Raw genomic sequence first — 136,772 nt, forward strand, 5'->3', positions numbered from 1 at the left:
CGTAGCAATTTTCAAAAGCTATTTACTCGAGTAAAGTGCACTTACTTGAGTAAATCCTATGGACAATTCAATGGCATATATTGTAGCAATTTTGAAAAGCCCACTTACTTGAGTAAAGTGTATTTACTCGAGCAAAAACCAGTTTTGCTCGAGTAAATGCCTTTTAAAATCTACCCCTAAGGGTTCTTATGTGTCCTGATTACATTTCACGATTGATAATTTGAGGCTGTTTGCAGGCAGTTGATTTGTGTATTATGTGGATACTCAGCCGGATAAGTTACAGTATATTCAGCTAGGATAGATCTGCTCTATGGCAGGCCTGTCTTATCCGATTAACTTAACCAGATAAGACCAAACATCACAACTTAAGTAGTGCCGCCCCAGTGCACCCGCTGCCTGCCCGCTGACTATCCAGCTACCAACCTATCCAGGAGAGTAGTGCTAAGCGTGCTTTGAATATCGGCCTCAAACTGTTTTGGCATAAGCTCAGCTTTTGACTCCAATCTGGGGCCTCCATGCTCTCTCTAGGCCTGGTTTCCTCTCCCTAGGTTAAGAGCCTCACCCTGAGACCATAGCCCCTGCCATGATGTTCCTTAATGGGCCAGTCCAGATATGTGGAACCGGTCCTTCTCCACTCTCTTACAGGTGCTCCCTCCTAATGTGGAGCCTACGATCGTGGGATTATTTTTCCCCGTGTCTCCATTAAATTCCACCTGCCGTTTAAATGCTCGGTTTCCCAGTCTCTCCAGGTTCTCCTGCAATTTCTCGCAATCTCCTTGTGATTTAACAGCTTGAAATAATTTTGTGTCATCTGCAAATGTAATCACCTCACTCATCCTTCCCTTTTCGTTCTCAGCTGCAGATTATTTATACATTTGGAGTCGCTTTTTCTTCGTTACCCACAACAGATCCAACGTGAAACTTTTGTACTTGAGCAGGCCAGCAACTTAAGAGATCAGCGGCAGATTTAACCCCCCCCCCCCCCCCCCCCCCCCCCGGCTGCCCTCTCCGTGAAATCACAACCCAAGAGATGGGGGATGGGGTTTGCCTGCCAAAGTTGGGGACCAGGGGAGGGTCCCACCAAAGCTGCGGTCAGCACACTCAACTCCAGGGAAGTCCCTAGTGATGCGTGTGCGTGCAGGAGTGGCCGCTGACCCCCACCCCCCCCCCCCCCCCCAGTCTGCCCCTACAGCAGCTCTTCCCTGCAGGGGAAACCTGGGTCTGTCAGCTGGAAGCTGCTGGCAGGCTCTTTGTAACTGCTGCCTCTGCGGGGGTCAGGCCGACCCGATTCTCAGCCGGAGCTGTGCCTCAGCCGGGGAGAGGGGGGGTGGGGGGTTTCCCCAGGGAACTTCCTTCACTCCTACTGCTAGGAACTCTTTTAAGTCCCCCCATGATGAAAGGCAGACTGTCCAGCTTCTTGCATCTGAAGCAGGGCCGGTTGACCTTTGACTGACCTTGCTAAATCCCCGTGCCCCAGTTTTCCTGACTCCCCGTCCTCGTTGCTCCTCCCGGGTTTTCTGGCTCCCTCCGGACAGTCTTGCTGCCGCGTGGGTCTCCCTTCTGGTGCATTTCGCCACCCGGGTGCTGACGGTTCCCCTTTCTGCTTGGGTCCTGCGGCCGCGGTCTCGTTCTGCGCTTCCCGAGGAGCAGGGAAAGGTCGGGGGGCCTGAGGTGACCCAGCCCACCGTAAAGCACTTCCTTCTTTATTTCCTCTCTTTACGGAAGGCGAGGAGGCAGAAGGAAACTAAAGGCTCTGACAGCAGGAGCCGAGATTGTTCTTTCGTACATTAAATAATACATGGGAGCTACGGAAAGTGATCAAGGGAGCAGACAAACAGCTGGGACGGCAACTCGCAGCAGGAATCGCGGCGCTTCTGTCTATGTCGACGAGGCATAAATACTTGTGTCATATTTTTTTTTATGCCACCTTGCACCGCCGTGCACACAAACCCTCTGGGGCTGCAGAATTAAAGGGGAATGCCATGCATCACAGCCACAAACAAGGGGGAAAAAAAAAAGCAGGATTAACGGGCTGCAGGGTGATGCCTGCCGGCCAGAGAGGGCACTAACAGGGCCAAGGTCACCCACAGCGGTCAGCCTGGGGAGGCAGATGTACAGGGAAAACAAACAATCACCCTGCCTCCGCCCTCCAAAATATGCATCTCTTCAAACCAGCCCGCAGACACCGAACCCCCCCCCCTCCCAACACAACCACACACTCTGCAAAGGATGTGCAGCTAGAGAGCAAGCGATGCGACACACCCTGCCTTCATACAATCCTCACCGCGCAAACACAGCCCACAGAACACAACCGTGAAGTCATCACCTCACGACAGAAATAAACCACGCATCAAACACAACCCCACGGGCGGCAAAATGCGTACCGACGGAGGACAATCGTGACACACGCGCACCCATAATCGAGAGGCTCACCAGAGTGCTCTCCCCCTCCCCCCCCCACACACAACACCAACTCGCATGCCGAACACACTCATCAAAACTATATACACGCAACACAACCACACACAGGGACACCTACACCCACCCGCCGACACAGTCATTCTCTCCCACTCCTGTTCCTGCCATTTGTCTGTCTTACAAAGTTTCTCCGTCTCTCTCGCCCCTCATGCTCTCTTCTTCCCTCCTCTGCCTCTCCGTCCCCCTTCTCTCTTTTGTGGATGGATATGTTCCCTATGTTTGCCTCCTTCCCCCCCCCCCCCCCCAGCGTGGCTCAGGGGGGGAATGGCCCAAGCGGGCTGGCTATTTGGGGCTCTGCTCTTCAGCTGACGTCATGATCGCTGGTGGAGCAAGCTGTTGAGAGAATGGCGCGGCTGCCCACGTGGATGCTGTGGAAATAGGATGATGAAAATACCACCAGCTGGTGATGAGGCAGAAGCTGGAGTGAGGTGGGCGGCAATGAGCGAGCTAGAGGGAGGAAGAGACACACTCAGAAACAGGGCGCAAGAGAAAGGCACACACACAGAGAGACAGACACACACACACACAAACAGGGAGACGGAGACACACGCAGGGACAGCGAAAGGAGAGAGAATGCAACCCAAACAGAAAAAGTGCATGCAAAGAACGAGAGAGACAGACACACACACAAACAGGGAGACGGAGACACACGCGGGGACAGCGAAAGGAGAGAGAATGCAACCCAAACAGAAAACGTGCATGCAAAGAACGAGAGAGACAGACACACACACACACACAAAACAGGGAGACGGAGACACACGCGGGGACAGCGAAAGGAGAGAGAATGCAACCCAAACAGAAAACGTGCATGCAAAGAACGAGAGAGACAGACACACACACAAACAGGGAGACGGAGACACACGCGGGGACAGCGAAAGGAGAGAGAATGCAACCCAAACAGAAAACGTGCATGCAAAGAACGAGAGAGACAGACACACACACACACAGGGAGACGGAGACACACGCGGGGACAGCGAAAGGAGAGAGAATGCAACCCAAACAGAAAAAGTGCATGCAAAGAACGAGAGAGACACATACGCAGAAGCAGAAAACAGAAGGGAGAGAAAGAAACAAGCAAGAGACCACAAGAAAGAAAGGAAAGAGACGGAAGGTGTGATGTGACAGTGGGAGAGAGAGACAGAGAGAGAGAAAAGTCAGATTAACAAAGAGCAGAAACACTAAGTGCATCTGGGAGTAGCAATGACTATAAAGACACTACAAGAAAACCCTCTACGGGCCTTATATGCAATAAAGAAACAATGCTCCAGTAAAACTGCCATTACAATTATTTGATAGCATCATTCAACCAATCCTCCTAGATGAGAGTGAGGTCTGGGATCTATCATTGTTAATCCAAGACCAGACAGAATCTGACAAGAGCCCAGCAGAAACCCCGCACCTCCAGCTCTGCAGACGGGCACCGCCACATCCACAGATACGGGGGCAGAGCAGAGCTAGAACAAAACAAATATCCTCACTGTATCGCCCCAGTAACAGCAACACACACTCCCTCCACTACCAGGCGCTTTGTGAAGTAACACAAAACTCCATAGAAGAACACGCGTCGCAAACCTGCCACACCAAAACAGTACTAAATTTCCAGGGCCTGAACAGTAACAACTCTATCTAGGCAAAGGCAGAAATCCAAATATTGCAGCGCATCCTAGAACACCAATACACCTCCTGCTGGGAGGTACAGATCGAAAAACAAATCAAACTGGATTGCTACAGATCCTTGCCCTGAAACTAAATATATATGGAAGACAGACAGACAGATGCCTATCAAATGCAGCATAAGTGATCACAAATTAGAAACAGAAAAATGCAGGCAAAAACTGAACTGGAAACCCCCAAAAAGCTGGACTCTGTGTGTGGAGCACAACAGTGGAAAAAAATAGAAACAGAAATGTATTTTCTCCTGTACAGAGCAAAATGCATAGAGATCAGAGAAGAACATTTCCTAAAACTAACAGAGAAAATCAGTTTCCACCAAAGGGTAATCCTAGAGGAAACAGCGGCTACAGCAGCAAATTATGTCGTACCCTGTGACCAGGCCAGAAATGTAATCTAAGCAGAGACAAGATGGTCCAGCATTAAAACCCAGGCATTGCCCCTGTTGTTGTCATTTCTGTACTCTGCAATTTTATTTTACTGGTTATATATTTTTTTTCTTTTCTCCTTCTATTTTAATCATTTCATGTATTACTTTGGCAACCCATACAAATTGTCATGCCAATAAAGTTTCCTGATTCTGAGAAACAGAGAGAGAAAACAAGAGGAGGAAAAAGTGATATAGAGAGAGAAGAAATGTTCCGGGAGCCGGAGACACCGAAATGACCTGTCTGTGTCTGATCGGCGGGCTGACCTCCCAGCCGCTTCTCTGCCTTCTGCATGGCTCAGGCCAGGAGCAGAGGCGGAATCTGCGAGTGGATAAGGCCTACTGGTTGCACTGCCGTGGATCTCACTTGATCTCCGGTCTTCCTTTCACAGTCACACACATTTACATGGAGAGTCACGTTCACGGTCATTTTATTTGTTTGTTTACTCATGGCCTTGCTCCCGATTATTTTAGTTCTATGTTAAAGGTTCATCAGTCAGCTCGTGCCTTAAGATCTTCTTCCCAGAAATTATTAGTAGCATCTTCGGTTCAAAAGATGCAACTTACGGAGCCAAGAGAACGATGGTTCTATGTGACCGGCCTTTGTGTATGGAATGAGCTATCCAAAGAATGCAGAACACAGACAGATCCTCACCAAATGCAGAATGAAGAGATCAGAAAGTATTAAGAGAAATGTGCTGAGAAGAACTGAACTGGAACCCACAACAAGCCAGCCTCTGTATGCAGAGCAACAATGGAAAACTAGATTCATTATCATTCTTCATAAAAAATATAAAACATCAATCATAACAGTAAAATCATATTCATACAAAGAATAAATATTTCAAACCAGTTAATGAATAAGAGCATCCAAAATTTCCCAAACACCAATAAAATATTTCAAAACATCCGATGAATAAAAAAAAAAAAATTAAAAAATATTCTATTCCCCCCCCCCCAAAATGAAATATTTCAAAAGAGCAGAATCATCAAATTACACCCAATAATTATAACTAAAAGATTTAAAAATCTCCTGCTCTCCATACCTGGGATCTTTTGATTTCCAGTCACCCTGAGATCATCGTGGATTGGGGGAGGTTGGGACGCACAAATTTTATCTTCTCTCTCACACACACGACCAATAACACATTCATTCTCTCACACACTCCCTCTCTCTCACACACACACACACACACACAATCCCACATTGATTATCACACATATCTCTCTCTCACATACTCAGGCTCCTTCTCCTGTACAGATACATTATGTGTGTGACACATACGCTCTCACAGGCTCACAAACACACACACACAAACACAGGCTCTCACAGACACATTCACAGGCACATAGGCTCTCACACAGATACACACACACTGGGGCAGATTTTAAAAGGTACGCGCGTGGCGTACATTTGTGCGCGCAACCCGGCACGCACAGATGTACGCCCGATTTTATAGTTTATAGTTTATTTGGTTTTATATACCGTTACATCAGTCGTTAGACCATCACAACTTGTTATAAAATCTGGGGTCGGCGCGCGCAAAGGGGTGCACACTAGTGCACCCCTTTGCGCACACCGAGCCCTCGGGGAGACCAATTGGCTTTCCCCGTTCCCTCCAAGGCCGCTCCGAAATCGAAGCGGCCTCAGAGGGACCTTTCCTTTCCCACCCCCACCTTCCCCTCCTTTCTCCTACCTGTCCCGCCCCCCAGCCCGGAACCCCCTCCCCGTACCTTTATCTCACAAGTTACGCCTGCCAGAGGCACGCAGTCCCCCAGCCCAGCGATTTTCACATAAAACATTACCTAATCAATATGCAAGCCCAATATCCCCAGAACAATTCTGTCCTGTTTCTTGCAGGACGTTATGCCGCATTCAACTCAGAGTCAGATTGGTATTAATCTTTTGTTTTGTCTTTTTTCTCTGTATCTAAACTTGTACCAACCTTCAAATTTGTACCTTAAGAAATTGAGTCCGTGTGGGCTTTTTTTTCCTCTCCCAGGCTCTTCTGATACAGAGTCCCCCTTATGCAAAGTATCTTTTGCCTGTGTTTTTTTTTCCCAGTGTTGTCTTGCCTTTTAGTGTTGTTTTCCTAATGAGCTCAATAACTTGTCCCAGACTGCTGGCCTGGCCAGATGTGTCTGGCAGATGTGTGTTACACATCTGGAATCTCTGGGCCTTGCTCCAAGCTCTGCCCATTGCACGAAGTGTGAAAGCAGTTGCAATCCACTGCGAGGCAGGACGTCGAGAAGAAGCTAAATAATAAATGCAATTATAAATGTTTAGTGAATCCGGGATGGACCTGAAAAATGGAGAGAAATGTCTGCGGCCTGGGGCCTGAGTTTTGCAGCGCGCTCTGGATCCTGTTAAGGGCCTAAGCTCTGGAGGGGGTCAGCCCTATCCTGCTGAGCTTAGCTCTGGGGCCTCATTGATTGCAGGGCTCTGGATCCTGTTAAGGGCCTAAGCTCTGGAGGGGGTCAGCCCTATCCTGCTGAGCTTAGCTCTGGGGCCTCATTGATTGCAGGGCTCTGGATCCTGTTAAGGGCCTAAGCTCTGGAGGGGGTCAGCCCTATCCTGCTGAGCTTAGCTCTGGGGCCTCATTGATTGCAGGGCTCTGGATCCTGTTAAGGGCCTAAGCTCTGGAGGGGGTCAGCCCTATCCTGCTGAGCTTAGCTCTGGGGCCTCATTGATTGCAGGGCTCTGGATCCTGTTAAGGGCCTAAGCTCTGGAGGGGGTCAGCCCTATCCTGCTGAGCTTAGCTCTGGGGCCTCATTGATTGCAGGGCTCTGGATCCTGTTAAGGGCCTAAGCTCTGGAGGGGGTCAGCCCTATCCTGCTGAGCTTAGCTCTGGGGCCTCATTGATTGCAGGGCTCTGGATCCTGTTAAGGGCCTAAGCTCTGGAGGGGGTCAGCCCTATCCTGCTGAGCTTAGCTCTGGGGCCTCATTGATTGCAGGGCTCTGGATCCTGTTAAGGGCCTAAGCTCTGGAGGGGGTCAGCCCTATCCTGCTGAGCTTAGCTCTGGGGCCTCATTGATTGCAGGGCTCTGGATCCTGTTAAAGGCCTAAGCTCTGGAGGGGGTCAGCCCTATCCTGCTGAGCTTAGCTCTGGGGCCTCATTGATTGCAGGGCTCTGGATCCTGTTAAGGGCCTAAGCTCTGGAGGGGGTCAGCCCTATCCTGCTGAGCTTAGCTCTGGGGCCTCATTGATTGCAGGGCTCTGGATCCTGTTAAGGGCCTAAGCTCTGGAGGGGGTCAGCCCTATCCTGCTGAGCTTAGCTCTGGGGCCTCATTGATTGCAGGGCTCTGGATCCTGTTAAGGGCCTAAGCTCTGGAGGGGGTCAGCCCTATCCTGCTGAGCTTAGCTCTGGGGCCTCATTGATTGCAGGGCTCTGGATCCTGTTAAGGGCTTAAGCTCTGGAGGGGGTCAGCCCTATCCTGCTGAGCTTAGCTCTGGGGCCTCATTGATTGCAGGGCTCTGGATCCTGTTAAGGGCCTAAGCTCTGGAGGGGGTCAGCCCTATCCTGCTGAGCTTAGCTCTGGGGCCTCATTGATTGCAGGGCTCTGGATCCTGTTAAGGGCCTAAGCTCTGGAGGGGGTCAGCCCTATCCTGCTGAGCTTAGCTCTGGGGCCTCATTGATTGCAGGGCTCTGAATTCCCTGGACCAGATGCCACTCTTGTCGTATGATTTTCAGATTGTAGGGAGGGATGAGCCCTTTCTCACTCCCGCCATCTGCCTGCGGAGCCCGCCAGCCCGTTCCCGTCTCTCTCCCCGCTCTCTCGCCAGCTTGCTGTTTCATGTGTAGAAATAAAGTTGCCAGGGTGAATGCCCGTGCCAGGCTATACGGTAACTACTCAGCAGGCAAGACGCGAGGTTAAAGTAATAACAGCGACAGTGAAGCCGAACAATCAGCCACAAGGTGGCAGCTTTATTCAGTATTTTTGCACAACTTTCTGCTGTAAAATGTCCTGCAGGTCCACTGCGGGTGTAGCCGGGGCTTCTCTGTGCACGCAGCTGTTCATGCCTGCCTGGCATCCGCGGGGCTGTTGGCTCTCCTGGCGGTCATGCCTGGCTCCAGGCTGCTACCAGGTGTGCCGGCTTCTTCAGGGTTCCCATCAATCCTGTTCTCTCCCCCCGGATCCTCTCTCCTCTCCGTGCTTGGCCATGTTATTTGCTCAGGAGGGCTTGCTTCGCCCCTTCAGCTGAGCCACACTTGTGCCGTTCACAGCAGTCTCGTGAGGCTGGCTGCTCGGCCATTCGCAGGGCTACGAGAGCTCCTTCACTGCCCAGCGGATACGAGCAGGGTGCAGCCGTTTTGCAGGCAGGTAGCCCAGTGTATAACGGCTCGTTGGGCGTCCGGGTGAATGGCTTGATTTGAATTGGGTCACCAACATTCGGCTCAGGCGAATCCCTAGCAGATCTGTCACAGCTTGACTTAAAGAGTTGCTTCCTGTGCCACAGCCTTTCCAATGCACCTTGTACCGCACAGGGCTTAGGTAGTTCACTGGCTTCGCTCTCCTTTACATCAGGCGCTGTGCTGGGCTGATCGCTGTTCATGTCTTCTGTTTCTCCAGCAGAGTATAACTTTCCACGGGGCTTTGCCGTCCCATTTTTCCTTATCTTCACATTTATAAAAACATTTATAAACTGCAAAATGACAGCATCTGTTCTAAGCGGTGTACAATATTCCGTAAACGGCAGAATACATACCCTACACAGCACAATTAAAACAAATCAAAACTCACCTAAAACATAACCAAATTCAAACTACCTAAGTTGACAGTATCTTTAAAATAAACATCCTCGTGTAAAATGCAGCCTGTCAGTTGAGGATTTTAAGTGACTGGATGCCTGGGAAGGGGCGCTGCACTAATAATGATATAGAAATGGGATGGATGACACCGTATTTTCCAATAAATATGATACAAGCACCTGGGCCACGCCTGTCGCTGCAGATGAGGACTCATCCCTTAATTAAACCTGTACATAAGGCATGGGTGTATCTTAGAAATAAATAGTGACTACCGAGGACGTATTCTACATTATTACATTTCAGGAATAATCTATGTTTCAACAAGGTGGAGAAGGAGTGTTCAGTGGGATGAAGCTGGAATTCGTTGTGTGGTTGATACAATGTCCGATGCTGTGGTCATCTGTTCCTCTGACGACCCAATATTCAACTCTGACGGCTTTAGTGGGGATTCCAATGTTTGTCCCAGCACTAGCTTGAGGGTGTCGTGGTGCTGCAGTGACGTGCTCAAATCCTTAATTAGTAGCAAACCATTTAAATTGCATGCATGAAGATTGAGGCCTATTACCCCAAATTAATCTAAATATGTTCATCCTGGAGGAAAGGAGGAGTAGGGGTGATACGATACAGACTTTCAGATACTTGAAAGGTTTTAATGATCCAAAGACAACGACAAACCTTTTCCGTTGGAAAAAATCAGCAGAACCAGGGGTCACGATTTGAAACTCCAGGGAGGAAGACTCAGAACCAATGTCAGGAAGTATTTCTTCATGGAGAGGGTGGGTGGATGCCTGGAATGCCCTTCCGGAGGAAGTGGTGAAGACCAAAACTGTGAAGGATTTCAAAAGGTCGTGGGATAAACACTGTGGGTCCATAAAGTCTTGAGGACGTGAATGAAGAGAAGAAGCATGGGGGTGACTTGCAGGAATGACAGCTACTACCTGGAGATTAATACCCTTATTCAATAAACACTTGCATGGTTAATGCGACTCCAACATTGCTCTATGCTTCAACGGCAACAGGAAATGTGGAAAAAAGGATTTGCATTCACAAAAAAGCGGGGGAGTAGCTTGCTTGTTGCGGCGGTTACTACCCCAAACACATCTGGACTGTGCTTCTAGGATGGTATTTTTTAACAATGTCCACGCCTCTTATACACTTTTTACCTTTGAAAGTTTTGCGCTGGAGCCATGGATTTACTTACTGTCCTTCTTCCAATTTGATCATATTATGATCACTATTGCCAAGTGGCCCCACCACCGTTACCTCTCTCACCAAATCATGCACCCCACTGAGAATTAGATCTAAACTTTCTCCCTCTCTCGTCGGTTCCTGAACCAATTGCTCCATAAAACTCTCATTTATTCTATTCAGGAACTTTTTCTCTCTAGCATGTCCTGATGTTTCACTTACTCGGTCAATACTGGAGTAATTGAAATCTCCCATTATTACTGCACTATCAGTTTGGTTAGGTCTCTAATTTCTCTTAGCATTTCACTGTCTGTCTCACCATCTTGGCCAGGTGGACGGTAGTATACTCCTATCACTATACTCTTCCCCAACACATAAGGGATTTCTACCCATAAAGAGTTGATTATGCATTTAGTCTCATGCAGGATCTTTATCCTGTTGGACTCTTTGCCATCCCAGACATAAAGCGCCACCCCGCCTCCCGGATGCTACTCTCTGTCATTGCGATATACTTTGTACCCCGGTATAGCACTATGAGCTGATCGACCATAATGTACAAACTGAATCTGGCAGCACTTGATTGTAGCTTCTGCAGACATGTCTGGGAGCAGTTCAGTTTCCCTGAAGTCTGAATAGTAATTGGCTATCAACAGGAACCCGTTCTCAGCAAAGTTGAATAAATCCATCCTGACAATCTGCCAAGGCCAGGTAGGTACATCACAGTCTCCTTCTGCTGCTTGTGCTCATATTCATTGCAGGTAAAACAATTGCCAACTAAAGTCTTTGATCTTACATGTTACGCAGCACACGGTATCGCGGGCCTTCTGATAGCAAGCTTCCCCTCTGATGTGGCTTCAGTGTATATGTGTTAGCATCTCTGGTTGCAGCAAATTGGCTATAATAACCCTTGGCCTTTTGCACAGGATGCCAGTTTGAAGGCTGATTTCATCCCTAAATGACCAGTAATCCTTTATGGTAGCTGGTACTTCCTCCTTCTTTTTATAGTCACCCATCCAGAACCACGAACGTCAATGCCTACAAGGTTTCATCTCCTGCAGGGTGCTTATGATCTGATGCAATCTCTGGGCTATGACATTCAGAAAATCTTCTTGATTGATTTGTGTGATGTCTGATTATTCCTGTTGCACCTAGCAAACCCAGAGATGTTCAGACCCTGCACTGGACTGCTCTAGTTCTGCTATGTGCATCACTGATATACATCTCAGGGCCTGGCTTATAAACAATATCAAGGTTGTAGTTCTGCACTGTAAGCTGCATGCTCCGAAAATAGTTGGGAGCACCCAATAGGGGCTTCTTGGTTTTAGGGGCTTATGATCAGCTTCTGCTGTAATTATATGGTGTCGTAGAGGTAATGTTGAAAACGTTGGTAGGCAAACACAATGCTCGAACATTACCTTTCGATTTGTATGCAATTCTGCTCAGCTGGGGGTAAGCGCCCTAGAAGACAAGACCACCAGCTAATTCTCTCATGCACCAAACAACATCCAAGCCCACTGTCTCTGGTGTCACTGTGTATCGCATCAGGCTGGGTGACATTGTAGTACTTCAATATAGATGCATCTATGATCAAGCGCTTTATTTCCTGCACTGCCTGGTCATGCTTTGCAATCCAGTGCCAAATGGCATCCTTATCCAGGGCTTTTCAAGGGCTCACATACCTCTGACAGGCAGGGCATGCATTTTGGCAGGGAGGTCACAAACCTAATGAAGCACTGCACAGATTTTACATTCACAGGCTGTAGCATATCCCGTTCAGCTCTAACTTTATCTGGATTTGTCTTCAGTCCCTGTGAGGGCAGGATGTGTCCGTGGAAGCAAACTTCCTTCATTTGAATTGCAATTTCATTTTAGCTTCACCTGTCTGCATCAATCTATTAGCGCCAAGAGCTTGTCATCGTGGTCATGCTCTGCTTCCTCATCAGTCACTGCAGGCCATGATGAAGATACCGCCCACTATAGATTTGATACCACTGAGCTCTGGTAACCATTCGTGCTGCTTCTGATACCCCTCTGCTGCTACCAAGACTTCAGATGGTAGTTTGAGCCATCTTTTTCTGCCCCAGGGGGGGTCCAGAATGTGGTCATGAGGCTGCTTTCTCATCTAACTTACACTGCAGGAATGCATCCTCTGCATCAATAAATTTAAACATTCAAGCCTTAGATATCTTCCAGTATTGGCATGATGCAGTGAAATCTCTTCAGTGCTAGGTTCAGAAACTTTGGATCAATACAAATCCTCAGTTTCTCTGGTTTCCTTACTACTACCAGTTGGTTTGGTTACCAGTATGAGAAGACTATCAGCTTCCTGCCTATCCAGCTGTGCTTTTATCTCTGGCTATGGCTACACTGTGTGGAGCCCATTGGATTGGTTATATTGGGACAGAGCTCAAAATGGACTTCTCCTGGAACAGATTTCACCGATCCAAGAAACATGTCATCATATGCGTTGGTCAACTGTTGTCTCAACAACGGTCTGGTGCAGTGATGTTCTAGGTGGTTTGACTTGGTAGGAATGGTGTTGAACCAGACAGCAGTGATTTCTGATTGGCTTTCACCATCTCAAACTCAAGCTCATGAGTACGTTTATGTATGCCTGACTGTACATGAAAAAGTCCCAAGGACGAGAATATTAGTGTTACTGGGTTGTAGTTTGCCCTTGGTGCCACACTCATCTTGTCTTTCAAACACATGACGTTACATGTCGCCCCAGCTGACAGAATTGTAGTATGTTATTTAATCTGAGATTCACAAACCATTTGTGTCCTGTTGTTCACAGTGCCTGCACATTCCTTTGAGATCACGTCAGTACTGAGCAAGTCTGTATCACCTGATTCCATCTCCGCCAACCTATGCAGCTTTCCTGCTGTATTTTACCTTTTACACACTCTTGCAAAATGATTTGGGCTACCGCATGACCTACATGTTTTTCCATATGTTGGACATTCTTTCTCTCGTTTATCTACATTGCCACGATACCTACATGCTGCAAATTTGGTGGCATGTGGGTAATCCTGCTGTCGTTCACTGCAGTGGCCATTTATGCTTTGCTGATGCTTATTTGTTGCATTTACAGCCTGCTGGTCCTATTCCCTATTTCTCATCTGCGAGTCGGTAAGCTCTGTAGTGTGAATATTGCAATAGCTGTACCCAAAGTTAAGTCTCAAGGTCTCAGAAGATGGTGACACAGGCACTCACTGGATGTGCCATGGACTAATTCATCCTGCATTAGTTCTTCTTTCAGAGGGCCATACTCACATGCCACTGCGTTCGCTCTCAAATGTGCGATACAGTTGTCATTGGATTCACCTCCTCTTGTAGCAGCCAACTATATAATCTTTCATATAATTACATTTTTTGCAGGCATGAAATAGATCTCCAATGCATCAAGGATGACTTTTGTATCCTTTGTTCCTCTATGAAGCTTAAATTATGTTTGTAAACATAGTGGCCTCCTCTAATGTGGCTGCTTGCACTTCAGCTGGCTTCTCATTTAAGCCTATGTAGTGTTCAAATCCAGCCCTGAAATTTTGCCAGTTGCTACTTAAGTCACCACTACCTTTATGCCTTCCTAGGCAGAACGCTGTTTGCGGCTGCAATGATGTGGAAACGCTCTGGTGCTTCACAGTCCATAGGAGGGCACATGCAGTACTAAGCCTAGCCTTCTGCTCACAGTTCCTGAGCCCACTGCATTCTGGAAACTCTCTGCTTCAGATGCAGGGGATGCAATGCGGATTCGGATACTTCCCACACCATGTTTCATATGTAGAAATAAAGACAACTTTTATTCCACTTATATTGGGGACCAGTACTAGGTGGATTACAGAAAAATAAAACAGTTTATAATGGAGATAATAAAAAGTTAAAGTACCCAGCAAGGAACACAAAATGTGAAGGTGAAAACAGATATGACATAGAAAACAATGAATTATAACCAGCAACCACAAGGTAGCATCAACCTGTCAGTTAACATCTGTAACATTTGCTGAAACTGCCCGTTCGCTGTAAATGAGGCATGCGAAATCCTGCCATCCCTCTTCCCCGATCCCCTTCAGCTGCCCACGGGTGGCCCATCCTCCAGAGAGCCACTGAGTCCCCAGAGTCGTGTGTGCCCTCATCCACTTTACATCACTTTATAGTGAAATATGCCATACGATAAACAATAACAATTAAAAACGCGCTTTTTCTGCAGAAGGTTTCAAACAAGAACCATCTCAGTTTATTATGGATAAATCATCAGGGCTAATATGATGCTTACAGACTATTTTTTGCACGTTGCGCAACCCCGCTGCGTAATTTGGGTGACTCTCCAGCACATAGAGCGCCCTCTGGCGGCCGCACGCAGCCCGGCACCCGCGCTCGCTCGCCTCGTGCACTCCGGCTACGTCTTGTGCGTAGGGTGGGCGGGGCGTCCGCGGTGGCTGGGGGGCGGGGTTCCTGCCCGTGGACGGTTCTGCGGCTCGGACGGCGGGAGCTGGTGAGTGGGGATGGAAAGGCGCTGGATAGGGAAGGACGCGGCCGTCGGATCGGCGCGTGGGGAGGGCCGGGCTAAGAGTGATGCGTGTGGATTGCTTGTGAGTGCCACGGACCTGCCCTTTCAGTGGCAGCTGCACGCGTGGGGTTCTTCCATTGCGTGGATGCGAGCGGTAGGCGCTTGGCTTCTCGTTGGCTTTGTGCTCTTGCTGTAGCTTCTGCCATCATTGCTTCTGCCGTTCTTCCTCCCTGAAGACTTTATCGTCCAAAGCCACAGAGAATGGGGAAAAGTTCTGCACGAGTCTCGCGTGGAGAGAGGCTCAGCGCCCTGGCTTTTTTTTTTTTTTATGTCTTAAGATCTCACAAAATGTGCAGATAGTCTGCTTTTGAAAGTCGTAATATTAAAGGATTTCTGCAAATGACTTTATTTACATATATTGTCCTGGAAAGCCAAGCCTTAAGTGGTTAGATGTCCGAAGCTTTACACGTGAAAGGCTACAAAAATAATTTCTTACAGCATTTAAAGATGTTACTGTGTTAAACTTGCAGCTAAAGCCGATTTGAAGTTCCTAATAGTTGAACATTCCTGGAAGTGAAAGTGGCTGTTGAGACGTGAACCAGCATAGGAAAGGCATTTTGTACCTAATATATTGCTTTTTTATTTGGAAGCATTAGTTAGGTGGAATATACATTTTATTTATCTATTTATTTTTAATTTTTCTATACCGAAGTTCCTGTACGAATACAGATCACACCGGTTTACATGGTAACAGCAAAATTCGCTTAGGAGCATTACCTATAACAAATAACATATAACAAATAAATAACATATAACAAATAACATATAACAAAGAGCAACATAACAAGGCATCAAAATATGCAAAGAATTTTAACTTAATATATAGTAAGCAGAACATATCCTATCCTATCAATTAACTTCTCGTAAATATGTATCGGTGGAAAGTTTTGGAAAGGTGGGTGGGAAACAAAGTGAGAGCCAATTAAGGTGGAAAGAGAGGGGGAATAAACAGTCGGAGGTTGCAAGAAATAAGAGACTATAAAGGCTGGAATCTGGAGTATGGGAAGAATAGCATTAGGAGTCCGGGAAGGCGAGGCTGAATAGCCATGTTTTAAGTCTTTTTTTGAAGGAAGATGGACACTGCTCTTGCCTGAGGTCTGGTGGCAGTGCGTTCCACTGATGGGGGTCCTGCTGTCGAGAGGGCCCTCTTTCTTAAGGCTGATTTTGCTTGTGGGGCAAACAGGATGTCTTTATAGGCGCTTCTAATGGGTCTGGATGAGGTGTGAGGTGTGAATTGAATGGTGGTGTCGATGGATGTGAGGTTGTGTTTAGCTTTATGGATGATCGTGAGGACTTTGAAGAGGATCTGGAACTTGACGGGAAGCCAGTGGAGGTGCTGAAGAACGGGGGTGATAATGATCTCTTTTTTTGGTGTTGGTGAGGATCCTGGCGGCTGAGTTTTGAACCATTTGAAGAGGTTTTATGGTGTTGGCTGGGAGCCCGAGCAGGAGGGAGTTGCAATAGTCCAGTTTTGAGAGGATGATGGATTGCAATACCAGTCTAAAATCTTGGAGGTGAAGAAGAGGTTTTAAATTTCTGAGAACTTGTAATTTGAAGAAACAATCTTTCGCTGTGGTGTTCACGAAGTTCTTTAGGTTAAACTGATTATCTAGGATCACGCCTAGATCTGTGACGAAAGGGGATGATTTGATCGTTGAGTTGACCGAATGAGCTGGGGATGGTGATGTTGGGGGTTTGTTGAGGATTTCCTTTGAGATGATAAGAATCTCGGTTTTGTCACTATTTAGGACCAGGTTGAGTGTGGCCAGTAGTTGGTTAATTTCTTGGAGGCAGGTGGTTCAATGTTTTTTGAAGAGAGTTTTTGATCGGGATGAGGATTTTGCCCCCCCCCCCCCCCCCCCCCGACATCAAATCAATAAATAATATGCCTTTTTTGGACAATTTAATTAAAGCTGAAGCTTCTCTTCCTTGAATGCTCAGGGCCTGAAACCTTTTCTTCTGTAGGCACACGTTCATGGTTTTCAATAATCTTTTACAAGTCATCTGCATCATCGTTCAATCATATCAGGATTTTTTCCAGCAGAGCAAAGAGCAAGGTGTTACGGTCTACCTAGAGCACGCTGGGCAACACAAATTAGCACGTGTGGGTTCCGGGTTCAGGTGTCCTAGAGATAGGCAGATCGGTGCAAGTTTCCTTGACAGCAGAAATATTCCAGCAAACGTGGGAGTGCCTAGGTTTCAGTTTATAAATTAGCATGTTCTAGGGCAGACACACAGGTCTAAGCTTTCATTCACAATTTAAACTAATAAAAGCAGATAATACAACAGATACAGGCTAAGCGGCAAGTGCAGTAAATCAGTAAGGCAGGCTCCCAAGTCGTAAAGAAAAATCCCCAGCGTATTGGATTTGTAACCAGGGCCGGTGCTAGCTTTTTGGCTGCACTGTGCAAACAATTATTGTACTGCCCCCTTCTCCTTCTGGGTTTTTTTTTTTAATACTTAATTCTTGCTGTTTCTCCAGTAATCAACAACAATAGAAACAGCCTCTCTCTATCAGTCTTTCGCACGCGCAGTCGCACACTCTGTTTCTAGCTCTCTCACTCACTCGCTCTGGCTCTCACACTCTCCTACTTTGTCATTCACACTCAAACACTCTCTTATTGAGTCTCACTCTGTCACACTGCCTTGCTTACACACTGTCCCTCAGTCTCTCTTAGCCTCACACACTCTTTCTCTCTTATACTCTGCCTCACTCTCTCTGTGTCACTCAGTCTCCCCTTCTCTTTCTCTTGCTCTCAACCAGCCATCCACTTGCTACCCTCACCTTACTCCCCCCCCCCCTGCCACCAGGATAACTGACACATTCCCCAACCCTCCCTACTCCTCCCCTCCCCAATTCATGCCTAAATGGGGGAGGGATGATTCTAAGGCGTTCCTGCCCTGCCTGATGGCACCAGCTGGCCATGTGGCTGCACAGCACTGGCTTCAGGGCCGGCCGGTGCCTCTTTTGAATGCCATCAGGCAGGGTCAGGATCGCCTTGGAGTCATTTCTGCCCTATTTATGCATCTGGGACCTGCGGACGGACGGGGTGAGATGAGTTCCGAGGGTGTGGGTGGCAAGCGTTCTTCGACCCCCACCCGCACTGGCTGACCGTCCGCGCTGCCGCTGCCCCCGGTAGTATCGAGCCCTGTGCGGTGCCATAGTTTGCACCACCTGACTGTACCTCACCTTGATCTCAGATTTGGAAAAACATCCAAATCCCAGACCAGCAGGCCTGGGACTGGGCGACTCTGGCTTCCTTTGTCTGCAGAGGCTTTCGCCGGGCGCACCTTTCCTTCTCACTCAGTGCAAGCCGACCTGCAAAAAGAGACGCTGGGCCTCTGAATTCCAGCACCTGCCGAGGAGAAAAAGCAGTCAGGACGGGAGCAGGGAGGCCCTGGCAATCTGGGGCCGGCTGCTTTGTGCTTGGGAGTGGTTTTTAAAATAAAACAGTGGCCTAGCCACAGTGTTTACAGTTAACAGAGAAGCCCATTTTTTTTTTTCAGTTTGCAAGGCCTGTGCAGCAGGGGATCAGTGTGGCGTGAGTGTCCTGAGTCAGTACTGGGCAGTTTCCTTGCCTGGAAGTCCAGTGGTTTGATGACACAAGTCTCTCTCTCACACTGGGCTCAGAGGAGAGGCTGAGGAAGGAGGGAAGGAAGGAAAACAAATATAAAAGTGGAAAATTGGCCTGTCATGCTTCTTTGCTGTAGGGCAAAGAGTAGAACAAGTCTGCAGTATAGTGCAATGTTTCCAAGAAGCACTGAACATGGGGAAGTCTTACTGTCCTCAGGCCGGAGGAGCCACACACTTCTCGCTTTCATGAGTTAAAGCTAGCGCTGCCTGGTGGCCCGGGGCCTAGAGGGAATCCCGGGGCTCGTCCTGGTTTTCTCAAACCTCCTTCCTGATGCATTTTGTGTCCCGTGGCTTGGAGGTGAATTGTAAGAAGTAAGACTACAAATCCCACAATACACTGGGACTGGCCCTCCATAGACCGGCTTGCCTGTAGCCCTGCATAAAGGTATAACAGAAACATAGAAACATGATGGCAGAAAAAGACCATACGGTCTGCCCGTCCTCACCAACTAATTCAGCTTTACAAATCCCGTCTCTCCCGCAGGGATCCCATGTGTTTATCCCATGCTTTCTTGAATTCAGATACTGTTTCTGTCTCCAGCATCTTCATTGGGCCATGCATCCACCCACCCTCTCTTTAAATAAATATTTCTTAAGATTACTCCTGAGTCTACTGCCTTTCACTTTCAACCGATGATTTCTTGTTCTAGAGCCTCCTTTCCATTGAAAGAGACTCTCTCCTCCTGTGCATGGAAACCTCTGAGATATCTGAATGTCTCTAGCGTAACTCCCCTTACTCACTTTTCCTCTGGAGTACACATGTTTAGATCTTTAAGTCTATCCCCATGTGCTTTAGAATGAAGACCACTGATTATTTTAGTAGCCTCCCTCTGGACCGTCTCCATCCTGTTTATATCCTATTGAAGGTGCAGTTTTCAGAACTGTACCCAGTGTTCCAAGTGAGGTCTCATCAGGGGCCTACACAGGGGCAATATCTCCTCCCTTTTTCTGCTGACCAGTCCTCTCCTTATGTAGCCAGGCATTTTTTTGATTGTTGTAGTTGCTTTATCCACTGAGAGACAGTCATTCCCAGATCCCGCTCTTCTTTCGTGCTTAGCGGAATTTCATCCCCTATACTGTACCTTTGGTTTTTGTATCCTATATGTATAATTGCATTGTTTAGCATTAAATATTAGCTGCCGGATCCTAGGACATTCCTTGAGATTCTCTAGATCCCTCCTCATGTTTTCCACACCTTCCCGGCTGTCTGCCCTGTTGCAGATTTTCGTATCATTGGCTAAAAGACAAACATTTCCCATCAATCCGTTTGCAATGTTGCTCACAAAAATGTAAAAAAGAACCCATGCAAGAACCAATCCCTGATGCCCACAGCTAGTAATTCTCATCTATAAGCAGGCTGAATTAGCCATTAACATGTGGGTGACGTTATCTGGCGGCACCAGATGGATTTGTTTCTCCAAGCTTTGATGTTTACTGAGCATGTGCGGGAGTTCCTGCATGGGAGTCACCTCATGAAACTCCTCAGTCATTTTTTGGCCGAGCTAAAGCACCGGATGTATGCTTCGTCTTTCCTTCCATTTTTTATTTCAAACTCTTTTTTTTTTCTTTAGAAACTTTTCCTGCATACTGTTTCTTCAGCCACACCAACCACACCTTTCAGCGCTAACCAAAAAAAAGAGTGAGAGGAATCAACGAATCAACTGTAAGAGGATTCCTTCCCTCACACAGAATGTCAGCCCACAAGAAAAAGGTGGTGAGTGGATTTAAGAGCTTTCCGTGTGGAAAAATTATGTCCCTCACTGATGGGCAAGAGCTCTGCTACTGTTGGCTGAGACCAGATCATGAGCAGAAGAACTGTGAAACCCGTGGACATATGTTCCTGCACTCACAGCATTTCAGACCCATACACATGGAAGAACTGTGTAAATCTCAGGAGTAGTAGTATCATCTGCCTCCTCGGCATATGAATCGAGGCTGTTCCAAAACGCCCCATCTGCTAAGGCCAAAACTACGGGTTCAAGTTCAGCTGCTCATCAGTCGTCAACGCATAAGTGGTATCACTCTCTCGAGCTGATATCTCCTATATCAAAGACACACAAGCATCGGGGCACATTGATGGCGACACAACAACCTTCTTCAACACCACCCCATATGCACCATCTCAATAGAGTGTGTTGAAGCACTGAGCCTCGATGCATGCTGGCATGGCACTGACGCGTTCGATGCACGATGCCATGAAACATTCAAAGCATGGCGTGCTGCTATATCCGTAGCCAGTGATGCACTCAAGGACATCGATGCACTCAATACATGGTGCACCGAGCACCCAACCCACAATACATTGACATACCTGATGAATGATACCCCAGTGCATTCAATATCTATTGCACCGCCAATACCTACATTGGCACACCAGCCATTGATGCATGGCGCATCGATACAGATCGTACTGATGCATTCAAAGCACATTGATTCCGATGCAGCGATGTCCTCTCCTCATTGTTTACCAGTGCACCGGATACAGGCCATAATATATTTGATGCACGATTCGCTCCATGAGGCACCACATCAGTCCTCGAGTGTATATGTTGCAAGTATCTCATCTGCATCGCCCAGAGATTCTTCATCTCCATCCTGGGATCCATGGAGGCCTCCAACCCAGAAATTCTCCAGTCATCCACAATCTGCAGGGGAAGGATTCCAATTGTCTTTAACTCCTCCTTTGGTTAGAAGACCTACCCTTGCAAGATTGGTGGCAGAAGGACTTTGCTTACAAACAGGAGGCCCTATCTATCCCTTCTATCATACCTCACTTCTCGAATAAACCGCCATTTACGTACTATGAACCAGTTCTGGTTTCGGAAAAAGATGTCCCTCCATCTACTCTAGGCCAGAGGACCCAACTGTCATATGACCATATTGCAGAGTTAGTGAAAAGCTTCTTTACCTCACTTGCACAAGAGACAGTTGGAACTCTCCAGCTTCTCTTCTCCAACCCTTTGTCAGATTCTTCATGGACACATTTGCTTGCAGCAGAGTCTACTCAGTTGGAGGTCATGGACAAGGCCATTCCTCCGATACCCTTCTTCTCTGGTGTCCTGGCTCAGTGAACAGGAAGGATCGGAAGATGATTCCACTGGAATATTTTCAGGACATCCACCTGATCTTCTGGAGCATTGTTAACATCCAGAGGACCCCACCTACTCCAGATTTGCGGAGAAGTTCATAACAGCCTTGGATATTCTTGTCCATAAAGACAAAGATCTGCGACTAGAGCTTCTTAGTACACTCAAGATTCTGGATACATTCGCAGAACCTGCCGCCTTACTAGTTCATGAAATTTTGAAGACTCCACTCTTTAAATTGTGGAAAATACCTATATTGTGTGTCGTCCCCCCCCCCCCCCCCCCGTCCCCCCACCACATTCTCTATTTGGGTAGGCGCTAATTTCTGAAAGTAAAATGTGCGGCTTGGCTGCACATTTTACTTTCTGAATCTCGCGCGAATACCTAATAGGGCCATCAACATGCATTTGCATGCTGAGGGCGCTATTAGGTTCGGCGGGTTGGACGCGCGTTTTCTGCCCCTTACTGAATAAGGGGTAAGGGAAAACACGCGTCCAATGGCAGGTAAACAGTGCGCTCCGTCGACCTGAAAAATGTGAAGATTTTCGTCTGTTTGCCAGGCTCCGGGTCACCTGACGCGCCTTTCAATAATTAGCTTGGCGGTGGAGGCAGCGGCGCAGGAGTGATTCACGGATACCCCGGGCTGATATTTGTCTGCAGTCCGCCCCCGGACACTAGATGAATAAACCCCAGAATTAAGCACGGAGGCTGGAATTCAGTAAAGGACACGTGCGTTCCGTTTGGAAATACTCGCGCGTACGTGGATTCACCGCCGATACCTCTACCGGTTCACCCAGTCCTCCCCCCACTAGCACTTCCCCCTGAACCTCCACCAATTTTCAGTGCCCTCCCACCCCAAATAATGCAGACAACAGACAAGCCCAGTTTCACTTGCACGAGTCCATGGGCAGGTGCAAAAGTGTAATATATGCAAATCTCTTATAAAATAGCAACTTCCACACGTACTTCTGAACCCCTCCTAGACCACCCCTCCCGGTAAAATAATACACGCAGAGCCGAAAATACGCACGAACTCTTGAGGATTTTGCAAATAACCTTTAAGTTTCTATCTGAGGCAATAGCGGGCGAAGTGACCTGCCTAAGTTCACAGGGAGCCTCAGGATTTGACCCCTGGCTCATAGCTCGCTGCTCGGACCCACCGCGCCATAGCCAGGACAACAGTGGGATGCAGCAGACAGTGCGTAACGGCCTGAGCGGATGGCCAGAATCCCAGCCGGCGTCCCCAGCTGTCGCCAGGATTTGTGCATTTAGCCCGCAGCTGGCGAAGCGGCTCAGGAGTCCTGTTCACCAGATGTTCCCGGATATTAGTGGCTTTAGTCAAACACCTCGTGACTCTGGCAGGGGCTTGCGCTTCTGTCCCAAGGAGCGGGGTAACTGCAGCAATCTTGGTCCTATTTATATTTTATATTTGTATTCCACTGTAAGTTAGATATGTTATTATTTTATGGTGTAGCATCCCTGCACTGCATTCTGTGCACTGCCTCATGATACGTGGAAAGGAGTTTTAAATCTAAATAGAGAGGCTTGGCTGGTGGCACGGGTGTTATAGGTTAAGGAATCTGGATCCTAATCATGTCCTCAGGAACAGTGAGTGCGGTTGATATGTTGGACAGGAACTAGACAGTCAAAAGGTTGTGTGGACCAACATGGGGTGAGAGCTAATATGCAGCTGTTCCTGTTTACAGAGTGCATTATCAGAACAGTAAGACATCAGCAAAGGAGGGAGCGGTGTAGATCAGTGCTTCTCAATCCTTTTCCTGACAGATGACGCTCACGTGCATGATACCCCCGGTCACTACGTTCTGCAGCTGAACTAAAAAAAAAAAACAACATTCAAAATAATATTTTATTGTTAAAAATGATGCAAGAGAGAGAAAATATTCTTTAAATTTCAATACTTGCTTGTAAAAAAAAAAAAAAAAAAAAAGTTATTGCATTTTTTTTTTTCACAAAAGCTTTAATTTTCGCTTACTTCATCGGTGAGAAACCTGGGACTGAGGTGCTACGCACGGTTTCTCCACACAGGGTTGAACGGTAGACAAACTCTCCCGCATCTCGCCGTCGGCCTCAGGAAGTCCTGACCTCCTCTGGAGTTTATACAGGGCAGAGCTAAAACATATAAATACCCCCTTTCAACTCTCTGTGGCACTGTGAGCCGAGTGGCTTGAGTGTCAGGCTTGGCTTTCATCAGCTTTTATTAATAAACAACAGAAAAGCAGCTCTGCTTACTGTAGCAGTTCTTTAAACAAGAAACAAACGGCAATGTAGTTTGTAGCTTTGCAATCTGGGCCTTCCTTCGCTTCCCGGGGCCTCCTTTTCCCTCCTGGGCCTGGCTAGTAGGAGGTCTAGAACGGGTAGATGTGAATCGGTTATTTACTATTTCGGATAGTAGAAAGACTAGTGGGCACTCCATGAAGTTAGCATGGGGCACATTTAAAACTAATCGGAGAAAGTTCTTTTTCACTTAACGCACAATTAAACTCTGGAATTTGTTGCCAGAGGATGTGGTTCGTGCAGTTAGTGTAGCTGTGTTTAAAAAAGGATTGGATAAGTTCTTGGAGGAGAAGTCCATTACCTGCTATTAAGTTCACTTAGAGAATAGCCACTGCCATTAGCAACGGTAACATGGAATAGACTTAGTTTTTGGGTACTTGCCAGGTTCTTATGGCCTGGATTGGCCACTGTTGGAAACAGGATGCTGGGCTTGATGGACCCTTGGTCTGACCCAGTATGGCATGTTCTTATGTTCTTATAGCTTTGCAATCTGGGCCTTCGCTAGGTTCCTGTTCTTCCTGGGGCTTCCACGTTCCTCTTGGGCCTGGCTTAGTTGTACTCCTTTCCTAGGGGACCCCCCAGCCCCTACCCGGGACCAGGACTCCCTGCTGTATAAGACTTAAGGTAGACTGGGCCAGATGTCTGGAGCTGGTCTCTTAAGGTGTTCTGGTGTTTTCTCCTGAATATTCCCCTCTCATTTGCCTTTCAAAAAATATATTCAAATTCTGGTATCCTTTCAGTGACAGCCTTCAGAATTCCTCCCCTGTCAGGCACTTTGTGAAATAACACGAAAACCTGCAAAGAGAAACAGTTAAAAGCTATAGAGCAAGCTTGTCCTAGCATTCGAGCACCTAACACCCAGGATTCAAACTGCAGCAGCTCTGGAATTACAGAGCACAGTACACTCCCCCTTGGAAAAACAAAACGGCCATAGATCGCCTTCGTGCTGGTCAGCAGACTCTCTCCCTCTGTCACACACGCAGAGCACAAGACTGACCCTCACTTAGGACGGAATAAAGGACCCTAAAATAAAAGCAGAAACCTGCAGACAAATACCGACGCCCCGAGAAGCCAGACGGTCTGGGGCAGCCGGGACACTCTGCACAGACGTATACAAAGGCCGTGGGAGAGTTTTCACCCTCCGACTTTACGTCAGCGTCCGCACTGGAAGCGTTCCCTGAGTTTGAGGAAAGTCCGTGCCCAGATTTGCTTCCCGCCCTGCACCTCCTCCAGCAGCCAGGCACATGTGGCTGACAGGGAAAGCAGAGGCCTGCCACGTCACGGTGTGGGCGACCACAGCAGCGTCCCGGCTTGCTGGCTGGCGCAGATAACCAGAGAGCCACTGCGTGACCCCATTGTTAGGCCTATAGCTCAGGGATCTCCTTCCTAGCCGCAAAGGCTTCTGGGGTCCAATAATGGTGTCAGCCAGTTACAGCACGCTTCCGTCCCAGGAGGGAAAGAGTCACTAAACACAAAGTTTTTATTTCAATTGTTTAATTAATTGTTATCTTGTTACAATGTAAAATAGGGCAGATCTCACCCTATTCAACCTGTTACCTGGAAACCAATGTGATATCTCGATCGAATGTCGGTATACAAAAGAAATAAATAAATATCTACATAGTCTACTTTGTAAAAGCCATAATCGCAAGTCAAAGCATTTTGCTGGAATATTTCCAGTTAATTGTACTAACACTGACGGAATCCATCGTGGTAATAATCCAAACGTAGATTACGCAAGTCAGTCAGCATTGCTTCACCTGACGTGCTCGCATGCGGCTGTACTGGGGGAGAGCTGGACGCTGCGCTCCTGTAGTGGCTGCATTGCTTCACCTGACGTGCTCTCATGCGGCTGTACTGGGGGAGAGCTGGACACTGCGGATGCTGCGCTCCTGTAGTGGCTGCATTGCTTCACCTGATGTGCTCGCATGCGGCTGTACTGGGGGAGAGCTGGACACTGCACTCCTGTGGTGGCTGCATTGCTTCACCTGACGTGCTCACATGCGGCTGTACTGGGGGAGAGCTGGACACTACGGACGCTGCGCTCCTGTAGTGGCTGCATTGCTTCACCTGACGTGCTCGTATGCGGCTGTACTGGGGGAGAGCTGGACGCTGCGGACACTGCGCTCCTGTAGTGGCTGCATTGCTTCACCTAACGTGCTCGCATGCGGCTGTACTGGGGGAGAGCTGGACGCTGCGGACGCTGCGCTCCTGTAGTGGCTGCATTGCTTCACCTGACGTGCTCTCATGCGGCTGTACTGGGGGAGAGCTGGACGCTGCGGACGCTGCGCTCCTGTAGTGGCTGCATTGCTTCACCTGACGTGCTCGCATGCGGCTGTACTGGGGGAGAGCTGGACGCTGCGGACACTGCGCTCCTGTAGTGGCTGCATTGCTTCACCTGACGTGCTCGCATGCGGCTGTACTGGGGGAGAGCTGGACACTGCGCTCCTGTAGTGGCTGCATTGCTTCACCTGACGTGCTCGCATGCGGCTGTACTGGGGGAGAGCTGGACGCTGCAGACGCTGCGCTCCTGTAGTGGCTGCATTGCTTCACCTGATGTGCTCGCATGCGGCTGTACTGGGGGAGAGCTGGACGCTGCGGACGCTGCGCTCCTGTAGTGGCTGCATTGCTTCACCTGACGTGCTCTCATGCGGCTGTACTGGGGGAGAGCTGGACACTGCGGACGCTGCGCTCCTGTAGTGGCTGCATTGCTTCACCTGACGTGCTCGCATGCGGCTGTACTGGGGGAGAGCTGGACGCTGCGCTCCTGTAGTGGCTGCATTGCTTCACCTGACGTGCTCGCATGCGGCTGTACTGGGGGAGAGCTGGACGCTGCGCTCCTGTAGTGGCTGCATTGCTTCACCTGACGTGCTCGCATGCGGCTGTACTGGGGGAGAGCTGGACGCTGCGCTCCTGTAGTGGCTGCATTGCTTCACCTGACGTGCTCGCATGCGGCTGTACTGGGGGAGAGCTGGACGCTGCGCTCCTGTAGTGGCTGCATTGCTTCACCTGACGTGCTCGCATGCGGCTGTACTGGGGGAGAGCTGGACGCTGCGCTCCTGTAGTGGCTGCATTGCTTTTCCCATCGGCATCACCCGCTCTTTCATGGACAAGGTGTCAAAGCCATCAGTAGGTGTCATAAAAATGAAAAATGACATTATCACGTATTCCCCAGAGGAGAGAAGAGTCGGGGGAATGTGATGGAGGCGTTGAAATACCTCAGTAACGCAGGAGAGGAGAATGCCCCAGGGGGGTCTTGTCCTGTCACCTTTTCATGTCCAGGGTACTCCTACGTTAACAAAAACGTGGAGGTGTTTTGGGCCGCACGAGGGCACAGGCAGCGCGGATACGGAGAGGACTTGCATGGCCAAAAGAAGAGCAGAGGGAAGCACTGAAAGCCCCCGCCTGTCCGTCATCCCCAATTTTAAAAGAAAGACCAACATGATCCCGTCACGATGGACGGCGCCCTCTGAGTGTGGTGGGGGAAGGGAGGTGCGGTGCAGGCGGCCAGCTCCGTTAGCGACCTGGCCGGCCGCACGTGGCTACCAGAGCTCCGTCCTTGCTGCTGCTCCCACTGACGCGCAGTGTTCAGGTGCTGTGGTGCATTCTCCCAGCTCACCGGGCCCCGCGTGCTGCCCGTTAAATCACCACTGTCCAGGGCTCCGGCTGCAGCTCAGGAAGAAGGAGGCTCGCAGAATGACAGGGGTTCTCCGAAAGCAGCCCCTGCTGGCATTTCCTGCTGCCGCCGCCGCGAGGCGCTGAGAGCAGAGCCCAGGGGCTGGCCCGGGTCACAGGCGACGGTGACCTTTCGTGGCGCACCTGATCGGGTCTGAAGGCAGCCCAGGGTGGGAAACGGTCAGGGGGGTGAGGCCCGGAGCAGTACGGGGGAAATATTTCTTCCCAGGAAGGGTGGCCGAGGTGCGGAATGGCCTCCCGGAGGAGGTGGTGGAGCCAGAAACAGTGAAAGAAAGTTTGGGATAAGCAGAATGGGTTCCTGGGTGCGCAGAAGTTAGGAGGAGGATGCTAGAGATCCACCGCACCAGGCCTGAACTTGCACAGCCTTGCGATATCCTCCTCGTATTCTCTGCTTCTGTGTACATTATGATAAGATAAGTAATCCATTAATTAGGGCAGGCCATAAAATGTATAGCTTAGGGAAACCTCATCTGAATGCCATTGTTACTACCCAAAACACTGAGCCCTTCCACAAGACTTAACATAAACATGGATTTTATCACTCTCCGTCTGTTAAATGAAGTCAAATGGATGCGTGAACTCTCGTTCAGGCACATGTGCTCTGGAATTAGCTGAAAGGCTTCCTAGCTATTAGCACAATATGTCCTTGTCACATCCCGCCTTCCTTACCAGGATCAAGGACTCTGCGTGGCATCCTCTGCCCGTGCATCTCGGGCTTTCTGTGGAGTTATTGTCTGCCTCGCTGACACTGTATCCAGCAGCAAAAGCCGAGGTTTCCTTTCAACCTGCCTCAGCCTCTCTTATCTTGCAGACCAGGTCAGCTGGGAGGCCACTGTGCTGTTCATAAACAGTTTCCGCTCCTCTTTTTTTTAAAAGGGCTTTGCTGAGTGTAAACTTGGGCATTTTAAAACTTAATAACGCAGACCCAGAGACACCGAAGTACTTAAACCCCCCCACAGATCAGATATAAAGGCAGACAAGTTCTGTTTTTTAGGTGTCAGAGCTGCCACGTGCGTTCATGTGGAGATGGGATAAGCAGGCTCTCCAGAGTTTGCGTCTTATTTTAAAAAGGCACTCCAGAAAATACTTGGCTGCAGATATTTTCTGGTATTTTTAACTGAGCCACCTCTGGCAGGTAATTATCTCGTGGTCTTTGTTCAAAAGCCATTTAGACAGATGACTCCAAAGTTATTCATCTCAATGGCAAAATTGGCATCTTCAGCCGCTTATCCGGTGAAATTGTAAGCAGATAACTACTTATCTGGCTGTAATGTAGCGAGAGGGCGTTCCTGGGGCATTCCGGGGGGGAGCTGAGTTATCCGGATATCTTTAGACTCGCTTCCGAGCAGGTCAAAGGTTATCAGGCTTCGTGGGGGGCCGGATAACGCGCTGCTTCCTCGGATATCTTCAGATGACCCCGGATGGACGCTCGGCGTGGTTTACACGGAAGCCGCTCTCGACTGCCGCCGCGCACTGCCACTCCTCTTTGCCGCCGCTCGCTAGCGGCCGAGGTCACTCGATGTCGCCGACGCCAGGCGGGATAGGAGGGCTCTAGAGAGAGAGAGAGAGAGGAGGCCGCCGCGAGGAGCCATGTGGGGCCGCGAGGAGCAGAGAGGAGTGGAGATCCACGTTCACGAGAGGTAGGAGCGGGGCTGCCACCGGGGGCATGGGGGGAGGGGGGAGGGGCGTCAGCACAGGGCAGAAGGGGCCTAGGACACCTCATCCCCTTGCACTGGCCCTGGTTATCACACAGGTCAGGTGCATTAATTTGCTTAAATCCCAGCTTCAGAGCAGGTTTACCTATATAAAATATAATATAAATCAGACGTGGGGCACACCCCGCTCGCCCCTGCACAGTTTCACATAAAGATCCATGGCCCTGCCCGTTTCATAACAGAGCCAGAGAAATTCTGGGAGAGCTCTGCTGGGATAAGAGTCCTTGGAGCCTCGGCAGCAGCTCAGGCCGAGTGCCTGGCTTTGCTCTGCTTCCCTGGCACTTTATTTTTTGAATTTTATCTGTTTTTATTGTCAATATCATTACTATACATCTGTAATCATGTTATACAACAAAATGATAGCAGAAGAACATTGAAATGATAACAGAGCAGGATTTGTCTCTCATCCAGGAGCCATTGCACAGGAGGGGGAGTCAGAGGCAGCCTGGCTCCATCCCCTGTGGCTGCCGAAGTTCATCCTCTCGCTTTAATCTTGCCCAGCCGGCTCACATCTTCATGCACAGCCCCCTCTCCTTATGGATTATGAGCCGCACTTCCCGTCACGTTTCCCCCAGCTGCCTCTCCTCGGGCCCGGTGTAAGTACGGCACCTTCCTCTGCACAAAAACATCCGGCGCTCCGAGATGGGAAGCGCACGGAGGATTAACCGCGGGGGCGGTTTCAGGGAAGAGGGAGAGAAGCAGCATTCGGGGAAACCAGAGGGAGCCGGCAGCAGAGGTGCCGAGTTATGCAAAAAGGGGTGAAAGACCAAGCAGAGCTGTGGCAGCCCTGAAAAAGGGGATGCAGCGGGCAGGAGCAGCGAGAAACTGAAGGGATGAGGTGCAGGCAGAAGGGGAGGCTGCTGAGACCTGGACGCCGAGGCGATCCAGCCAGGACAGGGGGAGACCCGCGGCAAGGCCTGCCCCCACTGTCGGTGGTTACGTGGGCTCGGCTACGGCAAAGGTTAAGCCAAGTACGGCTGCAGGGTGGGCTCCAGGAGCCGTGCGCTATTAAATTCAGAACCGAGCCCACCCTCCTCACGCCCACACTCCTCTGCGGCGCCGGCTTGTAACCGGAACCCACGTAGAAAGTTATCTTACATTTGTTTCACTGTTTTCTGCTTCTGCGCATTCCTGCAACCAGCCTGCTGCGCGTGTTTCTCCAGCTCCTCGCTGTAGCTCTGTTCCTATGCAATCCCTTCCCTGATCCCTGTTTATTGTAATTTCCAATCTGTGGTTCTGATGTAAACCAATATGATGTGGCTACTAATATCGATATAAAAAAAAGACTTAAATAAAATGATTTTAAACACCTCTATCATATCCCCCCCTCAGCCGTCTCTTCTCCAAGCTGAAAAGTCCTAACCTCTTTAGTCTTTCCTCATAGGGGAGTTGTTCCATCCCCTTTATCATTTTGGTCGCCCTTCTCTGTACCTTCTCCATCGCAATTATATCTTTTTTGAGATGCAGCGACCAGAATTGTACACAGTATTCAAGGTGTGGTCTCACCATGGAGCGATACAGAGGCATTATGACATTTTCCGTTTTACTCACCATTCCCTTCCTAATAATTCCCAACATTCTGATTGCTTTTTTGAATGCCGCAGCACACTGAGCCGACGATTTCAATGTGTTATCCACTATGACACCTAGATCTCTTTCTTGGGTTGTAGCACCTAATATGGAACCCAACATCGTGTAATTATAGCATGGGTTATTTTTCCCTATATGCATTACCTTGCACTTATCCACATTAAATTTCATCTGCCATTTGGATGCCCAATTTTCCAGTCTCACAAGGTCTTCCTGCAATTTATCACAATCTGCTTGTGATTTAACTACTCTGAATAGTTTTGTATCATCCGCAAATCTGATTACCTCACTTCCATTACGCAAATTAGGTGGTTGCCTAGATGCCAAAATTTTTTTGGGGGGGGGGCAGCAAAACCCGCCAGCATGAAGCGCAGAAGGGGGTTGTGCGCCAGAGCTCATACCAGCAGTACAAGGGAGGGGCCGTGCTGGTGCCAATAGGCAACGGGGGGTAGCGCACATGATCGAAGGTTCATCTGGGGGTGCCAAAAACTCTTTCACCGGCCCTGTCCAAAAAGGATATGGACAGAATAGAGGTGATAAAAAAACAAAAGCACTACCAAAATAACCCTGATGAAATGAGATTTAGGGATCTGAATACCTGTACCCTAGAAGAGAGAGAGAGCGCGGTGGTATGAGAGAGAAATTCAGACACCCCAGAGGTATAAATAATGCAGAAGAAACCAATCACTTGTTTCCGTGGAAAGGGGATTCTGGAAATCGTTCTTCTCAGAGAGGGTGGTGGATGCATGGAGCGACCTCCCAAGGGAGGTGAGGGAGGGAAAGGCAGCAACAAAATTCAGGAAAGCCCGGGATAAGCACGGAAGGCAAAGCTGCAGAACGAGAGGAGCTTATGAGACGGCAACAGGAAGGGGTGTAAGACCCGGCTCTGCCATTCTATTCAGTGTTTAAAATTCCTGAGACGCATTTATGCGGAAATCAAGGCGCCCCGGGCAGGGATGTACAACCTGACGCCTGATGTGCCACTGAAAGCAGGGACAGACTCTGCACCGCAGAGGAGCAAAGTCGCTTCTTTTATTCTCGTATTGTGCGGAACGAGCCTGCCCCTTCCTTCGCTTGGGTGGGGGCTTTCGAGTGGCTGTATTGGGTCTCCAGTATTTTTTACATGGACCAATATAAGAAGAATGGGGGTGGAAATGCTTTTTGAAAACTTTGCTGCCATTCCCAAGTTCAAGGCAAAAGTTGTCCTTTTAAGTTCATTGCTTTGCCTTTTCTTTGGCTTATTTTATTTTTTCTTTGACCTTCCTCTGCCCCTCTCTCCCTCTTTCCCTTTTATGCCGTCCATCTTCTCCTCTTCGATGGACAAGAATTCCTCTCCTGCCCACTGACGTCAGCCTCCCACCTGAGCTCAGCTGCTGTTCCTCACGGGCCCCACCGATAGCAGCTTCCCTGGCCCCCCTTCAGTAGCCTCTTCTCCTCTCCCTCCCGGCCAGGGCTGACCCTAAGCCAAGTGGTGCCCTGTACGAGAGAAGAGGGTCCCCCTTCCAGTATTCCAGGGAGGAGATCCTTGAAAGATTCGGGCTTTCTCTCCATCATGGCCCCCCTTCTCGAGCCCTCTTACCCCCATCTCCAGCCCTTTCTCCTGTTATGGTCTTGCCCTGCAGAGATCTTTAAACGGTGGCAGCAATAGGTGGAAAAAAATCAGCGTGGGGGGCCTGTGAGCTGGTAGGTGCTCACAGGCCCTGGATTTAGGCAATAGGCATTGTAGGCAACTTCCTCCTGTGCCAAATTTTGATAGGCCTACCTGATTCCTTACAGCGCTGGAACGTTGCCGACACTGCCGCCATCCGGGCCTACCAACCTTTTCTTCCTCTTCCAGGTCTGCAACAAACAATTCCCCTGAACGGAGCACAGGGGCCTGCGAGCCAGGCCTGCCGGCCCTCTGCTCCAGCACAGGGTTTTGTGATAACAGGAGTGCCTGTGCCGTTGCAGCGGTTGGGGCGTCACAAGAATCTGTGAGTGCCCGCGTGCTGGCTCGCAGGCGTCGTGCTCAGTTTACGGGGAGCGTGTTTGCCGCAGACCTGGAAGAGGAAGAAAGGCCTGGAGGGGAAGAGAGACACCGCCATGGGAAGCCCAAGAGGAGACAGGGAGATTCTGGGCTGAGGCCTGGTCATGCCAGAAGCCTGGGTGGTCACACAAGTCGCATTTCTTCTACTCCCAGACTCCACCAATGGCAGTTTATCTGCGTTGGGCCCAGTTCTTCTCCAGCCAGAGCTGCAAGATGCATCAGACGATCAGGACCTTGCAGTATGGACCGCCGTCGGCAGCATTTTACAGCTTTCATTCATATCGATCACTGTAACCAGGCCAAGCTCTACTACTATCACTGCCCCTCTAGGTAACTGCAGGGGCAGGAGCAGTCACAGGTCCCCAGTCAATTTATTGATTTATTTAAAATTGCTTATAGCCCGCTCTCTTCAAAGTTTGGGGTGGGTTACATAAAAACCAGATATAATATTAATAACAGATATAAAACCACAATTCCAAACTCGGACACACAAGTCAAGTTAAAAACAATTTAAAACGAATTTTATAACTCACACACACACGTTCTGAGGAAACGTGCATTATCCACAGCGGGCCCTTCACTTTGGAACTCGCTCCCTCCAGACCTTCGTTTGGAACCATGCCACTCTACATTTAAAGGGAAACTTAAGACTTGGCTTTTCAAACAAGCTTTCCCCTAGAGCCAAGAACACGAAGAAAAGTCTTTTCAAGCCCACAACAAGTTATTCAGATCTATTTTTTTCTTCCTTTGTTAATCAGAAATTTACACATGCTGACTTCAATGTAAAACTTATTACTTTGTTGTTGTTCAATGTAAAACTTTTTTTATTCTGTTCTATGTAAACCGCTATTTGTAGCGATAGTTACTGTTCTTTGTGAACCGGGGTGATATGTATATTATACAGGAACCTCCGGTATATAAATTATTTTAAATAAATAAATAAATAACATGGAAAAACACTTGCTGGCATAACTCAGTGCTGGGATTGCTGGTGTAAAAGATCTTTAAACGCATTCTTGAGAGATTTTTTTCCATTTTCAGTGTCTGCAGTGCTGCGTAGGTATTCCCGAAGGTGGGGCCTGTTGTAGATCCTGCCTGCTCCCTGGTAGATTCGAGGCGGGCTAGGTGTAGTGAAGGAACGTCTGTTATCCTGAAGACGGCAAGGAATGGCAAGGGTGTCCGCTTTTAAAGTTGATTTACTCAATGGTGAACTTATCTTATGAAGTAAGTGGTGAATCACTGAACCCAATTTATACTGAATACGCCAGTGAATTGGTAGCCGGTGTGATGTGTTCCCTGTTGCTAGTTCCAGGGAGCGTTCTTGCGGTGGAGTTTTGAATAATCTGTGGTGCCCGTAATGTATTTGGAGGTAACCTGGCAAATGAAGAATTACGGTAGTCGCGGGAGGGGGAAAACGAGAGCTTGTAATACTGCTCTGCAGGCTGTAATATTTAAGAATGGCTTAATGTGTCTTAATAATTTCAGTTTGGCAAATGAGATTTGCATAATTGAAGAGCTGTGAGGCTCCATTGGTAATTGAGAATTTAGAGTTTCTTCTAAATTACAGACTTGATAGGATATCTGAATGGTCTGACTGTCAAAAATATCTGACAGAACGACCAGTGATAGCAATCTCTGTTTTTTTTTTGTGGACTGAGGGCTCACCTGTTGTGTGATAACTAAGCCTTAATGTTTGAAAGAGACTAAGGAAATTAAGTGTAGGTGGCTAGGATGATTTAACGGGGAAGAAAAGCTGTCTATCATCTGCAAACAGTTTATATGACAATCCTAAGTTGGAGACTAAACGACAAAGAGGAGCCAGATATTAAAGAGTGCTGATGAGAGTGAGGATCCTTGAGATACCCCAGAGGAGAGTGAGGTCTTGTTGTGACTTGTTGGTGAGAGATGAGGTGAACCATGCATGTACGTTACCACCAATGCCTACTTTGGTTGGAGGATACCAAGGTTGACAGTGCAAATGCTGAAGTTATATCTAATAGAAGACGCAAATAAGAGGTACCTGAATCAAAACCTCTCATCATCGTGTCGGTTCTTGATAGCAACAATGTTTCTGTGCTGTGGTGATGCCTGAAACCAAATTAGCATTGGGTCTGTATGTACGTGGAGAAAATTGGTCATCTTCGGTCAGTTTGCTCAGAAAAGGCTGAGAGGAGGTATGAAAAATTGGACAAATCAGGTGACGATTTCTTTGGAATTGGACAGACAGCAGCTTTCTTGAGTAATGTAGGATGGGAGCCTGCTAGACATTGATATATTCAGGAGGGAGGGAGGTTTTATAATCTCCTGGCCAGACACTTTTAACAACGGGGTGGAACACAGATCTAAATGAGAGGAAGACGAACTGAGTCCAAATTCCAAAAGTTCTGATTGGGATATCTGTTTAAATTCAGACCAAATAATTGTAGGATTGACAACAGTTGAAATAGTGTATGCAGGAGATGTTGCAGTTATTTTCGGAGTTTTGTCAGCAAAAAAGGTTGGCGACAGATTGACAAGTGTCCATGGACGGGTTGGAGAAGGTATGATGAGATGTCTGTGTAGGACGGCTAATAAGAATTTTTACAATATAAAATGGTTCCTGTACCCACAACAGTCTACAGACAGTAAATAAAAGTCAATACAAGCGTGAGGGAGTGTGCAAAAGACCCCCTCAAACCACCTAGCTAGATGCCTAGAGCCATCTGCCTCGGTCCGCAAAGGATTCTGGGGTCCCGGGAGGATCCCTGTCTAACAGAATATAGGATCAGGGCCCAGAAGGGTTAGGAAGACCCCGAGAGGTGCGTGGAGCCCATTGTATGCCCATACGGAGTACATGTGAACTGCTTGGATGTTTAAAGCGAGGTGAGCTACTGCTTCCTTTGCTGTTTATTTTGAACCCTTGTAAATAAACTTTTGGTTCCTGATCAGAGCAGTCAAGTCTTGCTGTGTTCCTTGGCTGTTCCAGACGCCATGGCCAGCCCAACGCTACAAGAATGAATCATATGAGTTATCCCCCCAGAAATGAGTATCGTGGTATAGATAATGTTCAATAAGCATAAAATGAAGGTAATAAGGATTATTGGTCTCGTAGAGAAACCTCCCTTCCCCCAAAACAAAATCACTGCAGCTGCTCAGATACTTGGGAATGGTTTTAATACAGGAGGAATGAATATTTCATACTAATGGCAATTAAAACATATTATAAAGCCAATTAACATTTCTTCAACCATGTAATAATGACAAGGAGATGTGTAATAAACATAATTGCTTGTAGAATCAGAGGAAGATAACAGAGTGAGAGGATGTTCAGGAATCCTGGAATGGAGGAAGGCTAGATGAAAGGGACTCCCATATGCTAAGTTCTTCATATTGTTTATACTGCTAGTGAGAAGAAAAAAATGACAAACAGACCAACAACGTCCTGGAGACAGGTGGGTTCTCTGTAATGCTTTTATTAGTGTGCATGGAAGTCGGCCTAACACCAACTTCCAAGTTCTACATGGCAAAACTGCAGTGATATATACAGTCCTCAGTGAGAAGAAAAAAATGACAAACAGACCAACGACGTCCTGGAGACAGGTGGGTTCTCTGTAATGCTATTATTAGTGTGCATGGAAGTCAGTCTAACACCAACTTCCAAGTTACATGGCAAAACTGCAGTGTTATATGCAGTCCTCAGTGAGAAGAAAAAAATGACAAACAGACTAACAACGTCCTGGAGACAGGTGGGTTCTCTGTAATGCTTTTATTAGTGTGCATGGAAGTCAGTCTAACACCAACTTCCAAGTTACATGGCAAAACTGCAGTGTTATATGCAGTCCTCAGTGAGAAGAAAAAAATGACAAACAGACTAACAACGTCCTGGAGACAGGTGGGTTCTCTGTAATGCTTTTATTAGTGTGCATGGAAGTCAGTCTAACACCAACTTCCAAGTTACATGGCAAAACTGCAGTGTTATATGCAGTCCTCAGCTAACAAGCAGCTGGGCAGCAATCTAATTAAAGTTAGCAAAAGTTTACGTGCATATTCCTGTTTCACTCCCTTTTACTGGGAGAGCTTAATCAGCCTTTAAAGTGGTCTTGTAGGAGGCCGGGATCGGTTTTCCCTTAATCGCAAGAGAAAAACACATTCCTGCGGCTTTTATCTCGTACCAGGTGCTCCCGGGGGGCCTCCTCTTCTTCTAACTCAGCAATTTATTTTACCTCAGCAATCTTTAGGAAAAGCTTCGACCGTTTTAACCATTTCACACCTTTTATCTGGCCTTGGCAGACTGAAAGTTGTCCGGATACGTCTTGATTCTGGTGACGCCTCCTGACGGCTTCTCTTCCATTGGAGAAGGAGGCAGAAGATTAGGGGTGAAAGGTCGGAATAACGTGCAGGAGGGCGGCAGGCATAGGAACGGTGGCGCTCCTTAAAACCCTTGGACGGTAACTTTCCAATGGGTGCGCAGGCGCCCGTGTACGCAGACGTGTCGGCAGGCACCCAGAGCCGTGGCCATTTTACAGCGAGCACACAGGTGCGCATGTGTTATAAAACAGCCCAGGCACGCGCATGTGTGTGTGCGTCCGATTCTGCAGCCACGTAAAGTCAGGTTTGATCCGTGCAAATGGGGGGATTTTATAACAGGCACGCAAGCCAGGCCATGACCAGTTTTCCCCAGTTTGCCCAGTCTAGAGCTAGGTCTTTGAAACCCCCCCTGGTTCTCTAGACTGCATTCCTTCCCTTACCCCAGACCTTTTAAACCCCTCATGGATGCTTGTATTTTTTATTTTTTTTATCTCCCCTCTGGCAGAGGTAAGCTTACATGGCGTTGGCGCTGGGCATGCACCCAGGCTCGTGGGTACCTGTGCGCACCTTTCTTGGCCCCTTCCCGGACCGCCCACACCAATCCCCTTTATCATTCAGAGTGAGCTCAGGCGATGTGCGCCCGTGCAGGCGGCTTTTGAAAGCAAGCGGTCACGCGCCCGGCCTACAGGTGCACACATCTGCTGATGTTGGTGCATGCCGGGCTTTCAAAATTCACCCCGTAATCCGTGCTCAGCACGGAGAGAGGCAGATTCCCGAACCATTACCCCCCGGGTCACATTGAGAGGCTTGGGTGGCTGAATTGCCAGTAGGTTCCCATGGTAGGGAGAGATATTGATGCCTTGAGATTCGTGTGGGGGTGGCTGTAGGGCTGGCCCGATTTTTATCGGTACCCGAGCCTGGGCAGACGTGAGCTGTCTCAGCCTAGTGCCGTTCCCCAGGCCGTGCCGCAGCTGTGCTCGGGGAGCTGTCAGCGTTTCTTTTTCAGGCGTCGCTCCCTATAGTGCTACGTGCTGCTTCTTGGATGGGGTGTGCGCTCTGCTGGTCAGACATGTCCAGCGAATAGACAAAAAATAAAGGACTCTGACGTTATAGGAACAGGAATATTACTGGGTCTTATTACTTAAAGTCATTCTTATATTTCTTTAGGGCAGTATTAGTTAATTATAAGCTACCTGGAGAACTGTAAAATGACCATTACCTAGTTTAGCTTGGGTGAGTATAAATTCTTTAGTGATAGTCAATGCAGTAAACAAGACAAAGGTTAAATTAAAAAAAACAAAACAATAAGATAAAAGAAATAAAATAAAAAAAACTCTTTCTTTTTCACTTTGTCAGAACTGAATTTTCTGCCACATTTTTCCCTTTTGTGAGGATTTGTCCTGCTGTGCGTAACAACAAAATGCCAGCATGAGCAGACGGGAGCCACCTTGGATTCACTTTGGGCGCTCACTTTTGAGCTCCTGTGGAATTCCAGTGACGAGAGCCGCATTATCGTTTGACTAGTGCGCGGCCTTTGGTCACTTCCTTACCGCCCCAGCGCCCAGCACCAGCAGGCACGTCCTCTTATCTTAGCAGCCAGTTGCACTAACGGTCCATAAAGGCTCCTTCCGTTCCTGTCCCTTCTCTTTTTTTTTTTTGTTAATAATTCATACCCTGTAATGCAGACGTACAAACGGATATAAACATTCAGTGAGCACCGGGCACGCAAGAGTAGGTCCAGGAGCCCAAAAGCGGCCCTGTAAAAATAAAATTAGACATTGACGATTCTCCTGCCTGCTGTCTGGCTCCTGTAAGTTTACCTCCACTCCCCCCCCCCCCTTGCACACTCTGCGCATCTCCATCCTTCCAGGGAATTTCACGCATGGGGAGCGGAGGGACCCTCCGAGGGCCCTGGCCGCTTGGGGTTTTTTTGGTTTTTTTTTCACTGTGATCGTTTGTTTGTTTTTTGGGTTTTTTTTACTGTGATCGTTTGTTTTTGGTTTTTTTTTTTGCTTCATGAATCTTGGTCGATATTTATTCTACTCAAAATGTAATTTAAGTAAACGAAACACATCTTAGGTCACTCAGGCGTTTGCTGGCAATAAGCTCGTGTAAGAAAGCCCCTGAAAAGTGAAAGCAAGGTGCCGGGGGGGGGGGCTTTAGCAGTCCCAGCTGCCCCTCTGAGGGAGGCCGAGAAGGGGGCAGGGGGATGAGGTGCGGAGAGGACTAAATGGCGCTCCTTTTTGATTTGTATCCTGCCCTTGGCGACCGGGCAGCCCTTTCAGAGCAGATTACATTCCGGTCCTGTAAGGATTTCCCTGCCCTCGGAGGGCTTCCATTCTATGGAGAAACCTTTCAAAGGGATTTCGCACGTCAGAATAGCACATCGACACGTAAGCAGTGCGTAAAGCACGGATAAGCCCATTTTTATAAACGTCAAAGGTACGCGGCTATGTTCCAGTTCATGCGGACGTTTTGCTGGCAGATGAAAGGCCTTTCCAGGGCGAGGTTCAGAAGTGCGCGAGGTAGCTGCGGTTTTGTAACAGATATACATGTATACGTTACCAGACTTATTCGTTTGCTTCTCCACCTGCGCTAGTAAAATCAGACTTGTTTGTTGGCTGCAGTTTTTTTTTTTTTTTGGGGGGGGAGAGAGGTCTGGGTGAACTCTCTAGAGCTTCAGGGTGAAGTGCTAGAGAGTTTAGGTGAACTGGGAATGGAATGGGTGGACTGGCAGAGGTATCAGCAAACTGGTGATTCCAGGTACGTGCGCAGGTATTTTCAAAATGGTATTCGTGCGTGCTTTATAAAATACCTACTTTCACATATGATTTGGGGTTATAACGCGTGCATGTTATACATTTTTGTGCATCCAAAATCTATACGTGCATGTTTATAAAATAGGTAGAGAAAGGATGCATTTCTTGCATTGGAAATAGTTGCGCCTACTGACCCACATGTGCATACTTTCAGAGCAGAACTACAAGGTATTTCAGAAATTATTCAGTTCCACACAGTCTATAAAATGCTACCATAAATCTCTGTGCGTCCAATTACGTAAATGCTCTAGTGTGGATAGGTTTGAAAATTAGGCTCCCTGTGTGTACCGCAACGATATCAAGTCAGACTAACCGAAAAAAGGAACAGAAAAATATTTTCTGCTTTTCTGTAATTTTTTTTGGGCTCCTCAAGAGTGAATACCTGCTCCGAGCGAGTGTTCATTTTTGCAGGTTAAAATGTGCGTGTCAGGTGCACATTTTTTTTTTTCCATCGGGGGAAATAGGTAATAGCCTCAACATGAATTTAAATGTGATGAGCGCTATTACCTACGCACTGGAATGGATGTGCGTTTTGGACATGCTAACCCCCATTTTGATTCAGGGGTTATGGACGCGCATCCAAAACACGTGTTCTATCATGTGTTGTCGTGCGCTGGTATTGCATCAGCCTGATTGTAAAGTATAACCAATGCCAAAATAGCAGATCAGTCTTTCTAGAAGTGAAGAGAAAGGAAAGATGTGAGGTGAAACATATTTTATGGTGTTACTAGAAAATCCCATAATGTGGTCTGGTAGCTCTGCTCTTAGGCATTAGAGAAAACTATTAACATTACTTACAATAGAACAGAGGACAACAGAGACTGTGCAGAGACACCCATCAAACCTTCCTACCCTTTAAATCAGCCCGACCATTGTAGAAAAGCTCACCCTCCTCCCTCTGGCTATGAATTCCTGGGGCTGCAGGTTCAAATTCTGCTGACCCTGACAAGAATCAATTAGTCCTTGGTTCCACATAGTCCCCTCCAATCCCAGATTCAGAGGAACCAGCCCTGAGGCTTTATGCAGGGTATAAAGACCATCCCCTGGCATTTCAGTGCCTTCTTACTCCCAGCATCACACGGTGCAGGGTATAAAGACCATCCCCTGGTGTTTCAGTGCCTTCCATCTCTTTACATCAAACGGTGCAGGGTATAAAGACCATCCCCTGGCGTTTCAGTGCCTTCCGTCTCCCTGCATCACACGGTGCAGGGTATAAAGACCATCCCCTGGCGTTTCAGTGCCTTCCATCTCTTTGCATCACATGGTGCAGGGCATAAAGACCATCCCCTGGCATTTCAGTGCCTTCCATCTCTTTGCAGCACACGGTGCAGGGCATGAAGACCATCCCCTGGTGTTTCAGTGCCTTCCATCTTTCTGCATCACATAGTGCAGGGCATAAAGACCATCCCCTGGCGTTTCAGTGCCTTCCATCTCTTTGCATCACACTGTGCAGGGCATGAAGACCATCCCCTGGCGTTTCAGTGCCTTCCATCTCTTTGCATCACATAGTGCAGGGCATAAAGACCATCCCCTGGCGTTTCAGTGCCTTCCATCTTTCTGCATCACATAGTGCAGGGCATAAAGACCATCCCCTGGCGTTTCAGTGCCTTCCATCTCTTTGCATCACACGGTGCAGGGCATGAAGACCATCCCCTGGCGTTTCAGTGCCTTCCATCTTTCTGCATCACATAGTGCAGGGCATAAAGACCATCCCCTGGCATTTCAGTGCCTTCCATCTCTTTGCATCACATGGTGCAGGGCATAAAGACCATCCCCTGGCATTTCAGTTTCTTCTGGCTTACTGTACTGCTTGATCTGTACTTGCTATGTGGGCTTCCTCCCCGCAGTGCCCTGTGGAGCTCCTGGTTGCCTCTTAAGTTGTCTGCTAGAATGAGCCCTTCAGGTATATGGTGTGTGGCTGCTGCTCTGTGACTCCCAGCTCAGATCTGTATCACGGTTTTTATAGGTTTCATTGTGCATATCCCGCCTTTACAAAACATCCTTTGAATACAGCAGCTCACAACAGTTATTGATTGCCTGTGATTTAGTGCATGCAGTGTGCTGTCTGTTTTGTCTTATTGTATGTTTTACACCATTGTTTGTTCCTCTGCCTAGTATGGTTGATCCAGTATAGGTGGAATATGATACATTTTGATAAATATAAATAAAATAAATATAGCATGCAAATATAATCTGCATGTTTCTGTTTGAGAAAAAATGAACAGAGTGCCAAGGAGAATCTTACCGGCACAGGAATCCAGCATGAGATAACACAGAAAGCAGGGGCGGCAAAGCGGAAAAGAACAAAACTGGAAGCTGAATTTTATTTTAAGAAAAAAAAAATTCAGTGACTGAGGGATGAGGGTAGGGGGCCATTTAGCCAGGGGGGTATGCCCTGGCAATATTTTGTTCTTGGTATTTTGTATGTAATATTGCCTGGTTTCGTTTTTATTGTGCTTACTAAAGACCGTAAAGTTTGTGAACAAGAAAAGAAAACTCAGTGATTCCATGACCCGGGAGAAATTAATGGATTCAGTGACATGAGAGGTGGCTGGCCCTGCTGGACATTGGCCTATACTGAATCTATAAACCGCCCAAGAGCTAAGTTTTATTCTTGCCATTCCTGTTTTGTTTTTTTTTCCCTCAGGAGTTTTGAAGGCTGCAGGGGTCAGAGGGCCGTGAGTGACGATGGCGGCTGGCCCAGAGCTCGCCCAGCGATTGGCCACATTCGTCACGGGCCTGCTGGAGTGCATGGGCTTTGCTGGGGTGATATTCGGCTGGGCCTCGCTGGTCTTTGTCCTGAAGAGAGAAAAGTACTTCGACGGCCTGTGCATCCAGGCAGAGAACGCCACCAACATCTCCTCCACGGTGCCAGGTAAGATGGGCCACGGCCTGAGCGGAAGCCATAATAATGCCAGAGCGTGAGAGATTCGCTGAAGACTGCCTGTCTGTGAGACCACCATAGATAGAGAGGCAGTGGTAATGTGGGAGACTGTGAGACCGCTGCAGGGTGAGAGGGAACGATAATCCCAGAGTGTGGGCGACTGTGAGAGGGAACGATAATCCCAGAGTGTGGGCGACTGTGAGAGGGAACGATAATCCCAGAGTGTGGGAGACTGTGAGAGCGCCGCAGGGTGAGAGGGAACGATAATCCCAGAGTGTGGGAGACTGTGAGAGCGCCGCAGGGTGAGGGGGAACGATAATCCCAGAGTGTGGGAGACTGTGAGACCGCCGCAGGGTGGGAGGGAACGATAATCCCAGAGTGTGGGAGACTGTGAGAGCGCCGCAGGGTGAGGGGGAACGATAATCCCAGAGTGTGGGAGACTGTGAGACCGCCGCAGGGTGGGAGGGAACGATAATCCCAGAGTGTGGGAGACTGTGAGAGCGCCGCAGGGTGAGAGGGAACGATAATCCCAGAGTGTGGGAGACTGTGAGAGCGCCGCAGGGTGAGGGGGAACGATAATCCCAGAGTGTGGGAGACTGTGAGACCGCCGCAGGGTGGGAGGGAACGATAATCCCAGAGTGTGGGAGACTGTGAGACCGCCGCAGGGTGGGAGGGAACGATGATACCATAAAAACTGGTTTTTGGAAATTCCTCCCACCACCATTGCAGATAAAACTTTACATGCTGATTGACAATTGGGTCGGGAGAGGAAAAGTGCACACAGCGTTTTCATTTTGGAATCACTGTGTCTGCTCTCCGGCACGCACTTTATTTGCTCGCCTTGTCTTTATTCCTTCAGGGGTGGCCACTCCATTGAAGATATGCGAGTCATCCTCAAAACCCAGACTTTTCCAATCCCTCCCCAGTATCGCTTACAAAATCATGGAACAAAATCGGCCTCAGCACTGATGCCTGAGGCAGTCTCCTAATCACCTTCCTCTCCTCAGAGTGAAGTCTGCTTAGGACCATCCTCTGGTCTCTTTTTTTATCACTGATTCAGTTTCTAATGCAGGCTGCCATCTTGGCTCTTATCCCCGGGCTGCTCAGTTTCAGGTCGATTTTAAAAGACCCGAGCGTGCAAATACAGGGGGCCGGGTCCTGGGTGCACCAAGCTTGGGGGGTGAAAGAGAATCAGCTGGGGGATGTGAAAAGGCCTGGAAGGGTGAGAGAGAGGGGATGGGTCGGGGAGTTGAAAGGAGCTGAGGGATGTCAGAGGCTAAAAGGAGGACCTGTGGAGGGGGTTGAGTTTGAGAGAGAGAGGATGACTGGAGAGGATGGAGGTTGAGAGAGGAAATCAGTTGAAGTGCCTGTGAGTGTTGTGATCGTTGGAAGGGGGTCTGCACCCCTACTCATTGTTTTGGTCATCCTCTGTGAATTTTCAAATGCTAAATGGGGTCACATTGGCTAAAGGTTTGGGAAGCCCTGCTGCAGTCACCCGGCCAAAGAAATTAATCCGATTTGTTTGACACGACCTCCAGCTGGTAAAGCCGCGTTGCCTCTAATCCTGTAACCTGCTGGAGTCACAGAGCCAAAGAAATTAATCCGATTTGTTTGAGACGACCTCCAGCTGGTAACGCCGCGTTGCCTCTAATCCTGTAACCTGCTGGAGTCAAGATACTTCATGATCCTTTCCTTCAGGAGACTCCATTAATGTTTCTTGCCACCATGGTAAGAGTAAGTGGCCTGTGGTTCCCAACCTCCAGTCCCATTCCCATCTGCAGTAATCGGATCCTTTAGTGGGCCCATCAGAACCTTAATATTCTAGGGTGTGCCCCATCTGGCCCCGTAGCTTTGTCCCCGTGCAGTTTTGCTAGTTCCACACCAACGCTGTCTTGTATACCCACCGCCATCTGCATCCCTGTCAACAGTTGGTGCTCCTTCTTCTCTGAATACTGAGCAAAGGTGGTTAGAAGTTCTCCTTTCTCCTCGTCACCTTCCTTTTCTCCTCTGTATCTTACAATCCCTGGAAAACCTCTTGTCACCTTGCTTTACCGTCTTCCCTGTCTTTACTTCTGGTCGCTCCTTCATTGCTCTGTCGGTCTACCCTGCATCTTCCAGCTTTACCGCTCTGCTCCTCTCTCTGAGATCCTTTGTATTTTTTTTTAACGCTGATCTTTTTGCCCTTATTTATTCAGCCGGCTCTTTGGGGAAACCCAGACTGTTTTCTTTCTCCTGTTCCTTTAATTTCCTAGCGTTAAGCTTTGTTGCCCTTACTATGGCTCGTTTTCGTTTAGCCCAATGTTCTGCTTCACCAAGAACTTCCCAACCTGCCCTGAAGTCCAGGACTTTGACTTTTGTCTGCTTTGGCTTTTATATTAGATTGTAGCATGTGGTGATGGTTAGTGTACAGGTGGCCACCTATCTGGACGTTAGAAATACTGTTTCCATTTGCGAGCACCAGCTCCAGTTTTGCCATCTTCCTCACAGACTCCTTGACGAGGTCTCCTTGAAGGGATTGCAGGATGTCACTGCTTCTAACACTTTTTTCTTCTTCAATCCACAGTTCACAAATTCACATTTCTCACCAGCAGATTAAATTATTTAAAAAAAGCAAAACCAACCTCTCACCAGCAGCACCTCTCTCTTGATTTACCAGTTTATGTATGTCTTTGACTAGATCGTTATCCGACCCTTCAGTCCATGCTGGAGGTTTTGTAGCTGGAAGTTTCATCTCCCCTTTTCAAGGTGACTCGTAGTATCTCCTCTCTTTCCCCATGTCCCCCGCATTTCTGTGCCTTTAATATTATTGTTAATGTAAAGTGCTACTCTTGAAAGAGACTGAAATGCTAGCAGAATTACAAAGGCAAATAAAATTGGCCTTTCAATTACCCCAGCATTGATTATGATATGCTAGGCAGGTTAAGTTTCCGGATGCCGTGAATGACTTCTTTCTGGAGCAGCTGGTCCCAGAACCGATGAGAAGGCGCAGCTATTTTAGTTGTAGTCCTCGGTGGAACACACGACCGGGTGTGAGGGGTGGAGCTGCTTAGCAGTTGTGATCATAATACAACAAAATTTGACAGAACCATTGGTGGGAGAACATTAATTAAAACTACTGCAGTAGCATATAACTTTAAAAAGGAAGACTGTGATCGAATGAGGAAATTAGAAAGAAACTAAAAGGAGCAATTGCCAAGGTTAATAGTTTTCATGAGGCATGGACACTGTTTAAAAATGCCATCTTAGAAATCCAGATAAAATGTATTCTGTGTATTAGAAAAGGTCCAGGGAAGACAAAATGATAAGCATTGTAGTTTGATGGTGAGGTGAAAGAGGCAGTTAAAGCCAAAAGGGAGTCTTTCAAAAAATGGAAAACAGACTCTGAGGAATATAGATAAGAGTATAAGTACTGGCAAGTTAGATATACTGGGTGTTGCCTTCCCCACTGCAGCAGCAACCAGAAATCTGATAGAAACATGCAATATGCCATTGTAATCAGCATTCAAAACGGAATTGAACAACATATAGTGAATAGTTAGTGTGACCACAGTTTACTTGCAAAAGAGCTTTAAAACGAATGGGGTATGAACACAGCAGATTTTGAAACAAATTGTTATCATTTTCCAAATTTAATAAGACCAATTCCAAATTTTGATGCAAAGTTTTGATGGAATAACTTCCTGACCACTTTTCTTCAACATTAAACTCTTTACCTCATCCTTAATAATGTTTTCGGCAGGGTTCAGGTCTGGAGAGCTCCCTGGCCAAACGTTGTTACCGCAGAAATCAATGCCATTTTCTTTAAGTAGCTGTTGCATGGCATTGGCTCGCATGCATATAGCGCCTTATCATGGACAAAAGTAGCTTTGTCTGCTATCAAAACCGTTTCTGGATCACTCAAAAATGGGATAAACATTCTCGGCTAAAATTGTATTCCCAAAATAGGTGCCATCCCAAGATTCCCCACGTTCTTTGATAACCCACAAACTTTTCTTTGCTGTGAACAGGATAAAAAGACCAATGCAAGCAGGATTTCTGACAATTTGGCGATAATGTTCCTTGTGGCTGATTTCATTCAAAGTTTTTGACCAAATTCGAGCATTTCGAAAATTTGGTTTTCTAATTGACCAAATGGAAAATTAATTGGAAGGCACTAAGTGAAGGAAATCCTCTTCATCTTAATTTCATAACCAATTCGCAGCCAGAACCTGACTTGTGTATGGGTTTCGGTTTTCAGTGGTTTCGAAATGACATGAAACGCCTGGATACCAGCCCTGACTCGATAACGATAAACTGTTCCTCTGTCAAATCTTTTCCTCCTCTCATCCAAAATCGTTCGTGCCACCTGGTAACAGCTTGTTGCTGGCATTTTCACGGAGCCGCCACTGCTCTTCTCCTTCTGCCACTGATCAGCATGGAGAGGGGGGAGGGTAAGGGGTACGGTAGGGGGAGAAAGGAGTGGGATCAGGTGGGAGGGGAGAGAAAGAGGTAACAAGAGAGTGAGGGGGTGTGTGTGGGGGGGGGGAAGAGAGAGTGGTGGGGTGGGAGCGATGAAGCTTGGTTGGCCGGGCCGCCCCTCCCAATCAGAAAAGGCATCCCCCTGCCCCTGGCTTTCAGTAAACAGGAATTCCAGATTCACCGTGTAAGGAGAAAGTCCACCCATGCTGGGGGAGTTGAGAAACTCTGGTGGATGCAAAGGCTGAAGATTATTTTTTTTTTTTGTTAATTCGGGCCATCCATAAGTTAAATGTGGAAATGTTATTTTGATTTCTAGCTATAGGTATTACCTGTTTGGAAAATATGGTTACTGTAGGTTGGATGGGTTTGGGAGATATGGACAGAGACAGACAAAGCGAACACATTAAGTACTGGAAAGCAGATGCACTAGAATAAGTGAAGGCGCGTCACAGCTTCTTGCGACCTGTATAGGCCTTTTTTTTCCTCTCTTTCACACTGCATCCCTGCCCTACCCAAAGTCAAACACTAAACCACACCCATGCCTAGAGGGAGCTTTTTAAATGCACAGGCGAGTGCGTGCAAATCCTCCACTGCTGAACAACCTTTTCATGAAAAATGCAAACAATTTCAGCTTCGTAAGGCTTCAAAGCCCTGCTGGATTGTGCCCCCCTGCCGCCTCTGAGAGAAAGCGAAGCTGCTGTAATTAACTGAGGAGGTGGAGGAGGGGGACAGATTACGCAGGAGATGTGAAGAACGATTGGGAGACCGGACATGGCACTAGTTGTGAAGGTGAATAAAATCAAAGACTTTGTTAATTAAGCCTTTTGAATCCAAACTTTCGGATCACATGAAAAAGTTAGAGAACCTTAAAAAAAGGATGCAGGGACCCGAGGACCGGTAGGAACAATTCAGGACGCGCACAAGTCCAGTCATTGAGGATCATCTTGCCCTGTGGAGGAAGACTGAACGGTTGGGAAACGCTCCCGCGTTGGAGCTCTTACGTGGTGTCTACAGGAGGGTCTCCAAGGTCCTCCTCTTGTAGAGCTTATTTGCCAACTTCTAAATAAAAGAATCTTTGGATGCAGTGGATGCGGAACTTAACCTGACACAGAAGTCGAGAAATCGGAGGAAGTAATTATCTGGAAGGGCCCCTTTTCTAGTGTAAGTTTCCCAGATAAACTTGCAAGGTATCCAGCTAAATGCCCACTTCTGAATATCTCCAGCACTTCTCCGGCTAACGTTTAGCTGGATAACATATGGGCGTTCTGGGGTGGAGTTACGTTAGCCGGCTAACTGGTTGGGCCATAAAGTAGACCTAAAGTTAGCCAGATATATTCAGTCACGCGGCTACACCACTGAATATCCCACCAAAGTTAACCGGATACTTTTCTCTGGCAAACTTTGCTGGTCAGACAATGGCTGAAAATGGACTTTTCATATTCTTTCATTCAAAAGAGAGATTTAATGTTTTTACGAACCTGAATCCAATAGAAAATCTGTGGCAAGACTTAAAGACTGCAGTCCAGACACGACCCCCAGCCAACTTGAAAGAGCTTGAGCTCCTCTGCCAAAAGGATTGGTCAAAACCTGCCCCACCCTGCTGTGCAGAGCTGGTAGCTGCTAATCCTAAACGACTCACGTGCGAAATTCAGGTGACTTCTCAGACACCCACAGATAGAAAATACATTTTTTAGCAATTAGAAATGATTTGAGTAATAACGTTTTATGAGATTGACCTATAAAATGGTGCTTATCTAACCGGTTTAACAAACAAAATTCAGCAAAAATTGGTATCTTGTTCTTCATTGCCACTGCTAAGGCACATCTTACTCTCTGCCGGAAACCGTGAATCTTTGGGCAGTCCCGCTGACAGTGGAGTAAAGTCCCTTGAGCATTACATTTAAGGCATTTGTACACCCGGAATGGAGAGAAAATAATTGTATATAGTAACCTATATTGTAGTTCCCTCAAGTCCACATTATCAGTAACTTTATACATTTATAAATTGCAGCCATAAAAATCATGCTTTGTCATGCCTATATTAATATTGCATTTCCATACATCAATCAATACTCGCACGATCCCATAGGATTTAAAAGAGAAGAAAAATGTGTACAGGCCAGAAATAGAAATGGAGTCTTGAGACAGCACATCTAAAAGAGATTCAGATTTATTCGAAATGTACTATGAAGGCTAGATTCTAAAAATGGTGTTTATATAATGCCAAATTTACAAATATATAAAAAGATCTTGTTGGAAAACCGTCTCTGTAATGCAGAATTGAAAGGCTTCCATTGTAAGCCAATTGAAAACACTTTACATGTAAAACAGATTTAAGGGATAAACAGCTTGGTTTTCCATATTCAGGTCAATATATTTACTAGTAATGAAACTCCAGGGAGGACGACTCAGAACCAATGTCAGGAAATATTTCTTCACGGAGAGAGGGTGGTGGATGCCTGGAACGCCCTTCCGGAGGAGGTGGTGAAGACCAAAACGGTGAAAGATTTCAAAGGGGCGTGGGATAAACACTGTGGATCCCTAAAGGATATAAACGGAGAAATGAGTACATGGGGATAACTTGCTGGTGTGGCGGTTACTCCCCTTAATAAATAAGCCACAACTTCATCATTGCTGTCTGCTTCAATGGCAGTGAGAAAGGAGGAAAAGGGAATTAAATATAGACAGCAAATAACTAGGACACTGAATTTTGAGGTCTGGGAAAAATAAGCATAGGGGTAACTTGCTGATTCAGCTGTTACCATCCTTAACCAATAAGCCTGAAACTCTTGATGCAACTCCAACATTACTCTCTGCTTCTACGGCAGAAGGTAACAGGGAATTTGGACTCTAATAGCAACCAACAAGGGCCCTCACTTTGACGGCCTGGGAAACTGATAAGAATGGGGGACTTGTGAGGCTCAACAGAAACTACCATAAACCTGCTGGGCAGACTGGATGGACCATAGCTCCTTTTCTGCCGTCATTTCTATGTTTCTAGTATCCAGGAGCCATTCTCCCAAACTTTTAAGACGACAAGCCATATTATAAAAACAAAAATATTTCAGTTTAAGACCTCCCTCCTTTCTAAGCACCCCTAAGTTAGCCGGATAAGTAGCTCCTCCCAGGTAACACCCCATCCCGCCCATCACTAAGCTAGGTAAGTAGTTATCCGGTTCAGTGGCGGCTGCTGAATGCAGGCGGATATTCAGACGCCACCACTTAGCCAGATAAGTTGGAACTATCTGGCAAAGTGGCACTGAATAACTACCTCAAACTTTCCAAAGTTACCTGTGGTGTCTTCCCCTTCCAAAGAAAACTGGAACGAGACCTACTGAGAGAGAGAATTGCTTGGGTCAGGAGTACAGCCAGAAGCATTTGTAACACATATAATAACTTGGGGAAAATGATTATCTTTATCAGCACAGTTCTGCCTTGAAGCAATAGGGGGAATGGTTTCCAACTGCTCAATGTCCTGCCTTTATCTGTAAGGAGAGGAGGAAATATTATCAGCATACAAATTAACAGGGGAGACACAAATTAACAGGGGAGACGGGAATGTGTAGCTCCTGCCTTTTAAGGTACCTCAGTCATGACTAAATTAAGTTTAAATCCAGAAAAAGACCGAAATACTGACGGAGTCCCTAAAGCATGGGATAATGATCGGCTGCTAGCTTCTGACGGAAGCCAAAGAATGTCATCAGCAAACAAAAATGCTTTAACACATCCATTTCCTATAAAAAATGCTCTTTATATTAGTATCAGTTTCCTGGCCATGATTCAGAGGTCTGATGGATAAATGTTTCTCTGTACAAGAAAAATGTTGGAGATAAACAGCCATTCCTAACTTACTTGAGCTGTGGGGTTGGAGTAGAGAACAGCAACTGCTTCTATAAAAAAAAACAAAAAACCTTGAAAGGCATCCCAGACATGGAAACAAATACAAGAGAATGAAACTGCTGAATGCCTTTTCTGCATCCAGACAAACTAGCAAAGGAGCTATCATTTGGTTTGCCAAGCAGGCATCCATTACTGAAATTAACCTTTGAACATTAAGACTAGACCTCCAATTGTGTACAAAACCCTCCTGTGATGCCGAGAAAAGGTTAAATATATTTTAATCCTGTTAGCAAGAATTTTAGCAAAAAATGTAGCATCTTGCTTCAACAGGAAAATCGACCTGTGTGAGCCCAGATTTGTCGTGTCTCAACCTAGTTTAGGCCCTACCGTGATCACTGCTCCTCTCTTTGACAATGGTATGCAGCCTAAGCAAATCATTTCTATGAAAAGCCCTCTTAATCGTTCTAGAATATGAGATATCAAGCAGTTATACAAATCTGCATTTAACCCATCTGGGACAGGTGATTTAAATTGAGGTAGAGATTGAATTACAAACAAAATCTCTTCTTTAGAGATAGGTATATTCTGCTTATATGTCTGTAATAGCGATCATTTTGGGAGAAGTAAGCTTTCCATGAATTCCAACTTAAGCTGACTGCAGACTGATAAAACTTGAAAGACCAGACAAATACTGTATGTTTAGGGGATCTCAGTTTCTCACCATCCAGGCTCTTTATAAAGAGAGCAAACCTAGATGTTGGATAAGTCGTAATCAAATTAGATAGCAGTTTCCTAGACATTACCATGTAAACAATACTGTGCTTCAAATGCTTGTATTGAAGTTTGAGCTTTTTGTTGTTACAAGTTATTCAGTGAGTGGGAGCTACATGAATTTTAAATAGCCAGGAAGAGGGGGGAGGGAGAGAGAGAGAGACTATAGGGCTCAGTCTGATACTCTATATATGGATCATTGTAAGGGGCACTTTGATTCGGGGTGAGTTTTCGGGAGGTGAGTTGGGGTTATAGGGGGCTGTTGTTACAGACACATTCAGAGGTTTCCATTGTACAATTGACATCATTAAAGATTTTTTGACCTTATTAAGGGATGAAAAGGAGTGGATTTATCCAATGCAGCTAGCATAGACTGCGGTGTACAAATCAACTCTTTTTAAAGGGAGCCATAGAAAGTGCTGTGTATAAGATATGTGCATACAGCTGTAGACGTGCTACATGAAGAGTATTTTATAACCTACGCACGTAGGTTATAAAATAGCACTTATTTGTATGCGCGTTTATGGGCGCATGCGCAGCCCTAGTAAAATCTATCTTTAAGAGGATAATTTTAAAATAACTGGATACGGTGGCATATATGCATGTATGTGGCTATGCATATATCTGATATAGTATTTTATCATATGCGCATACGATATATGCACATTTAATAAAATACACATAATTCTACCATGCAACATACTCGCATATGTAGGTTTCCATGCAAATACATGAAATGCATTGAAACCATGTACATGAATGGATTGAATGCTCATACTTTACCCACCTGTTTTAAATATATATATACATGCGTATATTTAATGTGTGAACTAGGACTTACTTAAGTCTCGATATAAACACGCAAGTCGGCCAATTTTGAAACATGCACGCATCAACGAAATTAACCAGTTTACCAATTAGTCCACCAGTTTGCCCAGTCCTTCACCAGGTCATCGAGGCCCTCCTGATTCTTCAGCTTGAACCACTCCAGCCAAACCTCTCACCTTGTCAGTACTACACAATAAACACATTTAATATCACTTACAACAGATAATTATCAGGTGTAAATGTATGCAAGTAAGATGGAAAATTTATTTATTTATTTTAGCATTTTTATATACCAACATCCGTTTGCACATCGTATCGGTTTACAAATAACTTGAAACTCTGGCAGGGACTCTGTCAGTTAGGCATAGCCTTTCTAAGGAACAAGATAAATATGTGATACATGATCGGAATTAAGGAAGTTATCCGGAGAGATCGGTCAACTGAAAGATTTATAACTAGTGTTTTATGTACAATATATACAGGGGGTTAAGAGTGGTTAGGGAGAAAGTCAAATGCAAAGGGAGAGGATGGGAGTTTAAGGGGAGGATAGGGGAAGGAAGAAATTACGTAGGGGGGTAGTGGGTGTTGCTGCAAGAGGTGGAGGAAGATTACGTTAAAGTTAAGGGAGTACAGGGGGAAGGACATCCGCTTGGGCATCTACGGTGTTGATGAGAAGGGGATCAAAACTAAAGGGTGGGGGGAGAAGCCTGTAGAGGAAGAGAAACCCATAGTCCTCAATGGAGAGTGGTGTTGGAGGGGAAGGCCTGTAGAAAAAGCCAGGTTTTTAGTTTGTTTTTTTTAACTTGGGGGTGGAGGTTTCCGTGCGTAAATCTGGAGGCATGGAGTTCCAAAGGGTGGGTCCAGCCAGGGAAAAGGCCCTCTTAGTGGTGGAGGTAAGTTTGGTGGATTTGATGGATGGGAGGCGGAGCATTCCTTGATGGGAGGTGCGGGTCGGACGTGTGGAGGTGCGTATCATGAGGGGAGGATTGAGCCAGCGAAAGTTTTCATGTGCGATACTTTTATGGATGAGGGAAAGGGTTTTGTAAAGGATTCGTGATTTAATTGGTAGCCAGTGCAAGTCCATGAGCGTTGGTGTGATATGGTCTCTTTTTTTGGAATTTGTGAGGATGCGGGCTGAGGCGTTTTGTAGGAGTTGTAAGTGTCTTTTAAAAAAGCAACTTACGTGCACAACTGTTGGTTCCATCTTGGAATTCTCCTAAACTGTCCCTTTTTAATGTGCTTATATGTGTGCGTGAAAGAGAACCTACATGCGTATTTTCAGCTTGTATAAAATATGGAATTTGTGAATCAAGGCCACTTGCACGTGTATATGCCAAATTTTACACATGCAGTCTTTTGAAAATTCACTTTTAATTTTTGAGTCTCAATAAAATCTTGACTCGTTAACCTTGTATTTTTTCTATTAATTTCTGTTCTCTTCAAATCCAACAGTTTTTCTGGTTCCAAACTACTTTCGGAAGAGCTCTTATGTTTTGCAATGACATAACGAATTATTTCACCCCTCATTATTGCTTTAGCAGTCTCCCAGTAAAACACAGGTTCATCCAGATGTTGCAGATTATCAGTCGCATACAATTCCCGTTTACTCTGAAGAAATGTTTTAAAATATTTAATTTTAGGTAGATACAATAGCATCTGCCAAAGCTTTTCCTCCTCTGTAGAGGAGGAAAAGCTATTACTGGCATTAGTAGCATGGGATCTTCTTGGAGTTTGGGTAATTGCCAGGTTCTTGTGGCCTGGTTTGGCCTCTGTTGGAGGCGGAATGCTGGGCTTGATGGACCCTTAGTCTGACCCAGCATGGCAATTTCTTATGTTCTTATGAGTAATCCTCATGACACAGGTGAGCGGAGCATGATCAGAAATAATGCAATGTGTCAATCGTGTGAAATATAGATTCAGAAACAATCATGTAATTGATGCAAGAAAAGGTCCCATGAGCTCTAGTGTCATGGCCCACTCTGCTGGAGACTGGTAGCAGGTACGGTGTCTGGACAGGGCATACCTGTGAGGGGCCGGGCACCTGGAAGAAGAGTGTTCCTCTGCCCTGAAGGAGAGTAGGATCCAGGACTGGAACAGGAATCAAGAGAGGAGCCAAGGTCCGGGACTGGAGCAGGAGCTAGGAACCACAGAACTAGAACATTAGGAACAGGTGCACTGGAAACTTACAAGACAATCAGGAAACCAGACACTGGATGGTGAATTCAGGAAGTTTTATAAGCAGCTAACCCCGCATCAGCACCATCCAACTCCTGCCCTTCCAATCCCACCCCTTCACACCCCCCCCCCAAGACAACAGTTCTACATCCAATCAAATTGCCCTACTATCTCTTAAACCCTGTCTGTTACATTGTTGAATCATTACCTTGCATTTGATACAACACTAAGCCAACAAGATACAATTGACATAAGTTTATATCGTTAAATATTCAAAGAAACACATACTTGCAACCTTATTGATGTTACTGAGTATGTTATACAATGTCACTATGTTGAGACATTGTTAATAATAATATTACAAAGTAAAGTTAAAGTTAATATTAGCTTGTTTATAATGTTACAATATAGAGATAGTACTGTTAAAAATAATGTTTCAATGTAAAGATAATATGACCTGTTGTCATACTATCACACAAGTTCCCATGTACACCGATGTGAATACCCATGGTTGAATGTCGGTATAGAAAAGCAAATAAATAAATAAGGAAGGAAGAACTGGAACACACTACAGGAACACAGGAGCATGGAATACAGGATAGGAAAACTGGAATACACTAGGACTGGGACAAGGTTAAAGGCCAGAGCAACAGATAAACCTATAGCGCTTCTATGGGGCAAATGCCATGTGGGCTGTTGGACCAGCAAAGGTGTGCAGACTAGAGCCCCTTATATACAGCTCAGATACACCCCTGCTGTTCCAATCAGAAGATCACAGGGGCGTTTCTAACTTTGCCAGGAAACCAGACAAAATTACCAAGGCTCTTGGGAAAGCCAGCAGCTCCCGCAACCCTAAGGCAGGTCTGTCCTAAGGTCGTGGATTAAATCCCATTGATCTTGACATCTAGACAAATGAGTGAATTCTCTGCTGGTAGGATTTAGCAATCTCCACCTATCAACCATCTCCACTTGCTTTCACACAAACAAAATTAATTTGTGCCCGTCGGGTGTTGAAAAGAGCTGCGATTTTTAACCAACCTGGGATCAACAACACAGCTAGAATCGCTTTCTTCCAAAATGAGTTTAAGATAATGTCCTAAAAAAGAAACCACCATATTTATTTATTTATTTTATTTTAAAATATTTCTATACCTCGTGTTCTAATTAAATCGCAGCGGTTTACAAAATTCACACAGTTCAACATCATAATTGCACACATTCATCATAAGAACGTTGCCAAAGCTGCTACGGATTAGTCAGTGCCCTTTTAACTCTTCAAGGATCTCTGTCTACCTCGCTGTGTTACTCTTTAAACTCCTGTCTAAATAAACAGGTCTTTAAGGTTTTTAAAAATATGTTGATGTCAGTAAAGGGTGTTTCATAAGACTAGCCCAGCCACTGAAAATAGCAACTCTAGCCTCACCAGTGTGTGCTTGACGAACTGATGGGAGTTCCAGCAGGGGAGCGCAATGTGCTAGGTGGAGTATATATCCACAAAGCGGCACCCGGCCATGACACTTTATCATAACTGGTTAGTTTATGCATCATCATTAATAAACTCGCCATAGTGAATTAAACAAATGTTAGGCAAATAAATCAAAGCCAACCCAACAGGTTGGTCAAAGAGCTTCCCTAAGATCATCTGGGTCAGTGATTGTGTGTTATCCAACTGCATAAATCTCTCTTGTTCATTAAGATTTCTATTCCCCAACGTTTTGAGGTACCAGATGAAAAATAAACATGAGAAACCCACTGGTGCCTTAGCTTTTTTATGTTCAACATAAGTAAGATATGTTTCCTGCAAAAATGCAATTTGCACTTTCAGTCTACCCAAATGTGATAACATTTTTCCTCTCTTATTTGGCGTATGAAGATCTGATACATTCTAGGTTACATAACTAAGATGAATCACCATCCCATTTAAACCAGCCAAATTGTGAAAATAGAAATATCATTATAATGCCGCCCACCACCCTCCAGCCTAGGCAGCGGCAGCATCAGACATAAAAACATATAAAATAAATCCCCACCTGATGCTGATCAAAGAGAAAACTTTCCCATAGCCACATTCAACCAGTCACTCCCCCAGGTCCCTCCCAACCCAACGTCACACCCCAAATACCCAGAAAAGTCATGGGATAGGAGGCGATGTCCTTTTGTGGATTACAAACTGGTTAAAATACAGGAAACAGAGTAGGATTAAATGGACAATTTTCTCAGTGGAAGGGAGTGGGCAGTGGAGTGCCTCAGGGATCTGTATCGGGACCCGTACTTTTCAATATATTTATAAATGATCTGGAAAGGAATATGACGAGTGAGGTTATCAAATTTGCAGATGATACAAAATTATTCAGAGTAGTTAAATCACAAGAAGATTGTGATACATTACAGGAGGACCTTGCAAGACTGGAAGATTGGGCATCAAAATGGCAGATGAAATTTAATGTGGATAAGTGCAAGGTGTTGCATATAGGGAAAAATAACCCATGCTATAACTACACAATGTTAGGTTCCATATTAGGTGCTACCACCCAAGAAAGAGATCTAGGCATCATAGTGGATAACACATTGAAATCATCGGTTCAGTGTGCTGCGGCAGTCAAAAAAGCAAACAGAATGTTGGGAATTATTAGAAAGGGAATGGTTAATAAAACGGAAAATGTCATAATGCCTCTGTATCGCTCCATGGTGAGACCGCACCTTGAATACTGTGTACAATTTTGGTCGCCGCATCTCGAAAAAGATATAATTGCGATGGAGAAGGTACAGAGAAGGGCACCCAAAATGATAATGGGAATGGAACAGCTCCCCTATGAGGAAAGACTTTTAAGAGGTTAGGAATTTTCAGCTTGGAGAAGAGACGGCTGAGGGGGGATATGATAGAGGTGTTTAAAATCATGAGAGGTCTAGAACGGGTAGATGTGAATCTGTTATTTACTCTTTCGGATAATAGAAGGACTATGGAGGCACTCCTTGAAGTTAGCAAGTAGCACATTTAAGACTCTTTGGAGAAAATTCTTTTTCACTCGGCGCACAATTAAATTCTGGAATTTGTTGCCAGAGGATATGGTTAGTGTATTTAGTGTAGCTGGGTTCAAAAAAGGATTGGATAAGTTCTTGGAGGAGAAGTCCATTAACTGCTATTAATCAAGTTTACTTAGGGAATAGCCACTGCTATTAATTGCATCAGTAGCATGGGATCTTCTTAGTGTTTGGGTACTTGCCAGGTTCTTATGGCCTGGATTGGCCACTGTTGGAAACAGGATACTGGGCTTGATGGGCCCAGCATGGCAAGTTCTAATACGTTTTTATGTTCTTAAATCCCAATATTAATAATCCAAACAACCATCTATTGTAACTATAGAAATGCAGTATAATTAGTCTTTTAGAAAAAATGAGAGGGCTATGTAGATGCAGGAGGGCACCACCCTCTTACAATCAAACCAGTCTTTATGAGTTGGGACCTTTGTTTTAGTTTTTATTTTATTTTTCCCAGGAATTTATCAGTGCTTACTGTTTATCATAACAAACAAAAGCAGGAGAAAAATCAGTGGAAAGCACGAGTCTTTTTTTTTTTTTTTCCCATTGATTTTTCTCTCTTGTTTATAATTGTTATGATAAAACGGAAGGAAAAAATAATATAAAAATTGAAAACGAAGATCTCTATTTATGGGCCATAAACAAAGCAATGTATACTCGATCGCCTTCCTGATGAAAGTGCTGAATGCAAAAAAGAGAAAAAAAATATTGAGTCCAACCACATAACTTGCAGGATAGTTTGCTACATAGTCTGGCTGCATCTCAAGGATGTTACTTGTCATGATTAATCACCCTGAAAAGGAGCCAGAGAGTTCGGCTGCTCCCCTGGTAAGGCGGCCCTGTGATATCTGTTAAAATTAACTCTGGGAAGCGCAGGGGCCGAGACCGGCGGGCGCAAGGCGGAAGTCGCCTACGGCGCCTGCCACCCTTCCACCGGCCCGGCTGATCGAGGCGGGAGAAACTCTGGATTTACTGGAGACCTTTTTTTTTTCATATCTGGTGCTCTTGTCCGGTGATCCAACCATTCTGGGCAGAACTTTGCAAATTCTTGAATGACACATTAGAGGGAACGATACCTAACGACCCTGGGATGTTTTTTTACTTGATAACGCCCCCCCTGTCATCGTTCATCCAAGGAAAAGAGATGCGAGACTTTTTTGGTGACGGTCGGGAGGTGTGCGATAGCCTCCTGGTGGAAGGGAAGCGGGATTTCCCACGCTCCTGGCTAAATTTAGGCGGATACAACATTCGGAAAAGCTAAGCGCTCCTCGGAGGGATACTTAGCCTTAAGTACCTGGAGACCTGGAGTCCCTTTCAGCAATGGAGGGATGAGGAAAGTCTTGTGTTTTCTTCTTTTTAGCATAAAAATCTTGCCATCCCCTTTTTGTTCTTTTATTTTTATAAAACGACTACAACTTTGCAGTAGCAGAGGTTACCTTCATGTGAAGAGAGAGCACTGAAAGTGGAGGGGGGGGGGGATTTGTTGGGATGGGTGGGATTGAGAGGGTGGGTTTACATAAGAACATAAGAACATGCCATACTGGGTCAGACCAAGGGTCCATCAAGCCCAGCATCCTGTTTCCAACAGTGGCCAATCCAGGCCATAAGAACCTGGCAAGTACCCAAAAACTAAGTCTATTCCATGTAACCATTGCTAATGGCAGTGGCTATTCTCTAAGTCAACTTAATTAATAGCAGGTAATGGACTCCTCCTCCAAGAACTTATCCAATCCTTTTTTAAACACAGCTATACTAACTGCACTAACCACATCCTCTGGCAACAAATTCCAGAGTTTAATTGTGCATTGAGTGAAAAAGAACTTTCTCCGATTAGTTTTAAATGTGCCCCATGCTGACTTCATGGAGTGTCCCCTAGTCTTTCTACTATCCGAAAGAGTAAATAACCGATTCACATCTACCCGTTCTAGACCTCTCATGATTTTAAACACCTCTATCATATCCCCCCTCAGTCGTCTCTTCTCCAAGCTGAAAAGTCCTAACCTCTTCAGCCTTTCCTCATAGGGGAGTTGTTCCATTCCCCTTATCATTTTGGTAGCCCTTCTCTGTACCTTCTCCATCGCAATTATATCTTTTTTGAGATGCGGCGACCAGAATTGTACACAGTATTCCAGGTGCGGTCTCACCATGGAGCGATACAGAGGCATTATGACATTTTCCGTTTTATTCACCATTCCCTTTCTAATAATTCCCAACATTCTGTTTGCTTTTTTGACTGCCGCAGCACACTGAACCGATGATTTCAATGTGTTATCCACTATGATGCCTAGATCTCTTTCTTGGGTTGTAGCACCTAATATGGAACCCAACATTGTGTAATTATAGCATGGGTTATTTTTCCCTATATGCATCACCTTGCACTTATCCACATTAAATTTCATCTGCCATTTGGATGCCCAATTTTCCAGCCTCACAAGGTCTTCCTGCAATGTATCACAATCTGCTTGTGATTTAACTTCTCTGAACAATTTTGTGTCCTCTGCAAATTTGATTATCTCACTCATCGTATTTCTTTCCAGATCATTTATAAATATATTGAACATTAAGGGTCCCAATACAGATGCCTGAGGCACTCCACTGTCCACTCCCTTCCACTGAGAAAATTGCCCATTTAATCCTACTCTCTGTTTCCTGTCTTTTAGTCAGTTTGCAATCCACGAAAGGACATCACCACCTATCCCATGACTTTTTAGTTTTCTTAGAAGCCTTTCATGAGGGACTTTGTCAAATGCCTTCTGAAAATCCAAGTACACTACATCTACCGGTTCACCTTTATCCACTTGTTTATTAACTCCTTCAAAAAAGTGAAGCAGATTTGTGAGGCAAGACTTGCCCTGGGTAAAGCCGTGCTGACTTTGTTTCATTTGTACCTTTTGTATATGTTTTCTAAATATCAAGAAGCACTGTTTTCGTAGTCTGTTGTACAACATCTGAAAATGGTTTGTGTTTTGTGAATAAAATATTAATTACAAAAAAAAAAAGAGGAGGCAAAGTGGAAGGGGGTTATGTAGAGGGAAAGAGAGGGGAGGGGAGGTGGAGGGTCCCAAATATGAGAGAAGGGGTGGAGGAGGGGGTGAGAGAATAAGAGAAGGGTGGGGGGAGCTCAAGAAGGGAGGGGTGAATGAAAGGAAGGGGGAGAGAGGGGAGCTGAGACAATGAAAGAAGGCAGGGGAGGGAGGGAGAAGTGAGAGGAGGGAGTGTGCTACATATTCATGGGGGGGGGGGGGGGGCAGGGTTCCTGGGGGTGTGGCACAGTTGCCAACTTCTGAGAAATCTAGAAATATTGTTACTGCCCCTCCTGCCCCTTTATCCATGACCCAGCATTTCGGATCAGTGAAAGGGCCAGACGGCACGGGTCCCACTCCCAGGGGCCCCCACTCTGCCCTTAGCAAACTCAGAGAGGGATTCTCCGCCTCCCCCCTCATGAAACGTTTGGGGACCCCTAAAATAGTGGCTGCTGCAGGTTTAACGAGTGACAGCCTCCTACTGCCTGCCCCCTGTGCTCCAGTTCATGGTGCACTGACTGATTTTAAACAGATCCAGAGCACTTCCCTACGTGCTCCTGAGCAAGTCTTTATGCTTGTGTGTGTGTGCTTGTGTTTTTTTGTGCGCTTCTGGATGTGCATGCAGGTGTGTGGGTATGTGTGTGTTTATATGTATGTATGTGCCTGTATATGTGTGTGTGTATGTGTGTTTATATGTATATATATGTGTATGTGTATATATGTGTGTTTGTGCTTATGTGTGTGTGTATGTATGTCTTGTGCTTATGTGTATGTGTGTTTGTGTATACATGTGTGTGTGTATATATGTGTGTGTTTATATGTATATATATGTGTGTATACGTGTGTGTGTGTGTGTGTTTATATGTATTTATGTGTGTGTGTACGTGTGGTTGTCTATATGTGTGTGTATATATGTCTGTGCTTATGTGTGTGTGTATATGTGTTTGTAAGTGTGTTTGTGTATACATTGTGTGTATATATGTGTGTGTGTTTATATGTATATGTGTGTGTTTGTGCTTATGTGTGTGTGTATATGTGTCTGTGTATTTGTGTGTGTGTGTACGTGCGGTTGTCTATATGTGTGTGGTTTCATCGTGTGACTGGATAAGCAGTAAGGATGGTAGCAGGACCCTCTCTCTAACTTGCCGCGGTGGGACACGGGTAATGGGCCTGCTCTGCAGGGTAGCTTCTGTCTCCTTTCCCTCTTTTCTTTCTGCCCCTGCTTTGGGACCCATCAGCCATGTCTTCTTCTCTTTTCTCCTCAGATTGCAGTGCTCAGGATGAACAATTCTCCCTCATCTTCACCATCGGCTCCTTTATGAATAACTTTGTGACGCTCCCTAACGGCTACATCTTTGATCACTTTGGGACCATGGTCATTCGGCTGATTGGCATGTAAGTAGCGCCCGCAGCAGCAGAAAACCACGGATGGCACGGCACGTGGCGTGGGACATGGGTGGGAGGGGCGGGGTCAGCATCCAGAGCACGGCGGTGAGAGTTGGGGGAGGAAGGTGAAAGCTTGTCCTGTCAGATATCGCAGCTCACACCCCTACTGCTTGCCACCTGATGTGACTGTGTTATAAATGCACTTAACTTCCCCATCCCCCACCCCCTCGGCTGTCAGTATCTGGGATGAGCCATACTCCTTATCTGTCATGCAGCAGGCTCTTCCTGGCATGGAGCCTGTGCCACTCAGATACGCCGCAACCTTTGCTTTTGCCCCTGTCTTGTTGGCTGCCTGTGTCACTGCCTCATCATAAAAAAAAAGGTGCACACGCACCCTCCCCATCTCAGTTACACGGCATCAGGGCAGCAGAGCACCTCCCTCAGGGTGGTGGAGGCCGTGCCCTGCCTGCCAGAGGGGGGTGGGAAGCACAGGCTTCGCTTACCCCTGGTTTTCTCCCTCTTCTCAGAACAGGACACCGTGCATTGACTTGGAGAGGAGCGAGCAGGCAGTGGCAGGAGATGTGTGAGCTCTCGCTTCATGCAGCGAGAGGGAGAGAGGAGCTAAGAGGAAACATCACATACACATTGCTGCCTCCTTCCTCTTTGTGTGCACCTAGCCCTGGTCTGAGGGGGGAAGCAGGGCTCATCCCAGCAGGGACTCTGGGGGCTTCCTTGCAGTTCTCAGGCTCCTCTCCCCTGGGCCAGGCCAGGGGAGAGGAGCCTCTGACAGTGTTGCATTTATTTCAGGGCATGGAGGAACTCGTGCAGGGAGAGATGAAGAGAGGGAGGGGCGCTCTGCAGAGTTTTGACCATGTTCCCCCCCCCCCCCTTCTCCTAACCCTGGCCTGGATTCTGACGAAATGGACCATGCCCTCGAAAGCACGTTCATTCATAATTTGGTTAGTCTGTAAGGTGTCGTTGTTCCTCAGTAAAGGAAATGTGTTACCGGCAGATCCAAAACGGTTCATTGGGAAACAGATCGCTCGCTTCCTCCAGTTCAAGGCGGGAAATGCATGATGAGACTTTCCAAAGGTGGCCTCTTCTCTTCGGGGTGGTTGCCCATGATTCCTCTTAGGAACTCATCCCAAAAGAATCGAGGCCTTAAGCCCAGGGCCAGTTTAGAATTTACTCCCAGAGAGGGTAATTCTCAGCAGTCGGTGTGAGTCAGCACAAAGGCATGGACGTTACCGCAGTATTTTATAAACTGGAAGGAGTCACACAATTTATAAAATACCGCACACCTCTGCCCAGAAAGTACTCGTGTACGTTTCAGTGCACACGTACATTTGTAATGCAGGAAAGCACATATTTAACCATGGTGCATGCATATATTTTATACACATCATAGTTGTAACGTGCGGGTAATAACCCCGAGTTGTATGCAGTGGGGAGGTGTTTTACAAAGAATGTGCCTATTCTGCTTACCAAATGCGTGCACTTGGATCGCCAGTTTACCGACACAGCCACCAGTTCAGCCGGAGCCCGCAGCACTTTACACTGACCCCCACCACCCACCAGTTCAGCCGGAGCCCGCAGCACTTTACACTGACCCCCACCACCCACCAGTTCAGCCGGACCTCCCATACTGCAGACAAAAGACCAGTGCAGGTTCACGTCCGTGAGTTAATAGCGGACGTAAAAGCGAACGGAGGAGCTCGCTAACTAACGTACGTACATGAACCGCTAACAAAATAGTATCTCGGGGCCGACGCAATATCGGGCGCTGAGCTCAGCAAGCCGCTAAATGCGCGGTTGGACTTGCGTTTTGGGCGTGCTGGACGTACGCTCAATGCAATATCAGGATTAGTGCGTCCAAAACGCGCGTCCATATCGGTGCGTAGCTAATAGCGCTCATCACATGCAAATGCCATGTTAATGAGGCTATTAGCTACTACCCCTGATGTAAAAAAAAAAAAAAAAAGTGGGTCTGATGTGCACATTTTAACCCTCAAAGCTTAACACCAGCTCAGAGCTGGTGTTAAGCTTTGAGATACCCCAAGCCAAGCTCAGAAAAGCAAAAAATGCAGCTTTTTTTTCCTATGGTTCCTCCTACTTAATATCATTATGATACTAAGCAGGAGGAACCGCAGAAAGCTGCAACATGAAAAAATACAAAATCTTGACCGCGGTCAGGTTAGGAAAAGGGAAGCTCAGTTTACCAGCGTCCGTTTTCTTAAGTGATGTCTGTGCATGGGTTAGGAAAAGTAAGTCTCCGTTTTCCTTACCTGCGCTCAGTCACTTCTCCTGGGCGCTCGATGCCATGCACGTGCTCGGGATGCACAATTCGTGCACTGCGTGTCCCTCTTAGTGCGCCAGCTCATTTGAGTATTACGTCGAGCGCTAAAGAGAGGGGATGTGCACACCATTGCGCCCATGACAATGCATCGTCCCCCCTTGTGCGCGTGAACTTCTGAAGCCCTCCCTACAACACCTGTACACCACCCCTTTTTATTCCCCTTTCACATTTACGCGCAACACCGCTAGTGCACGCGTATTTTAGGGCTTTTTAGAAAATGCTGCTTGCGCGTGTTACTTCCATGTAAACATTTTGTAAATTTATACCCCTCTCCCACCAGCAAGCATGCAAAAATGTCATATCCCATAGTTTCTGCCCCAGGGAACAAAAACGCACTGCAAGCAGGCAGACGAAAATCTAGAAACCAGGTCATAACAAAAGAGCAAGCGCCCTATGCACTGCTGACATCTGGCTTATGCAATTTACCACTGAAACCAGTTCAGCCCATTGTTCCCTCTGGGTAGGGGTTAAGCACAGATTGGGTACAGTTTAAGTGTGAAAATATTAGTGGCACACGGACCAGAGCTGGGAGCTGGGCCACATAAATTAATACAGTAGTGAACGTTAACGCAGCGTTGGATGCATTGGAATTCAAAATGAAGTTAAGAGAGCGGCAAAGAGCCAGCATAAAAGCAGCTGCTTAATCTTATTCCCCCTCCTACTCTTTGCTCAGAAATGTTCCTTCACTGCATTGTAAGTGGCCATAAGCACTCTGGGGCCGATGTACTAAGACCCGTGGGGAAGCAGCCGCTAGTCGCCAACGCAGGTTTTGATCACCGCTCGCGGCTGAAGCTGGTGCCTCCGCGGGATGTAAAAAAAAAAATGCACACACAGACCCATACAGTCATGAAGAAATGCACGTACAGACGCGCGGCAAGGCATTACGTAATAAGAGGCTGCACCCGCACCGATAATCCGCACACAAATCCGCGCATAAAAGCAAAGGCGGCGAGCGACCGGGCCTCCCTTTTTAGTGAACTTATGACCCTGGAATAGGAATGCTTATGTTTCCAATAACTGTGGGCTGCAGAAAACATGGCAAACAGATTAATGGATAATAATTCACCCCGCACGCCATGACCTCCGTTGCTGTCATCCTTTGGAGAAGCCGCAGGATATACCGCAGCATCAGGAACAGCCGAATGCAATCAGAAATCAGCGTAATAGTAACACCAGAACCGCACGGACTCACAACCGTACCACACCAGTGCAAGCTGCCACTGAACCCGTGCCCTGACCATGGCACTAAAAAAAACAAACCTTGCACTAAAAAACCCGCCCTAGCATTTTCTATCGTCTAGCGTGGCTCCCTGCATTGCCCATGAATAGATAATCGCCTCCTCTGCACTCATGCAGAAAAAAACCACGGGTCAGTCGCGTTTGTACGGGCTTTTTAATTTTTCCCCCGCGCACAAAACCCTTCGTCCATGCCCGTATAGGCCTTTGCACGGGAAAGCGCGCGCGAGCAAACCCGCAGCAGCTTCGGCGCACCTTATTACATCATCCCCTTTGTACGTAAGTGAATAATCCTGGAGAACCTTGTGGTCCCTCCAGTGGTTCAGTGCAGCGGCTCTGGTGAGAAATCCCGGTTCAGCCCATCCAGGCCTTTTCATTTTCTGGTGGAAAGGCCTGGAGTGTGGGGTCTTCTGTGCTGTGCAGGAGGGAGGTGGACTCAGGCCGTTTCTGGCCGTCAGGAATGAGAACGGTAATGTTTTCTGAGGCCGCGCAGCGAGCAAGCGGATGACAGTGTGGGAAAACCGCGTCTGAAGGAGGTAACTCCCTAGAAGGAGACCGGCTAGACTAATGGGGCCTGGCTGCCGCAGGTGTCTGGGGGGACCCTGCTGTATGTTTTAATGACTCAGGGAGCGGGGGAGAGCGTGGCCTTTGGAGAAAAGCAAGACTGATCAGGCGGGCCGTCTGCCGAAAATAGAGTTTAAAGTCAGCAGAGACTGAATGAGAGAGCAAATCGGTAATGTCAGGGCCGAAAGGCCAGGGAATGACAGTGAAAGCACAGCGGGCGTTCCTCAAGGAAAAATGACCAGAAGCAATAAATGAAGATGATGAAGTCCGATTGGAGCCAGTTTCGGTGAGATAATAACAGTAGTTCTGTGTGAATGTCACATGAAAACGTTATAACCGCTCTATGACTGCCCGGGGAGATGAAAGTGCAATTGATGGTGAGTGGAAACGCCCGAGACCTGCTTGGTTCCCATGCAGACAAGACCCTGTTACACAAGTGAGCATCCCTGGGATCCGTTCTGAAACCGTCTGTCTGTCCGTCCCCTTTGATCCCCTCTACATTTAATGCTGGCCATGAAACTTGGACGGGCAGAATTGCAGAGGGAAAAATGGAAGTTCTCTCAAGAAGCTCACGTGTGTGTGTGAGACGTTAACCAACCTCCTGCCCCAGAAATTCTTGTAGAGAGTCGAAGAAGGATGCAATGGATTTTGGCAAGGAAGAATTCCATGCAACATCCTAAATGGACCCAAGAAGGCTTAGCGCTCTCTGACTTGACAGCTGTATCAGAGGACACTGCCCTTTTGAAAGGAGAAATTGTGTTTTGCTAGAAAAGGCCTGGCCTGAACCCTTGGGAGTCGCAAATAGATTTAGAAAGGATCGCCTTGATTGCAGCCGTCACTATCCCTCCGAGCAAGACAGCGTCGTCTGTCCCATCACCTTTCACTCCATCCATGAAGGCTGGGAAACATTTCCCAAAGGTTTTCTCTCTTTCTGGAAGGAACTCAACCTAATTAGGGCAGGGCCGCTATTTCGGAATGGAAGATTTATGGGACAGCGGGTGTTCGAGTTCTTGCAATGAAAGCGTCGTCTGATTAGAGGCCCCCGTTAAGGAGAGATCCAGTAGTGGCTTTACCGGCCTGCCAGTCTGTACTGCTGACTGCTTTCTCAAGACGTCGGTCTGTAGCGCCAATCCGAGCCACCACGCGACCCGGTTCCAAGCAGCCAGGTAAGAGGAACTTGGGTGAGCATTTCAGTGGTTCCTGCGGGTAAGACCCTGTTACAGGGGCATCCTTTGCATTGCTGGCAGCCCCTTGGGTTTCCAGGTTTTCATGTGTGAATCTTGCAGGGCCGATTTCTCTGAGCACCGTTAGAACTCGATGCATGTGCCAGGCAGGGCATATCTGTGAACCTTTGGGATCCTCTGCTGAAATGTGTGGCTCTTCTATCTCATTTCAGATTCCTGTACACGATTGCCACATTACTTATTGCTTTCTCTACGGCAGGTAAGGTGAGGGGCGGGGGATGTTTGTGACTTGAAGCCTTGTGTGCCTTGCTTTTCTGACCTGCAATCTGCAGATTCGACCCTGCAGCCTTCTGGACTCAAACAAGGAGTGGCTCTGATGATGTGGTAAAGGAGCGACTCCTGTAACTGAGCTGGTAGGAGAATCAAGTCCACTTTAGGCTGGATGCTCATTTACCCTCTCACAGGGGGTGGATCCACGCTGCTGATAGGATATTCCAGCCTCAGCTGAGGAACAGAGAAATGTGGGTGGTGCCATATTCTCCGGCACCAATAAGAACAGTATTTGGGGATGTGTGGTCATTTAATAGAGAGCTTGGGGAGTTCAGGATAATCTGATGATGGGAGCTTAGGCTGGCAGACGTTTGGGAACCCACACAGAAGGACAGGGAATAGATCCTGGGACCTGAGTGACTGGGCACCTCTCTGGATTCATTGCGTTCTGTGGCTGTGCGTGGTACGTGGAGGTTTGGGAAGGCTGTACCTGTCTCAGAGCACATTTATGGCAGGGCATGTAACTCAGGCCTAGATTTATCAAAATGCTCTAAATATAGCAGAGATAATGTCCGCGATAAAAAAGGGGCGTGGCTAGGCTAATTTCCCTGCTCCGCCATCACATCGGTAATTTCCGCACCAGTGCTAATTTTTGCAGGTGTGTTACCAACCAAAAAGGTTTTTATTGCACATGCTGTTCGGGGGGAAGAGAGAGCGAGAGAGAGAGCCTTTCCATAAGTGTCCATATGTCACTCTCTATTTAAGAGGAGTTAATTTGTACAATGTACTTTCTACCTAGCTTAGACAGTGCTGTTTGTACCTCTGACTGTGTATATAAGACTGCCCCCCCCCCCCCAAATCTTCTCCACCCCGAGTTAAAAGTGGTATAACTAGTTAACTTAGATATTGGTCTTTGCAGAGCGTCTGTCTCTCTCTCACTCACACACATCTGGAAACTTCCATCACCTGGAAAATGCATCTCCAGCCCAGCTCTTCTGGTAACAACTCCTCCCGCCGCTGCTATTGTTCAACAGATTGATAAACTATCTGGAAAAAGGAGTGAGGGGGCGAAGTTTGCAGGTTATGCAACATTATGTAGCGTAATCAAAACCAAAGCTGCTGGTAAAAAGCTACAGAGTGAACGAGCAATAAAGTGACAGATGAGTTTCAGCATAGCTCAGTGCAAAACAAAGCATATGGGAAAAACAATCCGAGCTGATGATAATGAGCTTTGGTTTGGCAGTGAAATATCAAGAAAGAGATCTTGGCACCACTGTGGATGGTTCTCTAAAAACCCCTCTCTTCTACAATACATGCACTTCCCATCGACTCTTTGTGGTCACGTATGTTTGTCTTGACCAGATTGCAAGCTCCGTGGAGCAGGGACTGTCTCGTAAGCGTATCTGCACAGCGCTGCATGTGTCTGATGGTGCTTTAGAAATGATAAATAATAGTAGGCAGGAGGAGCACTCGAGAGCCACCTGACAAGATTAACACCTAATCCATCTTCTCCTCTTTTCCACTGGTAATAGAAGCCCAAGAAAACAGGACGAGAAGGGTGAATCGTACGTCAAACAAAAGAAATAATTCAGTGACAGGCCAGCAGTTTAGCTTCCAGTATAAAGCATGATGTTTAATGGAGCAGTAACTGAATTTCCATGTTCAGGAAACCAGGAGACGTAAGAGCTGTTCTGACTGGCAGCAGGTACGGAGGAACAGGCAGAGTGAGATACAAGACTCGGATGTACATTGGTGGAAACTGCAAGTGCAGGAAACAGTGGCAGGTCATGAAAGTCATTGGTAGGGTACGGGCTCCCAAGTGGCCCAGTGACGAGTGAATTGCCAGGGTTGCGAGACAGAAGGGGAGAAGTTAGTTTGGAGCACCTGAAGAGCGGATTTGGGGGCTGACCTAGGCATTGATGTAGGAGTATAGCCCAGGCCCGCTTCTCGGCAATGGCAGGGAAGATTTGAGAGAAACACATTTCAGGTAAATGGGTCTGGTTTCTGGGACCCTCAGTGTGAGAATCCGTGGTGGACGTCTGGGAGAACAGAGGTTTTAGAAACCTGATAGAATGGGGGCCACTCTGAGATGCAGAATCTAAAAGGAGAGAGAGAGAAAGAGAGATTACGTAAAGCAACCCCGGAGCACTTCACACCGTGCAAGCAGTTTGATATCGGGACCAGTAAACTCCACATTGGAGGCAAATTACTGATATTATTCTAGGCCGCATGCTTTCCTAATGGCTATAATCACCACACACATTGACTACTGTAATTCTCTAGTCCAAGGCATCTCACAATATAATATTAAACACCTCCAACTCCTTCAAAGCATGGCTGCCAAAACTTTAGGAGGAGGCCAAAGCAGCTGACCACATAAGGCCAATCTTAAATCAGCTGCATTGACTCCCAGTTGAAAACAGGTTTCAAAAACTTCAAGTGTGGGAAGAACATGTCCCCCAGCAGATGTTCTCCTACATCCCTACAGTCCTCTCAAATAGCCCTCTTATCCTCTCCTTCACTGGCTTTTGCCAGATTAACTTGTACAATACCTCCAGGTCCTGAATGTGACTCGCCTTGAGCTACCAGTGAAAAGGCCTGGGTTAAATGCGCAATAAATAAAATAAATACAAGACTTACATTTAGCTGCTATGCCCCAAAATTATGTAATAAAATACCACTGCCCCCATGCTTTGAGACATTGCACCTTACCTTCAGGAAAAAGTCAAGGCTTGGCTATTTGGCCAGGCTTCCCCCCAGATCCCCCCATGACAAAGACAGCAACAGAGACTCCCTTCTCTCACTGAAAACCTGGTCTCGACCATGAGACCGTTCGTTATCCACTGCCTGGCTAACTTACTTCAATGCATCTTTCACTATCCTGGCTTCCTAATCCTCCTTGTAGATTTGTCATTGTTATCATATCTTCTGCTAATACAAGATGACCAATTACAAACCCATTTGTACTTCTGCCTGTACATGAATGTGCCTCACCTTCAAATTTATCCTGGTTATAAACTGATGCAAACAGAGAGGTCGATTTTAAAATGCGCGCATATACGCCCATACATACGCATATTGGTGCGTGAGCAAGGATCCTCCGGAATTTTTAATTGTGCGTGCACTTGCCGCACGTATGTTTTAAAATGCACCAACCATGCACATGCATGCTCCTATTTTAAGAATCTTCTCGAGCACAGATAGGTGCATGTGTCTTCCATAGGACCTTGTCGATTTTTACGTGCGCATGTCAGCGAATTTCAAAACATGCTCACGCGAAGCACATTCTCAGTTTTGCAATTAGTCCACCAGTTTGTCCGGTTAATGGCGAGATCTTTTAGATCTCTCTAGTTCTTCTCCCACAGTTTTCAGTACCACTTTTATGCTGATGATGCCCGGATCTACCGCTCTGCACCGGAAATTCCACCACACATCCAGTCCTAAATTTCATTCTGCTTGTCTGACTTTGCCTCCTGGTGGTAAAATGCCATGAGCACCATGGCAGTTCCACAGCCCAGGGACACCATCTTATACAAGGACCCGAGTGGCCCGAAGTACCTCCTCCCAAAGCCATCAGGGGTCTTGTGAGACCCCCTGTACCCCCTACCCCTCCCCGCAGCTGTTTGAGGCAATTCCTCTCCAAGCCTCTGACCTCCTCCCCCACTGGCTCTGCCCTCTGGGTGCCCAGAGCGGCCTGGAACTCCCTCTAGGCTCCAGGATGTCCACCATCACTGGCTGGCTGTTTTTCTACTTATACCCCTATCACCGAGGCCGGGGAGGGAGTAGTTATGAATAAGGGGTGGGGCTTGGGATGGAGGGGAGGAGCCTGCATCGCAACTATTTCAGTTTCTTTTTAAAATGTCCTCTATTGGGGCCACTCAAGGGAAGGTAGGGGGGTTGGATTGGGGGGGGGGGGCAGTCTCACAAGACCCCAGGGTTTGTTTGTTTTTTTGGGGGGGGGGGGTGTACTGTGGGCTGCTCGGGCCCTTTAATTCACTAACCTGGGAGCTTGATCAAGCTTCTTGGTGCCTTAGCACTTTCTTGCCACTAACTCTTTCCAGTGTACATTGGCTATAGTGTCTGGCATGGACCAGTCATCGTTGTCAAGGCATTTCAGGTAGGTACTGAGGGCTGTGACGAAGTGGGTCAGGAAGTACCTCAAGTACCCACAGCAGCTTGCAGAATGGCAGGAGATGAAGCGGGCTCTTTTCCATGTAGCAGGCGTGCCGAATGTGTTGCTGTCGGGAAGAGAGAAAATACTGCGTTATCACTGCATTAAGATATTTATCGTGCGGTGAGTGCCTAATGCAACGTAGTAAATGACAAAAGAGAGACAAATAGAGAGGTAGGTGAGCCACACAAATAAATGTGAAAACAACAAGAGTGGTACCACTTTGATGAGGGATTTTAATGGCGTCTTGTTAGGGAACAAGGACTGTCGATAATAATATAATTGCCCCGAAGCAGCCATCTTGTCGAAACCTGTCCATGTCAGATGTACTGGATCCATCCTTGGAGAGCATTTAGTTAGGATGGGCTCTGTTCTACCGTGCGTTAGGAAGGACGCAGACCGTGTTCTCTTCGGAAGATGTTTTCTCCTTTATTTTGGAAACGGTCTCCCCCCTTTTCTGGGCTCCCTCAAGCTTGCGGTGCTTTTATTAGCCTTTGATTGCAGTGCATTTCTTTTTTCTGATTTCCTTGTTATCATTATAACACGCAATGCTATTTCTGCAGAAAGTTTATCCTTGTGTATAATGTACAAAAAATAAAAAGTAAAAAAAAAAAAAAGATCATTGATATCGCCGGCACAGTTTGATCCCATAACAATTGTACTGAACCCGTTACGCAGGGAAAATAAAGGTTTTCCTGCGCGTGAACGTGGTTTCTCTGGCAGAACGGCCCTCTTTAGTGACTGCTGCTAAAGGCTGTGCAGCTGCTTCACGGGAAACCCCATCCCGAGGAGAACGTTATGACCTGTAGAGGTTAAGGCTTTTGTTTCTTAGCTGTGTAGCTGCAAAGAGTTTACTATTTACTAAGTCAATGGACGTGGCAGCCTGAATTTCATAATGGTTATATTGATTGCGTCTGACTCCTCCAGCAAATAGGCATCTGGTTCTGATCTGAAGTTGCTAAAATTTGCCCTTTTAAAATGAAAGTTATTTGTATATTAATAATTGAATATACAATGTGATATAATATTCATGTAACTGAATAAAACATAGGTAAAAGCCACCATTGGTTAAATGTAGTCAAGAAAGCTTCTCGAATGTTAGGAATTGCAAGCCAGACTGAAAGCATCGTTCTGCCATTCCACAAATCCCTGGTGCCACCCACATTTTGCTAACAGCGGTTCTGGTCACCCCCATCTCATGAGCGGCAGGGTCCAGAGAACGGCAGCAGTGGTGACTTAGGAACAAATTCCACACAAGGGGGAGTCTCCAGATACCTCGGAAAAGGGGCGTCTGCGTCAAAGTGCAGGAAGGATCTGCAGGATGGTAACTTGCAGGGCGGTTTCACTGCTCCACGTAGATTATACCAGACAGAGGCAATGCTCATCCTCCTCACTGGTTTGTCGAGCTCCAGCAGGAGAAATGCGGGTTAATGCTTGAGGATGGCTGCGCTCTCCATCCTGGCGGGAGCCTTGACATGACTGGGCCTGTCCTTAATAGGATCACGTAAAGATATCTGTGCTCCCTTTTACAGCTTTACGGCTTTTCTTGGTGGATTTATTGCCTGGGTGCAGGCGCCTCCCGCTGTGAAGATGAATGGGGATCATGAATAATTCATTTAAAACAGAAAGAGGCATCCGAGGTGGGCGGCTCCTGATCTCCACTGCTTTTGCCCTGGCTGCTGTGCAGTTGGCAAGCTAAGGGCCTCATTCACTAAGCCGCAGTAAATATAAGTAATTACCACGTGAAATTCACCTTGGAAAGCGTGCGGCAATGGCTAATGTGCACCCCCATGGTATTTACAAAGGCTGGGAGGAGTGCGTGGGAAAATATCTCACAAAACGGTATTTAACCACTTTACGCATTGCAATAAACAGTGCTTCGCACGTTACAGTGAAATACCACTTTACAAGATATCTTTTTGCTTTATAAAAGCAAAGGTTGGCTTTATAAAAGCCAACCTTCTGCTCCTCCTGCTTTGAGGAGTGGTTAAGGTGTTAGAGGTGAGAGGAGATTTTGATTTACAATTATCTGAGAGCTTTGTCTTGTCTTTTAGTGTTTTCTGCTGTCGTTACCTTTTCCTTTGTTAGTAGCCTTTGTGAGTGAAAGAAGAGTGAGCGTGCGTGAGTTCTGTTTGTGTGTGAAAGAAGAGTGAGCGTGCGTGTGTTCTGTTTGTGAGTGAAAGAAGAGTGAGCGTGCGTGTGTTCTGTCTGTGTGTGAAAGAAGAGTGAGCGTGCGTGTGTTCTGTTTGTGTGTGAAAGAAGAGTGAGCGTGCGTGTGTTCTGTTTGTGAGTGAAAGAAGAGTGAGCGTGCGTGTGTTCTGTTTGTGTGTGAAAGAAGAGTGAGCGTGCGTGTGTTCTGTCTGTGTGTGAAAGAAGAGTGAGCGTGCGTGTGTTCTGTTTGTGAGTGAAAGAAGAGTGAGCGTGCGTGTGTTCTGTTTGTGTGTGAAAGAAGAGTGAGCGTGCGTGTGTTCTGTCTGTGTGTGAAAGAAGAGTGAGCGTGCGTGTGTTCTGTTTGTGTGTGAAAGAAGAGTGAGCGTGCGTGTGTTCTGTTTGTGAGTGAATGAAGAGTGAGCGTGCGTGTGTTCTGTTTGTGTGTGAAAGAAGAGTGAGCGTGGTTGTGTTCTGTCTGTGTGTGAAAGAAGAGTGAGCGTGCGTGTGTTCTGTTTGTGAGTGAAAGAAGAGTGAGCGTGCGTGTGTTCTGTTTGTCTGTGTGAAAGAAGAGTGAGCGTGCGTGTGTTCTGTCTGTGTGTGAAAGAAGAGTGAGCGTGCGTGTGTTCTGTCTGTGTGTGAAAGAAGAGTGAGCGTGCGTGTGTTCTGTCTGTGTGTGAAAGAAGAGTGAGCGTGCGTGTGTTCTACTTGTCTGTCTGTCCTTTTGGTTTAGAGTGTGAAAGGGGGCCTTGCACGTGTGTGTGCTAGAGGTGAAGATAGCAAGGGGCATGACCAGGAGAGTGAGGATAGGAGAGAGGAGGAGGAGGAGCCGGGAGTGGGCCAGAGATGAGGAGGAGTGCAGGAGAAGTAGTGAGGCCAGAAGTAGGAGGCAGTGAGAGTGAGAATGCTAGCAGGAGGAGAGGGAGGCGAGTGCCGGACAGCACAGAGAGTGGGGGGGGGGGAGGAGGAGGAAACCACTCAGTTGGGGGAGGAGGATGTGCGAGGAGCTGGGAGTGGGTCAGAGAAACAGATAGGGAGGGATCAGGACCCCCTCCCCCTTCCCGGAAGTGGCAACCCAGTGTAGCGACTTCGTGCCCACGGGTTCTCCCCTGGAGAAGGTGATATGTTCACACAAGGAGTCCTGGCAAACTGCGCCCAGCTCATCAGACGGCAGGAGCAAGAACATCCAAGGCCAGAAAGCCCCATATCTGGGACGGGATTGCCAGCGAGGGTGGAGGGAGATGTACCTGTGATCAGGTGTCCCACTGCCTCCGAGCCCTCAAGGCCAGCCTGAAAGTGACAGTGACTGAGATAATCAGGTACCAAAGAGAGCCTGAATCTGGCGCACCTTCTCCCTTACCCTCTCAGCGATGGAGCAGCAGCCGAGAGACAGACTGGGGCCAGATTACTTTGAGGGAGTGGCGCAGGATCTGAAGAGGCAGGTAAGCCTTGGAGGAGGTGTGAGGGAAGAATACAGGTAATAAGACGTTCTCGCTTCAGGTTAGAGATGTGAATATCTTATGCCAGTACTTCTCAACCCAGTGCTCGGGACACACCTAACCAGTCACCTTCTCATGATACCCTTAATGAATATGCACGAGATAGATTAGCATGCATATTCATTAAGGGTGTCATGAAAACCTGGCTCTGCCTGCTTCGGTGTATCCCTCGCCCAGTAAATCAGGGCGACACTTTCAGGCTATTTTCGGTTCCATGAGCCTCTGCTTGCACCGGAGAGAATTAGCACTCAGTTACAAGATCCAGTGCTGAAGTGTTATTTCTGCAGGCAGTACTGACAGTGTTTTATGTCCTCTGACAAACTGTTACCTGTCACATTCTCCTGTTTTACCAAGCTTGCACGTGGAGAGAAATCAGGTGCTAAAAACCATAAAGGCATCCTGTCTGCATCCACAAATGCTTGTGTCCCTTCGTGACAGTTTGTCAGTCATGAGTTTTGTTCATGTGGATGGTTCCCATTTTAAGTGAACATTTATTGGGTATAAAAGTGGACTGCAGGTGATCTCTCCAGCAATTCATGGCTTCCTTACAAATATTTTTGATGAATGTGGCGAGCGTGGGCAATTGGTAGCGGAATTTCGAAGGTTAGTGAGATTTTGAAGCCTGCAAACCAAGGCCTCGGCGAAAGCAGCTGATATTTTGGAACTAGCTGCCCATTTTCCACAGATCTTCTCTCCAGGAGCTTTTGCTGATTTACAGACCAAGTTGATGAATATTAAGTTGCAGATTTAAAACAGTCTTGCGGTTTCAGGAGCACGACTCTTGGCATCACATTGGACAGATGCCGTATGCAGCCGCCCCTTTGGGACTGCATTTCACCTGGGTTGCGCCAATTACATTGATTGCTCGTGACTCGAAGAATTGAATTTCAACTTCTCACTTTAGTTTTGAAAGCTTTAAAGGAGGAAGGGCCGTGTTATTTACAGCGTCTGCTAGTGGCTCCTAGGCCAGTTTGGGTCTGCGTTGGGCTGATGAGCCTTTGATTCAGGTGCCCTCTGTTAAGGAAGCCCTCATCCAGGATACACGAGGGTAGACCTTCTCAGTAATTGGGCCCGGTCTCTGGAATGCATTACTAGCAGAGTTTTGAGAGATTGTGGACTATAGAATTTTCCAGAAGAATTCGAAAGCCCATTTATTTCAGCAGGCCTTTTGATGAGAAGGGTTATAAGATTTCTGGGTTTATGTACATGATTATGTATTTCGGTTCCGTTTAATCAGTTTTAATGTGATTGTGGATGAATTTTTTTGAATCTGCTTAGAATGGATGGATTTGATATAGGCAGAAAATAAGTTTTTTAAAAATAAATAAATATCTGTAGGCAGGACAAGAAGCATCGAGTCCCATGACTTACTGGGTTGGCGCAAACATTGCCACACACACACCTGCAGAGGCTGAGTACGTCTTTTCAGCTGTAAGGCTGGTAAAAACAAAAATTTGAAATAAACTGTCCACCCTATTGCTAGGAAGCTCACCGACTGTCGGAGATGGACCGGGGAGCATTACATCTGCATTTTTGTTGTTTTGGCCCAGCTGTTTCCTCCTGTGCCGTTGAAGCACCAGCTAAGTCGTAATCGAGGCTGGGATGAGCCTTCATTCATAGCTACTTGGGTATTTTTCCCTATTTTATATTCATTCTTCCTTCCCCCTCCCTGCCCAATGAAACGAGTCTGGTCATTTCAGCAGAGGTCCTGGTGTGGGGGCCATGCAGCAGGTTCGCTTCCTGCAATCATTGGCCTTGCATCTGGCCACTAGGTGTCACCCTTGAGTAATGACCATAACTCTCTCCCCCCCCCCCCCCTCACCGGGGATGATGAACGCTGCCTCTGCAGCACCCCCAGCCTCAGCCAACCCGTGGCTCGGAAGACCCAACTCAGGGATTGAATCAGGGATCGTCCGCATGGTAGGTCTGGCCCCCACATCTGTAATGAGCGACAGTGAAGCAATGTCAATGTATGATCACAAATGGAATGATGATTCTAAAGATGTTAAACGTTGACGTAAGACACTTAATCTCTATAGTCATGATTGTGGCCCAGAAGAAAGCCCCTCTGGCTTTTTCTTTCTCTGTTTTAATTAATTCTTTATTAGACCTAAGTACATTCATCTCTAGGGTCCCTTCACTAAGGACTGTGCTCCTCCTGCAGGCACTGTTGGGCGTTCAGTGTCCTTAGACGCCTTTACAGGTGATGGGTTTTGTGGAGGAGAACCATGACAACTGGCTGTGAGAAGTCATTGACAAAAAAAAGGAACGAAAACTGTATAAATATATGATGTATATTCTAACCAAGAAACCACTGAATAAGCTGAGGAATAATATAATTAATTGTGTGGACACCTCATAAATTTGCGCAGGCTTAATTCTGAATGCCTCGCGTCAAGGGTGTGCAGCGTTTTGGAAGCTGCTATACTCGCAAATTAACTTAACTTTGACTGTGCACCCAATGTTCCAATCATTGGTGACCACACTGTGTTTTACACATTTTTTTTTGATTTGTTAACGAATATTTTTGCAGAGGAAACCAGACACTTATCTGAGCATTGCTTGGACAGTATTTGAGAACACCGGGTTGGGCACAGTGGGATCAGTGGGAGGTGCAAGGAGAGTGAAGCGGGAATGAGTGAGGAGAGATGGAGGGAAGGGTCACTGAGATGGTGAGAAGGGTCAGTGAGGTGAGGAGAAAGGGAGAGTGGGACTTTTCCAGGATGAGGAGAAAGGGGACTGTTGAGGAGGGGCTGAATGGGGTGGAGTGGGTTATCTTATGTTTCATTTGCAAACTCCTTGCCTTGAATAAAGTTCAGCTCAGAGTCATTTACAGCCCAAAACAATACAATAAATACAATCTGCAGCAAGAGCTGCTCGCTGGCCCTGCCTCTCACTAGGGTGAGCAGGGGTCCTACTTTCCAGTCTGAATTTCAAAAATATTCCTACTATCCATCCCTTTAAAAGATGTATTGGTGGGAAGGGGGAAAAATGGAGACAGGAGTACATAGTGCATTCATTTTATCCCTGGAGGTACTAAAGAATGCCCTTGGAAATTGTGCGTACTACGTGGACTCCACTTTCCCAATCTTGTGTGTACTGCATTATAAGACTTGCCAGAGTGGGTGAGACCACAGGTCTATCAAGTCTAGTATTCTGTTTCCAAGAAGTGTCTACAAAAAAGATTGGTTTGCAGTGAAAATCTGTCAGACATGTTTTTTGGGAATTAGTAACCCTTCCACACAGTCATCCTATGCAAATCATTCCCACTGGACATGTGTAGGTGAATAGTATAACTGGGTTCCAAAAAACACATTAGACTGGGCACTCTGACTGTTTTTTGGTTGGGTAGAGTGTGGTGCCTGGGATTGGTGTCGGGTAGAGTAGTGGTTGGGATAGGGGCTGACTAGGATGAGGAAACCTGGCTTTTACTTAGCTTGAACTCTGGGCTGTCTCCATTCAGTAAGAGAAGATGCACTAGGGATGGAGGAGCTGCATACAGCTTGGCACGTTGGTGCAGGGTGTGTGACATGGGGTGTTTTCTGCATGCGACATGATTTGACAGAACCTTTTCTGGGCCTATCTGTGCTGAGTGTGGCTGTCTGAGGATCTGCCTGTGGCAGGCATGACTTTATCTATAGCTGGACATGGCTGACAGATACCAGCACCGTGCCTCCACGGAGACTCTCTTAGGCCGATTAACTCTGTGCGTTTTGTCTCTCTCTGTCTCTCACAGATACGGCAGTGCTGCTGTTTCCAGCTCTTTCGTTGCTTTCTGCTGGTGGGATTGTCTTTCTCCTCACAAATATCCAGGTGAGTGCTTTTGACTTTATGATCCAGCAGTCAGGTGCTTGATACTACAGTTGGGACAAAGTGTCTGCTACTGCTCTACCAGGCTGGGGCCTTGGCCATTACAGATCTATGCTTCTCTTTTCTCCAGGTGGGGAACTTGTTTTCTGCTCATCGGTCCACAATTATTACTCTCTACAATGGAGCCTTTGATTCCTCCTCGGCTGTTTTCCTCCTTGTGAAGGTACTCGCTTCTCTCCGTTTAACTGAATTTCATTTGCAAATTTCTTGACTGCTTTCTTTAGAAAGGATTGTCCAAGGTGGTGCACAGCGTATATAAATAACAATTACAACAATCTTCGATCAGAAATACAGAATAACATCTAAAAATGAGAAATTAGAATATAAAACTTAATACAATACCAGAAAACAAATATATTAAATTACTAACAAACAAATCAGTAAACACATGAAGTCAGTCCAGATGGAGCAAGACCAAAATAACATATCTGTTGCGCTCCTCCTGCAGCTGGAGCCACAGGAGGCGCTTACCTGCAAGGCCCAGAGACCGCAGAAGCCGGGGCCTTGCCTGCTGACTTCCCCGACGCCCTGTGTTCCAGCAGCTCGGCCGCCATCTTGCCGGTGTGGCAGGAACCGTGCCGGGATCCCTCAACGCGGCAGGAGGCCGCCAACACTCCTTGCTCCCTCCGGGGGGGAGGGGCCCTCATCCCCGGTCCTTCCTGCGGCAGGGAAGCCGCTCCTGGACCTGCCTTCGCGGCTTGGACGCCGCCGCTCCCTCGTCAGGCCTGTTCTGAGGCCTGCTCGGTCTCCTCCTCACGCTGCCCTGCATTGCCGCTGTCCAAGGTCCTCTTCCTGCTCCTCCTAGGGGGCAGGCCCACGGCTCTCTTCCTCTTTTAAAGTTACAGTGCAGGTGTGGCCCTCTTGGACTCCACCACCTGGGCGTAGTCTCTTCAAGCCCTACAAAAGGGTCCCTTCGCCACGTCAAGCTTGCCTTCGCAAGGAGCTAGTCTTTGGGTGTCAGGCTGGATGGCCACTTGAATTTAGAGCAAGTGTCCGCAGTGGTTAAGATGTCTTCTATTCAGATCAGTTCAGTTAGGCAGTGTCTAGCTTTTCTGAATTTTCAGGCCTTAAAATCTGTGACCTATGCCTTGGTATTAGGTGGAATTGACTGTTGCAGTGCAATTTACTGGACCTATTATTCGGTGCCGATAAGTGATCCAGACTACGGCCTCCAGAGTTGTCTTGGGTTGCCCAAGACTGACGCCAGTGATTCCACTTCTTTTGAAGCTTCACTGGTTACCTATGAAATGGCGTTGTAAGTTCAGGATCTTAGTATTGGCTTGAGAGGGTCCATTTCCCCCCCCACATTTACAAAATCAATTATACTGTTCCAGATCAAACAGTGTTGCAGTCACGATACCAGCATCCACTTCAGCTTCCTTCGGGGAAGGCATTTCGCCAGCTTAAATGTCAAAATAGGACTTTCTCCAAAACCGTGGAATAGCTTATCCATGGATGTGTGAGACAGAGCTGATGCGTTTCAGGAAGAAACTAAAACCGTGGCTGATGATATCAGAAATGAGGGGTGTTATTGCACCTGTTTGATGCACACACGTGTTAAATTGAAAGTAGTGGCGTGGATATTTGTTTTGTTTATCATCTGTTTGTTATCATTGTATGATATTAATGTTCTAAGCATTGTACATCACTTTGGGTGACTCCTTTAATTCTGGAAGGCGATTCACAAATTTTGTTAAATAAATATGAAGTTAATGAACATGGTCATACCGTGATATTGGGAGCAAATAGAGTTCTGTAAGGGTGATTCGGTCTGTACTCGCTTTTCCTAGCAGTAGCTGTGCAACTATATTCTGTAATAGTTGTAGCGTCTTCACGGCCTTTTTGGGAGGCCTGTGTATAACGAATTATAATAGTCTGCATGAGACGGTATCCGTGCCCACACAGCTATTTTGAGATTTCCCAAGATGGAAACCACCCACAACCCATCACCAACCTGGCCTCACAACTAATCCTATCCCCACAAGTCAGAAACCTGGGAGTTATACTAGATAACCAAATGAATTACAGATCTTTCATCAACAACATCATAAAGGATGGATTTTTCAAACTTCAAGTCTTGAAAAGATTGAGACCCCTCCTCCATTTTCAAGATTTCCGATCAGTTTTACAAGCAATCATTCTCAGTAAAATCGACTACTGCAATTCACTACTACTTGGCCTCCCAGCTAACTCCACAAAACCTCTACAGATGTTGCAGAACGCAACAGCAAGGATTCTATCCAAGACAAACAAAAGAGACCATATAACACCCATCTTGAAAAATCTACACTGGCTTCCTATCAAATTCAGAATACTTTTCAAAGCCCTCTCATCAATCCACAAGGCAATACATAACATCGCCCCACTCGAGCTCAAGATCCCTCTTCAACCTCACACCTCCACCAGACCAGTGAGTCAAGCTTACAGAAACAACCTACTGGTCCCACCGATGAAGACAGCATTAAGTAAAAGAGCTTTCTCCACTGCCGGTCCCAAACTTTGGAACTCTCTCCCATCAGACCTCAGACTAGTGCAATGCCCTATTGGATTTAAGAAAAGACTCAAGACCTGGTTATTCAACCAAGCATTCTCCTAACTTCAGCTTTTATGCGTATTCCAACCTATGATCCCTTTCATTGGTAACCCCCAGAGAGCAATATTAAAAACCCAGCCTTATGCCCAACACCCGTTCTTAACTCCAGCCTACATTAGGCCCCATATCTTTTACCTTATGTTGTTAACCCCAATTATTTGTATCCAAGTTCAATCTACCTGTTTATTGTAAGACATCCTCTTGTCATGGTTATTGTTTAGAATGTAAACCGACTTGATTAGTAATTCTGTTACTGGAAAATCGGTATATAAAAGTGCTAAATAAATAAATAAAATAAATAAATAAATTATCCTGTTAAGAAGAGGCCATGATTGACGAATCAAACGTAGTTGCAGGAAATATGTTTTGCAGCATCTGCATCTGATTCTCAAAGTTAAGTGCCAAGTCCGGTAGGACTCCTGGGCTCCTCACCGGCCTTTCTGAAGTAGGTTCGAAACACTTCAGTCTCATTTGCAGTCACTTGAGTTTATTTACCAGAAGCCCTTTTGAAATTTGATCTGACACAGGGTTGCCGCAGTGAGGATGTTATTCCCCCAAAAGGCGCACACATCTGGATGTTGTCGGCATATAAGCAACATTTGAAGCTGAGACTCCTAAAAATCCCAGCTAACAGCTGGATATATATACGTTGAACCGAGCTGATGAGAGGGAAGACCTCCACAAGTCAGCGGAGGACGTGTCCACCTTCCCGCGTTGGAGCCCACTCAATCAAAAAAGACTAACTGCTGAGAAGCAGTGCCATCTAAGTGTAAATATCTTTTTAGTAGAATTAGGTCATCTACCAAATCAGAGGTCCTGGAGAAATCCGACAAAATAATCAGCGCCTTCCTGCCTTGGTTGACATGACATCTGTTGTCATCGGGCGAATATAGAAGGCATTGTTTCAGTGCTGAAGTCAGCCCTGAACCCGAACTGCCAGGGGCCCAACCTCCCGTCTTCTCCACGTCTGTCGGCCACTGCGCAGTGACTGTGATTTCCACAAACTTTTCCCAGGATTAGGAGATTGCGGAAATCACCGACCGGTGTACAAATGTCCAGGCCCAGTGCGCTCTCCCCAGTCCCCCCGCTTCTTCTCAAGAGAAGTAAACCCACACGAATGGGCAGGAAAAGCAAGGCAGAGCCTGTCGGGAAAGGAGGAGAGGGAGTGGGAGACCATGAGGAGAACAAGCGGAGCGAGATTGAGACTGAAGGAGGACACAGGAGGGGAAAAGGGAGACGTTGAAGTTTTATTTTGGGGGGGCCTGCAGTTTCCTCCTGCTCTTTTGGGTCAGAACCCGGGCTGGGATCTGATTGGAGATTTTGTCGCCTGTTTTGTATCTCCCCCTCTCCTAGCTCAGTCATGGCAGCAGTAATCCTCGCTTGGGGCTGGCTCTGAAATCCTGCAATGATGGGCCCTGAATCCAGCCCAAGAAGTCATCTGGACTTACAAGCCTTTACTGCATACACATGTGGTTTAAGCGTTAATGGATTTGTTTTACACATAACACCGTCCCAGTCATCTCTCTCTGTTTGCATCTCCTTCACTCCTCAGAGTGACAGTGTTGTTTTGTGTAACTGTGTAAATGACTTGCTTCTCCTGCCCAGGGCTTGAGGGGAACGGCTGTGGGGAAAGATCCATGGGAGAGTGTCGTCATTGTTTTGTGTTACTCTTTGTGTGTGTGTGTGTGTGGGGGGGGGTATGTGTTTGAGAGAGAGAGAGTAGCAGTGTCTGTTGTACTGTATTTGTGCATGTGTATGAGACTAACAGTGTCATTCTTTGTTACTGTGTGTGTGTGTGTGTGAGAGGGAAACTATGTCTGTTTTACTGTGTGTGTATATGAGTATATTAGAGTGATAGTGTTGTACTATGTTATTGTGTGTGAGAGAGTAACAGTGTCTTGTTTTACTGTGTTTGTGTGTGTGTGTGTATATATGAGAGCAACGGTATGTGGTTTTGTGTATGAGTGTGACAGTGGTGTTCTGTATGTATTTGTGTGTGTGTGAAAGAGAGTAACAGTGTCTATTTTACTGTGTTTCTGTCTCTGTGTTTGAGAGTGACCGTATTGTTCTGTGTCATTGTGTGTGAGTGAGAGTAACATTGTCTATGTGTTTGTGTGTGTGTATATGAATTTGACAGTGTATGAGAGTGACAGTATTGTTCCTTGTCACTGTGTGTGTGTGAAAGTGTCTTTTTTACTGTTTGTGTCTGTGTGTTTCTGTAGTGTATGAGAGTGACAGTGTCGTGTTACTGTGTATGTGAGAGAGTAACAGTGCCTGTTTTACCGTGTTTGTGTCTGTGTGTGTAGGAGAGTGACAGTGTCGTGTTACTGTGTATGTGAGAGAGTAACAGTGCCTGTTTTACCGTGTTTGTGTCTGTGTGTGTGTAGGAGAGCGACAGTGTTGCTTTGTTACTCTGTGTGGTGAGTAGGGCTAGTGCTGGACCTGCAGTGGATGTACGTAGAGCTGAACGCCCGGGAAGCAGATGTGCTGGCATACTGCGCCAGGACACACTGAGCCTTTCGTTTAGCAAAATGCTAAATCAAGTTAAAAATAACGAGTTTATGCAAAAGGAAATGCTCTTCCACTTCTTTCATCATTACTGCATTGTGCTGTGTGGTTTACTGGCAATGGGCAGAGCTAAAATTAAATCCTGAGTTAGAAAACGGAGTTGCGCATGTCACAGTGTGCCAACAGGTTCCTGATCAGACTCGGGTAATGAGGCAGAGGCAAAAAAACGAGAGGAAGTATTTGTTGGCTCAGTCCCTGGGCGAGCAGCATGGGGAAGGCCAGGTGGAGAAGAGAGAGCAGGAAACGCCTGTTAAATCAGGACCAGGCAAACATGACTCCACAGGTTACAGGATGTAAGAGCAATGCAAGATAAGATCGGGTTGTTCTGCACCATTTATTGCCAGTAACAAAGAAAAAAAAAAACGAGTTGAAGTTGCCAGTAAAAGATTTGATTAAAAAAAAGGTGCTCGGTAGCGGAAGGGCCCACGTGAGGGAGAGATGGCAGGCAGCGCGGGGAGGTGGGGGCCGCAGAGTGGGGGTCTCGGTCCCCTCGCCTCTCTGGCGGGCGCGCAAGCCTGCCTCTCCCGCCTCCTCGCGCCAGATTCCTGGGGCCGAGTTGCTTCCAAGGCGCCTGGTGGGCGTCGTGTGCCGCTGCGCCCGCCGAATCTTTCTCACGCCTCCTTTGCCGCAATGTATTCATCTTTCCCCTGTTCCTTCTGGTGCTGTCCCTTGTCTCTCTCCTTCTCATCTCCTCCCGTTCTCACCTCTCTCTCTCCCTCCCTGTGCAGATTCTGCATGAGTCCGGACTCTCCCTGAAATCCGTGTTCCTGTTTATCTCAGCCTGCAGCGTGGGCCACCTCCTCCGAACCTTCTTCCTGATGCCACGAAAAAATATCCCCTACCCCTTGCCGGAGGGCTTCAGCTACGGGTAAAGATCTGCTTGTCTCCCGTCCCCTAGCCGGTGCTTTGGGGGGGGGGAAGGGGAGGATTTGGTGAGAGGGAGCTTTTCGGCACACCCTGCCCTCTCCCCCACTTCCCAGGTCCTTACCGGAAAAGCGCTGGAAAATCCCCCTTTGCCCACGGTTGTTTGCAGTTTGCTCTCACCCCGAGACACGGGGTATCGTGGGGAGCTCTGCGCTGGGTAAAGACGCAGACATTTCTGTCTCTCAGCTCTTGTCTGCTTCTGCCGCAGGCAGCCCAGCCAACACACACACACACGCATACACACACGCACGCATACACACACGCACACACATGCACACACACACACATACATACACTCATACACATACACACACACATACACACACACACTCATACACACACACACACATACACACACACACACATACACACACTCATACACACACATACACACACTCATACACATACACGCACATGCACACACATACACACACGCATACACGCACACGCATACACTCACGCACACACACACGCACATACACACACGCATACGCACACCACACCACACCACAAAGTAAGAAACCAGCAAGTATCCATATTCATTTATTTAATATGGACATTCGATATTCTGCTTTTTACCACAAGTGGCCTTGAAGTGGATTACGACCACAAATAACTTAACAGATAATATCATTAGAATTAGGTAGACACCGAGTATCAGTTTCATACTTGGTATCTGAGCAGTTGGCCTGGTAATAGGAACCCAGGCTCGATAACCGGTGGACCTTATTTAATTCGGGCGGTGGACAGAAGGTTTGTGCTGGGGAAGGCTTGGCTAAAAAGCCCTGCTTCAGCTTTTTTTTTTTTTTCCCCCTGGGCTCAAGACGCAGGGTTAGTAGTGGTAGATGCTCCGGGTTAGTAGCGGTAGATGCTCCGGGTTAGTAGTGGTAGATGCTCCGGGTTAGTAGTGGTAGATGCTCCGGGTTAGTCCGGGTTAGTAGCGGTAGATGCTCCGGGTTAGTAGCGGTAGATGCTCCGGGTTAGTAGTGGTAGTTGCTCCGGGTTAGTCCGGGTTAGTAGCGGTAGATGCTCCGGGTTAGTAGCGGTAGATGCTCCGGGTTAGTAGCGGTAGATGCTCTGGGTTAGTAGCGGTAGATGCTCCGGGTTAGTAGCAGTAGATGCTCCGGGTTAGTAGCAGTAGATGCTCCGGGTTAGTCCGGGTTAGTAGCGGTAGATGCTCCGGGTTAGTAGCGGTAGATGCTCTGGGTTAGTAGCGGTAGATACTCCGGGTTAGTAGTGGTAGATGCTCCGGGTTAGTAGCGGTAGATGCTCTGGGTTAGTAGTGGTAGATGCTCCGGGTTAGTAGCAGTAGATGCTCCGGGTTAGTAGCAGTAGATGCTCCGGGTTAGTAGTGGTAGATGCTCCGGCCGGAGTCTGGCGCAGGATAACTCTGACAGAGGTGGGCTGGAGGGAAGGGCCAGTTGGGAAGATCGGAGCTCTCTTGTGGGGGCGGATAAGGAAGGGAAGAGGCCGCAACAGGCTTGTCTGAAAACAAAACTGAGCGCTTCGCACTTTTTATCCTGCTTTCAGCTGGGAGCTGGTGTCACTGGTGTAGGACAGGTTTTAGGACCCCTACAAGAAATCTCACAGTCGTGCCCGGATGACTTTGGACTCTAAGCAGCCGTGTTTGAATATCAACGGTTGGGATTCAAAGTTGTCTGTGTCCGGATACCCGTCCATCGATAAAGTTTCGCAGTTGTATTGAAAAGAATGTTAAGTTGCTTAAGTGGTCACAAGGGAACGAGAAAGCAGAGTAGGCCTCAATGCCCCCCCCCCCCCCCCCCACACACACACACGCTTGTGAGGCCAAGCTCGAGCCCGGCAGCCCAAGCCCCCCTCAAAAACAATCAGAGCAGAGCCTGCATCAAGATCTCAGGCGCATTTCGGGGGAGGGGGGAGGGCCTGGCCTCAGCGACAGGTTTATCTCCGAGGAAAGGGTTTGTCGAGGGGAGGGGGGGGGGATACGACAGCTCCATCCCAGCACGTTTTGAGATGTGGGGTGGAGGATGCAAGGGGCCCGATAGGGCCACGTTAATATTAGTGGGGGAGAGAGGCCCCTTTAATTCTTTTTTTATGGGGTGGACACAAACGCTACTTCCCCAGCTGTCGTTTGAAGATGTCCGAGTAAGCTAAAAACCTAAACAGCTATATTCAAACATAACTATTTATGTTTTTTTAAGTTAAACGGCTGCATGTAGCCGGATAGGTTGAAGCAATATATTCAGCGGGACGTTTATCCCTCTGAATATATGGGACAAATTATCCGGCTAACTTTAGCTGAATAACTTGCTACACTAAACAGCCTTCTGAATATTGGTGTCCTGGTGTCCTTGGATCTACAACGCAGAACCTTGGTGCTGGCCCCCGTACCCAACCAGGAATTGTAAATTTTTAAAGTTTGCAGAGCCATCAAGGGGGGGTTGCATTTCACTTGCTGCGGTGCTTGTGAAGGTGACGCTCTCGTCTCCCTGACGGCAGCCTACAAGCAGGCACATCGGTGGCTGTAAGGCAGATTTCTTTGGTGTGTGCTCTCACCGTAGCTAAGGCCTTTCTAGTGCACCAGGGAGCATCAGACTGGGCTCAGGAAGGAGCCAGCAGTGCAGAGCCTCATCCCTAACTCCTCGACACGTCCTCTAGAAAATCACAAACCTTGTCGTTTTTTCAGCCATGCGCCCCAGCTCAGCTGCGTCTGAGAAATGCTCTCATTAGCCCCGTGATTTCATTAGTGAAGCTGAAATCTCGGGATGATGACAGATGGTGTTGATGGGAAGCGTGTTCTTAGTATTGCTACTAGTTCATCATAAGTCTCTGTCGCTGGTAAGGCAGATGCCTCTAGCGAGCGTATGATTGCGAATATTTTGGCCCCGCAAACTTGGAATAGTACAGCGCTCTTCTTTTCAGTAATAACTCTCTGATTTACTTCAAGGAAGCAGGAAAATGTTGGGAGTAAGAGTCTTACAAGGCAGATTCCTTGATGTGTCACAGTGCAGTCATTCCCTCAAAACCGCAGGCTTAGCTTCCAAGACGGTGCTGTCTTCTACCAGATGGTTTGCTGTGCAGTTGCAGTCCCCTCTCTGCGCTGTTTCCTCAGTCCTGCTGTTCCGTCCCTCGTATCGTGATTCCCATCCTCGCCATCACTAAAATGTCTGGAATGTGGGGAAGATTATGCTAGGTCAAGACGCAGATAGTGGTATCTCACATCTCTGCCAACGTCAGCAGCAAGCAGCCCAGCCAACACATACGTAGTAAAAGAACTGAAAGTTATTAAAAAAAAAAGTGTGAACAACATCTAAAAGCAGAGCAATAGAGTCATCACCAGGACTCATCTTGCTTCAACTGGTACAGCGCCCCCTGTAGGTATCCAATAGATGGTAACTTTAGGGTTTTTTTTCAGGATTAACGTAACTTAAATCACAGAAGCCACTTTGTTAAAAGAAATTAGATATTAAAAAGGTTATGTTGACTCTGTGGCTGGAGCACCCTTCCTCTCACAGTGAAGGTATGTGTGTAGGAGGAGGAGGAAGGCTGTTTTTCAGTTTTAAAACTGGTTGAGATATAGACAGCAGAGTGCGGTAGTAAATGGGAGTTTACTCTGGAATGGGCTCAGTCCTTGGGTTGCTTTTCGTCACTGTCTTTCTGAGTGATAGTGCAGAAGAGTTACGTCTTTTTTGCGGAAGGTGCCAAGACCCACAACAGGCTGGGTATGCCTGAGTGCGAGGATAACATGAGATGTGGTGGGAAAAAGCTCGACGAGGTGTTGGTTTCGTGGCAGAAAAGTTTCAGGACCGGAACATGCAGAGTCGTGCGTTTTGGATGTAGAATTCCAAGGGCGTGGTAGGATGTTAGGTGGTGAGTCACTGATGATCGCAGAACAGGAACAAGACCCTGGCCTGCTGATATCTGACGATTTCAGTGGAGCAAAACAGTGTGGCAAGGGCAGTGGTCAGAACCGGAAGGATGCACAGGGAAAACTTTAATTGGTAGAAAAGAGGAAGCGATTGTGCTGTTGTAGAGGTCATTAGTGTGGCTCAGGGTGGAAGGCTGAGAAGAAACGTCAAGAAATAGATTTTTACAAGGGTAGGTAGGGAAGGCTAAATCAGTAACAAAGTTTAAGAGGACAAAGGGCTTAGTACAGGGGATCCTTGGTGGAGCTAGGAGAAAGCATATTCTCTGGTCTTTAGGGTAACAACAGCTTGGATATCTGCCAAGCAGGTTTCCATACTGGCCACAAGCATGGAAACTCTTATTATTGGCAGCTCAAGACGATCTATTGTGCTTGACAGATAACGGCGAATTTGCCCTTTTTAATATTGCTGGACACGTCGGCAGCATTTTATTTGGTTGACTGCGATATTCCTTTACAACGCAGGCGGGATTTGGGGATAGGAGGCAAAATGGATGTCCGCTTTTCTGGAAGATTGGAGGGTATCAGCATTGGTAAAAGAGGTCATCTCTGATCCGGTGGTGTTAGTCCTGTATATATTTAATTTATTCATTCGGTCCCTTGGTAAGTTAATACGGTGGCTGGGACTGCATGGCTATATATATATATATATATATATATAAATATAGCCACCGTATTAACTTACCAAGGGACCGAATGAATAAATTAAATATATACAGGACTAACACCACCGGATCAGAGATGACCTCTTTTACCGATGCTGATACCCTCCAATCTTCCAGAAAAGCGGACATCCATTTTTGCCTCCTATCCCCAAATCCCGCCTGCGTTGTAAAGGAATATCGCAGTCAACCAAATAAAATGCTGCCGACGTGTCCAGCAATATTAAAAAGGGCAAATTCGCCGTTATCTGTCAAGCACAATAGATCGTCTTGAGCTGCCAATAATAAGAGTTTCCATGCTTGTGGCCAGTATGGAAACCTGCTTGGCAGTTATCCAAGCTGTTGTTACCCTAAAGACCAGAGAATATGCTTTCTCCTAGCTCCACCAAGGATCCCCTGTACTAAGCCCTTTGCCCTCTTATATTATATATGTGGATGGCATACAGATGATTTGCCTTTTGGGCAAAGATACTGCAGCAGCCCTATTACACATTGAGGCCATTCTTACTATCTACAACGGTTACAGGAGAATACGTTGGTTTCCGATGATTACAACACAGAGATTTTTCTGGTTGAGATTTCTGGCCCTTCAGTGAATGTTCAGTTGGTTGATAATGGAATCCAGAATATTTCTATAGTGGATAAGGTTAAATCATTGGGGGTTTAATTCAGCTTTGTCTTTGAAGGGTCGGGTATCCCATGTAGTCCAAGTAGCTCATTCTAAATTATGCCTTATATGGCATTTTTGCCCTCTCTTGGATAGAAAATCTTTTTGGTTGCTAATCCAAGCATTTGTTTTGTTGCACTTGGCTTATGGTAATGATTTGCTTATGGAAACCTAGAAGCATGATGGCAGAAAAAAGACCATATGGCCTGTCTAGTCTGTCCATCCACACAACTGCTTACCTCTACAATTCCCGCCACTTCCTGAGAGAGCCCCTGCGCTTATCCCACGCTTTCTGGAATTCAGATACTATTTTTGTCTCCGCCATCTTCACTAGGAGGCTGTTCCATGCGTCCACCACCTATTCTGTGAAGAAATACTTCCTTACATCACTCCTCAGCCTACCCCCTTTCATTCTCATCCCATGACCCTTTATTCCAGAGTCTCCTTTCTGTTGAAAGAGACCCGCATTGATTTAAATGTCTCTTATCAGCTCTCCACTATCTCACGTTTCCTCTAGGATATGCATGTTTAGATCTTTAAGATCTCTCCTCATAATTTTAGTAAGCCACCTTCTGGATCGACTCCATCCAGTTTTCCTTTTGAAAGTGCGGTCTCCAGATTGCTGTATTATGTTACATTTACACGTGTAATTTAAAAAATTACCTTCATTGGGATCCATATTCAGCCACTGAGTGACTAGATAAGTTAGCCGGATACACCTATCTGGCTAACTTAAGAATATACCCAGCTGTCTTAAAATGTAGACAGATAGGTATATCCATTTAACTTTAGACCGCCTGCAGCGCGGCCAGACAGGCCAATACAAAAAGAAACGTGGGAGAGCGGGCGAGCGCACAGGCCAGTGTCCTGTGCGAGCGATCCAGTAAATAAAAATATGCTAATTAGGGTCCGCAGTAAAAGGAGGCGCTAGGGACACTAGCGCGTCCCTAGCGCCTCCTTTTTGACAGGAGCGGCGGCTGTCAGCAAGTTTGACAGCCGACACTCAATTTTGCCGGCATCGGTTCTTGGACCCGTTGACAGCCACGGGTTCGGAAACCGGACGCCGGCAAAATTGAGCGTCCGGTTTTCAAGCCGTGGGCTGATTTTAAATTTTTTTATTTGTAATTTTTTTTTTAATTTTGGGACCTCCGACTTAATATCGCCATGATATTAAGTCGGAGGGTGTACAGAAAAGCAGTTTTTACTGCTTTTCTATACACTTTCCCAGTGCCGGCAGAAATTAACGCCTGCCTTTGGGTAGGCGCTAATTTCTGAAAGTAAAATGTGCGGCTTGGCTGAACATTTTACTTACTGAATCGAGCGGGAATAACTAATAGGGCCATCAATGTGCATTTGCATGCTGCGGGCCGTGCAGCAGCTCAGAGTAGCGTGGAGGTGAGAAGAGCAGGGCTGTGCCAGGGCAGGTGGAGGGAGAGGTGGAGAGCTGGGCCGCGAGGGGTGGGAAGGATGCAGCGGCTGGGTGAGATTTGCTGGGCAGTGGGGGAGGGGAGGGGTGGGAGAGGTGCTGGCTGGACGGCAGAAAGTGGGGGGGGAGAGGTGCAGGGCAGGAGAGCGGCTGGTTGAGATTTGCTGAGCGGTTCCCTTGTGCGCCTGCCTCTGGGTGGCTGAGCCTCTCCCTCCCTTCTGTTCACAGGGTGCATTGCGGGAAAGCAGCTGCGTACAGGGTGAGTGAGGACCCTTCCAAATCCAGCACGGCGGACTCAAATCTGAAAGTGGACACGCAGGCAGGAGAAAAGCTGCTGGACAAAGGTAGATCGGCTTTCCTCAGATTTCTTCCTTTTTTATCTTCCATTCTCTTTTTCTCTGGGACTCTCTTGTCATTACTAGTTTTCAAGTTTTCATGTCTTTTTTCTGTTTCTCTTACCAGTTCCCATTTTCTTTCTCAGTATCTCTGCCTCTCACTTTCAGAGGGATGGGAGCAGCTGATCTCTTCCTGGGGGGGTGGGGTTTCGATGTAATTAGCTGCGCCGACATTGAGCACACAGTGTAACGCACAAGCTAATTTCTTAAAAACTCCCCATGCAGTAAGTTAATGGCATGCGCCGATGCACTGAGAATTAAAAAAATGCGCACAAATCATAAAATGTGCGCAAAGAAAAGGCTTAGCACAGGGAAAACCCCCATAATTTATACGCACAAAATACTGGCACCGGCACTCTTGCTTCTGCCCATGGATTGACACTAGCGCTGGAAACCTTACTCCACCTCTGCCCAGGAGTACCATGTCCAGCGCACCGCTCTGCATTGGGGTGGTAATAGGTAATGCCTTCGTTTGCATGAGTTTCCATGAGATGGCACTGAGCCACAGTGTTGCCCACATATTTTTTCTGTGTGAAAAAAGACCGTGCACCCTGCTGAATGCACCTTCTTGCATCAGACCGCGGGTGAGGGATGGGGACCGAGTTGCTGGGATATACTTAGCCACCTTGGTTCCCCATGTGATCACTGTCGTGGGCGCAGGCAGTGCCCCCACGTCAGGCTCCTCTTCGCCAGCGGTGCACCGTGGTGCCACCTGTAGGGGATAACTGTAGCATAATCTGCCAGCGCCCACACACTGAGAGGTGACAGAGAACAGAGAACATGCAGGGGCACCGTAACCCAGCTCCACTTCAAAGTCACACAAGTAGGATGCATGTTTGTGCCCGAAAAGCTCCTCCAAGCAGAAGGTGAGGATTGCCTCCATTAATCCTCTGCTAATCAGGCTGATCGTAGTGGAAATAGTAGCAGAATAGAAACAATCCTGTAACTGTTTCTGCAGTAGACGTCTTCTGTTGGCATAATGTAGCTGTGTGACTGCTGGGCAGGATGGATCCTTTAACTGGCACCCAGGAGTACATAGAAAGAAATAGAGATGGACGCTTTCTGTTCAGCCACTCCAATGTCTCTATGAAACTCCTTTCCTCCAACCAAGTAGCTTTACTCTCTGAGGCCCAGGCTCCTAAGTGTGGGGATGAACAATAGCTCGTGTACCCTGCTTCTGTGCATGCCAAGCCCTTTTTCCCATCCTCGGTACACAGCACTAAGCTTTGCACTGTCTCAGCATCCAAATAACACACAGGACAAGAATGGCGGTTTCCAGCTTCTTTACTGATAATTGATTAGATGCTATTTACAATTAAACTTTCTTTGTAGTTCAAATAAATAAATAATGACATAGCAAGAAGATATAATAACCTGGTGACTTCATTTCTTCATCAAAGTCTATATTCTCAACTGGAAGCTCTAAAATTTACACTGGATTACTTTTGTTCTCCAGTTTCTTTCTCAAGTCTCCTAGCAGATTGAATGCAGTCCAATCCTTCTTTAACTCCTAATTTAATTTGTAAATCTTCCCACTGAAAGTAGTTAAAATGTGTACAGTCACAATATTTAATCAGAACTTAGTCTCAGATTTAATTTCTTCCAAGAAATCATTTAAACATCCTTTAACTCCTCAGACAGCACCAGAAGGGGACATCACACTTTTCTTGTTTCTGTTAACGTCTTAGGCAGTGCCTGGTGAGCAGTTCTCACTCCCTCATGTAAGACTTCCCTCAATAGCAACAAAGTTCTTCTTACTTTTATTTTGTATTTCCTTTCTTTCTCCTGGTGGTGCACTTTACTGGGATCCCTTGCTGTAGGTGGAATTTGTAACACCTCTGATTCTCCTAGGACAAGCAGGATGGGAGCCCTCGCATGTGGACCCCGCATAGATGCGGGGTCTCTCTTCAGTCTCTTCTTTTCCACAGAGCTACTGTCTCTGTGCACTTTTTTGCGGGAAAGGCTCCACAAAGCGTGTTCCTTTTTTTTTTTTTTGCTTTTCTTCCTGCGCTGGGTCTTTCTCTGGTTCCCCATTGAATTTTCATTGATCGGTGAGTTTTTTCTGTTTTCCTCTTCCTTGGTGCCCGCTGGGTGTCGTGTCCTTTGCGGTCTTCTGCGCGCCTCATGGCAGCCTCGAGCTTCAGCTGGTGCCCCCAGTCTATGTCCTTAATGGATCCACATGAAGTGTGCATCCTGTGCCTGGGGGCATTTCACAATGTTCACAGCTGAGAATTGTGTGCTCAGATGACCCCAAAGGAGCGCTGGGCCTGGCTGGACAAGATGGAGAAGGTTTTCGGATCGGGGAGTCCTATCCTTCCACTCCAGCATCGACGCCCAAGGACCGGGGGAAACCACTCGTCCTTGTCCCTTCGGTGTTTCCTCTCCCAAGGCCTTCAGGTGAGGGGGACGCTGGACATCGGCCCATGTCGGTTTCATCTAAGTCCCAGACCTCTGGATCATCATCCTCGTCCTCAGCGCCAGGGAAAGACCGGGCTGAGCACCGTGGGAGATCTCGGAAGCACCGCCATCGGTCTCCGTCCTCATACAGTGCAAGGCTCGGGTTGACCTCGGACTTTGCTGCCTTGCTACCAAAGCAGCCATGGCGAGAGGAGGCCTCACCCCCCACCCCTCGTTTGGTGGCCCGAGACTGTCCACACCGATTCCGGTGTTGGGCGCATATTTTCCTTGACGTCCCGAGGAGAAGTTGGCCTTGCCCCTCACCTCTCAGCCTGCCCTTTCTTCAGAGGCTTTCGAGGTGGAGCTTGAATGTCGGGTGCACCTTTCAGTAGAACATGCTTTGCGCGACAGGGAGCCAGCGCTCCTGCCACCGGTGCCAGTGCCTCCCTCGGTTCCAGTGCCTTCACCGATGCTGGTGCCCACACCGCTGCCAGGTTCCTCGCCGATGCTGGTGCCTGGGTTGAAGCCATTATTGGATCGACTCGATGTCCTCCTTGGTGTCTTCCTGACCCAGTTGGTGCCAGTGTCCCGTGATCCCTCGGTGACCCATCAAGCACTGAAGTGTAGGGCATCCAAGCCAATCCCCATTGGGAACGAGGGCCAATCAGTGCCTTCTGCACCATTGGGGCCTTGCGTGCCCCGGCCCGCACTGCCTGAGCTGGTGCCTGGACCTTCGGGTCCCCCATTGCCCACGGATCCCCTGGTCCCTCAGCCCCGGGATGCACCTACTGTTCCCCGGCCTTCCTCCCCAGGCGGTCTTGATGAGTCTGAGGGACTTTATGACTCTTGGGGAGATGATACCTCCGATGGCTTGTCGGATTTCGATGGTCTTCCTTCGGATCCATCCCCCTTGGAGGAGTGGCGTTGATCTCTGCCAGAGGACCTAACCTTTGCGGGGTTCATCCATGCTGTGGGGGAGGCCATAAGCTTCCAACTATGACAGAAGAAGATGCCCACCATAAAATGCTGGAGATCCTCCAGTTCGTGGATGCCCTAAAGGAGGTAGTGGCGGTCTCCATTCATGAGATCTTTCGTGAGCTGCTTCTCAGGCTATGGGAACACCCCTCTCCGTTGACCCAGTGAACCCAGAGATCAACAGGGTGTATTTGGTGCAGCAGACTACGGGTTTTGAGAAGCGTCAGCTTCCCCAACAGTCAGTGGTAGTGGAGTCCAATGCTAAAGAAGGCGAAGAGGTCAAAATACATGCCTCGGCTCCCCCTGGCAAAGAGCATAGGGTGAAGGATGCTATGGGTAGGAGGGTGTTTCAGGGCAACTGTGAGGATCCGATGCGAAGGCCCCGAGGAGAAGAAGCTGAGCTCTTTTATAGGGCTGGACGAGGCACAGAGTGATGACATCATGCGTTGGGGCCGCAGGGCTTTTCCCGCCACTGGCCCATTAAACGCAGAGAGGAGGCGCGCGCGCGGCTATGCAAAGACCCGGGGAAGCGGGAGCAGGCAGCGGCGTCGGTGGCGTTCCTGCGGCAAAGATGGTGAAGGCGCTAATTTCTTCAGGCACCTGGAAACTGCTTTTCTGTGCACCCTCCGACTTAATATCATGGCGATATTAAGTCGGAGGTCCCGAAACTTTCCAAAAGTAAAAAAAAAAAAAAATTTGAAGTCGGCCGGCGGCTGTCGGGTCGAAAACCGGACGCTCAATTTTGCAGGCGTCCGGTTTCCGAGCCCGTGGCTGTCAGCGGGCTCGAGAACCGACGCCGGCAAAATTGAGCGTCGGATGTCAAAGCCGCTTACAGCTGCTGCTCTAGGCCAAAAGGAGGCGCTAGGGACGCTCTAGTGTCCCTAGTGCGCCTCCTTTTACCGCCGGGCCTCATTTAAATACAGAATCGCGTGTACAGGAGAGTGGCCTGTGTGCGCGCCGGGAGAAGCTCTCCCGCAGACTTTACTGAATCGGCCCATTGGTTTGGAGAGTGATCTGATTTCTGGAGGAAGGTGAGAAGCTTAGTTTGATCTAGATGCTGGAGGAGGGTGGAGGCTGTGCTTGGTTTGGGGAATGATCTGAGCGCTGGAGGAGGGTGGAGGCTGTGCTTGGTTTGGAGAATGATCTGAGTGCTGGAGGAGGGTGGAGGCTGTTTATGGTTTGGAAAGTGATCTGTGGGGTGAGAGGCTGCATGTGGTCTGGAGAGTGGGTCGTCCTCTGCCTACTTCAGACCTCCACCAGGAAAAAGTTGTGGTTCATGTTTAAGAAGCTTTCTTGGCATGACACTGCCAAAGTGCTGAATGAAAGAATTATAATCTGCAGAGAAGAAGTAACAAGTCATATCGTCAGCTGATTTGAAAGTGATGTGGCTCCACCTTGTGGTTGATATTTGTACTGAAATTTCTGCTGCTTCCAGGTGAGACCAGTGCCTTTCAAGTTTTTCAAAATTGATAGCGGTCTGGTGAAACTACTGCCTTCTTACTGTACCTTGACCATTTATGTGTACAAATAGTTCAATATTCTTGAACAAATAGATCAATATTCTTGAGATATGACTAAAAAATTCAGAAAAGGTCTATCCCTGAGTGAATCGCTCAGCAGTGATTCATTTGCAGTCCTGTGCATCAGCAGGTGAGGACTTGGGTTCGATTCCTGGCTCAGGTCCTGCCCTCCCTGGCCAGCCAGGGCTAGGGTTCACAGCCCCGGGGAGGAGGGAAAGGAGGGAGTCATAGTCATGCAATGGCGACACCTAGTGGCTGGATTTAGGGCACACGATTGCAGAGCACTGGAAGAAGCCCTGGGTCATGGCCTCTGGCTGGGGATTCTGGACTGACCGAGGTGGGAGAGGACATAAAATAGGGGATAAATCCCTGGGCAGCTGTCAATGAAGGCTTTCTGGTTCCAGATCTCAGCTCTGGCTCCATTTTGGAAGCCCAAAGAAGCAGGAGGAACCTGCTGGGTCAAAAAGCTTGAAAGAGAAGTAAATGTTCTGGGACAGAGACGGGACAAACAGAGGAAGCAGAGCCACGTGAGGACTGTCCGTGTCTGATCTAGTTCACTGCCTGACTGTGCTTCCCTTGGAGAGGGCTATTCAGAAACATCACAGAATGGCTAAACTATTCCATACACCTACATGTGCCACAAAGAGACCTTCCATCTGGTAACAGGGGTCTCCTCTCAATCCCAAAGATTAAATCTGCAAAACTCAGTGAGGTCCGTGGGAGAGCAAATTCCGTCGCAGGTCCCAAGGTCTGGAACACATTTCCAATTCATTTACGACTGCAAACAGACATCAAGAAATTTAAAGACATGGCTATTCACATGTGCGTACACGGAGTCATGATAATTAGACAGCAAGTCTCACATTTTACATTTCTCTGCCCATAGTTCCGTATATACTATTTTAATGAAATTGTAGTTTATTTTATTGAATTTGTGTTTTAATTAATGATTTAATAATGTTTTAGTGTTGTCTTAGATTAATTTTAAGCTACCTATACTTTGGCGGTTATTTAGTTGTTGTTGTTTGTATTTTATTATTTATTTATTTAACTCTTTTCTATACCGACATTCATGATACAAATCATATCGGTTCACAAGGAACAGGGGGGGTTGTAACAATTAAATTGAAGAGGAAGAAAAAGTTACAATCAAACAATGTTATGTGAACTTGGAAACAGAAATGTGCTGGAGACAGAGGAATAACTTTGTAAACGTAACAAGGCTATAGTGGAAGTGCATTGGGTTGGAAATAAGGCACTCTAAATATATATGTAGAACTTATATTTTATATTATATTGTATTTCCATTTTATTATTTGTACACCGTTGTGATGGTTTTATGACTAAACAGGTTGCCTACTAATTTCCGTTTGGTGCCTCTCTCTATAACCTTTTGACAAGCTTTGATAAGACATGGATAAATCCATAAACTGCTATGCGGTAATTAATAAGCAATAGTAGCTTGTGTCTATCTAATGTTTGGGTACTTGCCATGTTCTTGTGGCCTGTTGTTTCATTTATGTTTCCGACAGAAAGAGATATAGTATTACGGTTATTTTTGCGAAATAGAGTCCAGAAATATCATGGACAACAGATCTGGATGTATCCAGATCTGTCTAGGACAACTCAATTAAGGAGACAAGAATTCCTTAAATTAAAACCGGATACTCTTGCTAGGGATGCCAAGTTTTTTTTACGGTATCCCTGTAAGTGTGAATTATGGTATCAAGATCATAAATATGTATTTTATGAAGTTTCAGCATTACAGGCATTCCTTGACGCACATCCTCCTAATGCAGCGAATGGTTGAGAGCAAAAACAGTTTAAATTTGTTGTATCGCTGATATACCTTAGGAAACTTGTGATGTATTAGCTCGTTCAATTTGATTAGTTATAATGGCTTACAGTTTTCCTTAAAGTAATACTGATATATTGATTATAAAATAACTTGCAAATAACATGTAAATTAAGTGTATTACTGTATGATCATATACCAGTATAATGTAATAACTTGTAGTTATAATTAATGTATAATCTAAAACAAAAAAAAAAATTATTGGATTCTGATTTAATAATACACCACCTTGAATTGACTAAACAGGCATACTTTGAAGGGGGTAATAAGCAGGCCAGTATTTAGCTTGGAGGCTGAAAGCCTTATTCATCCAAGGTTTCATAGCTATACTTAAGAATAAGCAGGGTGAGATGGTTACCACAACTTCTGCTCTTAGGGGTTGTATTCTCAGTTATATGGCAGAGATGAGGGTATTAGGAATGAGGCTATAGATTGTTATCTTGAGACGTTACCTTTCCTCTTACTTACTGACGAACAGCAACAGTATATAGATGGTCTCATTAGCTCTTCAGAAGTAATACAGGTTATCAAAATGATTAAATTGGGCAAATCTCCGGGTTTGGACGGATTCACAGTCAGCTATTGTAAGCGTTTTTCTCACATTCGTGCAGATCCACTAGTTAAACACTAATGTTTAATTATATAAGAAAGGGGGGTTCTTTTCCAGCTAGTTGCAACTTAGCTGGAATCACAGTCATAGCTAAACCGGGACAGGATCCTTCTCTATGTGAGTCATATAGGCCAATCTCTCTCATCAATTTGGATCTAAAAATCCTGGCTAGAATACTAGTGGAGAGATTTATTCGAGTTATTTCTGGTCTAGTTCATACTGACCAAGTTGGCTTCATTCCCAATCACATGGCAGCAGATAATATCTGTAAAATTGTTGACATCCTTTGATGGGTTAAAAAGGAGAACATACCCTCCATATTACTATCAATTGATGCTGAAAAAGCTTTTGATATGGTGCATTGGTCCTTTTTATTTAAGACACTGGAAAAAATGCGTTTTCGGCCTCATTTCATGGGCTGCATTAGGAAGCTTTACGAGTCACCAAAGGCTTGTGTCAAAGTGGTTATGGGGGTTATGGGAAAAGCTTTTTAGTGGGGAGAGGTACACAACAAGGGTGCCTGTTATCCCTGCTTCTTTTTGCATTATTTTTGGAATCCTTTGCCACTAGGGTAAGACTCTCATCAAAGCCAGAAGGAGTGGAGTTCGGTGACTTACATTTAAAATTGTCTCTATTCTCTGATGACATCCTGTTTACTCTGACCAACCCATGTGTCTCGTTGGAGGGGATAGTAAATGGAATAGAACTGTTTAGCGCGGGCTCAGATTTCAAAGTCAGTTTTGACAAATCTGAAATCTTGAACGTAACACTAATTGATCGCGGTATTGGAAATATTAAACAGAACTTTCCCTTTAAATGGGCCAAGCAGACCATAAAGTATTTTGGGGGTCTATATTGGTCCATTTGTAAAGGACCTATTATCTTTGAATTATATCCCATTAGCTAAGGCCATGGATAAGGGTTTGGAGAAGTGGAGGAGAGAGGGGTTCTCATGGCTGGGGCATATTGCGATTATCAAAATGAACATTCTCCCTAGATTTCTATATTTATTTATAACTTTGCCGGTATTTGTGTCCTCCATCATACTACGTTCTCGGCAAAAGAAGATTTTTTTAATTTCGTTTAGAGATGCAGACCTCCGAGGATCTCCCGATTAGTTATGTATCATCCTAAATTGCGAGATGGCCTGGGAGTTCCAAATTTGATTTGGTATTTTGTAGCTTCCCAACTGTGGGCAGTGTTAGAAATACACAGGATGAGCAATGTGAAGCAACGGGTTGCTCTTGAACAACCTCTGGTGGGAGTGATGCCTCTTTCAGCACTTCTGCGGCAACCTAGATCAACCTGGAGACTGTTATTATGCTTACCGCTTACGCTAAATAACACATTGCGGATATGATCTCAATGGAAAGAAAAATTGGCTAGTAAACGGTGCATTTTCTTTCTGACACATCTTTTTCATAATATTGACTTCTCTGCTTGCTTGCAGTATAGAACCTTTTAAAGTTGGACAACTAAAGGTATTATATGCCTTGAACAAATAGTGTCTAGGGGACTATTAATTAAGTTCTGCAATTTAGTTGGTACATATGGTCTGGGGAACACAGATTTCTTGGCACATACTCAGGTGAGACATTTTAGAATATCAAAGAAGATTACGGAGTCCCTGAGTCAAGGTAAATCTTTATTTGAACATTATCATGATAAGATGCGGGGACTGGTCTCCAAGGTCTATGGTTTACTTAATGAGGTGATAAAAGACCCCTTTAAACATATGCGTGCCTGGGAAAGGGATTTGGGGAAAGCTTTATGCATAAAGGAATGGGACTTGGCCTTTTTATTTTCGGGCAAGTGTTCCATCTCGGCCATGCTACAGGAGAATTGTTATAAGGTATTGATTCCGGATAAACTGCATCATATATATCCTAAAGTGGATGATAAATGTTGGAGAAGATGTGGTGCTCTTGGCGCCTTCTTCCATATTTGGACCTCTAAGGTAATAGGAGTGGGGGATGTCTGTGATGCTAGATATATAAGTAGGATATAAGTATATAAGTAGGATATATCTAACATTACTCCTATTACCTTAGAGGTCCAAATATGGAAGAAGGCGCCAAGAGCACCACATCTTCTCCAACATTTATCATCCACTTTAGGATATATATGATGCAGTTTATCTGGAGTCAATACCTTATAACAATTCTCCTGTAGCATGGCCGAGATGGAACACTTGCCCGAAAATAAAAAGGCCACGTCCCATTCCTCTATGCATAAAGCTTTCCCCAAATCCCTTTCCCAGGCGCACATATGTTTAAAGGGTTCTTTTATTAATTTATTCATTTCCTGTTGAGGAAATTAATAAATAACAGAGGCTGTGACAGCAAATATTTATCGCACATCGTTGTGAATTAGCTGCCTTTTGAAAGCACTTAGATGTTCCAACTGTTAAGGTGGTTCTAAACAGGTTGCCTACTAATTTCCGTTTGGTGCCTCTCTCTATAACCTTTTGACAAGCTTTGATAAGACATGGAAGCCATACGTAAAATGGTAGAAATTTCAGTATTCTGTTGGTTAGAATTGCGCAGGATATCCCGGGAACTGTATTGATTTAACCATAATATGATTTGAGTTTTTTTGTTCCTGAGGATGTGTAAGGATTTCGGGAAAAACAATCTTGTATCAGTTCTTATCATTCTATTTTTTTGAATGGATGAAGGCACTTGGCAGCTTGTACTATCTTAAATACTGCAGATAGTGATTGTCTGAACTTCATTCCACTGTATTCATACATTTGATTGGAGAAGTGTGTGGGAGGGGGTAGGGTGAATTCTGTATAGGAAAAGGGAATGTTTGATATTTATGCTTTGATGTATTTTGTTGGGTAATATTTGATTGTTTTGTTCAAGCATTCAATAAAAACTTTAAATTGTGAAAAAATAAGGAGATTAATGGTGACTAAAACACTGAAATATGGCATCAAGCCCACAGTAACAAAATGGCAGATTAGGCCGCCAACACTGCAGTGGTAATGAGTAAGAAGTTAGTTACTGAAATTTCGGACACGGTGACTAAAGCCTTGAAAATAAAGCTTAAAAATGCATACAAGAAATCGATGCAGTTAATGTTGTGCTAGTGGAGATAAAACATCAAACCAACAGCAACGAGAAATTCATTTTCACAGTGGAGGATGATATAAAATACTTACTAGAATGAAATGCAGCTTTAATTAAAAAAAAAAATGCTGAAACGAATGGAATAAAAAATAGATTTTCTAGAAAACAGATCCTGATAGAGTAATCTGAGATTTGAGGGATTCCCAGAATCGACTCCTGATTGAGAACTGCAGGAATTGTTGGAGACGTGGCTAGTGAAAAAAGCTAGGCCTGGAAAAAGCAGCGGCGAACGTTTACCTTATAAGAACGCACAGAACTGGAGGAAGGAATGCGGATTATATTCAGTCACGAATGGGAATCACCAAGCCTCGGAGCTTTGCTCATAAAAAATGGATGTTTTACAAGCCTCTCGGCAACAAGAGACTTCACCTATGAAGATAATCAGATTCTAATTTTTCAAGACTTAACATCATAGCAGCTAAGAGAAAGGAGTGTGTGCTGAGCCGTTTAAAAAGAACATAAGATTTAGCTGGCAATTTCCAGCCAAAATGAGTGTTGCATAGCGGAAAAGGTCAAATAATAGCGGCAGTACAGGAAGCTGAAGAATTTTTGAACAATCTTAAAAACGAGGAATGATAGTAGAACATTTAGCAGACTCAGAAGATGGAGGATTTTCTAGCTCTGATGGAAAAAAAATTCTGCAAAATGTGAGAAATTTGACCGGTGACTAGAGGAAGGAAACAGACGACTGAAATACAATATGATTGACATGTGGAGTTATGTTTTAGAGACGTTAGTTCTGGGGAAAGACAGACGCAGCTCATGATGAAAGGGGAAACTTTCATTCCTCCATAGTTGGGTTAGAGGGCACCTGAACGCCTCGAGAAATGGTCTCTGCTTATTTTGCGTGATTTGAAATAGTGGGAATGTATGGTTGGTAGGGGTTTTCAGGTTTTGGGGGGGAGGGGAGGAGGAGAAGATTTAAGAAAAGTTGGCCATACTGGGCTTTTATTGTTCTGGTGAACTTGGTTACATTATTTTGGGGGGGGCCTGATAGGAAACTCATCTGATGTAATAGGGAAAACTTTGTTTAATAGAGCGGCAGAATTGACTGCACAGTGTTAAGCATTTTAGTTATTGGAGGGTTCTGTGTACTATTGGGTTGGTTGATGGACGGTAAATTGTGGTGGCGGCTTAGGCTGAGAGACCATTACCACTAGTAAGATGTTATGTGTCTTCATATTATGGTTAATTGATCCATTTATCACCTCTGGTCCTGGCTGAAACATTGAAAACTACATTATGGAATGTGGCTGGATTGGGGTTGATTAAGCAGAAAAATGTTCTGCAGGTTTAAAAAAGAAAATATCTCCTATAGCAGTGGTTCAGGAGACGCCCATTATGGAAGATGAACATAAAATCAAGCAGGTGTTTCATTCCTGATTCATAAACAAATCCCATTCATGTGTAAAGTAATTAAGGATACCAATGGCAGATTCCTTATGGTTTTGGGAGAACTATTTGGGAAACAAATTGCACGGTGTAATATTTGCGATCACGATAAGTATAATCATACGTTTTTCACCAACTAAGTACGTGATATCTTAGAAAAAAAGGACATTTTTTTAACCAGCGAATTTAATTGTATAACCAACAAACTCTTCTCCCTGCAAAAAATGAAATTGCACATCTACAGTACTATTAATAATTTTTAAACTATCTTTAGAATCAGCTACGGTACCTGAAGATTAGATGGTGGTCATCATAACCCCAGTTTTTAAAAATGGATCCAAGCGTCACCCAGGAAACTACAGACTGGGGAGCCTGATATCGGTGCCAGGAAACTGGTAGAAACTATTATAAATAACATTACGAAACATATAGATAGGTATAGTTTAATGAGGCAAAGCCAACATGGGTTTAGCCAAGGGAAGTCTTGCATCACCAATCTGCTACATTTTTTAGAAGGCATGAATAAACATGGGAATAAAGACTATCTTAAAAATGTACTTTTTTGCACAGGCATTTTTGTAATAGCAGTGTTTGCTTAACTGGCATGAGTTAGACCTACAGAGCTGAGATGTTTTGCTTTTGTTTAGCGTTTTGTTTTGTTTTAATGATTATGTATGTTATCTTGTTCACCGCCTAGAGCTTTGGCGAATAATAAATAGATTTCAATAATAAATAAATTAAATAAAGGTAAGCCAGTTGATATAGTGTATCTGAATTTTCAGAAAATGTTTGACATAGTACATCATGAGAGACTTCTGAGGAAATTAAGAAGTCATGGGATAGGAGGCAGTGTTCTATTGTGGATTGAGAACTCATTAAAAGATAGAAAGCGGTAAGGACTAAATGCTCAGTTTTCTCAGTGGAGAAAGGTGAATAGTGGAGGGCCACAGGAATCTGTTCTGGATCCACTGCTTTTTAATATATTTATAAATGGCCTGGAAATGGGAATGAGTGAGATGATCAGATTTGCAGATGACACAAAATTATTCAAAGTTGCTAAATCACAGGAAGATTATGAGAAATTGCAAGAGGACCTTGCAAGACTGGACATGCAAATGGTAGATGAAATTTAATGTGGACAAGTGCAATTATCTGGTGCTCTTGGCGCCTTCTTCCAGGTAGGGAAGAGCAACCCAAATTATAGCTAAACAATGCAAGTTTCCACATTAGGAGTCACCACCCAGGAGAAGGATCTAAACATCATCTTGGATATGTTGAAATCTTCTGCTCAATATGTGGCGGCGGCCAAGAAAGCAAATAGAATGCTGGGGATTATTAGGAAAGGAATGGAGAATAAAACAGAGAATATCCTAATGCCTCTGTATCACTCCATGGTGCGACCTCATCTTGTGTTCATATATCATACACAAACAGAATGCTGGGGATTATTAGGAAAGGAATGGAGAATAAAACAGAGAATATCATAATGCCTCTGTATCACTCCATGGTGCGACCTCATCTTGTGTTCATATATCATACACAAACAGAATGCTGGGGATTATTAGGAAAGGAATGGATAATAAAACAGAGAATATCATAATGTCTCTGTATCACTCAATGGTGCATCCTCATCTTGTGTTCATATATCATACACAAACAGAATGCTGGGGATTATTAGGAAAGGAATGGAGAATAAAACAGAGAATATCATAATGTGTCTGTATCACTCCATGGTGCATCCTCATCTTGTGTTCATATATCATACACAAACAGAATGCTGGGGATTATTAGGAAAGGAATGGAGAATAAAACAGAGAATATCATAATGTCTCTGTATCACTCCATGGTGCAACCTCATCTTGAGTATTGTGTGCAGTTCTGGTCACCACATCTCAAGAAAGATAGAGCAGAATTAGAAAGGGTGACCAAGATGATAAAGGGGATGGAACAGTTACCCTTATGAAGAAAGGCTAAAGAGGTTAGGATTCTTCAGCTTGGAGAAGAGACGGCTGAGGGGGAGATATGACAGAAGTCTATAAAATAATGAGTAGAGTGGAACAGGTAAATGCAAATCGGTTGTGTAAACTTTCAAAAAGTATATGACTTTGAAAAAAAAACAATGAAAAAACGTAAAACCTCTACCACCTTATTTTGGGAAATTTGTAAAGCGGTAATAAGAGGAGAAATCATAGCATATGTGCTAAAAAGAATAAGGATCTCCATGGGAATATTATAACTTTGGAAATAAAAATAGAAAAAAAGCCAGAATATCTTGGCTCAGAATTCTTCCAAAAAAACCAAAGATGAGCATATTTTAATCTTATGTGTGTTGAGCACCTATATACATCAGAAAACCAAAAGATTTATGCTATATTACTCTCAAACTATACAGATTTGAAAACAAGGTTTGGAAAACTTTAACAAACATGGTAAAGGTATGGAAGGGAAATAACTTTATTTCTACCTTGAAAAAGAAAACGGAAGAGATGTAATTCAAGTGAGGAAATAAGTATTCTTTGTAAGTTTTATTTGGCAGAGAAAACAAAAGAGAGAAAAAATGTTTTTACAATCGACAGCTCCCTTAGGTCACTGAAGAAACTGAATAATCTGATATTCTTATATGAAATAAAAGACAATATCAAATCCAGCAAAATGCATAAGGCACCAGGTCCAGATGGTTTTAATGTGGAATATTATAAATTGTTGGATAAGGTAACAATCCCACTTTGAAATTTTTTTTATGGGATCAGTTACTAAGGGATATTTTCCCAAATTTGTTATGAGAAAATAAAATATGGTTTTGCTGAAACCAGGCATATATTTAGAGTCCCTTGCATCATATAGGCTAATTATCTCTTCGAAAGTTTGATTTAAAACATTTTGCAAAAATGTTGGCACATCAGATTAGTATAATTTTACCAAATTTGATATCACAGGCTGAAATGGGATTTGTTAAAGTGTTGTTGTGCTGGGAGCACCGAGGGGAGAGTATCACCTTGCTGGTGGCTGAAAAGAATCAGTAAGTACTGATTGAGGACATTTTTAGAACTTAAAGTTTTGGGGAGAAGTAAATTATTTGGGTATATTATTTAGTGTGTTTGTGTGTCTGTATTAAATAGCTAATGAGAGGGCAGGCAAAAACCAGGAGTTTGTGTGTTTGTGTTTCCCTTCCTACCACCCGTTTGCCATCCACCCCTAGCTCTTCCTTTAATTTATAGGCAGGTGACACTTTCACATAAAGAAAAAAATTAATCAGCCTTTGAACTTAAATTCAGAAATTCCCCACATATCATCAAGTGTTTAATCATTGCCTTGTAGGTCACTACCAGGTAAATAGTGAATAAACTAATACATTTAAAGGACTCTAATTGCACGCATTCCTAGTCCTATAGCAACCTAGAAAGGTGGAAGCTAGAGAAAGGGATAGAAGTGTCAAATGCTGATCTTCAGAAATGTAAAGCATATGTGGCATAAGAAGAAATGCAATGCGTCTTTTTGTGGCACGTGTATCTGACACAATCTTGGGCATATATAAAGCAAAGTTAAGGCAGATAGAAGTACATGTTACATGTTCCGAACATAGGGGAGCATCTTTCCATAGCTTGTGGTCATGTCCACAGATCTACTGCTTTTGGAAATATGTGATATATACCTAACCCATAATACCAAATATAAAATATATACATCCACTAGGATAATTTTATGGAGATGAAACAGGGAGCACAGTCCTAAAACCATTCTTAAAATGTTTCTTTTAGTATAGAAAACAATTTTCTGTGGTTGGCTAGAGACGGCCGTAAGTAGACAGTGAAAATGAAAAATACATAATTCAATGATTTAACAGCCCAAAAGTCTAACTATCAAAAATATGATTTGTTTCTGAACATTTGGGCTGTTTATATCCAGTCTCTTTCACCACAAAGAAGGAGTGTATTGGTTATGATTCCATGCTTTATGGATATGATAGGAGATTTTGTTACAGACTGAGAGGGTGGAAGGAATAGAAACATAGAAACATAGAAATGACGGCAGAAGAAGACCAAACGGCCCATCCAGTCTGCCCAGCAAGCTTCACATTTTTTTCTCACACTTATATGTTTCTCTTAGCTCTTTGGTTCTATTTCCCTTCCACCCCCACCATTAATGTAGAGAGCAGTGATGGAGCTGCAACCAAGTGAAATATCAAGCTTGATTAGTTACGGGTAGTAGGGGAAGTAACCGCCGCAATAAGCAAGCTACACCCATGCTTATTTGTTTTACCCAGACTGTGTTATTCAGCCCTTATTGGTTGTTTTTCTTCTCCCCTGCTGTTGAAGCAGGGAGCTATGCTGGATATGCTTGTAGTATCAGTTTTTCTTCTCCCCTGCCGTTGAAGCAGGATATGCATTGAAAGTGAAGTATCAGGCTTATTTGGTTTGGGGTAGTAACCGCCGTAACAAGCCAGCTACTCCCCGCTTTGTGAGTGCGAATCCTTTTTTCTTCTCCCCTGCTGTTGAAGCAGAGAGCTATGCTGGATATGCGTAAAGTATCAGTTTTTCTTCTCCCCTGCCGTTGAAGCAGAGAGCTATGCTGGATATGCGTGAAGTATCAGTTTTTCTTCTCCCCTGCCGTTGAAGCAGAGAGCTATGCTGGATATGCGTGAAGTATCAGTTTTTCTTCTCCCCTGCTGTTGAAGCAGGGAGCTATGCTGGATATGCGTGAAGTATCAGGTTTTCTTCTCCCCTGCCGTTGAAGCAGAGAGCTATGCTGGATATGCATTGAAAGTGAAGTATCAGGCTTATTTGGTTTGGGGTAGTAACCGCCGTAACAAGCCAGCTACTCCCCACTTTGTGAGTGCAAATCCTTTTTTCCACATTTCCTCTTGCTGTTGTAGCTTAGAGCGATGTTGGAGTCACAGTAACCATGTGTATGTTTATTGAATAAGGGTATTGTCTCCAGGCAGTAGCCGTCATTCTGGCTAGCCACCCACTCTTTATTGATGGCCTCTTGATTTTATGGATCCACAGTGTTTATCCCACGCCCCTTTGAAGTCCTTCACAGTTCTGGTCTTCACCACTTCCTCTGGAAGGGCATTCCAGGCATCCACCACCCTCTCCGTGAAGAAATACTTCCTGACATTGGTTCTGAATCTTCCTCCCTGGAGCTTCAAATCGTGACCCCTGGTTCTGCTGATTTTTTTCCTATGGAAAAGGTTTGTCGTTGTCTTTGGATCATTAAAACCTTTCAAGTATCTGAAAGTCTGTATCATATCACCTCTGCTCCTCCTTTCCTCCAGGGTGTACATATTTAGATTCTTCAATCTCTCCTCATAAGTCATTTGATGAAGACCTTCCACCTTTTTGGTCACCCTTCTCTGGACCGCCTCCATCTTGTCTCTGTCTCTTCGGAGATACGGTCTCCAGAACTGAACACAATACTCCAGGTGAGGTCTCACCAAGGACCTGTACAAGGGGATAATCACTTCCCTTTTCTTACTCGATATTCCTCTCTCTATGCAGCCCAGCATTCTTCTGGCTTTAGCTATCGCCTTGTCACATTGTTTCGCCGACTTCAGATCATTAGACACCATCACCCCAAGGTCTCTCTCCTGCTCCGTGCACATCAGCCTTTCTCCCCCCATCGAATACAGTTCATTCGGATTTCCATTCCCCATATGCATGACTTTGCACTTCTTGGCATTGAATGTCAGCTGCCATGTCTTCGACCACTCTTCCATCTTCCTTAAATCCCGTCTCATTCTCTCCACTCCTTCCGGCGAGTCCACTCTGTTGCAGATCTTAGTGTCATCCGCAAAAAGACATACCTTACCTTCTATCCCTTCCGCAATGTCGCTCACAAAGATATTGAAAAGGACCGGTCCCAACACCGATCCCTGCGGTACACCGCTTAAAACCGCTCTCTCTTCAGAGAGAGTTCCATTTACCATCACACATTGTCTTCTGTCCGTCAACCAGTTTGCAATCCAGGCCACCACCTCGGCACTCACTCCTAAGCTTTTCATTTTATTCACCAGTCTCCTGTGCGGGACAGTGTCAAAAGCTTTGCTGAAATCCAAGTAGATGACATCGAGTGCTCTTCCTCGATCCAATTCCTTGGTTACCCAGTCAAAAAAGTCAATCAGATTTGTCTGACAGGATCTTCCAATGGTGAATCCATGCTGCCTCTGGTCCAGCAATTCTCCCGACTGTAGATAGTTCACTATTCTCTCTTTCAACAGTGACTCCATTACTTTTCCCACCACCGAAGTGAGGCTAACCGGTCTGTAGTTACCAGCCTCTTCTCTGTTCCCACTCTTGTGAAGCGGGACCACCACCGCTCTCCTCCAATCATTCGGCACCACTCCCGTTTCTAGGGATCTATTGAATAGGTCACACAGCGGACCCGCCAGCACATCTCTGAGCTCCCTCAGTATTCTGGGATGAACTTCATCAGGCCCCATGGCTTTGTCCACTTTCAGTTTCACCAGCTCTTCCCATACATTTTCTACTGTGAATGGAGTTACATCTACTCCATTCCCCTCCAGTTTCTTGTTAACTAGTGTCGGTCCTTCTCCAGGGTCCTCTTTAGTGAACACAGAACTGAAGTATTCATTTAATATTTCTGCCATTTCTTCGTCTCTCTCCACACATTGATCCTTTCCACCTTTCAATTTCACTATACCACTTTGAACTTTTCTCTTTTCACTGATGTATCTGAAAAATGTTTTGTTACCACTCTTTACCTCTTTGGCAATCCTCTCTTCCGTTTGACTTTTTGCCATCTTGATTAATTTCTTCGTCTCCCTCAGTTCTACCAGATATTCTTCTTTGTGTTCCTCCTTTTGGGATCTTTTATATTTCTTGAACGCTGTTCTTTTAGCCTTTATTTTGTCAGCCACCTCCTTTGAGAACCAGATAGGTTTCTTTTTTCTTTTGCTTTTCTTTACTTTTCTAACATATAGATTAGTTGCCTTGGTGATTGCTCCTTTTAGATTGGTCCACTGTTGATCCACATCTCTCTCGTTTTCCCAGCCTTTTAGTTCTTCCTCCAGGTACTTCCCCATTTCATCAAAGTCTGTGTTTTTGAACATCAAAACTTGGGTTTTTGTGCTTCTTTTCCGTGTCCTTTTTGTGATATTAAACCATACCGTTTGATGATCACTGGTGCTGAGGTGGGCACCCACCTGGACGTCTGAGACATTATCTCCATTAGTGAGCACTAAGTCGAGTATAGCTCCTTCTCTCGTGGGTTCCATTACCATTTGTTTGAACAAAGCTAATTGCAGGGCATCTACTATTTCTCTACTATTATTAGATTCTGCAGATGGGATTCTCCAGTCTACATCTGGCATATTAAAGTCTCCAACGATCACCACTTCTCCTTTCTTTGCTATCCTGTGGATGTCTTCAATCAGATCTCTGTCCAGCTCTTCCTTTTGGTTTGGAGGCCTGTAAACCACTCCAATAAAAATGGATGCCCCATCTTTTTTTAAGTCGGCCCATAGTGCTTCTTCTTTGCCCCATCTTCCTTGCAGCTCAGATGCTTGGATATTGTTTCTGACATATAGAGCCACTCCTCCCCCTTTCCTATCCTCTCTGTCCTTCCTTAACAAGTTATAGCCTGGTATTGCCGTATCCCAGTCATGATATTCTGTAAACCATGTTTCCGTGACAGCAACAACGTCCAAGTCTGCCTCCACCATTAGGGCTTGCAGCTCTGGGATTTTATTACCCAAACTACGAGCATTTGTGCTCATAGCTTTCCAGCTTTCTTTGCTCAGGTTACTGCTGTTCCTGGACTCCTTTTGTGACCTATTTAGTTGAGTTTTGTTATCCACTTTTCTCTTTGCATTTGTGCAAGGGAAGATATTAATGCCTCTGATGACAGAATCATCCATCACTGTGAGCTTTTTCCTTTGGTTTCTGATTTGGAATTTCTGTATGGATTGGGTAATTGCATTATTGGGTATATTGGGTAATTGCATTATTGAGTATATGCATATGAAGAAGTTTATATATTTTAGTAAAACTGTTTTAAAATGTGCATGGGTGGTGGTGGGGACCTTGGGATGCTCTAGGAATGCTGTATTCTTCTAGTCCTCGGGACCATCTTGTACCATGAATCCTGACGTGCCAAGAAAATACTCATAGGCACCCGGGAGGCGCCATGGAGACCACCCCTGGGAATGTGGTGTTCTCAAGGCAAAAGAAATCTCCGGCTGGCAGCGTGAATCGGCAGAGTGCTGGTTCAGAAAGCCGGAGCTTTGCCCTTCAGCCACAGGTCAGCCAAAGTGAACTGCAGCAGAACAAGCCCAGAACTGTGGCTACAACCCTGAGAATCCAGATTGGTCCTTAGAAATTTAAAAAAAGATTTTTCTTGTAACTTGAGGGCTATGAGCCATCTAATGGAGAAGAAGAAGATCTGTGTCCTGCCAAAACTTGTACGTCCTGACCAGGTGGAGTAGATTCTGACCTGACTTGGACCTTCCTGCATTTCCAGCATAGGGGGCGCTTACTTGTTGGAAATAAAGTTATCCAAGAGTTTCGTTGTGGTTTGAAAATAAACATTGAGCTGAACCTGCAGGAGTGGTGCTTCATATTTCCAGGTTGGCAACAACAGTAACAAGACTCGATCCCGGATATTAACGAATTACATATTGTCATCAGTTTTTGAGATTCCATTTGGAACCAGGCAAGGGTGTCCACTCTCATCTTATCTACTTTGACTTCAGTTCCTACACTACCTGGCTGTAATCCACTTTGAAATGCCTGAAAAAGTGGAAGATAAATTAAATAAATACAGAACCTCTAGCATATCTAATTCGCACTTGAGTTAGGCCAATGAATACCAACCAACCATAATGTCTCTCAACGTATAATCGCTGGAAGCTTGATAATTCTGTTCCTCCTCTTCTGTTGGTGGAGGGGAAGGGGTATTTTTCACTGACCTTGCTCCTCCTCTACTCTCTTGCAGGGACCGAGCTGTCTGGGCCATCCTTCTGGAGATGTGTCTTCTCGTGGCTCTTTGGCCTGCATCTCGTCTGGCTTTCAGTCATGCAGCTGCGCCATTACCTCTTCATCGGGATGTTGAACGCTACACTGAACCACCTCGCCCGCGGAGACATAGCTACCAGTGCGTAGGAGAAGGAGGGTTGGATGCAAGAGGGAGAGGATGTGCAGAGAGTCGGAGGAGAAATTAGGGAGGGGGGTGGGTACCAGGGGAAAGGAAAGAGGCACAGGGGAGGGTGCATTGGATCAAAGAGAAGGGGGGTAGTTGATGGGTGGTCAAGAGGACAAAACGTGTCTTGGAGGATGGGAGGATGCTGGGGGAACTAGAGGGGCTGGGGAACAGGAGGGGAAGAGATGGATAAGAGGGCGTGAGGTAGATGGGAAAGGTATTTGGGGGAGTGCAGGGAATGGGAGAGAGGCAAGAAAGGTCAGGAGAGGGAGAAATGATGAAGAAGTCAAAGGAAGGGAGTTGAAGCAAGGAGGGTGGGGGAAGGGCATGTAATGTGTTGGAATGGAAGGAAAGAGTAACAGAAGATATAAGAAAAAATATATTTTGAATCTATTTCTCCCTCCCCCACCACCTTTCTGCTCCCTCTGTCTTTCTCTCCAGTCAGTAGATATACAGATGCCTTTGCCTTCACTCAGTTGTGTGGGGTTCTCTGTGCCCCCTGGAATGGGATTATCATGGACAGACACAAGCGGGGGAAGGTTCAAGGTAACTCCTAACATAGAGACTGTGGCCCTGACTTGCACTGTCGGTACAGAAGGATTGAATGTTCCTGCGATGCCTGCTATAAAGCATTCAGGGATTTTTTAGAAAGTAAAATCCTCATTTCTTGCCCCTCAGAGTCGGACTCCCTCGCCGACCTCCAGTCCTCCATCCTCTCTCTCGCCGTCACCGTCGTTCAGTGCGTGCTCTTCTCCGTCTGCGCTGCCATCCCCATCCTGACGGTCCAGTATGCCACCTTCATCTTCCAGGTGCTGAATCGGTCCTTCCTGTACGGGGGCAACGCGGCCTTCGTGGCCATAGCGTGAGTATCGGCTGAAGTGTGTTTACACGTGTAAAACCCAGTTTTAAGTCAGTAAATGCTTTTGAAAATCAGGCCCTTTGAGTACTGTGTCCCTTCAAAAGGATATTTATTTTATATAAGTGTTTACCCATAGGCATTTGATATTCCACCTTTTTTCACGAATGGCCTGAAGGCAGATTACAAAACAAGTTTTAGCTAACAGTTACAGAACAAAGTCGGTCGAACAGAGTCGGGTGGCTACCGAAATGATTAACGGTCTTCAGCATAAAGCATACGGGGACAGACTTAAAGGTCTAAACTTGTATGTCCCGGAGGAAAGGATCGAAGAAGATGTGATATCTGTTCCAGTCCTGGAGACTGCACCGTTTAGGGTGGCCGCGAAATTATAATCCGTGGTCTTTGTTCTAAAGCATACGAGGAGAGGCTTAAAGACGTAAATATGTCTGCCCTGCTGAAAAGACGGGACGGGGGGATTTAAATCCCTCCAAGGTTTCCATGCAGAGGAGGCAAACCTTGAGGCTGTAAAATGAGGGTGAAAGGAGCAATCTTAGGAAATGTTTCTTTCCAGAGAGGGTGGTGGAGACGAGGGCAGAGTCGGAATTGCAGAAAACGTGGGAGAAGCCCAGAGGAGTTTCTGAGGGGAGAGGAAGGGACACTCCAGAGCTGAGCTGGAGACGTGGACGGGCTTTGCTGTCATTGTCCTGGGTTTTGTGCCGCATCTTGTTCTAGAAATCCCTTTCCAGGTAAAAATGTTGTCTCTCGCTGCAGCTTCCCGCCCGCCCACTTCGGGAAGCTCTACGGCCTGGTGATGACCTTGTCGGCGCTGGTGGCACTCCTGCAGTACCCCTGCTTCACGCTGGTGAAGGACGCGCTTCACGGGGATCCGTTTTATGTAAGCGTTGGTGACTCCTGCCTGCACGGCTTCTTTACCGTGACCATCAGGGGAGAAATCTGCTCTGGGGCTGGCGGCTCAGAAGCAGAAATAAATAAGTGATAACCTTTTTATTGAACGGACTTTATTTCTTTGATTCGTAGTCTGCCTTTCAAGTACTTCCAAGCAGATTACGTTCAGCTGCTGTAGGCTTTTCCCTGTTCCCAGAGGGCTCACAGGGAGGATGACTTTAAAAGGGTTGCGACTGACGGCACATACGCAAGTTATGTGGCCACATGGAGATTTGCCATAGTATTTTGCAACACGCGTGTGTCACATATGTGGATATTATAAGTGTGTGTTTACCCCACAATAGGGAGGAGACACGTGTAAATGTAACACACTATCGTAGCAATTTTCAAAAGCTATTTACACGCCTAAAGTGCACTGCGTGAGTAAATCCTATGGACAATTCCGTGGTATATATTGTGGCAATTTTCAAAAGCCCGCTTCCTCGTGTAAAATGCATTTACTTCAGTAGGGAAGAGGAAAGGGGGTGGCACAATCTTATAAATCATTGCTGGGGGGGGGGATGGGTGGGAGCCAAGGGAGGGGGCAGCCTGATTTGGGAGTTTGAAAAACACTGGGACTGGGTGGAGGGGGTCTTGGAGGCATTTTAAGGATTTGGGGGGTGAGGTGGAGTAGCCTGCCAGGGCCTTTATAAGATATTTGGGGGTGGAAGGAGGGAATAGCCCGCTGGCCCTGTTATTTATTTTGTGCTTTCATTTCATGTCAGCGCACCCACACACACACACACGTAACCCAGGCAGGCTCCCATTCACACACACACACCCATCACAGGCAGCCTCCCATTCACACACACACACACACACACACACACACGTAACCCAGTCTCCCATTCACACACACACCCATCATATGCAGCCTCCCATTCACACACACACCCATCACAGGCAGGCTCCCATTCACACACACACACACCCATCACAGGCAGCCTCCCATTCACACACACACACACACGTAACCCAGTCTCCCATTCACACACACACCCATCATATGCAGTCTCCCATTCACACACACACCCATCACACGCAGCCTCCCATTCGCGCACACACACACACACACACACATACACAATCCAGGTAGTCAGGTCCACAGGTCATTCTCCTTCGCTGCTGCTGCTGCCACCAGCCTAATCGTTCTTCTTTGGGGAGAGCAGCCGTTCTGCGGCTCCTCCTGCAGGCTGGCCCCATGGCAATTCAATACTCGCAGCGCTAGTGCTTCCCGTGTTCTCATCTCATGCTGGCACCACCAGTGTTGAGTACCACGGGGCCAGCCCACGAAGAGGAGCTGCAGGACGGGCTCCGTCTTCTGCTTTGGCCTCTTGCTTCTGCCGCTGCTGGTGGGATCGGCCCCGACCGCTGCAGCCCAGGCCTCTCCCTGCTCCCGACACCGCCCACCAGGCTGGGTTGCCCTGTGGAATTGCACAGTTTGCACACCCAGTGGCGCCGGTCCTGCCTTTTGTCACTCATATTTCCTGGCAGTTATCATCTTTGCTCATTTGCTGACCTGAAGTACAGAGTATTAGCACTCAAATGCTGGTCAAGAAATGTGTAAAGTTAGCGCAATAAAAAGGAATCACCTTATATATTTTTGTAGGCTTGCTGTTTCTTGCTGTTTTCTAATTAAGATTTTGCTGTAAACCGCACCGACCCGGGATGCTCTGAGTGAGCGCTGTGTATACAAGAGGGAAGAAAGAAAGAAAGAATTTTTATTTTTTTTGTTTTTATTGTGTGGAAAAAAAGCACGAAAAGCACACGACTGTACCCTGATGGTGGTGCACCCCCCCCCCCCCCTGACATCTTGTCTTGGTCTTGCTGCAGGTGAATGTCGGTTTCCTGATATTCATCTTGCTGGCGTTTGCGCATCCCATCAATGTGTTCCTGGAGTGCCGGCGGAGGCGGAGGTCGCGACCCGGAGAAGGCCATCGGTTTGCGCCTGTGCTGAGTGAGGAGGAGAACCAGCTCCAGGATGAGTCCAGGCTGTGAGAGCCCCTTGCACACCCCCGCTGGCCCGAGAGACGGACGGAGGACCGCAGCCGAGGCACGGGGAGAAGCAGGGAGCGAGCTTGGACAGAAGGAATCCTGCTTCAGACGAATCTTCCCTGTTTCTGCTCTCCCCTCTCTTCCCTGCGCGTTCCCGTATCATCTTCTGAATCGTTGGGATTGCTCTCCTCGCCTCTCCGTATCTTTCCCCCTTGCTTTGCTTTGCTCTTTAACCTTCACTTCTCTTTCTTTGCTCTCTTTTGGGGCTTTTTCATCCTTTCCTTTCCCTCTGTCTCCTCCTTCCTTTCTCTTCGTGTTGTAAAACACAGCAAGAGTTTGTATTTTATTTTTTAATATTGAAGGAACAGAAGCCAAAACAAAATGGAAGGTCAATATTAACAGCTGAAAAGATGCATTCGGCCGGCGTTTCAGGGAGGAGATAACTTATCCAGCTGACTTAGCCGATTTTAAACTCTAACTGGCTAAATGAGTCCGATAACTTTAGACCTGCTTCAGATGTCCGGCCTTGTGTGGCCGGTAACTGGCTAACACCCCGGACATCTTCAAACGATCTCCATACAAGTAACGCTGAAATAGAAACTGTAAACATGCCTAGGCCCGGGTTTCTCCCTCCCTCCTCCTCCGCAATTTCAGAGGAAGCCCTGTTGGGCCGTGCTCTCCTCACCCTCTGATGCCTTCCAAGGGTCCGAAGCAAGAACCGGGGCCTGCAGGCCTGGCCCCCTCCATGCCTTTCATGTTATCGTAAAGGATCTAAAATTAAGGCCTCCCTGCACCTTGGATCCCCACCCCCACCCACCTGAATTACAGATACTGGGTCAGCACCAACCCCCCCCCCCCCCCCCCGAACCCTTCTCCCACTCCCTGGATATTGTTATAATAATTGTTGCCAGGAGTGAGGGGTGAGAAGCAACACTGGGAAGCGGAAGTTACAATCTGTATCCAAACGTACAGGTGAATTTTCAAAGGCGTTATGCGCATAAATGTAATGCACTGTCGTGGCAGTTTTCAAAAGCCATTTACTCACCTGAAGTGCACTTAGACAAGTAAATCCTCTGGACGATGCAATGGCATACGTTGTAGTAATTCTCAAAAGCCCACTTACATGAGTAAAGTGCGTTTACACTCGTACAACCCAGTTTTAAGTGTGTAAATACTTCTTAAAATCAGGCCCATAGCCAGGTATCTTTTTTAGTTATTTAGCTACATTAGCCAAATAATTTGTCCACTCACTGGCTTACTGACTATGACCCCCTTTATTTTTATATTAATGTATGTTTTTAGCTGAAAAAAAAGGACAAGACTTTAAAGAGGGCAAAGGATAGACATGAGCCAGACTGGGCCTGGCTCAGTGCATGCGGGACCCCCCTTCCAGCTGCCGGGATCACAGTTCCCTGTGACTTCTCCAGGCAGCAAATGCAAGGGGTAGCTGAGCAACTTCTTGAAAGCAGCAGGATACCTTTCAGGGGAATGGAGTGTAGAAAATATGTGCTCCGCTCAACTTTTGGTTTTGAGATGGCATTGAGAGTCTTTGATGTGGGGATCGGCACCCACAGACTCTCACCTGGCTGCGGGTCTCAGATCTCTGCAATCGGGGTCCCGGTGAAACCACCTTGAGGAAAGCCCAATGGACTCTCAGAACCCATTGGCTACAGGACACTGAGAGACAGCATTCATGTCCTACAGCCACTCTGGGACTCTGTCCTGGTGGCAGAGCAATTCCAGTCTGGCCAGAGGTGTGCCCTTGCAAAGTATCCAGTCCAATTTGGATGTGTCAAACCTGGGGTGGGGAGCTCATGTAGAGGAGCTCTGCACCCAAGTCCTCTGGTCTGCTCAGAAGACGCTCCTATCAGATAAACTTTCTGGAGCTGGGGACAAATGTGGCATGCTCTAAAGCAGTGGTTCTCAACCCTGTCCTGGGGACCCCACAGCCAGTCGGGTTTTCAGGATATCCACAATGAATATGCATGAGAGAAAATTTGCATGTTATGGAGGCAGTGCATGCAAATTTTCTCTCATGCATATTCATTGTGGATATCATGAAAACCCGACTGGCTGGGGGGGTCCCCAGGACAGGGTTGAGAACCACTGCTCTAAAGGCTTTCAAAGTTTGGTTGGCTAGCAAAGTACTCTTGGTCCAGACAGACAACCAAGTTGCAATGTTTTACATGAGTAAGCAAGGAGATGTGAGATTGTACCTCCTGTGTCAGGAAAATGTCCAATTGTGGGACTAGGCCATCTGCCAAGGGATGGTTCTCAGGGCCATGGATCCAGCAGTTGAGGAGAATGTCATGGCAGAAAGGTTCAGCTGGACCCTGGATCCACATGAATGGACCCTGAACTGGGGAGCAGCAAACCAGATATTCTACGCATAGGGTGCATCCATAATGGATCTGTTTGTATCCTTTTAGGCAGAAGAAAGAAGATATAAGTAGGAAACTCCCTCCAAAGCAAATAAACAGAAAGAAGAAGAAAATGTTTCACAATTGTATTATAAATACATGTTTGAACACCTCTTTTAATACAAGTTAAATAGTAAAGACATTATACCCAAGATCACAATAGCTTAACATCACCATCCTTGCTTATTTTACATTTAAAACCTAAAAAAAACCCCCACATAATCATTCAACCACCAATCATACCCACATGACATCCAACCTCCATTCCCATACAAACCAAATACAAGGAACTAATAAATGTTCAACCAAAAAACCCCAACAGAGACCCCTAGCTTCACTAAGAAATAGCTTCTTCAGGGGGATTTTTTTCACACCTTAAGTAAATTGCTAATGGCTATTGTGACATCACACAAAATACAATCCTCAAAACATATACAATTCACCTTTCAATAATAATTATACAGATGAATAAGACAGCATAAGGTTTTAAATTGGACTAGTGCCCTCCAAGACACAGCTCGTCCCCATTGGAAAACTAGAAACAAAAAAGGGGAGGAAAGAAAAAAGATTAAGGAACAGAAAACCGTAAAAAATTACCGAATTTCAAATGTAACCTACATACTTAATGCTTTAAAATGACAACTAAGCTATCGTCAAACAGCCACGTCAGAATGTTGTAAATAGAACCTATATATATAACAAAAAACATAAGGCTAAAATTATATCTACATATCAGGATTAATGTTTGAAAAACAAATAGTTGGTTTTTTTTTTAAAGTATGCAACAAAAACACTGTATAAATTAGTAAACCTCAAAGCGAGTGGATGACGCGGGCACAAAACACATCTTGTATAATCTTCAATAAACAACCATTAGTATTGACCTGAAAAATCACAAAAAAAAACCCCGACCCTCTACATCTGTATGAAGTTATCGGAGATACAAAAGAACCAGACGTAAAAAAAACAGGTTCAGAGAGAGTAAGAAATAACGCTAGAACAGCACTGAAAGAATCACTGAAATACCTATTGCACCAAATATGAGAAAGTAGCTTACAGAGAATTGCTTGAAACAATGTGTCCTGGGGAACTGGCGGCGCCTTTGGAAGACTCTGTGAGCTGTGCCGCTGTTTTTAAGCAATAGCAGTCAGTGCAGCATTGCCTTCGACAGGCAAACAAACTGTAAAAACAATTTGAAAATTTTTTTAATCTATAAAGATACTTTGTCAACATATAGATATAGATTATCCCACCAAAGTGAAACTGAAAATAATTGTACAAAGACAATACATTTACATTTTACATTTATTAAAGTTTCTTAATTGCTCAACACAATAAAAGCCTGAACGACGAACAAAAAAAACCCATACATAATCAATTAGCAAAAACAGAAATACAAATAAAATACAAACGACCATGCTTAGTTTAGCAAAGAAAATGTATTAACCAAAAAAATTAAAACACAAAGGGGTAGATTTTCAGACGAGCGCGAATAGCCTACTTTTGTTTGCGCTCCAGGCGCAAACAAAAGTACGCTGGATTTTAGTAGATACGCGCGTAGTCGCGCGTATCGGCTAAAATCCTGGATCGGCACGCGCAAGGCTATCGATTTCGTATAGCCTGCGCGCGCCGAGCCGCGCAGCCTACCCCCGTTCCCTCCTAGGCCGCTCCGAAATCGGAGCGGCCTAGAAGGGAACTTTCCTTTGCCCTCCCCTCACCTTCCCCTACCTAACCCACCCGCCCGGCCCTGTCTAAACCCCCATCCTACCTTTGTCGGGGGATTTACGCCTCCCAGAGGGAGGCGTAAATCCCCGCGCGCGAGCGGGACTCCTGCACGCCGGGCCGCGACCTGGGGGCAGGTACGGAGGGCGCGGCCACGCCCCCGGACCGCCCCGGGCCGTAGCCACGCCCCCGTACCCGCCCCCAAAACGCTGCCGACACGCCCCCGCAACGCCGCATGCTCCGGCCCCGCCCCCGACACGCCTCCCGACACGCCCACTCCGAAAACCCCGGGACTTACGCGAGTCCCGGGGTTCTGCGCGCGCCAGTGAGCCTATGTAAAATAGGCTCACCGGCGCGCAGGGCCCTGCTCGCGTAAATCCGCCCGGTTTTGGGCGGATTTACGCGAGCAGGGCTCTGAAAATCCGCCCCAAAATGCACAGCAGCATGGAGACTTGTGCATTGCTTATTAAATGCTGGAAACAAAGTGACGTCAGCCTTATTAATATAACAAGTAACAAAAAAACAATAAGGGGAGAAAAGAAGCAGATTATAACAAGGACACAAATTTTAGGTCCTGATTTAAACTTCTAGGAATGAATGTGTTCCAAGAGAGAATGAATCACTGCTCCTTGTATATAAGGGCACAGGAGATGTTACCTCCCCAATGCAGGGTACTCTACAGATAACAAAAAATTTTAGATCGTCGGGAGAGTGACATGCGGTTGACCAATATTCCCCCTGAAGCTATTTCTTAGCGAAACAGGGGTCTCTGTTGGGGTTTTTTGGTTGGACATTTATTAGTTCTATGTATTTGCTTTGTATGGGAATGTAGGTTGAATGGCATGTGGGTATGATTGTTGGTTGAATGATTAGGGGTTTTTTTTAGGTTTTAAATATAAAATAAGCAAGGTTGGTGACCCTAAGCTATTGTGATCTTGGGTATAATGTCTTTACTAATTAACATGTATTAAAAGAGGTGTTAAAAAATGTATTTATAATAAAATTGTGAAACATATTTTCTCCCCCTTCCTACAATGTATTTCTGTTGTATCCCCTCAGAACGGGAAGGTTCCACTCTTCTGCTCCTGGAAACGGCCCAGGGTAAACGAGCCTCAGATGCTTTTGCCCTCAAGTTGAGATAAAGGCCTCCTGTGCGTGTATCATCTGATACTGCTAATTGTGAAGTTGAAGTTGACAAGGGGGACCATGATACTTATAGCCCCATTTTGGCTGAGACAGATTTGGTTCCCTCTTCTCAAGAAGATGTCCATCAGGGAACCGATCAGATTGGGGACTTCCCCTCATCACTCAGAATCAGGGCAGGTTGCACCATCTCAATGTCAGGTCCTGGCTCTCACTGCCTGGATGTTGTAAGGTTAACTTTGCAATCACTTAATCTGTCAGAAGATTCATCTTGAGTTCTTTCAGCTTCAGGAAAGGATTCCACTAGGAAGTCCTATGGACTTAAATGGAGGAGGTTTGCCTTGTAGTGTGAGCAAAAGGACTTAAATCTTTTCTCCTACTCAACACAAAACTGCTTGATTACTTTTCTCATTCATCCGAGACAGGTTTCAAGACCAAATCAGTTAAGAGTTCATCTCCGTGCAGTTGGTGCCTATCATCAGCATGTAGAAGGAAGACCCATCTCTGTACAGCTTTTGGTTGTTGTTGATTAATGTGGGGCCTGCTTTATTTGAAGTCTCCCATTAGGCCTCCAGCCATGTCTTGGGACCTCAGTGTGGTTCTCTCCCAGCTGTTGAACTCTCCTTTTGAGTCACGCTACTCCTGTGACCTGAAATACCTGACCTGTAAGGTCTTATTTATGCTGGCAGTCACTTCAGCATGCAGGGTTAGTGAGCTTCTGGCTCTAGTAACTTATCCAACTTATACCAAATTTCATCATGATAGGGTAGATCTGCGCACACATACTAAGTTTCTGTTTAAGGTGGTATTGGAATTCCATCTTAACCAGCCAATCGTCCTTCCAAACTTTTTTCCCAGGCCACGTGTCTGCTAAGGGGAACAAGCACTGCACAGTTTGGACTGCCAAGAGAGCCTTAAGCCTTCTCCCAGAGTGGACTGAAGCCCACAGAAAGTCCACCCATGTTTTTGTTTCTTTTGATGCCAACAAACTGGAGATGGCCATTGCAAACAGATTTTATCCAGTTGGCTAGTAGAGCATCTTCTTTTGCTCTGCCCAGGTAGGACTCAGTCAGTTGGGTCATGTGAAGGCTCACTTTGTCCAATTCATGGCAGCGTAAGCTCAGCTAAGATCAGTCTCCAGGGTGGAGATCTGCAAATCTGTTACATGGTGTTCTCGCCATACATTCACATCTCACTATTTTTTGGACAGGGATGGCCGAAGCGACAGTAGGTTTGGCCAATCGGTCCTGAGAATTCTGTTTTGAGGCGTATAACCCAACTCCAGTCCCTCCTAAGGCCTGTTTTTGTTCCAGGCTGCCATTCATAGATAAGATATAAAATGGAATAAAGATTTGTTGTCAAAAAAAAAAGAGTTTGTTTTGCCCGTTGGCACTTGGTGATGGTCTCCCTTTTTTTTTGGTTTAGGACACGTTGTAGCTAGGGATTCCCCATCCTGCTTATCCCTGGCGTTGCTTACCTGTACCAGGTTTTCTCGGTGGACAGTAGATGTCAGTTCTCATGAAACCTGGCCACCTCCTCTTAGAGTTGGCTTCTCCTTTTAATGCTAAGGAAGAAGATTGAATGGACTCCCATGCTGGGCATGCCCGGCGAGGCACAATCACAGTTCTAGAAACTTTGACATAAAAGTACAGGCTGGGCTTCATCGGATGATGTCACCTGTGTGAGTACTGAACTCAAAAAATATTTCTCTCCTCAGGCTTATAAATCCTCTCTATGTAAATATACAAAAACCAACCACAGCTTCCGAGGAATCCAATCTCTCACACTCCCTTCATTTAAATATTATCTGAACATCTATGGGAAATTGTATCAGAAAATAATGTGCTCTTACAGTCACGTCTGGCTCTTGCCCACAAAGGGCTGATTTAATGAGCCATTCGCAGTTTCCCTGTACCGGCCGTGCTTACACGTGCATGGCTTAATCTTTGAGACCAGCATATGCTACTGGCAGGATCAACCAGCTTTAAATCAGTTATGGTTCCTTTGATCGCTCTAAGCACTGTCGATAAGGGTTTTAATATTGCTGACACAATTTGCATGATTGAAGTCTTTTTTAAAAAAAACCTGAAAAATATTGGGAAAGAGTAAATGAGGTGATCGTGAGTGCCACATACACGATAAGAGCCAGACGCGACTGTAAGAGCACGTTATGTTCCGATACGATTTCCCGTAGATATTCAGAGAATATTTAAATGAAGGGAGTGTGAGAGATTGGATTCCTCGGAAGCTGTGGTTGGTTTTTGTGTACCTATGTGAGTGCTGCTGTCTTCAGAGGACACTCATTACCACTCTGCTTCTTCAAAAGTCAGTATTGAGACAGATAAATCACAGGTTATTCGACTTAATGCCTGTGAGTCTGGACCCCTCTGTGACCAGCATTTCGAAATTATGTGGCATATTTACATTTCATAAAATGTGTTTTATATGTGAAACTATTTTACAGTGTAAAATAAAAGTACTTTCTCAACCTTTCTGGTATGTCTGGATATTTTATTTTACACGTTTTAGGTTTTATTTCATTCTTTTCTCCATTTCACAGTTTTTACCTTTGTTAAATGTTCATTCCTTTTTCTCTCCTTTCTTCGGTTCTCTCCCTTACTCCTACCTTCTCTCACCACAGCCTGTCTTTTTCCCTCCCTTTTCTCTTCCCTGCCTCCACTCCTCTCTCCTTCCCTTTCTGTCCTGCTTAATCCTTCTCTGCAGCTTTTCAGCACAGTCTTGTTCCTTTGCCTCACGGTTTCACTCCTTGTCCCACACTTGATCGATATATTCCAACCTCTCATCCCACTCACCCCTCCCTTCCCCTATACATCCTCTCTATTCTTTCCCTCTCCTCTGTTCCTCTTTCTCCCTCACCCTTTCTCTCCCCTGCACTGCATTTTATGCCTTGTTCACCTCTTCCTGCCAACCAGCTGGAGTCACCTGTAGTGTAGTCACTCACATGGGGGGCGGGTCTGGCCTGGGGGGCAGGAGGAGGAGGCAGACGCAGGAATCACCACATTCCTCCTCCTCCTCTTTCTGCCTGGACAGGGAGAGATAGTCAACCTGGAGGAAAGGTTACCAAACACCACTAAACATCCCATAGCAACACCGAAAATCAAGGAATGTCTCTGAACACTACAGCCCAGGAAAGCATGTGGACCCGACGGCACTGCATAAAATGCTCAGAGATAGCAACGTGCCAGGAAGCATTAATAAAACTATTTAACCTGATTCTACTTTCTGCCCATTTCCCTACGCCAATTACCCCAATATCACTAATCCAAATAATTGTAGAGAGATTTGCGCCAATAATAACTTTAGTAAACCATGTTGTAATGTTTTGCACCAAAAACTCTAAAATTCCTTTATTGTTTTGGGATTTTTTTTTTGTTTTTACCTGGTTGTTTCCATCTTCTGTCCTGAGATTTCAGTTTTGTGGAAACAAGGGCTGGGTTCTGACACCATGAGCCTTCCTTTGCATCTTTATGATTCTATGGGCACTTCCTCTTCAATGAAACCTAGTCTGGCTCCTTCTGGAACCCTGCAATCATGGAATCCAACCACTGCAATCATGGAAGCCAACCACTGCAATCATGGAATCCAACCACTAGATGCCGCCATTACCTGATGACGGGGACTCCCTCTGCCCAGGGCCATGAATGCTGCCTCAGGGGCATCCCCAGCTCTGGCCAACTGGGAGGGAGGAAGACCTCCCAGTTGGCCCAGAATCAAACTCAAGTCCCTTCGCAAGGCCAAAGCCTGCACAAAGTCACACTGAGGTCCTTCACCAAACACATCTGTACTTTAAGGCACCTATAAAAACACAGCCTTAGGGAGAATATCTACATGTTTTATTGACTTAAAAAAAAGCCTTTGATTCTGTCTGGCATCCTGGACTCAACCTTTAAAAAACAACAGACTGCAATCAAGGTCGGTGGAAGCTATGATGTAATTAAATCCATGTTTTCCTAGCATGTAGACAGATGGACTCAAACCAGTGAGTTTATGCTGCCCTGCCACCAGTGGAAACAGAGCAAGCTGACATCACAGAATATATAACCTTGCAGTGACTCCAGCCTGCCAGTATTCTCCGTCTCCAGCAGATGGTGGACGAGCATCTCCCTATGGGGATTGCTTTGAGCTTTTTGGCAGGAGAAATTTGAAATTCTAAATTAAGGAAAAGAAAACCCTGCTCTCCTGTGGTGATACCTAAAGGTCCATCCTCCAATTGAGAATTCCTGAGGTACTTGTGACTTGGATTGGCCACTGTTGGAGATGGGATACTGGGCTTGATGGACTCTTGGTCTGACCCAGCCAGTATGGCATATCTTCTGATCTTATGTTTCCCTGTCCCCACCAGCAGACCCGATTCCCTTGTATTACTGTCTACCTCCTATTCCCACCACCACACTTGATCTCACCAGCATCTCCACCTTCTCCTTCCCTCACTAGCGCATCGGCTTCTACCCTCCGCCTTCCTCTTCCCCCCACTAGGATAGTCTCTCCTATTACCCCCATTCCCTTCCCTCACCAGCCTGCATCTCCCCTCCGCCTCCCTCATCCCCCACTATACCTGATTCCTCTGCTTTTTTTATTTATTTATTTTTTGGTGGTTGGTCCCTGCTGCAGCCGCTTCTCCTCAGACCTGGCAGCATCACAAGAAGGGTGATGTGAGCCTCGGCAGGGATTAAGATAATGTGGCTGGTGTTGGGGGGTTTTTTTAAAACTTGGTCCCTGTTACTGCTGCTTCTCCTTGGCCCTGGTCGCAGGGCCGGTTTGGGGGCTGGGAGCAGCGGCAGGGGCTTGGATGAAACCTCGCAGCGGAAGATTGGTTTGTGTTTTTTTTCCCTGCCTGGTCCCTGCTGCAGCCACTTCTCCTCGGCCCCGGCAGCGGTGCAAGGGATGGTGGTGAGAGAACGTGGCTGAAGGGCTTTTCCCAGCCTGGTCGCCATCTCCTTTCCACCCCCTAACCTCTGCGCCTCTGCAGGACCACCCCCTCCCTAGTGAGAGAGTCAGAGTGGCAGGAGGGGGACTTTGCCGCCGCTGTGCTTTGTATTTTCAAAATGAAAAAAAAAAGCGAAACCTGTTTGTGGGCTGAAAGAATGAGCGTGGCAGGCGGGATTTGACTCAGGGGCCATAGTTTGCAGAGTCCTGCTGTAGACCCAATAATAAGGGCCATCCAGGGGATCCCTGTCCACCATCTGCTGGTGCTAGTAAGAGGATGGCATAGGCAGATGGCATCACTCGCTTTTTTTTCCCCAAATGCCAGGACTGAGAGAGCCCTTTCCGAGACGGTAGGAACGTTTGAAATAATATTGAATTTAAACACAAACCTAGCCAAATCCAAAGCCCTCTGGGTGCCACCTAATGAAGCCAGATTCGGGCATCACCGGAAATCTCAGTGTTAGGGGGGGGGGGGTCTCCTCCTGTGGGGTAGGCCAGACCCATAGAAAGTGGGAAGTGAAGAGGGGAGAAGTGGGTAGCCAGGTGGGAAAGTATAAAACAGGCAGTTACTGTTGCAGTTCGCATCATTAAAGCTTTTCGTTTACCTTCGTTTCAGTATTTTAAGTTATGTATTTCTGCCACCCCAGAACTGAGTGGCCTCTTCTGTGAGATTCTCCAGGGCTGCAAAATCCAAAGGCTGCAGAGGATCTTCATTTCTTTACCTAAAAAATACCAGGAAGGGAGACCGTGCTTAGGTATGATAAACTCTGACCTGTTGTAGCTTTGATATGACTTTCGGGTTATGTCTCATGTAGATGGGGCCTACCCCTAGTTTCAGCCTGGACAGAAGGATATAGGACAGGGTCCGGCAGGGTACAAAACCATTGTCCGCCCTGTGTCCGGGGCATTCTGGCAACTCTGAGCTGATACTCAGGGTCACTCTGCGATGATCTTGCCTTGCCTCGGTCTGCTCACAGACGGTAAGCTGAGAGGTTGCAGGATCCCACTGGCCGTGTTCATCAGTCCATCTCAGTGCCCATGTTAACAGACACTTGAGGATTAATGTGGGCAATAATTGCCCTTTCCCAGCCTGTACCACACAGAAGAAAGCCACAGAGCACCTGTTTGTGAGCTGCCCGTTTCGTAATGCAGTGTGGATGGAGGCCCCAAAATGATTCTGTTCTAGTTACGTGGACAGAACCTGTGGGATTGGGCTGTGGCCCAGTCAACACCCAATGGGTTCGCACTCAGTGGCTAATTACTGCTGGCTAGCTGTGCCATGGTTTGGAGGACAAGTCGCACCCCAATGAGGAGATGTCCTCAATAACCAGAATAATCTGGGAAACCAGGGATTCTCAAAAAGACCATAATGCCCCACAAGTTTGGAGAGCATTCTCGGCAAACCTAGCAGTGACTTTGAGATGTTAAGATTATTGCTTTTGTGATGCAATGGCTTCAGTCTGTGCTGTCAAAATATGGTAAATACTGTATATATGTAAATATTTTGTTTATAAATAAACTGGAATTAACTTGCTGTTCTAGACACCCCCCGCCTTCACCCACATAGCTGTACTAGAGCAGTGCACCTCAGTCCTGCCCTGCATCACCCCTTGCTATTCTGATTCTGAGACGCACACAGAGATCCGCCAATGCACCTCATTCCTGACTGCAGGAAGCCCCAGTACCTTCACCTCCACCCCTGGTGCTGCCATTCAGGCCTAACATTACACATTGACCGTTCCACTCCTGCACAGATATAAAAACAGCAAAAACACATACGCTGACATATTTTATTGGACTGACTTACCTGATCTATTTTTTTTTTAATTTTTATTTGTTAACCTTTTTATTTCTGTGCATTCACGGGGACTAGCATGGCAGCCGAATGACTTATTCCAGTCCTGGGACACCCCCCCCACTCACAGAGAGCATCTCTCCTCGTCTGGTGGAGCGTTACGGTTTATTGGTCCATCCGTTGGTATCTCTGCTCATGTTCGATAGGAATCTCAGCTCCTTTGCTAATGCTGGTTTATCGCCTCCAATCACATGAAACGAAACCTCAGCTTTTAGAAATACACTGACCATGGGGAAGTATCAGTTCAGCCGTTGGTCTCAGCTCTGTTTGTAGGATAAAACAAGTATTTCACCCAGAGCTAATATTTGATGGGTGCAGGCACACATATTTCACCCCCCCCCCCCCCCCCCCCAAAATAAAACCAACCCCAAAAAGCAAATCCCCCTATCAGAATCTTCTTGCACCCTCCCACGGGTCCTGAAAATTTGATGTGCATGGAACATCGTACAAAAAAAGTAATTAGGGAGATCCAGCTACAGATGGCAATCTCGTAAGCCTTCTTCCCTTTGGAAAGCAGAATTAGAATCTGGAGCTGAGGTCAAGGCAAAGGACTAAAACAGAAGAGAGCGATAATCTGGGATAAAGTAACACAGTGAATGAGAGCAGACAAAGACCTAAAGGCCCATCCAGTCTGCCCAGCAGCGGTTTTATGTGCATTCACTCAAAGTAGATCAGATTCCCACAAGGACCCCAACCCCCAATCCTGCCGTCTCCCCTTTAGAGTTGCAACGGTTAATTTCATGCAGGTTCCCCCATGCCCTATCACTGCCACCCTGGGCTGCTTCCAATGCTCAGTGAAGGCTGCATAGTTCCCTCGTTATCCTTCCCTTGCCACCAGGGATCCTCTGTAATTATCCCATGCTTTCTTGAAGTCTGCCACTGTCCTTGTCATCTCTACCTCCTCCAGGAGGGTATTCCAGACATGAAAACATTACCTCCTGACATTGTTCCTGAATCTACCCCCTTGGCAGAGGCATACTAAGGGGGGGGGGGCGCGAGGGGGGCAGTCTGCTCCGGGTGACAACAGGGGGAGGGGTGCCATTGCCACCAGCAGGAAGGTCCTATGACATGCTGGCAGGGTTTCCACTCCTTGCCAGCAAAAGCAAGGTCCCATGGAAGAAGCCGGCAGCAGAAGATGAGGCCGGCCGAAGAAGCGAGAGACTGGCCCTGTGAGAGTAAGTGCCAGGTAGAAGAGGGGTGTGTGTGTGTGTGTATGAAAGGATGCCTATGTGTGTATGAGATGGTTGGTGTACAGAAGAGAGTGAGTGTGTGTGTGCCTGTGGATGGGGGTGAGAGAGAGGAAGCATGTGTCTGTGTGTGTGTGCATGGGTGAGAGAGGAATCGTGTGTGAGAGATACAGAGGAAGTGTGTGTGTGTCCATCTCTTTCACACATACTCAAGCTCCCTCTGTCTCTCACCAAGCATGTATGTGTGTGAGAGACAAAGGGAGCATATTTTGTTTGTATCTCTGTGTGTGTGTACCCCAGTTCACGACAAGCTCAGGGTGACAGCTATGGAGAGGAGGGGATTTTTAAAATCCTTACTAGTTTTAATTACTGGGTGTTATTTGATGTCTGCTGTTTTGAAATATTATTTGTGTATGTGGTGTGTTTTAGTGAGAGAGTTTCTAATTGTTTTATGTTCAAATATTTATATACTTACCTTTGTTAATTGTATAACGCTTATATAACTCTGTTAATTGTATAACGCTCCGGCGTAAGTTCCTGTTCACTGTACACCGACGTGATATCTTTGATGAGCGTCGGTATATAAAAATTTATAAATAAAATAAATAAAATAAAATGTGTGTGTGAGAGCCTAATATGTGTATGTATATGTGTGAGAAAGCCCGTGTGTGTGTATGTTTGTGAGAGAGCCTGTGTGTGAGAGATTTATGTGTGTATATGTGTGAAAGAGAGAGGATAGAGTTTATGCACCCCTTCTCCAATCCATGACAATCTCAGGAAGATTGGAAGTAAAAAAATCTGAAATATAGAGTGGGGAATTTTTTTTCTTATTAGTTTTAATTGTTGGATGTTATTTGATGTGTCTGTTTCAAAATACTATATTGGGTTTTTGAAAATTGTTTTCAACTTTTTTTTGTTTAATTATTGGATGATGATCTGTTCATCAGCTGGTTTTCAAATATTTTTTGTTTCTATAGTTTTATGATTGATGTGTTATATTTTGTGATTTTATTATTGTTTTATGAGGTTTGATGGTGTTTTTGTTTTCCCATTGTTGCACTGCATACAGTCTGGCTTCTTGTGGTTTCCAGTTCATTTTTTCTCTGCATGTTTCTATTTTTACTTTACATTGTTTTTATTCTGCATTTGGGGAGGGACAGTCTGTGTTCTGCATGTGTGACTAATATGAGGTATTCTGCTGGCATGTAGTTTCTGTTTAGGGATCTATAGCAGCTTGGCTTGTTCTGTTTTCCGAATAGGAGGTGTATTGATATTTTAGGGCCTGATGCAATATTTGTAGGTTTGCCTTTTCATAGGCAGGGTTGTTACAGTTTGAGTGCTGGCGTTTAGTGCTGTTTTGGTATGGAAGATTTACTAAATTGTAATTGTAATTCAGTTTACAAATGGCTTTCTGAGGGCCAAGTCCTCATCAAACGCACTTTACGATAGGCCTAATACCATATGGGTTCAAAGTGTCTTTTTTTGCAGTGTTTTCTGGTTAGTACCACAGCAGTGCATGTAAAAGTAATATACATGTTGTTGTGACATGTGTAAAATCTGTTGTTAAATGCGTAACTTTTTAATTATGTATGGAGAGGGCTGGGAGGAAGTTCTTTAAGGGCACCTAATACCCTTGTACCAATCCGGAGACTCCACCACCCGCAGGAGCAGATTCTGGGGAAACGCAGGGATCCTGGGAGTGTGAGGCAGGGTTGCCAGCTTCCTAGAAATATTATCACTTTCTGACCCCCTGCTTTCCCCTTCTGTAGAATTTCAAATCATCGAAAGGGCCAGACTCCCCCGTAGGCCTCTCGATGATGTGACCTGTGCTGTAACTTGGGAGGGAGCCCATCTCATCCCTGGCCTCAGGCAGCAGATTGCCTTGAGCTGCCCCTGTGTGCATCCAAGCATCCCCCCGGCTCTGGCCATCAAACTTATCACACGTCTTCACTCCCTGAAGATCACGCGACACTATCACGCCGAAGTCCCTCTCCTCGCCAGCTACCCCATACCGCGCCCACTGACTCTGCACTTTTTGGTGTTAGATATTGAAATGCCAAGTATTCGAGCACTGCTCAAGCTTTCCTAGGTCACTTTTCATTCCGCCCACTTCTTCAGGGGTATCCACTCTGTTGCAGATCTTGGTATCATCTGCCAAAAGGCAAACGTTTCCTTCTAACTCCTCCATAGCATCAATAATAAAGATATTGAAGAGACCTGGCCCCAGGACCACTCCCTGAGGACTCCACTTATCACCCTTCTCCCGTCAGAGGGAATTTCTTATACCCAGTACTGAGACTTACACACACGGCTCTGCCAATGCACCTCAATCCTGACTTACAGCAGGCCCTTTTATTCAAACACTGGGACTCACACACAGTTCTGCAATGCACTTATCCATAACCCAGAGCATTGCCTGCAGTTCAAGTACTGAAACTCACACACGGCTCTGCCAGTGCACCATGCATGCTCCTGAGACATACATGCACACACAGCTCTGCCCGTGAACCTCAGTCCGACCCTGCAGCATCCCCTGCTATTCCAGTATCTACATCCCCGACCCCCTAAAACACTTGTCTACTGCCGCCATTCAGCTTAAACATTTGCACCTTACTGTTCCAGTCCTGGAATCCCCTCAAACCAGGGCGGCGTTGGTCAGTTGTGAATACTGGAGTTATTTCTCCTTGCTTCATGAACGTTATGGTTTATTGGTGTTTCTGTTGGTGTCTGCTCGTGTCTGATAGGGATCTCAGCTCCTTTGCTAATACTTGCTATCACCTCCAATCACATGAAATGAAACCTCAGAAATACTCTGAGCATGGGGCAATATTGATTTAGCTGTTTATCTCAGCTCTGTTGATGGGGTTGAGAACAGGCCTGGATTTGTCAATAGGCGCACACTAGGCCTGTACCTAAGGCAGGAGAAATCTAGGGGAGCAGCAGCCTAGCTGTAGAGTTGCTGCCGTCCAATAAAAATAATATAAATTATACTAATAAATATAGTGTAAAACTACTTTAGTTCATAATGTAATATAAAAGGTGGAAATGTTTGCCAATTTGCTTCAGAGTTTTTAAATTTTTGCTACAAGAAACTAGAGGGGACTGTGTCTTAGACGTTCTGCTCCCTGTTATCCAACCTTAGGTGGGGGAAAAAGGGATTGACAGGAAGCAACAGCACCAACACTGCCTAGGGGGTGCCATAATCCTAAATCTGTCACTGGTGAGACAAGTAAAACATGTGGAACTATGGTCGGGAAGAGTCCAGAACAGGAGAGAAATTGGGTTAACCTAAGGCCAGGATAAGTATCCTGAGCACCTGCTTCAAGGGCTATTCCAGCACCGAGACCCCCATGCACAGATCTGCCAATGCATCTCAGGAGAATCAAGTGACCTGGGTTCAGAGTGAGGGTCAAGAAGAGGACAGAATCTGATACAACTTCAGGTTAGAGTATGGTCATTTGGGGTCAGGGTGAAGGTCAGGAGGAGGAGAGAGACTGAAGATCAGTGGTCAGAGTGAGGATCAGAATAAGAAAGCCCGCGCCATCGTTAAAAATGGCGTGGGCCATCCAGTGCTCCTACCATGTGACAGGGGCCGGCCAATGGCACGGATACCCTGTCACATGGTAAGGGCAAAGGGCCATCGGCGCCATTTTTATTAGCCCTGCCGACGGCCTGAGAGCGGGAGATCGCTCCCGGCGCCCCCACTGGACCACCAGGTAATTTAAAAACGTTTTTGGGGGGGGTCGGGAGGGTGGGGGAAGCTAAGGGGTCTGTTTTTAAGGGTCGGGGTGGGTTTTTTGTTTATCGGATCAAGCGCAGCCGATAAACAAAAACCCAATCGGCCAAACGATAAAAATTTTAAGATTTGAATCGGAACCGGAACCGATCAGATTCCGGTTCCGATTCACATCTCTAACAGGTACACAGTGATGCAGGGTTCTGTATGGGGAGTCACCACTCAGGGAAAGGACCTCGGAATCCTTGTGGACAATACATTGAAATCCTTGCTTCAGTGCCCGGTGGCGGTCAAAAAGCAAACAGAATGTTAGGAATCAGCCAAAAAGGAATGGAGAATAAAACGGAAAATATCAAGTTACTTCTATGTCGAGCCATGGCGCAACTGTACCTTGAGCACTGTGTGCAGTTCTGTTCACCCCATCTCGGGAAAGCAGAGCGGAAGTAGGAAAGGCACAGAGGAGGACGACAAAAGTGATAAAGGGGGCGGAGCATCTCTCCCGTGATGAGAGGCCACGCAGGCTCGGGCTCTTCAGCTTGGAAAAGAGGCGGCTGAGAGAGGACGTGGTAGAAGTTTATAAAACCATGCGTGGGGTGCGATGGGTAAATAAAGGACGGATATTTCCCCTTTCAATTAATACTAATACAAGGGGACACTCCAGGAAACTAACAACCAGCAGGTTTAAAAAGAAATTGTAGGAAGTACTTTTTCACTCAGCGCTGTGGAATCTGTTGCCAGAGGATGTGGTAAAGGCAAGGAGCGCAGCAGGGTTTAAAAGAGGTTTGGACAAGTTCCTGGAGGAAGACTCCATAACACATTATTAGCCAGGGAGACTAAAGAAAGCCATTGCTATCCCTGGGAGCGAGTAACAGGCATTAGATCTATTTTATGGGAGCTGCTGGCTATTTGCAACCTGGATTGGCCACTGTCGGAGACAGGATGCTGGGCTCAATGGAGCTTGGTCTGACCCAGCACGGCACATCTTATGGCTCCTGTTCTTATGTCATTTCTTTTATATTGTAAGAATAATGGGTTTTTCATATACATTTTACTAGAATTCTTCCCATGTATCAATAGTAAATCTGTTCCTTTTCCTGCCCTTCCAAGAGTTAGTTTTCTTCAGCATACCTTTTATGTGGATTGACTGGCTCAGGGGATTGGCAGAAATACATGGACTTTCACCGTGTTCTGAGCACGCATTTTGGCCTGAGGACCACATATGAGGCCCGGTTGGAAGGAGGAGTGCTATGAGGGTCCGAGGAGTAGAAGTGAGTTCCCTTTAGAGGCCCTGGTGAGCGGAAGAGAATAAGGATGGGAGAGTTAGAGAAGTGAGATGGGAAAGTTAGAGTGTATGGCAGTAAATGATGAGATTGACATAATTGGCAGCACAGAGACTTGGTGGAAGGAGGATAACCAATGGGACAGTGCTATATCAGGGTACAAATTATATCGCAACGATAGGGAGGATCAACTTGGTGGAGGTGTGGCACTTTATGTCCGGGAGGGTATAGAGTCCAACAGGAGATGGCAGGAAATTTGAATCAGTTACCAACAAAAGCCCTGAACTTGTGGTTGGTGAAACAGATAAGTATGGGAAAATAAATGGGGAGCTTGCTGGGCACAATCTATATTGGTAGAAATCCCATGTGTGTTGGGTAAGAGTATAGTGATAGGGGTATACTACCGTCCACCTGGTCAAGATGGTGAGACGGACAGTGAAATGCTAAGAGAAATTAGGGAAGCAAACCAATTTGGCAGTGCAGTAATAATTAGGGATGTGCATTAGTTTTATGACGAAATAGGAAATATAGACAATATTTCCTATTTCGTCGAGGTTCGGGGGGGGGGGC

At 46.3% G+C, this 136,772-nt stretch overlaps 1 protein-coding gene across 3 annotated transcripts; it reads left to right on the plus strand.

The window, feature by feature from the left end:
- The first annotated feature begins 14,946 nt into the window (after positions 1 to 14,946).
- On the plus strand, positions 14,947 to 118,995 carry SLC43A3 (solute carrier family 43 member 3). 3 transcript variants are annotated; one of them, XM_029574828.1, is made up of 13 exons: positions 14,947 to 15,010; positions 42,881 to 43,108; positions 62,517 to 62,646; positions 68,190 to 68,236; positions 79,802 to 79,878; positions 80,006 to 80,098; positions 85,825 to 85,964; positions 92,908 to 93,023; positions 113,910 to 114,068; positions 114,555 to 114,659; positions 114,792 to 114,975; positions 115,744 to 115,867; positions 117,751 to 118,995. In XM_029574828.1, the coding sequence occupies exons 2-13, from the start codon at positions 42,922 to 42,924 to the stop codon at positions 117,913 to 117,915; spliced, it is 1,527 nt and encodes a 508-aa protein (XP_029430688.1). In that variant the 5' UTR covers positions 14,947 to 15,010; positions 42,881 to 42,921; the 3' UTR covers positions 117,916 to 118,995. The 3 variants fall into 3 exon arrangements, with proteins under 3 accessions (XP_029430688.1, XP_029430689.1, XP_029430687.1); XM_029574829.1 differs by lacking the exon at positions 14,947 to 15,010 and adding an exon at positions 15,063 to 15,179; XM_029574827.1 differs by lacking the exon at positions 14,947 to 15,010 and adding an exon at positions 34,196 to 34,351.
- The last annotated feature ends 17,777 nt before the right edge of the window (positions 118,996 to 136,772 follow it).

The sequence above is a fragment of the Rhinatrema bivittatum genome, chromosome 13 (assembly GCF_901001135.1).
Source record: "Rhinatrema bivittatum chromosome 13, aRhiBiv1.1, whole genome shotgun sequence".
Lineage (NCBI taxonomy): Eukaryota > Metazoa > Chordata > Amphibia > Gymnophiona > Rhinatrematidae > Rhinatrema > Rhinatrema bivittatum.

What these genes read in the sequence shown, in the direction of transcription:
- SLC43A3 (XM_029574828.1), top strand. Translation starts at nt 42,922, where the DNA reads ATGGCGGCTGGCCCAGAGCTCGCCCAGCGATTGGCCACATTCGTCACG. An exon ending in TATTGCTTTCTCTACGGCAG is followed by an intron (nt 68,237 to 79,801) that starts GTAAGGTGAGGG and finishes TGTCTCTCACAG; the next exon opens with ATACGGCAGTGCTGCTGTTT. An exon ending in CCGCGGAGACATAGCTACCA is followed by an intron (nt 114,069 to 114,554) that starts GTGCGTAGGAGA and finishes CTTTCTCTCCAG; the next exon opens with TCAGTAGATATACAGATGCC.